We start from the raw sequence: 141,435 nt of genomic DNA on the forward strand, positions 1-141,435 counted from the left end.
TTTCTTGGCTCGGCACCACCGTCAGATGATTGCCCGAGCAGAAGATGCAGAGAAGCGCAACCGTCAACTGCATGTGGATCTCACCACAGCTCAAGCCCGTGCAACTACCTTGGAGAGTCGCGAAGTCATTGCTGTTGAAGCCCTGAAGCAAGCCAAGGATGAGCATGTCCAGAAGTTGATGGAGGCCTACTTGGTAACCCATAACCAACGTAGAGCCCTGCGGATCCAAGAGCCCGCTCCATCCAACCCTGTTCAACCCATCAGAGTTGAAGACCCCTAGATTCTTGAAGGTCACCCGGTATCTATCAGAGGAGAGAAGAAGGCTTGGGAACCCACGGAAGGAGCCATAGTCTTGGAAGGAATTCCAGTCTTCCCTCAGGCTATGGATAAGCAAGAGCACCCTGAATCCTCCCAAGATCCCCTGCCAGAGTTGTTTGAGCCCCTCACCATGAAGAAGATTCCAGCACCATCCATTGAAGTCAAGGAAGAAGCTGCAAGCACCCCGCCAGCACCGCCGCCCTCTGAGGAGCTACAAGAGCCAGTCCCGCTTGAAGAAGAGTTCGACCCCGTGTTGCCATCTCAGTCGCCGCCAGAAGAAGTCATCAACATCAGCTCTCTCTTGACCCATCCAGGAGATGTCTCAGATTGAAGTTGTGTGCAAGCCTTGCCAGAAGAGAAGCTGCCAGATCTGAGTTAGTTATGCCTAGTCCTCTGCATGCATTGGGTAGTGGAGTTTTTCTTCACTTTGGTTAGAGCCCTGCATGTATGAGAGGTAATCGTGTAGACTCGTGTTTTGCAAAACTCTAATTGTGTGGCCCCCTAGGGCATTTCAAAATGAATTTCGCTTGATGTTTTCTCCCCTTTTGAGTGCATATGTGATGCTTTAACGTTAGTGCTCATAAGTTGCATTTAGCATAGTTCTCAATTCAGGAGCTAAGCAATAGTAGTTATGCTTAGCCCCCCCCCCCCCCCGAATCTGAGTAGTCCGTGCTTTGGAAAAACTCTATTCTTCCCTTATTCAAAACATTTGATTTGTTTGTGCTTCTCATTGCTGAGCTTGTGTGTTTTCTTTCGTTTTAAGAAAGGTTTTCTCTAAAAACATAGATCACAAATTAGATCCAATCCTCACCTTATGCTTCCATTCTTATCTTAACCCATCTCAAGAGAAAAGCACCTGACCCAAGAAGATACCGAGAAGCATACCCTTGAAGCCTGGAATAAGCTACAGAAGGAACCTGTCCAGCTGCTCAGTCAAAAGGACCGACCGTGAGAATCAAAGCACTGCCCCTGAGTCAAAGTAAACAGGAAAAGAGGACACAAGGAGTTATTACCATACAAAGAGGCAAAGATTCTTGGAACTAGAGACCACAAACATCAGGGTCATTGACCCCACCACTCATCCGTGCCCCTCGCACGCGTGCCCGCCTCCATGCGCACTACCACTGCCCCACGCCCCCTTTTGCAGCACACTACCGCCACCCACGCCCCCTTTTGCAGCGCACCCACCGCCATCGTCGTCGGCAACAGGCCCCCCATCCCGTTGTCGCACCTGCTGCCTCGTGTCACCTACTCCATCACCGCCACTCCGCACCCGAGCACCCCCACTTGCCTATAAAACCCCCCACCAGCTCCCTCAACTCCCATCCCAAGCAAAGCACACACCAGATAAAATACCCTCTGCCAAATCGCAAGAAACTCCATTTTCCACTCCCTCGCCCCTAAGATCATAATGCTTGGTGATTCTTGGGTTGAAGACTGTTGCACATGGTTCATAGTCTTTGGTTTCCTCCAATGTATGATGGTAATACTCTTTGATAGAATCCTCCAGTGGGAAGAGCAAAGAGAAAGAAAGGGTCAGTGAAAAGAAGATAGTGAAGAGAAGCTAAGAAGAAGGTTCTCCCAGAATCAACCCCGTGCCAGTCATCTCTCTGCTGCCTGCTCAAGCATCAACAGTAGAAGAAGGCCCCGTAACACCCGTGTTATGAGGTACTTCAAGGAGTTCAAATCCCCAAGATTCAAGAGTTCTACCCTCATTCTTTTTAAGTTGGGTAGTGTTCCAGTAAGGTTCCTGCTATGAAGAAAAAGAAGAAGGCCTGTGAATGTAGCAAGTTTGTGGAGGACCAGATCATCAAAGCATATAAGTTTCTGGATGAGAAGTGGTCACCCAAGTTCCGTTGATGAAGCACCAGAAGACCAATCAAGGAAGGAATCCATGTGGGAGTTCGCAAGAGAAAGGTTTGCGTGTTGGCATCGATGCTTCTTCAATAAGCTAGTTGCCAAGTGAAAGCTAGAAGCCTGAAGATGACCTTGAGTAGCCAGAATCAGCGCTTGCAATCAGCAGTCGGATGCTCCGCAAGGGCCAGATTTTATTGAAGTTCCATCTCCTCGAAGAGTTGCAAAGTGAAGATATGTAGCTGAAGTAAAGCTATACTCATAACCCTTCTAAGCCAAATCTCGAGGACGAGATTTCTTTTAAGTGGGGTAGATTTGTAGCATCCCAAAAATTCAAATCTTGAAATTTTCTCAAACTTGCTCTAAATTCAAAATGAATTTCAAATTTTGTTTCAAAATGTTTGTTTGCAAGTTGATATCAGCAAATAAAGTATAGTGGTCTATATTATCTCCAAAATCCCCCTCAAAATATCCTACAAATATTTCTCGAGTGATCCCCCTCAAATTCTTTCCAGAAATACTGCCCAAATATTCCACCGATATATCTTCGGATATTTTCCTCTTGAGAAATACCTTCAGAATCATTTTTCAAGACCCTACAAATATTTTCTTCATAACTTTCATCATGCCCATACGTATACGTATGCCTCCAGTGTCATACGGTGAGCTCTACAAGCTAATCTCACTTATACAAGACAAATACATGCTAATCTCCCACTAATCCTCTCATCCTCCCACTAATCCTCTCATCCCTCCCCCTAATCCCCCCACCATGGCTATAAATAGAGGGGCAAGGGCCTCCTCTCATCCCACCCCAAGCCATTTCATGGCAACTCTCTTCCCCCCCCCCCACACACACACCCACTCCATGTTCCACACAAGCACACACTAGCACAAGGATCGTTCGATCGTTCTTCGATCGTTCGTCCCCCTGTTCTTAGTTTGTTCGTTCGTTCGTCCGATCGTTCGATCGTTCGTCCGATCATTCATGGTTCGTTCGTTCGTTCGTCCGATCGTTCGATCGTTCATCCGTTCGTTCGTCCAAATAATCATTTTCCTACCGTTATGCTGCCGAAATTCCGATCGTTCGTTTGTTCGATCATTCGATCGTTCATCGTTCGTTCATAGTCCCTATTCATCGTTCTTCCAGATAATCTTTGTCCTGCCGTTATGCTGCCGAAATTCCGATCGTTCGTTCGATCATTCGATCGTTCATCGTTCGTTCATAGTCCCTATTCATCATTCATCGTTCGTTCATAGTTCCTATTCATCGTTCATCGTTCGTTCATACGAACTATTCACTATCACTATTCACCATTACTATTCACCATTACTATTCATATACACTATTCATATACACTATTCATCATCGTTACTATTTATCATTACTATTCATCATCGTTACTATTCATCGATGATATCTATAATTACTTTTCCATTGCCACTATTCATCGTTACTAATCATCGTTACTATTCATCGGTCATCTAGTCATCCCAAATTTCAACTACTCATCCATCATGCTGTCCAGTCCACCTAAGACCAGCCAGACCCATATTCCAGTCATACGAACTCCGGTGAGTGTGATTTTCCTTCTAGTTGGAACTTCCCATCTGGTCACCCATCCCAGGTTTCTCCAAGTTGAGCACGCTTAACTTTGAGATTCCTTCGAACCAGGCTCCCAAACTCAGATTCCAATAATTCTCGTTTCTAAATTCTTATCAAACTATTCCCTATCCAACCATGTCATCCCTTAAGCATGGTCCATATTCCAGAAAACTCCCAAAATACTCTTGTCCCATATTCTGCATATAACTCTCCTGTTCATACTAAGTCAGACGATTCATTCGTCACTATTCTCACCAACAGTGAACTTCACTGTGCTACACCACATACACCCAGCTATAAATACACCCAGCTACCCTCTCCCTCTCCACACACACTCAACACCCTCAGCTAAGGCAAACACCCCACCCACTCAGTTACTCTGCTCTGCCGGCTACACGCATAGTGTCGCTTCGCCTCCAGTCCACCCTCCTGGTAAGCACCTCCGCTCCACCACTAGTAATATCACAACACCACATGACATAGATTCTACTCAAGACTCTACCCATCCATATATCGCTATTATGACCACTATACTAAATATTTGTTGGTATACTTGCTTGTTTGTATGTTTGCTTGTTCATGTTGCATAGTTATCGGAGCGTTCGTGCCGTCTCGTGGAGGCCAGATCTGCAAGTCTACGCCAGGCAGTGGAGCTAGAAGCCAGTTCCGCGAGCTCCCCTTCCCCCTTCGCCGAATAAGCACGGCAAGCTCACTGGATCCCTTTGATGCATAAATTACCTATGTTTTACAACCACAACCCTCAGCCTATTATTTTATGCATAATATGATTTTAAGACAAGTTATTATGGCCACCCAGCCGGTTGCCGCAATCAATCCCTGATATAATTGTTACAAATGATTTGAGGAAAGGTGTGAGTTTTCAAAAGAAAATGCTTTTCAAAATGTGTTTGATGAAGGGTTTTCACCCTTATCACCTTTGAGTAGGGATGATCAAGGACTCCCTGGTTTAGGGGAGGGCCTAAGGTGATGGCTCAGCTGGTTTAGGCGTGAGCAGAAGGATTGTCCCCTCATATAAGGACCGGTTTGTCATCTTCACTACCTGTACTCTTTAATAGTACAACCACTTGAGACTGTGTGGGCAGTCACTCAATCTGAACTCGTACGGTCCAACCCCAGGGTTATGAAGGCTGGGGAGCACCGGGAGGATAAGGAGGGGGAAAGTTTTGTCCGGTTTGGACATGGCGGTGGCCTGACTCCTTCCGGATAACCGTTAAGGTTAGGACGTGCGAGGAAAGAAAGAGATTCGGATTCGGATCTCATTGATCATGAGATCGCAGAGCCGGACTAGTGGGTAAAGTGTACACCTCTGCGCAGAGTTTGAAAACCTATTCGAATAGTCTGTGTCCACAGGAATGGACGAGTCTGGTGTGGTATGGCAATTAGTGTTTTGTTTCAAAAAAAGGTGCGTTTGAGAAAAGTGGTTTTTATAAGGACCGGCGGTTGAGCCGTGAGCTATGGTGGACGGGAAGTCCAATAGCTGTTTTTGAAAATGAAAACTAGTGGGAAACTGCTGAGATACCTGGATGGTTTAGTCCAGGGGATTTTGTTATAATACTGAAAAACTTCCTGCTCCTTTTGGAGAGGATGCGCTTTGCAAAAATACAAAATGTTTTTCAAAACAACTCTGCATAAAATATTGTTGTTTCTGCAAAATATCCTGAGCTCCACATATTCCATGCATTATATCTGATTTCCCCATTCCGCGGGTGAAGGTGGGCTGCTGAGTACGTTTGTACTCACCCTTGCTTATTTGTTGTTTTTCAGAAAAAGGAGATCGGGTAAGAGTTACGACTGTTCCCAATCTTGCATGTGGCTGTTGGACCGCTGATTTGCTTCACTGTGTATATCGGGCTGCTTCAGCCCCACTCTGATGATATGTCCCGAGTTGTGGACCAACTCTTAAAGTTGTTCGCCACCTTTATAGGTTGGTCTCGTTTAAGCAGATCTGGAATCATCTGATGTATAAATGTGTTTACTAGCCTCCTGGGACTAGTAATTGTATCACATTTGAGTCCCAGAGGATCGGGACGCTTCACTGAGGCCGCACATCTCCAATCGCCATGGTGCGTATCGCGGCCGTTGGAACGTCTTCTTCATCTACATCATCAAGATCAACAACTTGCTCTCTTGGAGAGCCATTAGTCTCATCAAATACAACGTCGCTAGAGACTTCAACCAAACCCGATGATTTGTTGAAGACCCTATACGCCTTTGTATTTGAGTCATAACCTAATAAAAACCCTTCTACAACTTTGGGAGCAAATTTAGAAGTTCTACCTTTCTTCACAAGAATATAACACTTGCTCCCAAATACACGAAAGTAAGACACATTGGGTTTGTTACCGGTTAGAAGCTCATACGAAGTCTTCTTGAGGAGGCGGTGAAGGTAGACCCAGTTGATGGCGTGGCAAGCCGTGTTCACGGCTTCCGACCAAAAGCGCTCGGGGGTCTTGAACTCTCCAAGCATCGTCCTCGCCATATCGATGAGCGTCCTGTTCTTCCTCTCTACCACACCATTTTGTTGTGGTGTGTAGGGAGCGGAGAACTCGTGCTTGATCCCTTCCTCCTCGAGATACTCCTCCACTTGAAGGTTCTTGAACTCGGACCCGTTGTCGCTCCTTATCTTTTTCACCTTGAGCTCAAACTCATTTTGAGCTCTCCTTAGGAAGCGCTTGAGGGTCCCTTGGGTTTCAGATTTATCCTGCAAAAAGAATACCCAAGTGAAGCGGGGAAAATCATCAACTATAACAAGACCATACTTACTTCCTCCTATACTTAGATAGGCGACGGGTCCGAAGAGGTCCATATGAAGCATCTCCAAAGGTCTTGATGTGGTCATCACATTTTTGGTGTGATGAGAGCTTCCCACCTGTTTGCCTGCTTGACAAGCTGCACAAGGTCTATCTTTTTCAAAATGCACGTTAGTTAGACCTATCACGTGTTCTCCCTTTAGAAGCTTGTGAAGGTTCTTCATCCCCACATGTGCTAAACGGCGATACCACAACCAGCCCATGCAAGTCTTAGCAATTAAGCATGCATCTAGACCGGCCTCCTCTTTTGCAAAATCAACTAAATAAAGTTTGTCGTCTAGTACACCCTTAAAAGCTAGTGAACCATCACACCTTCTAAAGACAGACACATCTACATTTGTGAATAAACAATTATATCCCATTTTACACAGTTGACTAACGGATAACAGATTATATCCAAGCGACTCAACTAAAAACACATTAGAAATAGAGTGCTAGGATGAAATAGCAATCTTCCCTAACCCTTTTACCTTGCCTTGGTTCCCATCACTGAATATGATTGAATCTTGGGAATCCTTGTTCTTTGACGTAGGAGGTGAACATCTTCTTCTCCCCCGTCATGTGGTTTGTGCATCCGTTGTCGATAATCCAGCTTGAACCCCCGGATGCATAAACCTGCAAGGCAAATTTAGGCTTGGGTTTTAGGTACCCAACTCTTGTTGGGTCCTACAAGGTTAGTCACAATGGTCTTAGGGACCCAAATGCAAGTTTTATCTCCCTTGCATCTTGCCCCTAATTTCCTAGCAATTACCTTCTTATCCTTTCTACAAATGGCAAATGAAGCATTGCAAGCATGATATATTGTTGACGGTTTATTAATTTTCCTAGGAACATTAACAACATTTCTCCTAGGCATATGATGAACAACATTTCTCCTAGACATATCTCTACCATGCATATAGGAAGAACTAGAAGCAAACATGGCATGAGAATCAAAAGCATCATAACTTCTATAGGCATTCCTAGAATGTCTCCTATCATGATACATGAAAGCATGGTTCTTTTTAGCACTACTAGCCATAGGGGCCTTCCCTTTCTTCTTGGCGGAGATGGGAGCCTTATGGCTTGTTAAGTTCTTGGCTTCCCTCTTGAAGCCAAGTCCATCCTTAATTGAGGGGTGTCTACCAATCGTGTAGGCATCCCTTGCAAATTTTAACTTATCAAATTCACTCTTGCTAGTCTTAAGTTGGCCATTAAGACTAGCTAGTTCATCATTTAACTTTGCAATAGACACTAGGTGTTCACTACAAGCATCAACATTAAAATCTTTACACCTAGTGCAAATCACAACGTGTTCTACACAAGAGTTAGATCTATTTGCTACTTCTAGTTTAGCATTTAAATCATTGTTAACATCTTTTAAACTAGAAATTGTCTCATGGCAAGTAGATAGTTCACAAGAAAGCATTTCATTCCTCTTGATTTCTAAAGCAAGGGATTTTTGAGCCTCTACAAACTTATCATGTTCTTCATATAAAAGATCATCTTGCTTCTCTAATAATCTATTCTTATCATTCAAGGCATCAATTAATTCGTTAATCTTATCAACCTTGGATCTATCTAGACCCTTGAATAAACAAGAATAATCTATTTCATCATCATCACTAGACTCATCCTCACTTGAAGAAGCATAAGTAGAATTGTCTCGAGTACATACCTTCTTCTCCTTCACCATGAGGCATGTGTGACGCTCGTTAGGGAAGAGGGATGACTTGTTGAAGGCGGTGGCGGCGAGTCCTTCATTGTCGGAGTCGGATGATGAACAATCCGAGTCCCACTCCTTGCCAAGGTGTGCCTCGCCCTTAGCCTTCTTGTATGCCTTCTTCTTCTCCCTCTTGTTCCCTTGTTCCTGGTCACTATCATTATCGGGACAGTTAGCGATAAAATGACCAATCTTACCACATTTGAAGCATGAGCGCTTCCCCTTTGTCTTGGTCTTGCTTGGCTGCCCCTTGCGACCCTTTAGCGCCGTCTTGAAGCGCTTGATGATGAGGGCCATCTCTTCATCATTGAGCCCTGCCGCCTCAACTTGTGCCACCTTGCTAGGTAGCGCCTCCTTGCTCCTCGTTGCCTTGAGAGCAACAGGTTGAGGCTCATTGATTGGACCATTCAACGCGTCGTCCACGTATCTCACCTCCTTGATCATCATTCGCCCGCTTACGAACTTTCCAAGAACTTCTTCGGGCGACATCTTGGTGTACCTAGGATTTTCACGAATGTTGTTCACCAGATGTGGATCAAGTACAGTAAAAGACCTTAGCATTAGGCGAACGACGTCGTGGTCCGTCCAACGCGTGCTTCCGTAGCTCCTTATCTTGTTGATGAGGGTCTTGAGCCGGTTGTATGTTTGGGTTGGCTCCTCTCCCCTTATCATTGCGAATCTTCCAAGCTCGCCCTCCACCAACTCCATTTTGGTGAGCATGGTGACATCGTTCCCCTCATGTGAGATCCTGAGGGTGTCCCAGATCTGCTTGGCATTGTCCAAGCCGCTCACCTTATTGTACTCTTCCCTGCACAAAGATGCTAAAAGGACAGTAGTAGCTTGTGCATTTTTATGGATTTGTTCATTTATAAACATGGGACTATCCGAGCTATCAAATTTTATTCCACTCTCTACAATCTCCCATATGCTTGGATGGAGAGAGAACAAGTGACTACACATTTTGTGACTCCAAAATTCGTAGTCCTCCCCATCAAAGTGTGGAGGTTTGCCAAGAGGAATGGAAAGCAAATGTGTATTTGAGCTATGCGGAATACGCGAATAATCGAAAGAGAAGTTTGAGTTAACCGTCTTTCTTTTGTCGTAGTCGCTGTCGTCGTAGTAGACGATCTCCTTGATGCGTCTTGTCTTCTTCTTCTTCTTCCTGTCTTTTCGTTTGTGGCCCGAGCCCGAGTCGGTAGGCTTGTCATCCTTCGGCTCGTTGATGAAGGACTCCTTCTCCTTATCATTGATCACAATCCCCTTGGGGACCTTCGGCATCCGAAGGTCCTCAAAAACAGGATTTAATAGTGTTTCTGGAGTATAATGTGTGAACAGGTATCTTCGGACTCAAGTCAGACATCACAGTAGACCAGAATAATACGAAGGTTGGTGAAGCGCCGAAGGTGTAAGCAGGAAAGCTTCGGCGAGACAGCAGCAGTTGAAACCGACTTAAAGATGAAAAGGCTATTTAGACCTCGACAGATTACTATAGGATTATTATCAAGTGTAAAGGGCATTAATGTAATCTTGTACGGGCTGCGTCCCGTGCCTATAAATAGGTGAACAGTACTCCCGTACTGTTCACGCTGACTTGGCATTCGCTTTTTGCGTCACGCTTGTACTGTCATCTCATTCCGATTGAAGGTACACTTGTAATTCAACGATATTTCTGTTTATACCTAATAATAATATAAAATTATTCATGTTGTCTTTTATATTCTCTATATTTCATCCTTCGTCATTGTTTAATGAATTTATGAAGGTACGTCCTTCATAACCTTCATCCGTAAACCATTATATCCTAAGGGAAATAATGCTTCGGAGGACGAAGGACCTTAACGATTAACATTTTCTATGTTGCCTTGTTCTTAACTCATAGCACTTGAGAACAAGTCCCCAACATTGGCGCCCACCTCCGGTGAACTCACTTCCACTCTGAGTTTTTTGAACACCTTCGGCGATCATAAACCTTCGTTATGGCGCCGAAGAAGGCTTCAGCGACTGGGGCTGCAGCTCTGCAACCACTGGACCACAATCAGGAGACAGTCTCCCTGCGGGAGGCCCGAAGCCAGAAAAGGAAGGCTGTAAGCCCGACACCACCAGAGGACGAGATAGATCAAGAAATCAGAAATATGGAGATGCTTCATCAACAAGTACAGAGGAGGAAAGAAAAGATGGCCAGGCTAGCTGAACTGCAGAGACAGATAGACGAAGCCTCTGAAGAAGTTCGTCATCTTGCCCAGGATGAGCAGCACCGAAGGCCTCAGCACCAAGACCTTCATCAGGAGGGTTTTCCCAACGAAGATGACTGGTATGACAATTTCCATCATGGGAATTTCGTTTTTGATGATGCTTCTCCTCTGTCCGCTGAGCTGCAGGCTACACCTTGGCCTCCGTCCTACAAGCCGCCCCAGCTTCCCGTATTCGATGGCCACTCAGACCCGAAGCAGTTTTTGATGAGCTACGAAGCAACAGTATCTTCGTATGGCGGCAATGCTTCAGTCATGGCCAAATCTTTCGTTATGGCTGTCAGGAGTGTTGCTCAAACCTGGTATTCCTCCCTTCGACCAGGAACGATCACTTCATGGCAGAAGCTGAAGGATTTGTTGTTAACCAGCTTTCAAGGATTTCAGACGAAGCCGGTCACTGCTCAGGCTCTGTTCCAGTGCACCCAAGATCACGAAGAATACCTTCAGGCGTATGTCCGAAGGTTCTTGCGTTTGAGGGCACAGGCACCAACGGTGCCCAATGAAATTGTCATTGAGGCCATGATCAAGGGACTTCGACCAGGACCGTCAGCTCAGTACTTCGCTCGGAAGCCTCCTCAAACTTTGGAGAAGCTGCTCCAGAAGATGGACGAGTACATTCGGGCCGATAACGATTTTCGCCAAAGAAGGGAGGAGGCTTTCAGGTTTTCTGAAATGATCAGGGGCTTCGGAGGGAGGTTTTACCCGAGGCACGTGAGATCAATTCATAACTCTACACAAAATGATGATAGAGGAAGCCAACAGCAAAGGCCACAATGTTCCTCACAGGCTTCGGGGCAACAGCAAAGCTCCTTCCGACCACCAGCTCCAAGAGGCAGAGGCGCCAGGGGCTTTGGAGGAAGATTTGGCGATCAACCAAGAAGAATCTTTTGCTTATTCTGCGGTGAGAACAAAGGCCATACTACCAGGATGTGCCATGTTACTATTCAGAAGCAAAAGGAAATAGCTGAAGCAGCAGCACAACAAGCTCAGCCGAAGCAGGTCATGCATACAGCTTCGTATCATTCGCCCTACATCCCAGAATATGTGGGCAATCATCCTGCAGTTTCTGTTGCTTCGGCAAGTCAGCCTCAAGCTTCCTGGCAACAGCCTCCGCCTCCACCTCCGTTGCAACAAGGCCAGTAGCCAGAAGGGAGCCAGTATGCTCCACACCAGAGGGACTTCAGAGAGCAGTCCGAAGCTCGTACAGTCAATAGCACTATGCCAGAGTCAAAGCACATCTATTGACAAATATCCTACCTTAATAGCAATCTTTTTCATTCAGTTTTATTTTCTGTAATAAAGGACATTGTTTAGGTTTCATGTAATTAGTTTCGTTGATTCCTACAAGGTAAATATATTTTCTTCACAGGCATATATTGATTAAAATTCAAAGACTTGTGATGACAAAGACGACCTTCGAACTATCGAAAATTCTTCGAAGCAACAAAAAGTCGTTCTAGGGAACGCAGAGTAAGTTTACCGAAGTCACAAAAAAGTCGTTCCAAAGGGAGCGTAGTGTAAGTTTTCTGCTCCAAAGTCGTTCCAAAGGGAATGCAGAGCATACAGCGAAAAGTCAACGCTGATACCGCCTAAGTAAAGGGCGAAGCGCGAAAAGTCAACGCGAATACCGCTGAAAGTAAAAGGCGAAGAAGCTCCTAAGGGAGGCTTACAGCGAAAAATAAACGCTGATTCCGCTGAAGTAAAAGGCGAAGAAGCTCCTAAGGGAGGCTTATAAAAGATTGTGTTTTATTGCAGGGATGCGTATGTATCTTCGGAGTAAACATCATCTCACATAACATAACATCATCGCATCATTTCGCATAGCATAAGCATCATACATCATTTTGCACATGGCACAAGAGGTGGACACATTATTAATCTACGGAAGAACGCTTTGAAAAAAGAGAGAAATCAGTCACAAAAAGATACATCATTGATCTTCGGAAGGGTAGCTTCGGAAAATATTTTTACGAAGCCTGGATATTATTCATCAGAACATTGGATGTTGTGACAATGAAAAATTCTTCTTCACGAAGCATGAAAAGAAGGGAAGGTGTTTTTTCGTCAAAGACTCAAAAGCGGTACGTGTAAAGTTTCATGCATCGTAAAGAATTGACTAACAAAAATAGGTATATTACATTTGCGGTTACAAAATGTTACAGTAGATTACATTTCAGAAGTTTTCACAAAAATATTTAATCTTCTCTCAAAACGACTTCTGCAGCCTCATTCAGGAGTCGATTGACGACTTCGTCCATAATATCTTCAGCCATCTTTTTAATTTCGTCGTCTCCTTTCGGCTGAGGGCCTGAAGACGTTTTAGCAGGATCTGAAGTAAGACAGGATACGGCTACATTGCTATTACAAATCACAAACAAATTTTAAAGGCTAAAGATTACAACACAATAAAAACCATTAGTTAATACCTAATTGACCTTCGGCCTCTGCGCTCTTTTCAGCAACCTCAGCTATTTCTCTAGCATCGTGAATCCCCTTTTCACTTCTTCGAATAATTTCTCCGGCCATTTCTCGGCCACCATTATCCCAGATATCGGTAAAAAAATTTCCACCAATTATACTAGCTTCGGCCGAAGGATCTCTTGCATCTTCAAAGGACAAAGCAGCCTCGGACTGTGCTAAAATTTTTACATGTTCGCAGCCTTTCTTCTCTAAGATGGTGGCAATCCCTCTGGCACCAGAGAAGGCACATATATCTCCTCGACTATTTAAAATTTCTTCGAAGGCCTCAGCTTCGTGGTCGATCCACTCGATGGGACCTTCGGGATTGCCTCTCGTAAAGTTTTCTTCGCTCGAGAAGGCGCCAACCCTGGCGAAGCTAGCTTTTAACTTCTTAACACACTCTATAGATTTGTTATAGCATCTCTTTTTTGACGAACGAAGCTCTTCAACAGTTATTTCTAGGTGATCGGCCCATTGGTCGTTGAGTTCTCGCTTTGTTTCTTCAAGTATGCGTTCTTCCTTGGCTTTGGCCAGTTGTTTCCGAAGATCTTCAATTTCCCGCTTCTGAGCTTCAGCTTGACCTTTAAAAGCAGCTTCGTCTTCCTTTATTTTATTTATCAATGAGTGTAATATTTTATCTTTTTCAAGACCTTCGTTCCTCAGTTCAATAACTTCGGAACGAAGGTTGCTCAGGGCTATAGAACACCCTTCGTCTTCAGCATCTTTCTGTGCCCTAAGGGCATTGCTAAGTATCAGGCCCTGCAAAGAGAAATATGTGTGCGTCAATAGGTTTAAACAAACGAGAAATTTTGGACTCAACAAAAAATACAAGGATTTCATTTGTCGTACCTTTAAACTATTGTAAGCTAGGCTGTCGGCCAGATCGTTCTTTGACAGCACCGAGAGCCCGTCTTCTAAAGTTGGGAATCCGAAGCTCCTGCTCATCTCCCGGCAGACATAAATTTCCTTGCTGTCGGGGAGGCAATACAAGAAGTCTTCTTCTCCACTGCCATTGAATATTAACGCCCCCTTTGGATATTTCAGTTTTTGGGCGTAGTGCTGGGCCTCTTGCTCTTCTTTTTCTGATAGTTTTTCCCCGAAGCATGACGAACAATATAATCACGAACTTTGGGGGATGCTTCGGGGGCGATGACACCGGTTTCTTCAACAAAAGTTGGCTTTGTTATTTTTTCTGCCTCGCTTTCCAAGGATTTTATCTTTGCAGGCTCTAAGGGCCCAGCTTCGGCTTCAGTCACTTGCCCGGGAGCTTTAGAACCAGAAATTTCAGTTGTTTCAGAAATGACAGAAACCCTCTTCGGAGGTGTGCTTGAAGATTTGATCGTTTCCAGTACATCTAGCACATTAGCCATTCTCTTTCTTTTTGGAGTCACTGCTGGCACTTTTTGATTTTTTACTGTCTCAATGTTTGCTGCAGGACTCAAAACTTCTGATGTTTTGGATCCTTCAGTTGCTTCTTTTACCTCTTCCATTTTTTCTGTGGACGGTGCTTCGGCCTTCTCTTTCGTTTCTGATAACAAAATCTTTAATTGTTCCAATTCCATCTTTGTTGGCACTTCGGCCGTTTCTGCGACTTCTGGCAGCATGATTGGCTCGGCTGGTTTTTCGGCTTCGGTGGCCGAAGAAGTTTCTCCGGCAAACTCGGGCACCGAAGCTGGTTCAATATAGCGCGGCCGATGTGTAAGGACCTTTAACTTCTTTCTTTTCGGTTTTGGTTCGCTAGGAACAGTTGCAGCTTCTTCTTTTGCAGAGGTTGTGTTTTTCCTCTTCTGCCTTCGAATGGGATAGCAATAGTCAGGGTAGACAAACCCGATTGCATCAAATACCCGATTTAGCCTCTTCTTTTTTCGGCCTCCGAAGGCTGCTGACATTGCAGTGTCTTCGGCCTTCGAATAAGCCCCAAGCAGTTCATCACTTAATTTTCAATACTTTTTAACCAGTCATCATCTGGCTCAACAAACTTATCTCCAAATTTAAAAGTGTACTTCAACCTGATAAGTCCACCTTCGTCGGCCTCTTTTACGGTTTCTTGTGGCATTTCCCATTTCTCCGCGAGCGGCCATACCCTGAAGGCAATATGCTCTTGTACTAAGTCTCTCGTTCCAATGAAAGAGCAGACTGCGCCGAAGGCTCTCTGGCATTCTTCGGCAGCTTCATTCATTTCAACCTTCGGCCTCCGAAGGCCGAAGCTTTGCCAGATAGGGCGCATAATTATACCTTTGATATCTTCTCGTATTGTCAGATTATTCTTCACATAAAACCATTATGTCATCCAGTCGCCGGGCCATCTCTTTCGAAAGGTTGGCACGGGGCAGCTTGACCCGGACCGAGAAACAAAACTGTAGCAACCAAAATTATTGTGATACTGTTCCTTACCCCAAGGTTTTGTCTCATATGATAATTCGTGTATATTATAGAAGCTTTTTGCATCAGGCTTCAGACCTTGGCTTCTCACGGCCCACACGAAGATATTCAGCTTTATAATCGCCTCGGGGGTAAGTTGATGGAGATAAATTTCGAATATTTTCAGCACCTCCACAACGAAGCTGCTCAAGGGAAATCGCAGTCCAGCTTTCAAAAAGCTTCGGTATACTACAACTTCATTCTCTTCGGGATGTGGGCAAGTTTTTTCCCCTTCGTCCGCCCTCACAATGGACAAATCCCGGAAATACCTTCCTCTCATATTAGCAAGATGATTTTCTTTGATAGTTGATTTACCATAAACTGAATGGCTTGGTCGCCAGGGACGATCTTCGGAGTCTTCCCCACCACTGTCCACATCATAGCTGTCACTGTCACCTGTATCCTCAGACAATCCTTCCAGAATCTCCTTGGTGATTTTTTCTGTGTTGGTCTTTGACATCGCTATAAGAAACCCCAAATTTTTCTCTTCGTCGAGACTCAGTTTCGTCTCAGCAGCAGTCTTCTTATCTTCGGACATCTTCGGAGACACTAAAAAACTATTTTCAAAGCCGAAGCTTCAAAACTAAAAGCTTAGCAAATCGTAGTGCACAAGAGCTAAAATTTTAGTGAGCGGAAGCAGTTGGCCAGAGAGCGTGTCAAATGCGCTTGCGGTATGGCCATATTTATATGCCAAGTGCGTTGAAAATTGAAAGACCCCGCTTGTCAGTGAATGTTGCTATTCTAGCAAAGGGAAGGTGTTTTTTCGGACCTTCGGCGTAAAGCCTTCGTCCAGATCGCAATCTAAATTTATTATTTTGAACAAATTAATATTGCGAGGGGCTACTGTTGGGGACCTTCGGCATCCGAAGGTCCTCAAAAACAGGATTTAATAGTGTTTCTGGAGTATAATGTGTGAACAGGTATCTTCGGACTCAAGTCAGACATCACAGTAGACCAGAATAATACGAAGGTTGGTGAAGCGCCGAAGGTGTAAGCAGGAAAGCTTCGGCGAGACAGCAGCAGTTGAAACCGACTTAAAGATGAAAAGGCTATTTAGACCTCGACAGATTACTATAGGATTATTATCAAGTGTAAAGGGCATTAATGTAATCTTGTACGGGCTGCGTCCCGTGCCTATAAATAGGTGAACAGTACTCCCGTACTGTTCACGCTGACTTGGCATTCGCTTTTTGCGTCACGCTTGTACTGTCATCTCATTCCGATTGAAGGTACACTTGTAATTCAACGATATTTCTGTTTATACCTAATAATAATATACAATTATTCATGTTGTCTTTTATATTCTCTATATTTCATCCTTCGTCATTGTTTAATGAATTTATGAAGGTACGTCCTTCATAACCTTCGTCCGTAAACCATTATATCCTAAGGGAAATAATGCTTCGGAGGACGAAGGACCTTAACGATTAACATTTTCTATGTTGCCTTGTTCTTAACTCATAGCACTTGAGAACAAGTCCCCAACACCTTGCCCTTAGGATCCATCTCTTCGGGCGATTAGTCCCTTTGTGAAGAGAACGACTCCGATACCAATTGAGAGCACCTAGAGGGGGGGTGAATAGGTGATCCTGTAAAACTTACAAACTTATAGCCACAAAAACTTGATTAGGAGTTAGCATAGTAATGCCAAGTGGCTAGAGAGGAGTCTTAGCAAAACACAATAACCATAAGAAGATCAACACAGATAGACACAGTGGTTTATCCCGTGGTTCGGCCAAGTCCAACGCTTGTCTACTCCACGTTGTGGTGTGCCAACGGACGAGGGTTGCAATCAACCCCTCTCAAGCGCTCCAAAGACCTACTTGAATACCACGGTGTTTTGCTTGCTTTACTTTATCCCGCTTGCGAGGAATCTCCACAACTTGGAGTCTCTCGCCCTTACAAAGATGTTTCACAAAGAAGCGCGGAGTAAGGGAGGGATGAGCAACTCACACAAGACACAAAGATCACAGCAAATACGCACACACAAGACCCAGACTTGAGCTCAAGAGACTATCACGAGTTTCTCACTAGAACGGAGCTCAAATCACTAAGAATGTCGAACAAGTGCGCAAGAACGAAATGTGAGTGATCAACTATGCTCAAAGAATGCTTGGATGTCTTCTCCATGCGCCAAGGGGTCCCTTTTATAGCCCCAAGGCAGCTAGGAGCCGTTGAGAGCATTGTAGGAAGGCAATTCTTGCCTTCTGTCGACTGGCACACCGGACAGTCCGGTGCACCACCGGACACTGTCCGGTGCGGATTTGTTTCCTTATTTGGCGAAGCCGATCGTTGGAGATTCAGAGCCGTTGGCGCACCGGACACTGTCCGGTGCACACCGGACAGTCCGGTGCTCGCGTCACACGCGGAATCCTCGGCCGACCATTGCCCCGGCTGACCTTTGGCTCACCGAACAGTCCGGTGCCTCACCGGACAGTCCGGTGAATTATAGTTGTACGCCGTTGATGGCTTCCCGAGACCGACGACTTCACCTGTGAACGGCTCACCGGACGGTGCACCACCGGATAGTCCGGTGATTTATACCGTACACCGCCGTCGAAGTCCCGAGAGCAGCATGTTCGCTAGAGCCAGCCTGGCGCACCGGACAGTCCGGTGCACCCAGACTGCGTAGACTTTGGCTGAACAAAGTCATCTCTTATCCAATTCGATTTCTCCTATTTCCAGCACTTAGACACAATACATTAGTCCATAAAACACTGTACTAAGTCTAGAAACATACCTTTTGACTTGATTTGCACTTTGTCCACCACTTAGCATAGATTAACACAAAAGCACTTGTGTTGGCACTCAATCACCAAAATACTTAGAAATGGCCCAAGGGCACATTTCCCTTTGACCACGCACCCGGGCTGTGGCCAGGCCGCATGAGGGAACAACAAGGCCGACCGAGGAATCACACGAAGAATTAAGACCTCAGAGGAGTCAAACCACTCCTCCGAGGCCTCAGGGGCTACACCCGACGGGTGCGCTCGCGTGCACCCATCGGAACAAAATACTGCTAAAAAAGATCAGTTGCCTTGCAAAAGTCCGGTAGAACCTCCAAGCGATTGCCTACACTCCCTTTGAGGCTCGGGGGCTACTGTCGGGTACCATAATCAGGGGTACCCCCGATAGTCCTAAAACATGGCTGGAAGAACATCTTTAAAAAGACCGATAAGCGCGAATCAGAGTTAAAAGCCTTGTCTACCAAGGGATGTGATCCCGTCTCGCTCGAGCCCAGCCTCGGGCAGCAGCAGTGGCCCCGTGCAAATTCACGGCTCGCCCGAGGGTCCCCCCAGGTGGTGGGCGCACTCCCGACTCGCCCGAGGTAAAGCTCGGGTAAACTTTGTCATATAGCGGCCTCGGCCAAACCACCTTACCGCCGACCGTATCACGTGCGCATTTAATACGAGGATCGTCTGACACCTTATCCTGACGCGCGCACCTCAGTTGGCAAGGTCGAAGTGACCGCAGTCACTTCACCCTTTTACTGATCGTTCTGACGGGATGACAACACTATTCACCCTTTTCCCACCACTGTGCCAACCACCAAGGTAAGACTAACAACAGTAAGTCACCGCCTCTCCCGAGTTTAGCCTCGGGCGCCACAGGGAGCTCCGCCTCGCCCGACCCCAGCCTCAGCCTCGGGAGGGGTCATCACCTCGCCCGACCCAGGCCTCGGCCTTAGCTCCGGCCTCGAGAGGAGGTCTCTGCCTCGCTCGACCCAGGCCTCGGCCTTAGCCACGTTCTCGGGAGGAGGTCTCCGCCTCGCCCGACCTAGGCCTCGGCCTCAGCCTCGGTCTCGGGAGGAGACACCGCCTCGCCCGAGCTCAGCCTCAGCCCTGGGAGAGGTCACCGCCTCGCTCGAGACGGCCTCGGACCGACTGCGTGAGCGGGGAAAGCGACATTATCCTACACCTAGCTAGCCACCTTAGGCTACGAAGGAACAAGACCGGTATCACATCAAATTACTTCGGTAACAGGTAATGATGATCCCCGGCATGCGCTCTTGACGTCGACTATCCTCAAGCTCTCTACGAAATCAAAGGAACGTCAGCAGGACCTAGGGCCGCACCGCCAGCCATGATTCTACAGGGCTCAAGCACTTCTCCGCCGGCCACGTTAGCACATAGCAACACCCCCATATGTACAGCTGGGTCACCTCCTTGTATCTATAAAAGGAGATGCCCAGGGCCTTCCCACGGGGACGCTTGAAAGACGGACTGAGATAGCTCGCAAAAACAACAAACTCCTCTTCACAACACTAGACCTCTCAAGGAACCAGGGACCCGTTCCCTCTCTCATGAAGCTTGTAACCCCTACTACAAGCACCCCGGTGCAAGATAATATAAGCCTCATCCTCCCTCTTGTGTTTCATCTTGCATCAACCCATCTAGGCAGGGACACGCGGCATAAAATTCACTAGTCGGTTCGGTTGAGGGTCCCCCGGGTCCGAAACACCGACAATATGTTTATCTTCTCTGGTCATCAACAATGGATCCCCCAAATAAGGAGGTTATTAAATGTGGAGTTTTGCCTTCCTTGGTACAATTGCTCTCCATGGAGGACTACCCTCAGCTCAGGTATTACAGGAAACTACTTTTGAGGCACATTCAGTCTTAAACTTTTGCATTAGCTTTATGATTATGTACGTGCATTACAGAATGCAGACATAGATATTGTTTGTAGATATATTGTAAACTCAAAATTGGTTGTAGTGTTGCTACTGCTCAAACATAACAATGCCACTTTACTTGCTTGATTGAAGATTGTATGTTGTTATAATCCCAATCTATCAATGAGTGAAGAATCGTCAACTTACCTAAAGATTGAATGGTGTTAATCCTGATCTATTTATGATGAAAACTTACCTTTTTCTTTTCTGGTTTTATTGTGGCCACAGTATGAGGTAGCATGGGCTCCCTCAAACATTATCTCTACAGAGGACACCATTGCCAGTTGTAAATATTGGTGCTTCCCATCCTGGTGAAGCTTCTCACTTCACCAAATGAAGATGTCTGTAAACAAGCATGTTAGAAAACAAATTATCATTATTTGAATTACGTACACATTTCATGTTATTAGTGTAAATTTGTGAGATATTGGGGTTGATGATTTATATGTTGTTCATTTTCATGTTATCTTTGTGCACTAACATTTATTGAATAATTTGGATGTCGTCGTAACGCATGAGCACATAACTAGAGAAGGTACCAGCCAAAAGTATGTGCATGAACAGAGATCAAACATTTCAAAGTTTCTTCATAATCTAAAAAATACATAAATGTGTGTTTGATTTACTAGAACATATAAAGTATCATATTCAACATTTTTAATCCAGGGTTAAGATATCCTGGGTTCACATATCCTACTTTCATGACATTGTGCAATTACATCTAATATATTTGCCTTCTTCTTTCGTCTAGGTACTGGTTTCATCATATGCATGATCTTTCTTAAACAAAAAGGAATAATTCTCTAACCTCACATAATGGTGTACAATGATGAAAATGGATTTGGGATAGATGCGGTCATAGGGTTAGCAACATGAGCTCCGTGAGCCCGCCCACCGTGGATGGGATCTGGCCATGCACGTCATCTGCGCCGTCGATGACGACGATGTTTACACGCTGGCCCGACGTCGTTGCACCAAAGGTGCTCCCACGCGCATTAGTTGGGGAGCGCCTGCTTCACGTTCAGCAGCGCGTGCAGGTCGCGAGGTGAGCAGGACCACGTCGCGTTGCGGACGCTGCAATGAGCATGAAGACAACGAGGAAGATGGTGGTGGTGGACGCCATTGCGCTCGTGTGCTAGGACCTAGGAAGATAACCGTGCATATCATAGTGATGTTTATCGTTAACGTTTAACTCTCATGGCAAAGCACGAGCACTTACCTAGTTGGAATAACAAGAAATAATCAAAGTCTAAAAGACTATCTAGCCCGATTCAGTGAGCAATTATAAGTATAATGAGCCCACATGGCAACGTATCATCCTCTTCATTCTTAGTCAAGATGATTTTGTTGAAATGTTGTTGATACCATGAGTTAAGGCAGTAGACTAGTAGTTAAAAATACTACAAATGTTATTTCGTACAAATACACATCTATTCTAAAGTGTCCCTTAGACTTTGACTAGTATAATGCCCATGCGTTGCAACGGTTGAAGTGGTTGCAACAACGCGTTACAAATCTTCTTCTCTAATAGCAGTCCAGACAGATTTAGAACAATTTTATCTGAGAAATAGAAATAACAAAAAAGTGTTAATCCAACAAAGGACAACATAGTGATCTTAAGCTATAGAAGTTGGTTTTGACTTTCAATAGCACAACAGTAGAACAATATAGATTCGATATTTCAAGTAAACATCGAAAAGTATGAACAAAAATTGTTGTTAAGAAATCAAAATAACTATATTGCATTAAAAATCACACGATAGATATGCCTTTGTACATAAGGGCGTTAGCAGATTATCTACACAACCACCACCTTGAGAAGACGAGCTACCGGTACCTCCAGATTGACCAGAGACCGCGTATCCAACTTTGATTCATTAACACTGCAAATTTAACAAAAAGATGCACAAGGTCATACTCATGTGGCGGAAACAAGATACATACTATAAACAAGCAAAGATGTATTGGGGAGAAGGGCAAGGTTCCCGATGGGAAAATGACGTCCTCACTATCAGGGAATTGCTAGTTTCCAAAAAATGCTTCCTCTGCAAATCCCTGGACACTAACAAGTACAAATCTATCTTCCTCGATCTTTTTCAGCACCAATAACACTCCACAAAATTATACTAAAAAGTTTATCCAATTATCCCATTTCAGAAAAAGCTACTTCTCTGTCACCCATCATATAAATTAAGACTACAATTCTACAAGGCCTAAAGGTCTTAATTAAGAGCAAGTTTCAAGAGATCACAAGGACAAACATAGAGGTACATGAGTATCTAGCTCTATCTCAGCAAAATTAATGGTTAATACATTTTCAAAAGGACAAACATAAATGGTAGTTAAAGTAATATCGAAGATACTCACTACACTTACCTTAAGCAGAGCAAAACTAAATGTTTTGGAGTAAAAAGTTGAAACAAGTCTCTTTGGTCAGCAAGGTTCTTCATATCTACACCTTTCCCCCCAACCTCAGCAGAAAGATTCAAGGCCAAACCTGATATTTTGGCTTTTAATTCTTGCATATCTAGGAAAAGCTTGTTTTTAGAACCACCATTTCCCCATGTGTTAACAATGCGACAGCTGCTAACACAGGAGGCGTAGGTTTCCAAACAGTTCCCACCTATCGAGATTCCAACCATGTTCAACCATTGTAGAAAACTGGATGCACCTCCTTCCAGCATCAGCTTGCAAAATACGGTAGTAAGTAAATGGAAAAAATACATTTGAACCAGATTTTGGATGAATCACATCCCACATGGCTTTCAAAAGACGACTCTGTTTCAGCCAGATCAGTTGCGCCAACAAATGTGATGACAGCCAAACAATCGAGTGCCTACAGAAGGTCAATTTAGATTCATTTCACTAAAAGTGCAGATAAAGATTGGAAGTCAAATGACAAAAAAAGAATACATACATGTATCACCTTTGATGCATCAGACCAAGCCTGAAGCACCCTACATGCCTACACAATTGGGGATGTGACTCCTCTATTTCTTGTGAACTGTTCTAAGCACCAAGTGTAATAGCCAGTAACCCTGATGACCCAAACAAAAACGGCCTGATACAGTGTCATAAAACAACTATATTTAATTTGAACTACTTAATGTGAACAGGGACAGTATACATACCATTATACCAATGGCATGAGATGCCCGAAAAAGCTCCTTAGTAGATCCCTTTTGACATAATTGTTGAATTTACTCAGCAAAGTGGCATACCTTCAAGAGAGTATAAACAAACTATGGTTATACATTTCACCAAGTGGATTCAGATAAAACATACCATAACTGAAAGAGAGGTAGCCTAATAGCATATAATGTAACCATGTAACACATGGGAAGTTTGTTAAGTTCATTGTAATTAAAAAATATGACTTACAAGAAAATAAGCAAAAATAAACATGCTTACACCATTTCATAATTTAAGGCTCACAGCTCATTAACAAAATACAACATACTTGTTCTCCACAAGGCCATGGAGCATAAAACTTTCTAACGCATCAACCAGTTTAATCAATGTTGCCTCTCTTGTAGATCCCCTGAAAGAAAATACATATAGTAGCATCAGTCCAATGCATAGTTGTTAGTTTACGAGAATAATGAAGATTAATGACCATGCTGACATGATAGCTTAATATTAATAGGTGTTGAACACATAAACAACATTAATAAATGATGATAAACTAATAGTAAGAAATGAAAAACCGACAACTGTCGTAACATGATTAATAATTGTTATCATCAGGTACATCCCCAGAAATGACAACATGAGGCAAATACACAAAAATACATGCCTCCTCGTCCCTGTTACTCTATCAACATTATTGTACAATAATGCATGAAGCACAAAAGGAACACATGTAAGGTAGCAAGGGTATCAGATGACCTTAGTAAGGTTCTAATGTTTCAGAATTGGAGAAGTATTCATTTTCATCATAAGGTTTCGAGCAGAAATATTGCTACATTCATAAAACACTTCGCACTCATTTATTACCTAATAAGATTTTACAAGGCCAAAATATGTTCATTTATTTCACTCTAGGTTAACAGGATATACATTTAGGAAAAAAGTACGCAAAGTTGATGTAGTCATATTATGTTTTCTTCCACAATAAGGGTTGGTAACTTCAAAAAAATCAATGAAGATGTACTAAAATGGCATCCTGCAATCAGTACATCCAAGTATTTCTGCAAAATGTGCACTTGGGAGATTTTCTAATTGGATGGAGAAGATTAGGTTTGCCCCCCAGCATAGGAAAAGAAAATTCTCTTATGAGATCCAATCCTATGCAATCAGCGAATTCTAAACTACCAAAAGTTTGGCATGTCAGTCTTGACCAAACCAGGAATAGAAAAAGTGAACCAGCATAATATTTGGATAGAATTATCTGCCTGCTGTATACTCATTGTTGATTCTTGGCGTGCACATGAACAATTTGAGATCACAAAGGAGTATAAATTTTCACCAAATATAATGGATGACAAGTAAACATATACTTTATTGTAATATCATGGAAATGATTATGTAAGAACTACCCAAAGAAGAATATTTTCTTGGACAACATAGTTAAAATCTTGCACGAGAACCTGAATGACATCAGAATTTAAGTAAAATATAAAGAACGAATTGCATTATTAGTTCTCACATACATAAATGCAAGTGTACCAACCAAACAACATTTGTGGAAATCAGTGTTTGCTTTATTCAAATGGACATGATAGTCCATAAACAAATGTTATCCAATGGCAAGTGCTCTTGAGTCAAAAGGTAAACTTGACATGTATGGTGACATGCTATGTTAAATGGAAACTTTGGATTAAAGGTTATTGCTCAAAAATCCACCTATCAGCCTACCTTTCAATCAACAATAATAATTGAATATTATCACTCAAAATCCCTCTTTTGTGCAGTGGTTCAATCAACTGTCAGCCCAAATCAAAACGCGGAAAAAAACTCATGAAACTACAAACTGCTTAGGAGTGAAGTCAAACCAAAATTTAGTCACAGTAACCAAACGAGGCCTTAATTGTGAGACCAGGTAAGACATCTCAAAAGACAAAAATCTGCACTTGACTAACTCAGAGTGGCCTAATCCTTTGCTGGATCCTAGAGATTCCTAGTTACTTGATATTTCTGTATTTTTGACACCTTGCTACTACGTTCTTGTCTTTTGCATCAACTATTGCGATATATTAGTGGACATGGAAAAGGCACACAGAATGACAAGACTGTGTAGGCTAACTATACAGGCTATACTGCTATAGGAGCATTTCGTAGAGCAGTTGGGCTGCGAGTGGCGATAGAAACATGGGCAGATGGATATCTTACTGGGGTTTCCCGGAGATGGCGGTGGAGACAGCATGGAAGTCGTCGTCGGAAAAGGGGCCCGAAGAGCAACGACTATAGTAGGGTGTGGTGCCGGCCACGTACGAGAAGCAACACTTCATCGTCACCACCATCCTGCGCCACTCCGATCTAGCATCGCTCTCCGCGGCAGGTCTCGCGGAGGTTGTGCGGTGGGACAAGCTCGCGTTCGTGGACAACGATCATTGTCGTAGCCTAGGTTTCCTCGTAGTTGGCACGCCATACGCCGTCTCGAGCATGCCATCCCCGCCGCCTAGAAAACAACAAGTTTGCGCATCGGACTTGGTGCGGTCGAGCTACGCGCAGCGGCGGCGCTGGGTGTGGGCCTCGAGGGCGGTGTCGGTGCCGAGGGTGCGGTGGGCGGTGGCTCCCCCGCCGCGAGATTGGCGCGACTCTGGGTGCACGTGAAGCCCTTGGTGAGGTCCTGCGAGAACTGCTTGATGTGGCTGGTGGTGGCCTTGAGCTCCTGCGATGTGGAGAGAGGAGGGGAGTGGCGGCGGCTGCGCGATTGATTGGGGAAGTAGAGGAGGGAGTTTATATCGATGGAGTTCGGTTAAGCGCGGAGAATCGGATCATGTGATAGACTGAACCGTCTCCTCCGGACCTGACGCTAGGAAGAGGAGGATAGAAGTGTTGGCCGATTAAAGAAAAGGTGATGGTTTTTTATAAAATTATGACGTGAGACGGCCGATGAAACTGATGCTTTAAGTATATTAGAGATTTGACTTTATATGTAGTTTTTGCTTTTATTATCACGAGCTCTCATGTTTCTTCTATGATCATTAGCTACACCATGTTCACAAAATTAAGGCCATATTTGGAAGCACACAATTTTTATGATACCGGTTTATAGAAATTGAGGTGATTACAAACGTACCACTTTATGACTCAGTTTATAGAAATTAGATTATCAGTTTCTTAAAAACCAAAAAGATGATCTCTCATAGCTAAAAGTTTTTTCATAGCTAAAAGATAAAAACTGTTTTCTTAAAAACTAAGTTGCATCTAAACAAGGCCTAAGTCGTTATAAATCAGTGGTGATTTTTTGATTTATTTAGAATGAAGACAGTAATAAAAAATAAAAAATAGCATCTGTCACTTCCTTTGCAATTTTTGTTTTGCCCTTTAGGGCTTGTTCGCTTATGTCGAATTGCACCCGGAATCGTTCCCCCTAATCAAAGTTTATATAAATTAGAGAAACAATCCGGTTAGGAATTGTTCCGACCCACCAATCTGATAGAAACGAACAAGGCCTTGGTAAACTAACACTGTCTCAGATTGAATCATGTTCACATGGTAGGGACGCCACTAAAAACTTGTCCAGTTAGAGATGCGGTGAGAGGATTGAAATTGAATAAAAAGGGATGGCAGCCAAAAGGGATTATCCTCTTCAACCTCCTGGGTAACTAAAAATTCCCCGGCATCTCGTGCTGTCTTCTCTCTCTCCTTTCCCCTTCCCCGGCTCCCCGCGGCCCGCACCGCTGTGTTGTGCTGGTTGGTTCCGTCGCGTCGCTTGCTTAGATCAGATCTCTCCTTCTCTCCCCGGATCCCGACTGCCTCCCTCCCCCTTCCACCTCAGGCTAGCCGAGAGAGATCTCGGCACCGCCGCCCGTTGCCATGGCGGCGGCCAACGCCCCCATCGCCATGCGCGAGGCGCTCACGGTAATACCTCCGCCACCTCCCTCTCCTCTATTATGCAGTACAGATCTCCATCCACTCACTCACCGATCATTCGTTGCTCGTTATCCGCAGCTCACGAGCCTGGGCATCGCGCCGCAGTTCGTCACCTTCACCCACGTCACCATGGAGTCGGAGAAGTACATCTGCGTCCGCGAGACCTCCCCGCAGAACAGCGTCGTCATCATCGACATGGCCATGCCCATGCAGCCGCTCCGACGGCCCATCACCGCCGACTCCGCCCTCATGAACCCCAACACCAGGATCCTCGCCCTCAAAGGTTCGGACTTGCTGCCTCTACCTACCGCCCGCACCTCCTATAGATCTAGCCCATTCGGTGCACTCCACTTCGTGGGATCTCATTCTCATCATGCCCATTCTAGTCAAAGTCCCTGTTGAATAGTCAGTCGCCTCTCTAGGAATTCCGCAGCGACCTAAGTTTCTGGTTTCCTACTATGGCGGCTGAATTTTGCACTAGATAGTGACATCAAGCCTTTGCTTAAGATCTGTGCAGCCTGATCCTGTGTGCAAGCCATGTAGAACGAACGAGGCTCTGGCAACATGGGGTGCTATAATTCTAGCCTGCCATACATTTGTAATTCATATAGTCATTGTCACTGCAACAAGCCAGATCCAATTTAGTTTAGCATAGCATGGAACCATTAGGATTGTAATTCTACTCTGTTTTAGTCTTCGGTGTTGCTGCTCACATTGGATCGACGGCTTCCTATTTTCTTATAATTGGGCATTGCTTGTTTAACTTATGTTCGAGCACGGAGTTCTTACTTGTCACATTGCTGTTGGCTCGGATACTCTACTACAGCATGGATATTGATGCTAGCAATTACCAAATCAAATGACTGGTTCAGACATCGAGTACCAGTAGCTATATATAGCTGCTTAACGTATAGTTTGAGAATAGTTGTAAAAATGGTAAACATCTGCTGATTTTTTGCAGCCCAAATACCTGGAACAACACAGGATCACCTCCAAATATTCAACATCGAGGCTAAGACTAAGGTCAAGTCCCACCAGATGCCGGAGCAGGTACAAAAGACTTTTCAATATGATTTTTTGCATATGACTCTTTTCCTAGCTGTCAATGAGATGTACTTGAAGTAACATGTTCGATATATTTACTTTTCAACTGCAGGTTGTATTCTGGAAATGGATCACTCCCAAATTGTTGGGTTTAGTGACACAAACATCTGTTTACCACTGGTCGATTGAAGGTGATTCTGAGCCCTTGAAGATGTTTGATAGGACAGCTAATCTGGCAAACAATCAGATCATCAACTATCGATGTGACCCAGCGGAGAAGTGGCTTGTACTTATTGGAATTGCACCTGGAGCCCCAGAGGTATTCTCTTACTGAAATTTATTTCTAGTTACATCATTACAGCAGAGCACATGTCAAATGAGTGTTGAAAGCAAATATTACTGAAATTTCAATCCTCTTATGATAAACAACAATGTCTCTGTAAAGCTCAGTCATTTTGTAGTTGAACAAACATGGCAGTTTCTGTAGGTAGTAATTAGTTTTTACGTAGTACTTGGTTGTACATTCTTCTCATATTGTCGCTCCCTCATTTTCGTGCAACCAGAGGCCACAACTGGTGAAGGGAAATATGCAACTTTTTTCTGTCGATCAACAGCGTAGCCAGGCACTTGAAGCCCACGCAGCATCTTTTGCAACATTTAAGGTACCCTTTCAGTTATTTATGATGCTTATTACCTTATATTCTTGTTTTATTTCTGGTATTTAGTTATTTAGCAACCTTTATCTTATCTGTCCAGGTTGTTGGTAATGAGAATCCATCAACTCTTATTTGTTTCGCCTCAAAGACAACTAATGCTGGACAGATCACTTCAAAGTTGCATGTTATTGAACTGGGTGCACAGCCAGGTTTGTATTTAAAAATCACCAAATTGATTGCGTTTTTTATTCTTTCTAGTGCTACATCTCAAACTTCTCGTACCACACTGGTTATTTTTTGTGCGAGATTCGTTTTTTTTAAAAACATTGCAGTATACTGATATCACCAATTCACCATTGTTCTTATTGATTGTTTGGTTGTAGGGAAACCTGGTTTTTCTAAGAAACAAGCCGACCTCTTCTTCCCCCCAGATTTCCAGGATGATTTTCCTGTAGCTATGCAGGTTAGCGTTTTATGGAAAAAATTGTACACTCATAGGGGAAAGATGTGTAATTGTTAGACCTAATATGTTTTTATTCTATCTTCGCTGCAGGTTTCACAAAAGTATGGGCTTATCTATGTAATTACTAAGCTTGGCCTTTTGTTTGTATATGACTTGGAAACTGCCGCGGCAGTTTACAGAAATAGAATCAGTCCAGACCCTATATTCTTGACGGCGGAATCTTCCTCTACTGGTGGATTTTATGCCATCAACAGAAGAGGGCAGGTTTTACATGCCACAGTTAATGATGCAACTGTTGTACCTTTTGTCAGTGGCCAAGTATGTTCTTCTACACTTTCTGGTCCTCCTTTCCTGATCTATACATTAGGTAATTCTTTTAACACAACTTGATATGCAGTTAAACAACCTTGAGCTTGCTGTGAATCTGGCCAAGAGAGCTAACCTTCCAGGCGCTGAGAACTTGGTAAGCTCTATTAACAAGATGAACATGTGGATGCTGTTACGTTGGTGGTACTTCCTTGGCTGCATTGATGCAGCTTATTTGCTTGCCTAGTTTCTCATTTCTCTGTGCCTCCTTTTTCTGTGTAGTAATATATTTTCTCTGTAAACCACAGTACCGTTCCTTGCTATACCATTGAACTATGTGACCCTAATTTTCTTGAGACCATAATTTTCAGTCCCAGATATATTTATATATTTTGAAACACCAATAATTGAACATTGGGGGTATCGAAACAGCTGTTTTTTTTCTTGATCGTTGACGTTGCTGGATGGGTGCTTGTGGCTTATGCTGCCTGGTGATTCCCAAGAGCTATATGCATGTACCAAATTCTTTTTGTTAAAGCTTCACAAAGTCTCAGGGATTTATAAATGTACAGTTGTACACACATGTTTTTTCATTTTCTCTCTCGTAAACTACCACGGTGTACCACCTCCATTTGTAGTAGGCATGTTACAGTTGTACACACAAATGTTTTTTTCATTTTCTTGATCTGGAGAAGTCTTCCGAGATATACTTGATCACCAATTTATCTTACAATGTACCATCAATTGCTACAAAATCAATATCTTAGTGACAAATATCTGAAATATGAACCTATCCATTAACTTTTAGACCTATTGTTGGCCAAATTTACGAAGTTTGACTTTTCAAAATCTAACACGTCTAGTAAAAATGAAATGAAGGAGTATCTCTGAAAAATTGGAGCTTCAAAATCATGTACTATATGTTCATGAACTTCTTATAGAAACTACTTTTCATGCATATTATACTCCCAAACTTCTTTCACCATTATCCTTGCAGCCATTCAAATGTTGATGCTCTATACTGTTTGTGGAGGTTACAAACTGATTTATCAAACTTATATGTGTCAAGTTTCTAAGGGTTTTCATGGAATTCTGAATTGTACTGCAGGTTGTGCAAAGATTCCAGGAACTGTTTGCACAGACAAAATACAAGGAAGCAGCTGAGCTTGCCGCAGAATCTCCCCAGGGTCTCCTGAGGACGCCTGAGACTGTGGCAAAATTTCAGGTGAGCTTTGTACCTCCTTTCAACAGTTGCAACCTAGGTACGTTTTTGTAAACACATTTAATTCAGTGAAATAAGTACTATAATTTTGATAAAATTTTGAGACCTTGTTGATTAAAGTGATTAGTTGTGTACTCTGGAAGAGAAACCTTCGGTGCTTACTGGTCACTTATTAGTATTGTTAGAGATAAATCTTTATAGCCACATAGGGCTTCTATATTTTTGGTATGATTCTATTTATGGTAGAGATAGAGTTTGTTGCCTATTAGGCTTAGGAAGAGATCTCCCCAACAGATTGGACTGTAATCTGTTGGGGTCCCCCACTCCCCTGGCTGCGCCCAGGGCTGTGGCTTCCCTTGCCCTATCTCTTATATAATCTCTTGTAAACTCATCTCTTGAATCAATGAATACCTTGCGGCACTCTAATAAGTATTAGTAGGTATTAGGTACAGACGAGAAGTGCAATGGTTAATTTTATCACATGCCTCTCCTATCAGGATTGATCTTTACACATACAGTTAATCAGCTTCCAGTCTAGGCTCCTTAACTTGACTGAATTGTTTTGCTTATTAAAAATTGCAGAGTGTTCCTGTGCAAGCTGGGCAAACGCCCCCACTCTTGCAGTACTTTGGCACATTGCTTACTCGAGGGAAGCTCAATGCCTTTGAGTCTCTTGAGCTATCTCGACTTGTCGTCAATCAGAACAAAAAGAATCTTCTTGAAAACTGGTTGGCAGAAGATAAGCTGGAGTGTAGCGAAGAACTAGGAGACCTTGTCAAGGTAAGACATGTCATACCGTGTTTGTTGATGCATGGATCTTACTATACTTTGCCAATTTACATTCACTTATGTATTGGTTGTTTGCTAAGTATGTGCACTTTTATGTAGACTGTGGACAATGATCTTGCACTGAAAATATACATAAAGGCTAGGGCAACCCCTAAAGTTGTTGCTGCTTTTGCTGAAAGGAGGGAGTTTGACAAGATACTGATATACTCAAAGCAGGTTCGTTATTTGGTTTTATTGATTCTGTTTTCAGTTGTTGTAACTCATTTGAGCTTCAAATTTTATTTCTACAACTTGGTTCCAGGTTGGGTACACTCCAGATTATCTCTTCCTCCTCCAGACCATCTTGCGTACAGATCCACAGGTGATTGATTGTTTAAACATAATCGGTCATTTGTAAGACACATATTCGATTGTGGCTTCATTAACCTTATGAGTCCTTTTCTCACTGTCTATAATACCAGGGAGCTGTGAACTTTGCTCTTATGATGTCACAAATGGAGGGAGGCTGCCCAGTAGATTATAATACAATAACTGATCTTTTCCTTCAGGTATGCTTATATTCATAATCATAGGTAACTGTCTTGTTGTCTATTTACATTCCTTGGTTTTATGAGTCCTTATGGATTTTTGCTTTATGCATCTGTTAACAGAGAAATATGATACGGGAGGCAACAGCTTTTCTGTTGGATGTTCTGAAACCAAACTTGCCAGAGCATGCTTTTCTTCAAACCAAGGTTTTCATCTTCACCGTTTGAACACGAATGGTTGCGCTTGGATGTGTACATTATCCTTTTCTCAGCAGTTTCTGTCTATGAATTGTAGGTTTTGGAGATAAACTTAGTGACTTACCCGAATGTTGCTGATGCCATTCTTGCTAATGGTATGTTCAGTCATTATGATCGCCCTCGTATTGCTCAGCTGTGTGAAAAGGCTGGGTTGTACTTGCGAGCCCTCCAGGTCAGTACCTTCACATTGGTGCAGCTGATATCTCTGCTTCGTATTCCTGTTTAACTAACCTTACATTTTGTAATGCAGCATTACTCAGAGTTGCCTGATATCAAGCGTGCCATTGTAAATACCCATGTCATTGAACCACAGGTTTGTCGACTTCAGTTATTTTCAGATATCTTTTTTTTTATGTTTTGCCCATTAACAACTTCCTTGGACAGGCACTTGTTGAGTTCTTTGGCACATTGTCAAGAGAGTGGGCTTTGGAATGCATGAAAGACCTTCTACTGGTTAATCTGAGGGGAAATCTTCAGATTGTTGTGCAGGTATTCCTGTTCAGTTTCTTATGCCCCCTCCCCCTCTGTACCAACCCATTGGCATTTCTTTTCTTCCTTCTTGGTTCTAATTATTGTGAAATCTTGGGGGACATCTGCAGGCCGCGAAAGAATACTCTGAGCAGCTAGGGGTTGATGCTTGCATCAAATTATTTGAGCAATTCAAATCTTATGAGGGCCTTTACTTTTTCTTGGGATCCTATCTGAGCTCCAGGTAATTTCTCTTGCTGACAGCGGAATGCCTTTCTCAAATTTTGCGTGTCTTTCTCAAAATGCAACACACCTGAGGTTTCTTTACATGCAACAGCGAGGACCCAGATATCCATTTCAAGTACATAGAAGCAGCAGCAAGGACTGGACAAATCAAAGAAGTTGAACGTGTAACCAGAGAGTCAAACTTCTATGATGCTGAGAAGACAAAGAACTTTTTGATGGAAGCAAAACTACCTGATGCCCGTCCACTGATTAATGTTTGTGATCGCTTTGGTTTTGTGCCAGATCTCACTCACTATCTGTACACAAACAACATGCTTCGATATATCGAAGGCTATGTTCAGAAGGTAGTTGTGTGTTTCGACTCTGTTAATTCGTGCGCCGTTCCTCATAACAGGTTGAGTATGAGAACGGTTAATTCTTTTTTCTTGTTTCCAGGTGAATCCCGGGAATGCTCCATTGGTAGTGGGGCAATTACTTGATGATGAATGCCCTGAAGATTTTATCAAGGGTTTGATCCTCTCTGTTCGTTCTCTCCTCCCTGTTGAGCCTTTGGTTGATGAATGTGAGAAGAGGTTTGTTTTTCATATCCCTCCAGTTTACTTATTCACATGGGTCGTTCCCCCTCCTCCCCCCTACCTTTTTCTGTTGGTCTCATATGTTTGATATGTGAATCAGGAACCGCCTACGTTTGCTCACTCAATTCTTGGAGCACTTAGTGAGTGAAGGTAGCCAAGATGTGCATGTCCATAATGCTCTTGGTAAAATCATCATTGACAGCAACAACAATCCTGAGCATTTCCTTACTACCAACCCATTTTACGACTCTCGTGTTGTGGGTAAATATTGTGAAAAGCGGGATCCTACACTTGCTGTTGTTGCTTACAGACGTGGGCAGTGTGACGATGAACTTATTAACGTCACTAACAAGAATTCGTTATTCAAGCTGCAAGCTAGGTTGTAATAATTTTTATTGTTGTGACTTGTGACACCTGTTTCAAGATGTCCACATCAATTGTCTGACGACTTACATGTTCATATTGCATTTATTTAAAATGACAGGTATGTGGTTGAGAGAATGGATGGTGATCTGTGGGATAAAGTTCTTCAGCCCGAGAATGAATATAGAAGGCAACTCATTGACCAAGTGGTTTCGACTGCATTACCTGAGAGCAAGAGCCCCGAGCAAGTGTCTGCTGCTGTTAAGGCTTTCATGACTGCTGACCTGCCACATGAACTGATTGAGCTTCTTGAAAAGATTGTTCTTCAGAATTCTGCTTTCAGTGGAAATTTCAATCTGCAGAACCTGCTCATCTTGACTGCTATCAAAGCAGATCCATCCAGAGTCATGGACTATGTCAACAGACTTGATAACTTCGATGGGCCTGCTGTTGGAGAAGTTGCTGTTGAAGCACAACTGTATGAGGAGGCTTTTGCTATATTCAAGAAGTTCAACTTAAATGTGCAGGCTGTCGATGTTCTCTTGGACAACATCCGGAGCATAGAAAGAGCTGAGGAATTTGCTTTCCGTGTTGAAGAAGATGCTGTTTGGAGCCAGGTTGCCAAAGCCCAGTTACGTGAAGGTCTGGTCAGTGAAGCAATTGAGTCCTTCATTCGTGCAGATGATGCTGCACACTTCCTTGATGTCATCCGTGCAGCCGAGGAAGCTAATGTGTACAATGATTTAGTGAAGTACCTTCTGATGGTAAGGCAAAAGGCACGGGAACCCAAAGTCGATGGAGAACTCATTTTTGCATATGCTAAGATTGACAGGCTCAGTGATATTGAGGAATTCATTCTTATGCCAAACGTTGCCAACCTTCAAAATGTTGGTGACCGTCTGTATGACGAAGAACTATATGAAGCTGCAAAAATCATCTATGCTTTCATCTCAAACTGGGCTAAGCTGGCTGTTACCCTGGTTAAGCTGAAGCAGTTTCAAGGTGCTGTGGATGCTGCTCGCAAGGCTAACAGTGCCAAAACATGGAAGGAGGTCTGCTTTGCTTGTGTTGACGCCGAGGAGTTCCGTCTTGCACAAATTTGTGGTCTCAATATTATTGTTCAGGTATACAAGTAGGAGCACATACTTGATAATTTTTTGTAGTATCTGCTTTATAGCAGAGCTTCTATCACTGTGATCTATTTTTTTTTCTCATATCTGCTTTTGTATTTTTGTTTAGGTTGATGACTTGGAAGAAGTCAGTGAGTACTACCAAAATAGAGGATGCTTCAATGAACTCATTGCTCTCATGGAGAGTGGTCTTGGACTTGAACGTGCACACATGGGCATCTTCACAGAATTGGGAGTTCTATATGCTAGATACCGCTCTGAGAAGCTTATGGAACACATCAAACTTTTCTCCACACGTCTCAATATTCCTAAGCTTATTCGAGCTTGTGATGAACAGCAGCACTGGAAAGAACTTACCTACCTGTACATACAATATGATGAATTTGACAATGCTGCCACCACTATTATGAACCACTCTCCAGATGCATGGGATCATATGCAGTTCAAGGATGTTTGTGTTAAAGTTGCAAATGTTGAGCTATACTACAAGGCAGTTCACTTCTATTTGCAGGAGCATCCTGATCTCATCAATGATATGCTGAATGTGCTTGCACTTCGTTTAGATCATACCAGAGTTGTAGACATAATGCGCAAGGTTAGCATCTGAATGAAAATTTATTTCCTTAGCGCACTTTGGATAGAAGCCCTGTTTTCAAATTCCTTCCCCCAAAATCTGACTTGTCTTGTTGCTCTTTGGACAGGCTGGTCAATTGCATCTTGTGAAACCATATATGGTTGCAGTTCAGAGTAACAATGTCTCTGCTGTGAATGAAGCCTTGAACGAACTTTATGTTGAAGAGGAAGACTACGAGAGACTCCGTGAATCAGTTGATATGCATGACAACTTTGACCAAATAGGTCTTGCCCAGAAGGTACAAAATAGCCAGATAATCTTGCAGTGCCTATTGCTGCTGCTGTTGTTGTAATCGTGCGATGCATATTGTTACTGCTTTTTAATTTAATAACCTGTGTCCATTTCTGGAGCAGCTTGAGAAGCATGAATTGCTGGAGATGAGGAGGATTGCTGCCTACATTTACAAGAAGGCTGGCAGGTGGAAGCAATCCATTGCTCTATCAAAGAAAGATAACATGTACAAGGATTGTATGGAGACATGCTCACAATCTGGTGACCGTGAACTGTCAGAGGACTTGCTTGTCTATTTCATCGAGCAGGTTTGGTTCAAACCCATTCCCTTGACTGATATTACGAGACTAGTGATAAGCTAATTCAGTATACGCCGTAAGGTCCTAGTCTGTCTACTTGGCATAGCATTCTGATTAGCAAACACATCCAATCATGTAACACAGGGTAAGAAAGAATGCTTTGCTTCCTGCCTCTTCATTTGCTACGACCTGATCCGGCCGGATGTCGCTCTTGAGCTTGCATGGATGAATAACATGGTGGACTTTGCCTTCCCGTACCTGTTGCAGGTAACTAACTTATTTCTGCCCGTACCTGTGGTGATGTTTGTTTACATATAGTTTACTATGGTAATAACATCCATCCTGCGTGTGCAGTTCATCCGTGAATACACTAGCAAGGTGGATGATTTAGTGAAGGACAAAATCGAGTCACAGAATGAAGAAAGAGCCAAAGAGAAGGAGGAGAAAGATCTTGTGGCTCAGCAGGTACATCTAAATCTTCACTCACATGTTCTGTTTGTGTAATTAACCATTTCATGCTGAGGCAGTTGGCATGACAAGCTACGTTCCGTTTTGCAGAACATGTATGCGCAACTGCTTCCTCTTGCCCTGCCTGCTCCGCCAATGCCCGGCATGGGTGGCCCTCCACCTCCGATGGGCGGAATGGGCATGCCTCCGATGGGCGGGATGGGCATGCCGCCGATGGGCCCTGGTCCGATGCCAGCATTCGGGATGCCACCAATGGGAAGCTACTGAGATGTTTTTTTTGGCAGAGAGCTTAGATGATGATTTGATATGTTCCTGTGTAAGCAGAGGCGGAAACCTCATTGGAGTTGTAGATGGTTACATTTTGGAATTAATATTCTTTATGGTACCAGGAAATTTTTGGCGAGTGAAATCTTGGCCAGAGTCATCGGATAGGACGGGGATGATTAGGTTGGTTGAGCATGAGCTGGTGAAAGCTGGTACCATTTGTATAGTGTGATGAAATCTTTGTAGACATTTTGCTTGTGTAATAATAATACTTGTTCGCACAGCGAAGGACAAACAAATGTATGCTGACTTGTGACGTCCTGTTCATTGCAATTTGTTAGTATGTGTTTTCTTGGAAGAAGACAATAACATTCGATAGATACATGTGTCTGTCCATTTATGATGTTGGTTACTAATAATTGCATCGCAATACGTGATACCAAAGGAGGCTAAAAACGGAAAGGTATATTGGCAGGTAGAGGTAGTACTACTAGTAAGATGCGTCGAAGAATAATATGTTAAACTTTTACACTTTCAGCATCTGGTATGTTTTTTTTTTCTCACGAGCAAGGACATGCGTTTTCGTTCGCTTCAACTTTTAATATTATATATTGTTCATTGTATTTCTATTTAAATTTCATAGTAGGTATAGAAGGGATGAATATGTTTATTTAAAATCAAACTCAAATGCAGCGGAAGAGTGCGAATTCTCACGGAAGTTTCGGAGTTCGGACGAACGATAACTAGAGCGTAAAAATTGAAATATGAAAAGTAATATTCCATAACGGATTTCTCTAAATTTCTCTCAATATATCCTATTTTTATACCACATCGTCAAGATTCTATTTCCTAATTTTTTTATCTCCCACATGGGTTCCCTCTATACGCCACTACAGCTATAAAAATACCATTTTATATATTTGCTTATCGTTAATATCAATTTTTTCTCTACTAACAATTACTCGCGGGCACAAAACATAAGAACGTAACATTGTTAGAGTGCACGACGAGAACAATAGGAGAGAGAAGGCTTCTGTCGTGTAGTGGGCAGCAGTGTGGCTTCTAGCGGGTAGACCGTAGCCTCTATGCTAGCGAGGGGGAGGGCGAAGCGGCGAGCGCGCTAGATTGGGGGCAAAAGTATAACTCTTGCAATCCAAACACAATGAGTTTAAACAAACAAAAGATATAAGATACGAGATTTTTCTTGAGGTTCAGTGGGGCCCTTACATTCTTAACTTATTATTATCGAGGGAGCCCTAAAGGTTTGGAGACTTTATAACTCTTACATTTTCTAGGCAAACCATTAAGTTTAAGATTGAGCAATTTCACTAGCGATAAGGGCAATAAAAAAATTGTGTTCAACCACAACCGATTGAAAGTTCCTTGCCAACCTCTAGCCATCTAGAAGCCCAAGATCTATGAGTAACAAACTCAAAACACTAAGGCGACGTTTGGTTCCTAGCAGATTTCAAGTATTTGGATACTACACAAAATCCAATGCAAAATCCATTATCAGGTTATAGATAGATTCTGAGATTATGGCACACAATCCAATACAGAATTTTGAAGGTGTTTGGTTCATAATGGGACCACAGGGGTTTTGGCCCTCCTGGTCGCGGCGACGGTCCCGTGTGACCGTCCTTCTACAACCCCTGGATCAGAACCATCTCCATATGGCCTGGCCCGACCATGGGTGCTTTCACATTGCGTCCACCCAAATCGACTCTCCTCACCACGCCCTACCACAGTGCTCCTACACCCTCGGTGCTTCCTCTTCCACCCTCACCTCCGCCTCTTCTCTCGCTCCCAGGGACTATAACCCCACCCACTCAGTTCCTGTGGGGCAGTGGATGGGACCAGCAGTCCCTCGCCGGCTCGTTCACCACCATGGCGATGACGCCACCTCCCACCTCGTCAGATTGGGCGGTGGACTCCGGAGCCTCCTACCACACCACCCGTGATGACGACATGTTATCTCGATCCCAACCTTTTTCACCCTCCCTCTATTATTGTGGGGAATGGTTCCACCCTCCCAATTACCTCAGTAGGTGACTTGGTTCTCCTGGGATCGTTCCACCTACGAAATGTTCTTGTTGCTCCCCACATCATTAAGAATCTTCTTTTTGTTCGTTGGTTCACCACCTATTGAGTTTGACCCTTTTGGTTTGTTTGTGAAGGATCATCTAGCTACTAGGACCCTTCTCACTCGTTGTGATAGCTCGCGTCCGTTTTACACTATATGTATCTTTACTTCCTCCAGCGCCATGTCCTCTTCGCATGCCTTGGCCTCCTCCACTTCATCCAACACTTGTCATCTGTCATGTCCAAGTTGTCTAGCAGCTCTGTCATATCTTGTATTAGGAATCATTTTGATCATTTGTGTCATGTCTGTTAGTTAGGCCACTATGCTCGTCTTCCTTTATCTAGATCTACCTCCCAAACCACTTAGGCTTTTGATCTTGTACACTGTAATTTGTGGACATCACCTATTTTTAGCATCTCGGGATATAAATATTCCTTGGTGATTCTAGATGATTTTTTCACACTTTCTTTGGACTTTTCCTTTATGCTTGAAGTTCGATACTTTCATGGCTCTTTTCGCACTTCTTTGCTTGGGTCTTCACCTAGTTCGACCGACCTATTCGTGCTCTCCAGTGCGATAATGGTCTTGAGTTCGACCACTCCTCTTCTCGCTCTTTCTTCCCATATTCGGTTGTGGCTCTCGTGCACTTTCACCTCCCATCAGAACGATCGAACTGAACGCATGATTGGCACCACCACCAACATGATTTGTTGCCTTCTCTTCCCTCCCAATACTAGATGGAGGCTCTCAACACTGCCACCCATCTACTCAACTTCTTCCCCTCCAAGGCGGTCACTCAGCACACTCCCTTCTTCACCCTCTTTGGCACCATACTGTCCCATGTGCACCTTCAAGTCTTTGGTTACCCATGGTATCCCAACACCTCCACAACTGCTTCCCACAAACTTGCGCCTCGCTCCACTCGCTCCCTCTTCCTCAGTTACTCCTCCGATCACAAGGGGTATTGGTGTCTCGATCTTCTCACCCATCACATCATCATATCTCGTCAAATTGTTTTCGATGAGGATGTTTTCCCCCTTGTTGGCCCCTCCCCACCTCCTGACCTTGATTCCCTTCTTGATACTAATTCCATCGATGTCCCTCCTCTTCCCCTACCACCGATCCTGACGACCTCTTCCACACCACGCACAACCTCGTCGCCTTCACCAGTGCCACACACGGTCTTGTCGCCTTCGCCCACGCCACGCACGATATCGTCGCCTTCGCCCGAGTCATGCATGGCCTTGTCTCCTTCACTTGCACCACACATGGTCCCATCGTCTCCGCCTATGCCACGTGCGGCACCACCTCTTTGACCATCTTCGGCTTGCTTCATCGACCCTGCCTGCGTCTATTAGCGATGTGCGTGACCTGGTCCACTGGTCCCCCCCTCTACCAGGCAGCTCAGTGCCCCGCTCCAATTTTGAGCCGTCGATGCACCATCCGGTCGTCGTCCACTGTGATCCCCGCCATGCCCACCCGATGGTCACACGTCGATCAGCCGGTGTTCTATGACCCGTTGATCAATTGATGTTCACGATCGCCACTACTCCGACACTCTCGCATGTACCCTCCATTTGTATCGCACTGGCCGATCCACACTAGCGCCATGCTATGGAAGAGTATGAGGCCTTGTTGCCTGCTGGCAAACCATACCTGGGACTTAATTTCATGTTCCCCTGCCACTAATGTGGTCGACGACAAGTGGATTTTTGTCACAAACTCTTGGCTGATGGTACTTTGGGTCAGGTTAAAGCCTACTGGGTCCTTCGAAACTTTACTCAGCGTCTCGGAGATCGTCATCATGCCCACCACCGTTCGGACCATCCTCTATCTCGCCCCCTTTCGAGACTAGACGGTCCACCATCTGGATGTCAAGAATGTCTTCCTTCACGATACTCTCATTGAGATGATGTACTGCATCCAGCCTACCAACTTTGTCGACTCCACTTGTCTAGGTATGGTGTGTAAGCTTAATCGCTCTTTGTATGGTCTTAAGCAAGCGTCACAAGCCTGGTACAGTCGCTTCGCCTCCTACTTTTCTCCCTGGTTTCGTCAAGGCCAAGTCGAACACCCGTGTTCATCCATGGCACAACGACAAAACCGTCTACCTCCTCCTCTATGTCTACGACATCGTGCTACTGCATCCAGTGCCGCTCTCCTCCCGCGCACGGTCGCCATCCTACAATGCGAGCTCACGATGAAGGACTTGAGCCTTCGCCACTACTTCCTTAGGACAACCGTGGAACGCCATCCCTATGACCTCTTTCTTCACCAGCGCCAGTATGCTATCGACATATTGGAGCGGACTGGCATGTGCAACTGCAAGTCTTGCTCCATGCCTATTGACACTCAGGTCATGGTCTCCGACGACGATGACGATGCCCCTGTCGATGACGTGGCGACCTACCGAAGCCTTGTCGTGGCCCTACAATACCTCACCTTTACGTAGCCTGACATCGCCTACGTGGTCCAGTAGGTGTGTCTTCATATGAACACACCGTGGGAGACCCACCTTACCGCTGTCAAGTGGATTCTTCGCTACTCCATGAAACCCTCGACTATAGCCTTTTTCATCACTCCAACTTCTGAGCTGGTGGTCTACACCGACACTGATTAGGCTGGCTGTCCCAACATGCAACGGTCCATCTCTAGCTACGCCGTGTTTCTGGGTGCCAACCTCGTCTTCTAGTCCTCAAAGCGGCAGCCAATCATCTCCCGCTCCAGCGTTGAGTCCGAGGATGACACTATGGGCAACAACATGGTTGAGGAGTCGTGGCTCCGTTAACTACTCCAGGAGCCCTCTCGTGCGCACCACACTCGTCTACTATGGCAACGTTAGCACAGTCCACCTCTCCACCAATCTCATATAATACTAGCACATGGAGATCAACCTCCACTTCATCTGTGAGCGTTCACTATCAACGATGTTCATGGAGATCAACCTCCACTTCATCTGTGAGCGTTCACTATCAACGATGTTCATGTCCTCTACGTACCGACCACTTCACAGTTTACCAACACCTTCACCAAAGGACTCCCATCCCATTCCATCCACTATGTTCTCGATGTTTCGATCTAGACTCAACATATGTAATCCTTGGAGTTGCGGCTAAGGGGTGTTAGATGTGTGTGCTACACCTATAATGGGCTTGGCCCAACCTATATTTGTTTTCTCCCTATTAATAGGGAACCCCAAAACTCTAGTTAGGGTTATGGTTTCCAATAGAATATTCTATCATTACAAGAATATGATATCAATCAACCTCTTAACTAATGCTGATACGATATTCAAATCAGCTTACACCTTTCAACAGTTGAGTAAATATGGGGCAGAATGAAGAAATACACTAGCATTTTTTTCCTGCAGATTGTATCTTTCTAACTTCCAATACTCCCTGGTACATGGCCACACGCACAGTTACCAAAAGCTGTCCCAGCAAAGACAGCAAGTGAGCCCTTTGTGTATACAGGAAACAAAAGCTTAAGAGGATTCATCAGCTCCTAGGTGCATCAAGCCTTCTTTGTAAACTTCAAAGTCATCGCCCGACCAGCGACACACAAGGTATAGACGGAATGTCGCCATTTGTATCCCAAGCAGCCGCTGCAAGAGAGAGATCGAAGGATACTCAATACAATGGAATAGAAAAGGATAAAATGAGTAGGTGTCGATTTTCACGTAAACTGAGCACAATAGAGCCTAACTTTAGATTAATCATAAGTTACATAATGAATTATGGCATATCTTCAAAATCAAACATATAACAGCCATCACACAGTAATACTGTACCAGAGTCTGCGCTGCTTCTGGCGAAAGGGGCTTTCCTTCCTCACAAACTACATGGTCTGCAACCAACTCTACAACACCTGCAACAACAATGGTAGACTTTTTAACGACAACTTGGCAGATTCTAAGCACATATGTAATGCAGACGAGACTGCAAACCTTTGTTCAAGCGAACTGGAAGTCCTTGCTTGCGTAGAAATGGCTCCATCTCATGTGTGAACTGTTCCAGAGGGCCTTCCTTAAGCTCAACCTGAGGAATTGTAGATGTTGTTTGTAAAATGTTGTAAATTTGGTGAAACTCATTATACAAGAAACCGAAAATGGCACTACAGAGCTACTACAAATAAGTGCCATTGTCAAAGTACTGTTACCACTGTGTGCGTGATAGTATCAGTATATACTGGTAATACATTAACACCAAGAGCCTAAACTTGACATTGGTCAGCAGAACATGGTTTTCCTAGCCAGTCTATTTGAAGAAACCAGACCAGGGATATACATGAAAAGCAAAACTAGAATACCGTATCGATAGCAGTACTTCCTGTCCTTGCAAAATCATGCTCCTCGAATTCTCGAAACATCCTGCCAGTATGATATATACGAGCATATCAAAATCTTCATATAAAGCTACAACAAGAAATGTAAGTAATGGTGATGACATCCGGATACTACCTCTCAACATCATCCCTTGGAAGATTGGTGAATAACAGACCAGAGTTGCCTTGAAGGAACTAAACACGGCGAAGTTACTTTCATCAAAACGTCATATTAATGGGGAATGCAGTGCCTACTAAATTCTGAAAAGGAACAGGTCTCACCTTGGAAAGTTTGTGGAGGCCTGTTTTAGCTTCATCAGCAGGCGAACGCCCCAGCGCTATCTGCATAACCTTCTTTCCAGCGAGAAAAATCCTGGAACAGAACATATTGCATGGAAGGGTAAGATGGATGACCAAAGCAGAAGCGGAATTAGATCCGGTCCACTCCACTGCAGCGTTCGGAGACAGAATCAACAGCATGCAATGTGGGCGCCGTACCTGCTCGAAGACTTGAGCTGCTCCCTGAGGTCCTTGAGCTTCTGATTCCTCATGTTATCGTAGGTAAAAACATAGGCGCTGCTGTATTTGTCGACAGCATCTTTTATCTCGGCGACTACTTTGCCCTTGCGCTCTAAACCTGGCTTCTTCTTGGTCTTCGATAAGGTCACTGCGTTCGGCGCGCATTAGCATAATTTACAGCAGCGAGGCCACTGTGCAAGCTAAGAAGTGTTGTTGCTTGAGAGAGATTTGTTTTTTACTTCCAGACTAGCAAACAAATTTTAGAAGGCACAAATTTGTACAGGAAAACGCTTCGATACTACAAACAGGAAATAAGCGAGAGAGCTCTACGAAGGTGCAGAAGGGAGAGGAGGAGCTTGAAACGATTGATGATCACCTGGGCGGTTGCGCTTCGACTTCGGCATCGCGTTCCTGCTTCCTTCCTCGTCGCGGTTGGCGGCGGCGGCGCGGGCCTCTGCTAGGTTTTAGAGGTCTGTTCGTCTCGTGCTCGGTGCCACTGCCGGCGCTATGTTTAGGTGTATAGTTTTTATCGCGGAAGGATACGATGGAGAGGCTAATGTCTGTTGGACTAGCAGGCCCATTAACTTGCAGAGCCCACTTGTTCATCCAGGATATAATAAATGAACTAATACTATCTAAAGTCATGTTAGGAAGAAACCTAGTTTTTTTTAAAAAAAAAACTGTTTCTATCTCAAATTTTCTATAAACCGGTTTATTAAAAAACTGTATAAGGGTGTTTGGAACCTGGTTTTTAAGAAATTAGTTTTTAGTTATTTGATACACGATGGCTAGTCTATATTTACTCTATTTTAAAAGTGGTGATAATAGATGTAAATTTTGTGAAATCAATAATGATAAGAATGGGAAAACTGTTTTTAGATAGGACAAGATAGCTTCTTGGTTTTTTAGAAAACAGGAATCCCAGTTTTTATAGATTAATGTATAAATTGGTATGTTAAGAACCACTTAGTTTTTATAATGTGGTTTCATAGAATCTATATGATTCTAAACATACCTTAAGTATAAGTTAACATATATGGCCTATTAGCTCAGTTGGTTAGAGCATCGTGCTAATAACGCGAAGGTCGCAGGTTCGAGACCTGCATGGGCCAAATTTTAGAATGTTTTTTGTTTTTTTTTTTTGTTTTTTTTTCTTTGGTTCTCCACAACGATCCTCATGGGCACCACAGCTGCAAGCGCAGCCCAAGCATATGCATAAAGATAGCAAAACCACAGCCTACTCTGCAATGTGTTCAGAAGAAGCATACCAGCGACAGCGACAAACAAATATTTGATCACTAAAAAATATACCTGCGGTCTCCATGCGCCTGGTGATCATCGAGTTCAGCACGCCTCTTTCACCATGCCTGGCGATGATGATAAGCGCAGCAAGGAATGGAGCAAATACATCATCTGATTCTGAAAACGAAGCGACCAAGGAAAGGAACTATTTGCAGCAAGGTAGATGGACTAGGGGCATAAGACGAAGAACTTTGTCTTTGTTGGTGGCCTAATTTTTACTTTACCTGAAGAAAGAGGAAATGCACTAATTCCTAGAGTTATGTTTATGTGCACCAGTTTCCTGCAGAGGTTGTAGAATGCAAAGATAAAGACATACGGAGACCAATCAATAAGTTCATGTCCTTAATTAGAGTTCCTAGAAAAATACAGTACCATTCTATTGGGAAAATATTAAAACTCTTCTCTTTGCATGCACACATAGAGTCGCTTGACAAAGGTTAATGTGTCAATTAACAAAAAGATCAAAATTGGACATAAAACTGTTAATTGTGTTTTTATTAATTATGTTTTCAACAATATTGGATATATATTTTAAGGCTATCTCCAGCAGCTTACATATCATCATCCCTATATTCAAACTATAATCGACGAACAGTGCAGCCTACAATGCAAAACAACATATGAGTGAACTGTTGTGGACAGTCTAATAATAAACTCTAGAGTACCAAATACTCATGCTAGTACTATTACAGATCTGGTTGGGCCATTGGGAGGTCGTTATTCGTCTCGATCGCGAGACACTTAGGCCACGCCGATTGACCGAACACGGACCCTGCTGCCGCAACCCCCTCTGTGGTGGGACTTCGGACGGCGGCGCAAGTCCCATGCCTCCTCAGATGGTTGAGTTGTTGTCGAACTACTGATGCCTGGGCTAGAGGAAAATTGAGGCGGTTCCAAATATATCAGTTAATGACTCAGTTTATAGAAATTAGATTATTAGTTTCTTAAAACCTAAAACCAAGAAGTTGACCTCTTAGCTAAAAGATAAAAAATGGTTTCTTAAAAAGTGAGTTGCTTGCAAACTGGGCATTTCTCCGTTCTGGATTATAAGTTATTTTGTCTTCTTGTACTTATATATACTCTCGTTTTGTTGATGCTAATCTATAAATAAATGGACTAATTGGCTTAGTGAAAGATCATATAACCTAAACTAACAGAGTGATTGTTTTCTTATATGCTAATATGCCGTTTAGGCATTATTCAGCCTAGCTAATACCTATCTAAAAGCGACAAATCAGTGTTTAGGCAAACAGTTGATATTACTCTCTCAAGAAAACATGGATTGAGTTTTGAGGAAGGGTTGCGTTGCATATTTGATGCCATATGCCATCATGAATGAATGGCAGGATGTTTATCTCATATTATGTTTAGACAGCGTACTGAAGAAGTGCTGGTGGGTTGTCATTCAATGGGAATGGTCTGGATGTTGGTTATCTAAGTAAGCCATTTTTTCATTGAAAGTAATTATAATATTATATCAACACTAACACCCAAAAAGGGTGTTTGGTCTAGTGGTATGATTCTCGCTTCGGGTGCGAGAGGTCGCGAGTTCGATTCTCGCAACACCCCTTTTTTATATACATTTTTTAATATGTAATGGTCCCACTTGGCAGTGTCTTGTCTTGTGTTTGCGCCTGAGATCATTGGCCGTTTCCTGCTAATGTTTTTTTTAGGCATTTTCTGCTAATGGGTTGAAACCTAGCCAAATCCATTGCAAATGAGTTATCTTCTTTAACCCAATCCAATAATTCAACTAAATAATTTACTCTAACCCGCCTATAGATAATGGGTTAAACTCATTACATACACCCATGTAATACATATGGAAGAATCGTGTTCACTGAGTGAATTCGCTACCATGTTTTGACTTTAAAATTTTTACAAAATTAATTATCTTTTAGAAATGAGTAAGAATGATTATCTGCTAATTTGTGTGTAACAGTATAGCTATATCCATGTGTGGGTCCCACTTTAAAAGCCATATCTTAAAATTAAAATGTCATGCTTATACCTTAAACTTTTCACAAAAATGATTGCCTTTTTTAGAAATGAGTAATGTCGGCGTTTCGGACCCGGGGGTCCCTGGACTGACGAGTAAAATTGTTGTTGTGTGCCCCTGCCTAGATGGGTTGGCGCGGGATGGAACACAAGTGGAGGAATGAGCCTTGTATTATCCTGCACCGGGGTGCTCGTAGTAGGGGTTACAAGCCTTGCGAGAGAGCGAGGGCGAGAGGGAGCGAGTAGCGGAGAGCGAGAGAGAGAGAGGGTCTGGCCCCTACTCGTCTTCTCCCGTCCCTTTGCCGTGCGTACGTATGCTCGTATGTTCGTATGTCCGTCCCACTGTCCTCTCTTTCGTCCCTTTCGTCCCCCCTCTCCCGTAGGGCCCTGGACACCCCCTTTTATAGACGTAAGGAGATGCCCAGCTGTACAATGGGGTGTAGCTGGGAGCTTAACGTGGCTGACAGAGGAGTGCTCTGAGCCCTGTATAGATAACAACGTGGCCGCCGGGGTGATGTCTCAAGTCCTGTAGAGGTAGTATCGTGGTCGTCAGAGAAGTGCCTTGAGCCCTGTAGCAGTACAGCTGTCGGTGCTGTATGGATCCTGCTGACGTCTCCTTGCTTCCGTAGGGGGCTTGAGAACCACCAACGTCATGGCTGCATGCGGGAAACCACCATCGCCTCTTACCGGGGTAAGCTGGATGAGACGCCGGTCTTATTCCTTCGTAGCCTGAGCTAGCTAGGAGTAGGGTAATGATGCATCCCTTGTGGCGCGGTTGATCCGAGCCTGAGGTCGGGCGAGACGGCGACTCCTCCGAGGCCGAGGCTAGGGCCGAGACCCAGGGTCGGGCGAGGACGCGACTCTTCCCGAGGCCGAGGCCGAGCCCTGGGGTCGGGCGAGGCGGAGCTTCCTATTGCGTCCGAGGCTGAACTCGACCATTGTCGATTTTCGCCTGGGTGGTTGGCACAGCAGCCGGAGCGGGGTGGGCGGCGCTGTTTTCCTGTCAGATTGGTCAGTGAAAGGGCGAAGTGATTGCGGTCACTTTGACCTTGCCGACTGAGGCGCGCGTGTCAAGATAAGGTGTCAGGCGACCCCAGCATTAAATGCGCATGCAACACGGTCGGCTGGTAAGGCGATTTGGCCAAAGTCGCTTGCACGGCAAGGCTTGCCTTTGGCTGAGCCGAGGGTGCGCTCACTGCCTGAGGAGACCCTCGGGCGAGGCGCGAACTCGTCCGGGACCACTGTTCCGTCCGAGGCCAGGCTCAGACGAGGCGAGGCCGAGTCCCTTGGTAGATGAAGCCTTGACTTTGACTCGAATTATGAGCCTTCATGGTTTGCTCTGAAGGTGCTTTTCAGCCATGATTAGGAGTGTTGGGGGTACCCCTAATTTCGGTACCCGACAAGTAAGAATAATATCTACTAATTCGTGTCTAATGATGTAGCTAAATTCATGTCTCGGTCTCACCTTATAAATCGGGTCTTACCTTAAAATTTTCATAAAATTATTTGATTTTTTAGAAATAAGTAAGAACGATAATATAATAATTTATGTGTAACAATATAGTTAGATCCATGTGCGGGTCCCACCTTATAAGTCGGACTTTAAAATTAAAACGCTGTGTTTGCACCTTAAATTTTTCACAAAATTAATTTTTTTTGTAAATGAGTAAAAATGATAATATGCTAATTATTGTGTAACGGCGCAGCTATATCCATGTGTGGGTCTCACCTTATAAGCTAGATCTTAAACTTAAAATATCATGTTCACACCTTAAAATTGTCACAAAATTATTTGTTTTATTTTAAATGAGTGAGAATCATAATCTTTTAATTTTTATGTAACGGTGTAGCTAGATCCATGTGCGGATCCTACTTCAGAAGTCAGACCTTAAAATTAAAACAGCGCATCCACACTTTTAAATTTTTCACGAAATTAACCAGGATTTGCTGGAATTTAGAAATGAGAGTAATTTGATAATTGGTTAAACCGTATGGAATATTTTAAAAAGATTCATACATGGATCATAGTTTAAAAGTTAGGCTCACTTACATATCTAAGTGTGAAGTGAGGGGTATTCCTAAGAATCTATTTGAACTCGCTTCTGAGAAAACCCACACGAACCCACCAATATAGCTCTAAAATCCATTCTCACTCGTCCAAACAACACTTGTATTAATACACACCCATAAAAACTATTACAACCCAATCTATTAGCAGACCTAGCCGTATTGGTCTTCCATGGACGAGGTGTCTTGTTAGACTCAACTCGAGAAGAGTAGGCGACACGGTGTTTGATTTTGATATAACCAGATGGAGAACCATCAAGAGCTGAAGCATCCACCGATATAGTGTCTATCGCATCGATTTTAAGATATGAGGTATTCTATAGGCTTAGGAATCGATCCTAGACAGCGTAGAATGCAACAGTACTAGCATATCCCGACGCATCTATGAATCGAAACAATACATAAATACGACAAGGCCACCGATGATGATAATACACGCAGGAGTTGCAGAGACCATTTAAACCAGCGATTTGGCAGATGCCACACTGAGGTTTACTGAGGAAAGAGGGGCGGTAAAAGGTTTGGTCTCTGATACAGCAACCACATGGAGGTTCCAACTGCAAGGCCAAAGATGACATGCTGATACTTAAGGTCCTGTACCTGGGCTAGGTGGGGTGCAAGTTAGTATTATTAATTGATTAACAGACTTCTCTAGTTACTTTTAATGAAGAATCCAGACAGAATTCAGCTTTTTGAGAGCCACGGTCTATATAGAAAATCCCCTCAAGTATGTGGTTAGGTAACTACTAAATCCTGCGTCTTGCCGCTGTTTATTTCCTTTTTCTTTTCCTGTTTTTGGTTGCTGATGAGTTCGAACACATCACCGTACCCTAATGATATGACCTTGATTATGATTTTGTCAGGGAGAGAGTAGCGCATCAAAACTCTCTACGCTTCGACCGATCGATGTTGTTTAAATTAAAGATCGCCTATGGCTTTACAAAACCTCTATCGACAGATTTTTTTTAATACGTATAATCTTGACTTTGTTGGGTCATGCATGATTGAGACATATACCGATTCCTTTACAGATAGAAAATTCGAAGACGGATTTACCATAGTCATTATATTGTAAGCGACATATATAGACGATCTCCTAATAAAAAAATGAGTCATAATCTCCTCGCGCAAATAAGCTGACTGACCATGATGCATGGTCAGGAGGCTGCCAACTCTCGTCTTAAAACTATGCATCGGTACGTGCTGTAAATTATGTAGTAGTAAGTAGTTAGGGTCAACTAACAACTACACGTAGCAATAGGACAGGCAGTCAGGTCAGGACTTGTGTTTGTCGGCCGCCGGCTGCTTGAAAACATGCAGCAGCGCCGCAGCTGTTTGCACTCCCAACTACCAAAACAAATGTAATTAGGGTTTTTTTTTAATGTGTCTGCACTGATCTGCTGATTTCCTAGTTATTTTACAAATAATATACATCGCTGACGATGCCTGCTGATTCACAAATTTCAGTGGCCTCGGAGACTCGGTTTGCATGTATTAGATGCCGATTTTGATTCGACGCAAGTATAGATGGCTAATAAGCACGAGACTCGCGAGCCCGGTATGAAACCCGCTATTTGGGCTCGGTCCAAGCCCGACACGGCTCGGTTCTATGCGGGTCCGGGTCGATCCGGCACAAATAAGCGGGCCGGACTCGGACATGAAATTAGGCACGGTGGGCTAGCCCGGCACGACCCGTTTACCTCTAATCTCGTTAAGACTGTTTTTACACTAAAACGTGCTTACCGGCCCGTATAACCCGCTTTTCGGCCCGTTTTTTCGTGCTAAACGGGCCGGCCGCTGCGGGTCGGGCTCGGACAGGAAATTAAGCCCATATGTTTAGATAGTCCGGTCCGGTTTTCTAACCTGGCGGGCCGGGCGGCCCATTTGGCCATCTCTAGACGCAAGTGGGCCGAGCCGCGGATGGCACATGCCCCCAAAATTTTGGGGCCTTTTTTTTGAGTTTTCTGGTAAATTACCAGAGCAAAAAAACTTGATGTTTTTTTTGCAAAATAAACTGAAAAATCTTAGCTTTAGAATAGATAAAATAAGAAGATAAGGATATAAAATATGAAAGAGCATAATTTAGGTTAATTTTTATCACCTCCTAGTTAACAAATAAAATCTGGCTGCTGCCTGTGGCTGTACTAGCACTGAACAAAACAACCCTGGCCATGTGTTCTGTGTGCCATCGTCCATGGATCGATCAATGCATGCATGCAGCCATCTGCTTCCATGATGCTTCCATGCGTACAATCCAGATTATTGCCCGATTAGTAGCGTCTAATTAAATAATGATCACATGCACGCAATGCAATGCAAGCACAGCACAGCGTAGCGTGCATAGCCTGGATTAGATTCCTATATGCATGTTCGGTTGTTCCATTCATCAGCCAGTCGACTCTCTACAGGCTGATCAACAAGCTAAGTGAATACAGAGTGCTTGGATGCCCTGATTTTGAAGCCAAGATATGCGAGTTTTAAAAAAGCAACGATGCCAAGCCATGGGCTATTTATTTTCTTCACCCTTTTGGAAGCACATAAATCTATACTATACTTAAAACATCAGTTTCAACGGTCGTCTCGCATCATTTTTTTACAAATAACCTCTCACAGCTATTTTAAATTAACCTGATGTATGCCTATAGATAGCCAAACGGTGGGCCGACACGGGCTAGACGTCCACGGGCCATAACTCTGGCCCAAGCACGTCATAACGACCTGCTAATTGTGTCGGGCCAACCCGTTAGCTCGTCGGCCCATTTAATTAAATCAGCGTAAAATGTTAAAAAACGGTGTAGAAGGTGGGGTTCGAAACCCATGCCATGATGGAAGAAGGACGAGAGACACTAGGTGAAGCTATCTAACCAGTAAAACATCATGCTCAGATGTTTTAATATTGAATATAAATTGTATATATGTATATACGTTTTTTTAAAATAAAAAATATAATCGTGTCGGGCCGGGCCACCACCACGGGCCGAGGCTACAGCCCAAGCACAGCACGACGTTATTGTCTTTTGCAAGCATTAGGTCATTTCTGAGACCACATTGGCGCAATCGACTCAATGGTGTTTGAGGTTGCTGAATTGGATAGAGCAACAATGATTTGTCACACTAACAGTAAAATGAAAAGATATTTGTTGGTTTTAAATGTTAGTAATTGCTACGAAGTAGCATAATTTATATGGAGCGCATCCAGTTTTTATTAATGTCTGACTTTAGCAATCACTCCATATTTTGATCTATCTTTTTTTATAAGTTTGAGTTCATGTGACTTATTTTAGAAACTTGAGGTCACAAACTTTCTCTTATTTGGTCTCTGTATAGTGGAATTATGTCATTTTATAATCTATGCTCGTTCAGTCAGTCGCTGTGAACTCTCTTCTAATCGCTCACTGTCGGGGACCATAATTAGCTAGGGGGTACCCTCAAGGCTCCTAATTCTCAGCTGGTAACCCCCATCAGCATAAAGCTGCAAAGGCCTGATGGGTGCGATTAAGTCAGGGATCGGTCCATTCGAGGGACTCGATCACGCCTCGCCCGAGCCTAGCCTCGGACAAGGGCAGCCGACCCCGGAGGATCTCCGCCTCGCCCGAGGTCCCCCTCCAGCGGCTAACGTATTTCCGGCTCGCCCGAGGCACTGTCTTCGCCAAGAAGCAACCCTGACCAAATCGCCGCGCCGACCGACCAAATCGCAAGAGCATTTAATGCAAAAGTGGCCTGACGCCTTTATCCTGACGCGCGCCCTTCAGCCGACAGAGCCGAAGTGACCGCCGTCACTTCGCCGCTCCACTGACCGGCCTGACAGAAAGACAGTGCCGCCTGCGCCGCTCCGACTGCGGTGCCACTTGACAGAGTGAGGCTGACAGGCAGTTAGGCCCGGCCGCAGGCACCATAGGAAGCTCCGCTTCGCCCGACCCAGGGCTCGGACTCGGGCTAAGTCCCGGAAGACGGCGAACTCCGCTCCGCCCGACCCAGGGCTCGGACTCGGGCTAAGTCCCGGAAGACGGCGAACTCCGCTCCGCCCGACCCAGGGCTCGGACTCGGGCTAAGCCCCGGAAGACGGCGAACTCCGCTTCGCCCGACCAGGGGCTGGGACTCGGGCTAAGTCCTGGAAGACGGCGAACTCCGCTCCGCCCGACCCAGGGCTCGGACTTGGGCTCAGCTCCAGAAGACGACGAACTCCGCTTCGCCCGACCCCAGGGCTCGGACTCCGCCCTGGCCTCAGCCGACGGTCTCCGCCTCGCCCGACCCAGGGGCTCGGACTCGACCTCGGCCACGGAAGACAGGCTCGACCTCGGCTTCGGAGGAGCTTCCACATCGCCCAACCTAGGGCGCAGACCAGCCACGTCAACAGGAGGCGCCATCATCACCCTACCCCAAGCTGACTCGGGCCACGGGGAACAAGACCGGCGTCCCATCTGGCTCGCTCCGCCAGATAGGCAATGATGGCGCCCCGCATACTCTGTGACGACGGCGGCTCTCAGCCCCCTTACGGAAGCAAGAGGACGTCAACAAGGACTCAACAGCTCCGACAGCTGTCCCTCCGCCAGGCTCCAGCGCTCCTCCGACGGCCACGACATCACACCAGCTGGGTGTCAAAATCTCTCTGACTGCCACAACGGCATGTACTTAGGGCGCTAGCTCTCCTCCGCTAGACACGTAGCATTCTACTACACCCCCATTGTACACCTGGATCCTCTCCTTACGCCTATAAAAGGAAGGACCAGGGCCCTCTTAGAGAGGGTTGGCCGCGCAGGGACGAGGACGAGACAGACGCTCGCTGAGGCCGCTCGCTCCCTCTCCCGTGTGGACGCTTGTAACCCTCTACTGCAAGCGCACCCGACCTGGGCGCGAGACGAACACGAAGGCCGCGAGATTTCCACCTCTCTCACGCCCATCTCCGGCCACCTCACTTCCCCCTTCGCGCTCGGCCTCGCGCCGACCCATCTGGGCTGGAGCACGCGGCGACATTTCACTCGTCGGTTTAGGGACCCCCGGTCTCGAAACGCCGACACTCACTTTATTAGTTGTGTTATACCAAGACATTGGATGGAGTAAACAATAACATCAGTTAACCAAATCAAAAAATATTATACGGAGAGTGGAGACAATTAATAAAAAAAATTGAATTTTTTTATAGTTTACATGAATATATTGTAAACCATCGGAACGCACGAGCAACGACTAGTTTTGCTTAGAGGGTGACCGAACTTCTACTTTTACGACACGGTTCATCGAAATGGCCCTTTGCTTGGCATGATTCTTTAAAGTCGATCAAAAGTTAATTGTAATCTTACTTCCTTTCTGGAGATATGTCATATATCTCTATATCTAGCGTTAATAATATATTTGTTTACAATTTTGGTCACTTTTTTCTTTTAAAAATAAGAGTTATATAATAAAGCTGAAACCGCATAGGAGTACTATGCAACGAATGAGATAGAAAGAAATGGACTTTTACTATTATTATAAGTGTATATAAATAGATACCGGCAGCGGGATCCAACGAGCAGAGGAGCGACTGGTGCGGACGGACGGACAGACAGACAGGCAGGCACCGCGCGCGCTTGTCCGCGCGGCGGGACCGAGCGCGAGCGCGCCGGCCTTGCAATTCATTCCAGAATCAACCACGATGGGCGGCCGAGGTGGCGGGGAGGAGGAGGAGGGGGTGGTGGACGGCGGCCGGCATCATCTGCGGCATGAGCAAAGGCTGAACGTCTTCGGCGGGGAGGAGGACGACAGGGACGAGGGGTGGCGGCGGTGGTCGGTGCTGGTGGCGACGGTGTGGATCCAGGCGCTGACGGGGACCAACTTCGACTTCTCGGCCTACTCGTCGGCGCTCAAGTCGTCGCTGGGCGTCTCGCAGGAGGCGCTCAACTGCCTGGCCACGGCGTCGGACCTGGGCAAGGCGCTGGGGTGGTCGTCGGGCCTGGCGCTGCTCCACATGCCGCTCCACGCCGTGCTCATGCTGTCCGCCGCGATGGGGCTCGCCGCCTACGCCGCGCAGTACTACTGCCTCGTGTTCGCCGGCGGCGCTGATGCGGGAGCGTCGTCGTCCGTGGCCGTCCCCTACCCTCTGGTACGTACGTGCGCGTCGTCGTCGCTTTGCGTTGCTTCTTGCTTGACGGCGTTAATTTGTTTGTATTATGTAATGGTATTCTCGTTTGCTACGCTACCCCTGCGCTAGGTGCCGCGACGGCGTGTCTAGCTCTAGCTCATGTTAAATTCGATCGTTGTTGAGCCGAACAAATAAGTAAATAAAAGATTTGCTAAAATTCATTTGTCTGAATTTTAGTTTCGGTTCAGACGATGCTCGGTTGGTTATTGCGCATATTTCATATTAGAATTGTAGTTTTATAGCTTTAGCTCGTTGCAATTTCGATAAGCATAAATAATGCATAATAATTTATTTTAAATTTCCAAAACAAAAAACCGTTAGACAAAAGGGTAATTCCGCTAAAATCTGATTAAAGTTGGCACAAAGACAATTATAGTTTACAATGGTTTCTGCATTCAGGAACAAAATGATATACCATGGTACAAAGACAAACCAAAAGAACAATTGATTTGTTTTAGTTGACGTTGATAGTATAATAATATTGTTTCAAATCATCTTTTTTTAAAAAAATCAGACACCAAACAATTTCTTTAAAAAAATCCAAACAAAGGACCGAGCTTAAATGACGTGACATGAGATGGGGACACTATAATAAATCAGCGGAGTATCCAGCAAAAAGTTAAGAACATTCATCATCAACAAACCAACCAACAGAAACTCTGAATTGGATGTCATCTGCAACCGGCTGAACTCTGCTTTCCTCCTACCAGTCTGCCCCTTCTCTGCTTTTGACTGCTAGATGAGTGACCCACCTGCACACCAAATATCTTGTTCGTTGATAGGTGTGCCCAATTAATCCTAAAAAACAGCGACCACATATTATTCCAACGCAGCAAAAGATACCAGTCTGCCATCACAACGACAAACACACATCGCAATCACAATCAGCTAGATACCACAACATCGGCATCCTCACCGGCCTACGGCATGCCGTTCCAGTCTCACAAGTCACAGCTGCATCATCCAGCCACTACAAAACTAGCCTTCTTTTGACACCTTCCTTCAAGAAGCAGCACGGAGGAATATATGACATTACAGCACACAAATTAGAATCACGCTGCCGTTACGTATCCCCAGATGCATGATTATGTACAATGCATTCCATATTAGACAACCTCTAGCAGCAAGCAAGCAACCTGTCTTTATTCTTTTGACAAACTGATTGCAAGCACTATCCTCAAACAGATTTAAGTCAAGATAAAAAAAAAAGACAACAGAGGTTCAACTGTCAAGACAACAACATGCAACTTACTTATATCGAACTTAATTGTCTGACCAAACTCCTCTGATTCACATGTTGCCCCCCCTGCAGGTGTTCTTGTTCTGCTTGATAGCAGGGTGCAGCATCTGCTGGTTCAACACAGTCTGCTTTGTTCTCTGCATCCGCAGCTTCTCTGCGAGCAGCCGCTCCCTAGCCCTCTCCCTCTCCATAAGCTTCAACGGGCTCAGCGCTGCCTTCTACACTCTCTTTGCCAACGCGCTCTCCCCTTTCTCCCCAGCTGTCTACCTCCTCCTCAATGCAATCCTCCCTCTCGCCGTCTCTGTCCTTGCACTCCCAGCGATCCTCCTCTGCCACAAAAATGAGGGCCACATCCAAAGTGCGCCCGGGCATGACGGCCGCGTCTTCCTCGGCCTCTACATCCTCGCATTCATCACCGGCATATATCTGGTGGTCTTTGGATCTTTCACCGCAACCAGCTCTACTGCGTGGGTCATCCTCACAGGTGCCATGGTCCTCCTCGCCCTTCCTCTCATCATCCCTGCCTGCTCCAGTTGCTCAGATGGCCCTGACCCTGCATATGATGACCCACATAAGCCACTCCTCATCAGTCAGATGGAGTCCAATGCCATGATGCAAAAGCCAAAGGAGAACCAGGTGCAGGTCAAGGGCCGCCTGGCGACGCTCGGTGAAGAACACAGTGCAAAGAAGCTCATTCGGTGTGTGGACTTCTGGCTCTACTACACAGCCTACTTCTGTGGAGCCACTGTTGGCCTGGTATACAGCAACAACTTGGGTCAGATTGCTCAGTCATTGCACCAGCAGTCACAGCTCACCATGCTCCTTGCCGTCTACTCATCCTGCTCCTTCTTCGGCCGTCTTCTCTCTGCACTACCTGACCTCCTTCACAGGTATCTGTTTTGCTTTATATGCATACATATATATCATCATATCTCATGCTTCCTAACTAAAATTTGTCCACAGGAAGGTGTCACTTGCTCGCACAGGGTGGCTTGCTGCTGCATTGGTCCCCATGCCAATGGCCTTTTTCCTTATGTGGAACAAACAAGATGGAAGCACCCTGGTAGCAGGAACAGCGCTAATTGGCCTAAGCTCAGGGTTCATCTTTGCTGCAGCAGTGTCAGTGACCTCGGAGCTCTTTGGACCAAATAGCGTTGGGGTGAATCACAACATCCTTATCACCAATATCCCGCTTGGCTCACTCCTCTATGGGCAGATTGCTGCCATGGTATACGATGCAAATGGCCAAAAGATGACAGTAGTGGATAACCGCACTGGCATTGTTGACACCATGACTGTGTGCATAGGGGTGAAGTGCTACTCAACCACCTTCGTCGTGTGGGCTTGCATCACATTTCTGGGGTTAGCATCAAGCATAGTTCTATTCATAAGAACAAAGCCAGCTTATGCCACTGCTGCTAGTCGGTCAAGTTGTAAGCACCTTCACCAAGTTTCCAGTTAAAGTAGTTGACAGAGAAACTTACTGTTGTAATCACCGCTAGCTTGTATAAAATTTTGGTTAGTTGATAGTTCTAGCTGAAACGGGTTACAAAAAATATGTGAAAATGAGTAGCTTGTACAAAAAGGATCCCATTCATATTACTTCATCTGAGGGTTACAGCTGGAGGATGTGAATGCAAATACTTGACAGGACGAGACCAAGATGGAACAGTAATTAACAGCTTTATAGCTGAAATGTTAAAGTACAGAACGAACACTCCGTTTACCCAGGATAGCATGAAATCAGTTTAGAGTTAGACTGTTGTTGCCAGTGGAATGGAGTTGTGTGCCAAATGCTCCATAATTACTGTTTTTTATGTAACACTTATAATGATTACAGCATGCAGGACTTCAGGATTGAATCTGACTAGCATTTCAGCTTTCTGCCTAAAATTAAATGTGAAAACTTCTCCTTCAGTCTGTGCCAAGGAGGCACTAATGCTTCAAATAGGGGTGTCATAAGTTGTTCAAGCACCACAAAATCACACAGCCAGTTTCTAAATTTTACAAGAACGCCTGGGGCGTACTACTCAGGTGAGCCATAGCTGAAAAAGCTTTAAGTGAGCAATCCACAGAGCATTCAATTATTGTAGAGAAAAGAATACAACTTCCACCCATTCCTATACCCATAATTTGCTGTTTTAATGTTAATATATCATACAAGAAATCAGTCTTATTTTACAAATTTTCCCCTTAGATTATTATTTTTGCTCCAGCGGAAAAAAACACACAACCTGTAACCGTTTCACATAGCCCTTCAGCGCCTTCTGGAGGGTACCGTCTAGGCATCCAGCACTTTTAGGGAAGTACATAAAAAAATGTAGATTGTTCACCAAATGCAGAAGATTGACACTAATAGTACCTCATTCATGGGTCTACGGATGGGGGGGCACAGACACTCGACAAGACACATAAATCTTGACTACTTCTGTTGTTCTTGTTCATCATGCTTGCGCCATGGATTGAGAGCTTCTCTCATTGCTTGGGCCTCTGGACTGCTTTCCCAAGCTCGTTTTTCTGACTCCAAGACAGTTACCTTCTCGTCTGTAGCATAGAACCATAGAGAAAAATATGTTAAAAGAGAGGCATTCTGATGCGACGGTGAAAATGGAGAAAACTAAATGAACTCGACACGATGAATGGTACTAGGTAGCTTGTCTTGAACTATTTATGTGGCCACCAAAGTATCAAATGTTTGGATTGTTATTGACGAGAAGATGCACTGATCAGCCCGGTTTTTATAGTTATTTGAGGTAATTTAGTAGCACTTATAACTTCCCTATGATTTAGTCATTCAAGATATGATGTTTAATGCTAGATTTAGGTACTGAGTTTGGATGACAGAAAAAGTGCAAATGCCAATTGGAACCAGGAGAATACAGAATTGCAATGGCGCAGCTGAACATTTCCCAATCTGACTAAAGGTGCCTACAGACCCCAAAAAAATGGAGACTAAGGCCTTGTTTGTTTCCCCATTAGATTATATAAGTTGGATTGTGGTAGAAAGATAGAAGGGTAAAATATCACTTTGAGATTACAAATAAGCTAAAATAAGCTATTTAATACTAGCTTATTTGTGGTCACAATGTGATATTTTACTCTTCTACCTTCCACCATAATCCAACTTATATAATCTAGGAGTAAAACAAACCCACCCTAAATATATGGGAAATTTGGATCCATACCATTAAAAGATCACCACTTTGGATCCATACCATTACTATCTCACTTACATGTGGGTCCACATCAGTCAATGACATGTGGGGTCCATGGTATATATCTAAAGTTTGGATCTTTTAATGGTATAGATCCAATTGTTCCTAAATATATTGCTCTCACATGAACCGCACATAATTCGTCCAAGTGTAATCATTATTAGAAATCTCAAAGAAACAACAAGGGGTAGGATTGGATGCTGAGCAGGTAGGGGGTGAGCGGAGAAAGAAGCGTACAGAAGCCCGTGTGGATCATGAAGAGCTCCATGGCGGCGCCAATGGAGGCCCCTACCGCCGCGATCTTCAGGTACCAACCCGCGAATCTCATAATAAGTCTCTCCCCAAGCAAATCCTCAGAGGCAGGGGAGGCAGAGGCAGCCGGAGCGAGCTGAGGCGACGGCGGCGGCGGCGGCGGCTTTGATGAGCTTGTCGAGCGAAAGGCCCATGGAGTGGAAGCCAAATCCTGACCGTTGAAGCCAAACGAATATGATCAGTAGGATCAATTCGTTTCCTTTGCCGCCCAAACAAAATGGGACTCACGGCCCACCGAGCCCAAAAGGCAGGCCCGCATCGCGTTCGATTTCCAACCAATCACACTCCGACCACTGTGACTGTGACCACACGGCCGCGCGCCCATGGCGGCGACCTCGCCGACGCCGACGCTGGCGAGACCTGCAGCCGCTGCGCACGCCCGAGCCCCGTCCGCGGTTTACAGACGTATATCCTTGACCTCCTGCCGCTGCCACCGCCGTCGCTCTACTCCGTCTCGGTGGAGGAGTCTCCCACGATGCGGTCGCCGTGGTGGGAAGTCGGTCGTCACAGAGGTCACAGACGTCTACCGCGACGGTGTCCAGCACCATCGAGTTGAAGGACCCACAGCCGCAGGTGGAGGTGGTGGAGTCCACGCATCCTCCTCTCGTCGTCTACGACAGCTATGTCGAGCACGACCTCTACGCCTCGATGAAGCCGCCCGTTGATGACCCAGAGAGTGTATGTGCACAATGAATCTAACATCCGAGCCCTCGGTTGATTAGGAGAATCGGTCAGGGATGTTAGCTAGACCGTGATGTCCTTAATCTGAGGGTTTAACATACCCCTATGTTAGACTCTCGTCATGTATTATAAAAAACTAAAAATATTTAAACAATACAATCTACACAAAGAGGTAAAGCGTTAGTGTTAGAAGGTTGAGAGGTTTGATGGCTGTCGAAGCTGAGTAAGTTGATGAAGTTCGTTGGCTGGTGAAGATCACCAGTGACCACTATACTGAAGAACGGTGATTGATATGTCCTGATGATTTCCAATAATCTAGCATTTAATGAAACCCTATGCTAAGATTAATATCTACGGAAATCTGAGTGCCATTACATCAATATTTGTGAAGACCAACAATCCATTGGAGACCATTAATTAATGAAATCTTAAGAGCAAATAGAAAGACGTATGGCGAAGACTAAATGTTTCAAGAGAACCACTAACCGTGTGTTTGGTTGCGCGTAGCTAGGTAGCCTAGCCGCCACCATGCGTTGACCAGGCTCCCATGTGTGTTTGTTTGCCCATATGTAGGTGGCCAGACATGCATGTACAGCTCACATCTTCTCGGGAGCATTTAATGAAACCCTATGCTAAGATTAATATCTATAGAAATCTTAGTGCCATTAGATCAATATTTGTGAAGACCAACAATCCATTGGAGACCATTAACTAATGAAATCTTAAGAGCTGATAGAAAGATAGATATATGGCGAAGACTAACTGTGTGTTTGGTTGCGCGTAGCTGGGTAGCCTGGGCGCTGGCATGTGCCGCGCGTGTTTGTTTGCCCGTGTGCAGGTGACCAGACATGCATGAACCGCGGGAGGCCTTTGCCCTGCATCCGCCGATACGCATGAAACCTCCGTATCTGCGGGAGCAGGCTCGCGTGAGACTGGTTGCACACACGCAGGTATCCAATCAGGTAGTAATTGGTGAAGACCAATATCTGATAGAAGCTCAAGAGGTGTTAGAAAAATATGTGGCGAAGATTGAATGTTTCAAGAGAACCAAGGACTAAATTTTGCAAAATTTAAAGAGGCAAGCTTGTGACAAACGTTGGAAGCTCCGTGGCGCAGCCCATTTCAACTATGGAATCACGGCTCGTCAAATAAAAGCCTCAGATGAAAGGATAATAAAAACTGGATATTTCAGATAGTTGGTTTTACTAAGAGAATTCCAGCTTCGTGAGACATTCAGCTTTTAGGTTCCGGCTTGTCTAGGTGTTTTGCTAGAGAGAAATGTAGCTTCCAGGCTGTGGTGTGCGCCCATCATGTTACCAATCCCATCCCACGACCAAATAGGGAAATAGCCGAGCCGCGCCCACATGTGAGGCCTGTTGGCCTAGCTTCTCCGCACACTCCACGACCGACCTAAAAGGGGCCATTACGCGCATCGGAGCGGTCGGTAGCAAGAGAACGTCGAGATGGGATGGGAGGTGGACGAGGCAAGCAGCATACGAGATGGAAGGTGCGGGCGATGGAGTCACCAAACTAGGAGACCATATCACTACTGAAGAAATTTGGTCCCAGTACCTCTGTGGTCGGACGGACCTGTGTGGTCCGTCTCTTTGGCCATCTCCACAGGACCACGAGTCCATGTGCATGTCTCACACTCCTCGTTCTTCAATCACCAATTCATCATTTGATTTATTTTATTAATTATTCTCGTTCTTCATCTTCATTTTATCATTGAAACACATCGAGGAGCTTTAGACTGCAGACGTGATACATCGTCCGCCTGCGGCCTGCCCCTGTCGGCTGCTGCCTGCTCTCTGACTCCACTAGATCTGCAGTTCTGCACATATTCAGTTGTTCTACATGTTCAGGTAATCAGGTTTGTATATTAAATATTCTAGTTAAGTATTTTTTTACTCCTTAGTAATATAGTAATTATCTGTTATATGTACTATTGTTTTAATTTACAATTGTTTATTATATTATGTCATCAAGATCGAGAAAGTATCCATCAGGTAGTGAGAAGAGAAAAAAAAGGAAAAAAAACAGTTTGATAAATTCATTGGAACATAGCGAGGAGCTTTGGATAAATTTTTGAAGACTAATAATTCTACTGCTTTGAGTAATGGATTGGCAATTGTTGATGTGGAGGAAGAGAGGCTGCCATTGGGAATTCTGAAGAAGAACAAGGAGGAAATGTTGATCCTAATGTTGATGATAACGGTGTAAGTGGCCTTGAGAATTCAACTAATTTATTGGGTGCAACAGAGTCTGCTAATGCTGATGAGCTACCATTTTTTACTTACGATATTTATGATCTAAAAAGTTGAGATAGACTTGATAGTAATGCAAGAGATATGTTAGCTGTGAAAGGGCCCATAAGAGAGGAAGGTCTAGAATTCCCTCCAGATGATGCATCAATGCTTTTTTTTTCTTATGCCCGTTATCATAGAAAATTATGCAATGGGGAGATACATGATAGAAAATGGCCATTTTATTCAAAGAATGATGACAAAGTATTTTGACTCTGTTTTGGATCTTATTAAAGGTATGATATAATACTTTGAGACATACAGAATTGAGGGGTTTTCTAATTCTCTCAATATTGCCAAAGCTATTGCAAAAGATTTGACTGTAGATGCATCATTTTCAGTAAAGCGTCATCCAATGAGGAAGAAACAATTTGACAGTGAATTTAAAGGTGTATTCGGATTTCTATTGAGTTCAAGCACCATGTAGTCATTAAATGACAGTGAATTTGAAGAGTGTTGCACTAAATTTGCAGACACTTTCTTTCACGATGGTTCATCTGATGTTGAGGTACTTGATCTGACTTTTAAATTAAAGATTTTGAAATTCACTTTGCAAGATCACTCATTATGTACTACGAAGATTTTTTAGCATATCAGAAATGTGGGTTGTTATCCTAATGCATGTATTGCTTATCAAATCTTATTCACTGTGCCTGTTATTGTTGCATCCGCTAAAAGATGTTTTTCTAAATAGAACTATTTGAGATCAACACTGAGTCAAAGAGAGGCTGAATGGTCTAGCGATATTATGCATTGAGAAGAAGTTATTGGACGATATCGATAGCATACCGATGTCTCTGTATCAAGGAATATTCGAAGAAACTTTATAAGATGATCCAATATGCCAAGTAAGTTTTTATCATTCTAGTTAATAGTATTTTCAACCCTTTCAACATTTGTTTGTTATTATTGTTATATATGCAAATAAAGATAATATATATATATATATATATATATATATATATATATATATATATATTAGTTAAAAGGGTCTCTATGTAAGTTTTTGCCCAGGCCCTTGAAATCTCAGGAACGGTTCTAACGGTCAGACAGTCCGACCCTGAGTTCGTGGTCTCCTCGCGTGTTTAGGCCCCTAATCTCGCGGAAGTTGTTGGAGAACGTCTAGAAACGGATCTAAATCTCCCTCTATATATTTGATATATTTGAAGAGGTACAATTAATTAAACAACCAACAACCGATCAGACAATAAATATACATTTTAGTAAATATATGTAACTGTGTACATATATGTAAAGATACGCACATACTCCACGGTGACGCACACGCATAACGCCGTAAGGGTGGGACTGTGGGATGCTGGGAGCAGTAAAAACAGCATTTGTTTTTTCTACCCACCACAACCACCTATGCGTATCAGAATCAGTTTCACGATCCCTCCTCATCAACCACACTTCCATTCTCTTCTCAGTTCTCACCGTGCAGGCGTAGTGCGTAGTGTGCAGAGGCCAGGACAGAAAAGAGAGGCAGCGCAGTATCCATCCAACCACGCCGTCTTCCTTCCGCCGCGAGGGCTTCCGCTGCAGCGCGATCGCCGCATTCCACCCTCTTCCTTCCTGGGACAGCAGGGCTTTGGCACTCGACTCCTCCGCCACAGCTCCAACCAAAGCAAAGCGGTTTTCAAGGTACGGACCGTACCACGCAAAAACCCCAACCGCATTTCCCTTCCCCTATGCTTGCTACTACCCCCGCTTTCTTCCTCGCTGGATCCGCGGACCAGCGCAACCCCGTAAAGCTAGTAGTGCCTTCCGTCGAGTCTGACAGGCATGGTCTCGGATCCTTTTTCTGTTCTGTTTTTTTATTCACTCTGCGTCTTCGACGGACGGATAATCGATCATGCTCCAGCGCTTGTTACTGATGATCAGATTGGTTCGTGTGCTGATGATGCGAGGGCATGATTTTCCCTCATACTCCTACCCGATAACGCGATGTAGCCTTCAGCCATCTATGCACTTATGCAGGGCATTGATTCTGAAAGAAAAAAGATCGTCAACAGAACGGGCTCCCTTTTGAACGGAGGGGGAGGGGGGTTTCGTTTCGTTTCGTTTCCCTTCCCCGAGTAAAACATCGAGTCGGTTCCTCCCGCGCGTCACCCGCTTCATTGATTTCGCATGTGTCGTCTTTGCCCAATCACTATTGCCTTCATGTACATCTGGCTTGCTCAGTGCCTTCATTAATTTCGCGCTGTGGTCCCACTATCCAAATTCGTTTTTGCATTATTATTATCATCACTAACTTGTGCACAATGGTCAATGGATCACTCCCAAAACATTTTGCACCGCCATTTAAAAAATAAATAAAGCCTCGGACTCTCGGTAAGGGTCATCTGTTCACTTTGATATCTGGATATACGTACCTCATTATGTGGCTATGTTTTCTGTTGTGATTTACTTACGATGGATCAGAGGAAACAAGTCTGAAACACATACTACTACGCAGCAAGTGAGAGTAGCTGACTCAAATGATATGAAAGTACCAAATTGTAATATGTTATTTCAGTATTTGCGTTACTGTCATTTGATATTTGCTTTCGTGTTTAGAAAACATAAACAGTTCTGGTTCCTGAAGAACGTTACGTTTTCTTGACTCATGCATCAACATGCAACTGGACAGTGCAGTACATTTATTCCTTTCCTTTTGTTTCTCAGCTTGCCAGTGTCAGTGCAATGGTGACTAGCAAATCCTCGTGGAGCCAGGTTGTAAAAAATACCAGGCCGACAAACCTGTCCGTTGCTGCAAGAAACCTCCAACCACAGGACCTTGGAGCCGTGATATTTGGTTGCACAAACAGTACCATTCAAGAGTGTCACTCACGGCAACTTTTTGGTATGCTCTTGATTTCTCTTGATCACGACCTTTGTTTTAACAAAACTAGGCTACCCCTTAAATGCATTTGTTTATTTATCCTGTGATGGGGTATATCATTCCATGCCTCCCGAAGCATATCTATTAGATAAAAACACAATTTGTTGCAACTATTTCTAGATTAGAGAGAGTTGCGTCTCTCTACCGTGATTCGCGGTGGGTTAGTTGTAGATTACGATCCTATCTATGTATATCCCTATCTTCTCTCTTCTCTGTAACCGCATATATCAGCAATATATAAACATCGGCCGTGACCCCTAAAGGGCATCGAGCCAAGTCAATTAACATGGTATCAGAGTCAAGGGCTTAATCACTCGATCCATGTCCATTGTTAATTTGTTATATCCTCCTCCCCTATTGTCGTCTCAACTGTCGCGCCGTCCATCATGTCCACCACCACTGTTCCCCTCCACCACGTTGTCACCATCAAGCTCAACAAAAACAACTTCTTGCTATGGCTATGGCGTGCGCAGCTGCTTCCATACCTACGGAGCTCCAAGCTTATCGGATACCTTGATGGTGCCCTCGTCGCACCGGCGACACAAATCGCGGCGGCCACACAGACTGGCGCTGAGCTGGTTCCCAATCCTGCCTATGAGCAATGGTACAATACCGATCAGCATCTCCTGAGCGGACTCCTCTCGTCGATGACTGAAGAGATGCTTCACGACGTCCTGGATGCCAAGACGTCAAATGTATTCAAGAGCGTCTCCTTGATAGAAAGATAAATGTATTCAATCTGATTGGGGTGGAGAATATAAAAAAATACACAACACTTTCTTCTGCTCCATGGGTATTGCCCATCGCGTCTCATGTCCTCACACACACCAGCAAAACGGCTTGGCCGAACGGAAACATCGACATATTGTAGAGACCGAGCTTGCTCTTTTAGCTCATGCACATGTTCCCATTAAATTTTGGGATGCCGCTTTTCGCACCGCCACCTATATAATAAATCGCATGCCTACTCATGTCATCGATAATACTAGCCCTTTAGAGCGTCTTTTCACACTTCTCCAAATTATTCTATGTTGTGTGTCTTTGGATGTGCTTGTTGGCCTCATCTTCGGCCCTGCAACAAGCATAAGCTATCCTTCTGATCTAAGGAGTGTGTGTTCTTGGGCTATAGCTCACTCCATAAGGGGTACAAATGTCTTGATCCCAATTCTGGCCGCATCTATATTTCAAGAGACGTTGTTTTTGATGAGAATGTTTTTCCCTTCCAGCGTTTGTCCTATGATCCTAACACTCCATTACGTAATCAATATTTTGTTGAGCTATGATCCTATGCGTGTTCGTTTGCCTATTGTTTCTTTGGATGCAACAGATCCGACGCAATCCTTGGTGCCAGTACCATCTCCCACTCAAACGGAAGAGCCTCAGGATTCAGCGGACAATCATCCTGCGCCTTGTCCGTCATTAGTGGACGCCAATCCATCTACCTACACTCCGACTGGGACGGCACCACCTGGTGTCCCAGCAGATTTGGTCCCTGCTTCTAGTTCGGAGGAGCATGCAATACTGGCACCTGTGTCTCACCCTGCTGAACACCCGTACAACACCAAACTTCGGCACAATATTCGCAAGCCCAAGCAACGCACAGATGGCACTGTTACATACTCTGTGGTACGGTCCTCTGATTTAGCTCCTACTCACATTGTTGCTCTTAATGATCCTCTTTGGAGACGGACTATGGATGATGAGTATTGTGCTCTCATTAAAAATGCTACTTGGCACCTTGTTCCTCCTCGACCTAGCTTGAATGTGGTCGATTGCAAATGGGTCTTCAAAATAAAGCCTAAAACTGATGGCTCGGTTGATCGCTATAAGGTTCGACTGGTTGCTAGAGGATTCAAGCAGCAATATGGTGTGGATTATGATGACACCTTCAGTCCAGTTGTAAAGCTCACTACAATTCGACTTCTTCTATCATTGTCTATCTCTTGTGGTTGGGTTATTTGGCAAATCGATATTCAAATGCCTTCCTTCACGGTTTTCTTGATGAAGACGTCTATATGAAGCAACCATCTGATTTTGAGGATTCCGCTCATCCAGAGTATATTTGCAAGCTTGATAAGTCACTGTATGGCCTCAAACAAGCTCCTCGTGCATGGTTCTCTCGCCTAAGCACTACATTACTTGCCCTGGGTTTTTCGACCTCAAAAGCAGATATATCTCTGTTTCTTTTTAACAAATGTGGCATCAAGTTCTATTTTCTTATATATGTTGGCGATATAATCATCATTAGTTCCTCTTCAGTGGCCATTGATCGCTTGCTTGGGCAACTCAGAGATAATTTCGCGGTACAAGATCTTGGACCCCTGAGCTATTTTTTGGGTGTTGAAGTACATCATCATATCGACGGTCTCACCTTAACACAACACAAGTACATTCATGATCTTCTTTCCCGGACTAATATGCTTGTTGCTAGTGTTGTTGTTACACCGATGGTGCCCGCTGAAAAGATTACTCTAACAGATGGAGAACCTTTATCACCAGATAACTCCATTCGGTATAGGAGTGTTGTGGGGGCACTTCAATATCTATCGCTGACTCAACCAGATAATTCGTTCTCGGTAAATTGTGTTTGTCAATATATGGCCGCCCCTACTTCAGTGAATTGGATTGCAGTTAAACACATTCTTCGTTATCTCCAGGACACAATTGATTATGGCTTGCGTTTTATCAAGACTGAATCATTGTTACTTAGCGCCTTTTCAGATGCAGATTGGGCTGGTAATTTGGATGATCGACGTAATTTGGGCTGGTAGGTACACTGTCTTTCTTGGGGGCAACCTTATTTTCTGGAGTCCTCGCAAGCAAGCTACAGTGTCCCGGTCAAGTACCGAAGCTAAATATAAATTCGTCGCTGATGCCACGACAAAGATCATCTGGCTTTAGGTTCTTCTTCGCGAAATTGGCATTTCTCTTCCATGACCATCGAGCCTATGGTGTGATAACATAGGCGCTACATATCTCACGGCAAAACCAGTTTTTAGCATGTGGAGATTGATTATCGTTTTATCCGAGAGCGTCTTGCCATGAAACAGCTTGAGGTACGTACCATATCGTCGAAGGATCAAGTGGCCGACATCATGACAAAGACGCTTCCTACTCCGGCATTCAAGCATTTCAGAAACAATCTGAACTTATTTCCACGACGTCCAGATTGAGGGGGTATTAGATGAAAACGCAATTTGTTACGTCTATTCCTAGATTAGAGAGAGAGTTGTGTCTCTCTACCGTGATTCACGGTGGGTTAGTTGTGGATTACGATCTCATCCATGTATATCCCTATCTTCCCTCTTCTCTGTAACCGCATATATTAGCAATATATAAACACCGTCCGTGACCCCTAGAGGGCATCGAGCCAAGCCAATTAACAATATCAACTTGTTGAGCGATCCACTGACTTAGTTAACATTCGTGACATGTTTCAGGCTTGCCAAAAACACATATTTCATATGTACGAAACATTAAGGAAGGACTACCTCTCTTCCTCTTCAATTATGATGATCGAAGATTGTATGGTATTTACGAAGCTTCAGGGAATGGAAAATTCTGTCCTGAATCAAATGCATGGTCACAAGATAGCAAGGGCAAAACAAGCTATCCTGCCCAGGTACAATCCCTTGTGTCTGTACTTTGAATGCCATCTTATTTTTCAGTCTCAGTAAAATGGCTTCTATATTCACGCCCTTTTATTTGTTTAGGTTGCAATGCGGGTAAAGGTGTGGTGTTTTCCGCTAGCAGAGAATCAGTTCAGAAATGCAATTATAGCCAATTACTACCAGAAAATTCCCGGTGTCCCTGGCCAGAAGCTTCATTTTTTCAAGTTTGAATTGGATCATGCTCAAACACGTGTTTTGATGGATATGTTTACTCCTTCTCCTTCTCCCAACAGTTTCTGGACGCCCCCTGCTGCAGCACCAGCTGACGAGCATGCGAAAGAATTAGTGTTGTCACCTGGATGGGCACCAGAGTGTGAAGGGAACAATAACCTCAAATCAGAAAAGGTTGTCAAGTCATATGCAGACATAGTGAAGAAGAACACATTTGTGGAAGTTGGGACAAGAGATGTGGATGTGGAACATGCAGGCTCAGGTGATGAATCTTCTGGTGGTTTCGATGAACTGGATTGTCAGTACACACCAACAGAGAGGGAGGACTACGCTCTATCAGATAGGGTGGTTCAAGTGCAACAACAGTACCCTGATAAGCAGGCAGAAGTGCTTAGCTTTGATCGGGTTTTACAAGGGCGCATCACTTTTCCTGGTCAGCAGTGGCATTCTGATTTTTATGCCAATACTACCCAAACTGAGGATAACGATGCATATAGCTGCGAGTATGCCCAAGAGGTCAAATATGCAATTCTGGATGGCAGCTCTAATTTGCCAGAAACCTTAGATTCTGAAGTTGATAAACTGTCCCTGGGGCATTCTGATTTGCTGGTGCAGTTGTTGGACTCTGAATCATGCACAGAAGCTAAGGTTATAACTTTGAACTCAGCTGATATCTGCACCCCAACTTACCATCCTTATTTTGTACTTCAGTTCATCTGTCTATTGCAAAATTTCTCACACTGATTTTGTTTGTGCAGCTGATTGATGCAGTGAAACAGTTATCTGGACGAATAGAGGTGATGGAGAAGAAGCAGGTCTCCTTTTTACGATATAAGCTCATGAAAACATTTGCATCTATTATACTGAACCATGCAATCTTAAGTTTTGGAAATGTTATATGCAAAAAATAAACCAGAAATTGCACTTGGAATAGGTGTTCTGATAGCTTAGCATGAAAATGTAGGAACCAAGAGAATAAGTAAGAAACATTATGTTGAGTAAATCTTTGCACATTATTATATGCTGATACTAGACTGCAGCTGCATGTGTGTAGGATTGGAATAGCTAAATTTTGCATTATAGAATGGCTAATATGTTATGTGGCACTAACAGGGAGAATCCATAAGATGCTTGTAGTGTTTTGGGGGTTCACGGCTACCTAAAGATATGGAAGTAGGGCAGGATGAAATGAAAAATAATTTTCCATTATGCTTCTAAATCAGCCTCACATCTGCTTAGTTTCTAATCAATCTTTCAGCTAGGATACTCTATGATCGATTGTTCGACCTATGTAGTCCACTCTTTCAATATATGGGAAGTAGAGAAAAATGATGCAAACCCAAAGTCTAGGAAAAATCTGATTTCCTGGCAAAAAAGTTTTGGTGGTTAAATCTAATTTATGTTCAATATGCAGGCTTGGTCCAACAAAGAAGTCAAACATCTACAAGGGATGAATGAGAGGTTACTGAAAAGAATTGTTGAACTAAAGGGAACCGTTATGACATTGAATTCTAAAATAGATCCTTTAACCCTAGATGATTCACTTAACCAGTTTGTAGAACAATGTTTGGGTTCAGAAGATGTCATTTATTTAGTTGGTGGTTTTGATGGCTTCTCATCTTTGCCATCACTAGACTCTTTTTCCCCTTCATTGGACATACTAACACCCCTTAAACCAATGGCTGTTGGCAAGTCATATTCCTCAACTGTTGCACTAGAGGGCAAGATATTTGTTCTTGGTGGTGGTGATGGTGCTTGCTGGTTTGATACAGGTTACTACTTGGCTTCTAAGTTTATTTTCCTCTTGAACTATTGTATTGCAATCACTGCCCTGATTCTGCATTTATCTTTTGGATGAAGTTGACTGTTATGACCGAAGCCGTGATGATTGGTCCACATGCCCATCGTTGACTTGTGACAAGGGGAGCCTTGCTGGGGTTAGTGTCAACGGGAGAATCTATGCATTTGGTGGTGGAGATGGAACCAAGTGTTTCTCTGATGTTGAAATGTTTGATCCTGTGCATGGAAAGTGGATAAAGAATCAACCTATGCTGGAAAAGGTATCAGTTTCTACCATTCTTTGTTCTAGAATCTGGAAGCTTTTCTTCTCATAGATTACTGAAGCACATAGTAGTATGTGCGTAGATTTGCCTGACACAAACAACTTGGGGAAATAATAACCATTTACTCATGGAAAACTGTAATTCTGCACTGAAGCTGTGAAGCAAACCAGTTCCTGGTTCCATTTCAATTTCATGTACCCTTTTCGTGAAAATACTTGCTTCAGACACAAATCTCCACATAATATGATTAACTCCTTAGCTTGGCTGACTTTGCACACTATTTTTCAGCGCTTTGCTCTAGCTGGTGTAGCACTAAATGGTGCGATTTATGCTGTTGGTGGCTTCAATGGTGTTCAATATTTGAGGTGCTGTTTTTTTTTCCTGCCTGTACTTAGTACTTTGATTGGTTTAGTTCTGATCTGGTGGAAATACAACAGCTCATAAAACCTCCAAACATGTGGTGGCCTATGGTTTAGTGCAAATCTGAATAAATTGTATTATTTCGTAATTTTTCATTACCCTATTGTCTATTGCTAATGGCAGTGATATTTGAAGTGAGAGGAGGACAAGAAAACTCTTCTGCTAACTGTGTGATGTGTATTGGCAGCTGTGCTGAAAGACTTGATCCTCGGGAGCCTAACTGGAAAATGCTACCAAAGATGAGTGCAGGAAGGGGCTGTCATACACTTACAGTTCTTAATGAGAAGATGTAAGTCACATAACTCTTCACTTTTTATCTTGAAACAATGAACTGAAGATATGTAGGATGCTCCTTTTGAAAAATATATATGCTATATAACATGCCCAGAAAATTAAAGGAGAGGTGTGCATCAGGGTGTATACTATCCTTTGATGACGTATTTATTTTCTTCCAGATTCTCGATTGGTGGATATGACACTAGGGCTAAAGCAATGGTGTCTACTGTTGAGGTGTATGAGCCAAGGATGCCATCGTGGGTGATGGTTGAACCCATGAACTACACCAGAGGATATCATTCTTCAGCTGTGCTCGGTGGCTCAATATTCACCTTTGGTGGGGTGAAAGGTGAAGCAGACACAATCTTGGATGTGGTAAGTAGCAACGCCGATTGTCAAATTTCTAAGCATGTCCATTTGGCTGTCAGTAACTCAAATAAGCTGGAAGCAAGAATCATACATCCAAAGTCTTGCATTTAGCTGCCAGGGCATGGTAGCGAGGCAGTCACTGAACTGTTTTTTTTTGTCAAGGGTCCACCTACATCAACTGCATATGTTGTTTGTTACCATGCCAGTGTCTAGTGCATTTTGTCTGAACAAGTGAACATGATTTTTTTTGGGTTACTTAAGTACCCTGTTTTGGTCCTTGTCTTTTTTTCCTCTATAAAATCGTCAGTACAGCATGTGGTGGCTAACAGTTAAGCATCTGTGTTGTGGCGATTTGTCAGGTGGAACACTACAAGGAAGGGTGTGGCTGGATGACAACGGGATTGAAGTCGATTGGCAGAAGATGCTACTGCTCAGCGATTGTTCTCTGACTGTAACTGCCTTAAAACCAAGTGAGAATGAGGAGACTGATAATAGGTAAAACTAATATATTAATATTAGGTAAAAACTAAGAAGGCTCTTGCTTAGCCTGAACTGACAACACTAGACACGATGGACCTCGTAGTTTCTGAATCGGCGAACTGTAAAACAAACATTGAGCTGTTTGTGTTGTCCGACACTGGATGGTGGGTGGATGCATGCATGAGTGAATCGGTACTGAACTGATGTAGAGATGACACTTCCATGGATGAATATCCAAGTATTTGACTCTGTATGTTGAGCTTTTTCTCTTTCCGGTTCCAGCTTTTTACTAAAGCAGCTTGCCTAAACAAAAAAAGGCACTGTAAATGGACCTGTGACATTTACCTGAATTTGTTTGTCAGGGCGCTTAAGCATGCTTTGCACTTTCTTATTATCTATCAGGGATCTGTAAATGGCTTCTACAATGCAGTCTATGGTAGTTCCTTTTTTTTGTCACCGCATAACATAGAAACAGAGCTTGTCGCTGCTAGATGGGGTCTTGAATTTGTTTAGTGTACGATAGGTGACTTGTCAGTTCAATTCCACAAAAATATATGTTGGTCTGTCTGAGTGATCAACAGAGAAGTTATTCCATATCGGTGGGACCATGTCGTATTAGTATGCCCAGGGAACTGGTAATCCGATGCTTTTCGAAAATACTCCCTCTGTCCACATGAGCATCTTCATCATTAACAATCACAGTTAAAGCACCCGCTTCCCGGTTTCATTTACCACACGCACAGAACATAGTATGGATCTCTAGTAAAGAACAACGCTCTAGAGAATCCCAAGCCCAAGAGAAATCGTGCCCAATCAAATGGGCCAGATTGGAGGTCAGGCGATCCAGCTAATGTTCGGCCCGGCCGACCCACACTCACGAGTCATCCCCAAACCATGGAAATGAGCAGGAGGGCTTGGCTGCCGGCAACCGCGGCCCTGCTCTGCGCTGACTTCTCTCCCGTATCTGTCGTAACTCGTAACAGATCGTCGGCGCAGTAACCATCTCGTCGAATCCGATGGCCCTCGGCGACAGCGCCACCACGCCGCCGGTGGCCAAGCTCTCCATCTCCGGCGCGGCCCTCGCGGCGCTCCTGCACCGCTGCGCGGCCGCAGCCGGCGACTGCGACGGCCTCCTCTTCGGCCGCGCCTCGCACCTGCCCGCGCCGCCGGCCGCTCTCTCCGACTACGACGACGCCGCCGCGGCGGCGGCCCCTCCCGCCCCCGCGCTCTCCATCTCCGTCTCCGGCCACTGCTCCCTCTCCCACCCCTCATCCCTCTCCGACTCCCTCGGCCGCTTCCAACCCCACTCCTCCCCCGCCCCCGCCTCCGCCCCCGCCCCCATCGGCTTCTTCTCCTCCCGCCGCCGCACCGCGCTCCGCCCCTCCATGCGCGAGGCCGTCCTCGCTCACTCCCTCTCCGCAACCCTAGCCTCCGCCCACCCGCTCCTCCTCATCCTCGTCTCCCCCTCCGCCTCCCCCAACCACTCCACCCACTCCTACGACTACCGCGCCTTCCTCCTCCACGGCGGCCGCCTCGTCCCGGCCTCGCTCGCCATCGTCAACGTCGGGCCCGGATTCCGGGACCAGTACCACGCCTTCACCGCCGAGTCGCCCATGCCCTGGCTGCCGTCGGCTCCGGCGCCTGGGCACGCTCACACCCTCGTGGAGCAGAAGGCGGTGGATGAAATGGTGGACGGGTTTGGGATCGGAAGGCTGCAGGAGCTCCTCGGCGCTGCTGCGGGGCAGGCGGCCGAGATTGATGACATGTACGCAGGGATGCTCAGCAAGCTGGAGAAGCTCGCCAGGGAGGTGGAAAAGAGCAATCTCCGTGTGCTCGAGCAGGTCTGCTTTTAAAAAATCCTGTGATTCCTGTCTGCACTGTTGATGTTCATCGCACTGCTGTGCTTCTGTGTGATTGATTGGCTTACTAATCACTTATACCACCTTGTGATAGAATTGTGCATTGTTGGATATGGACACCAGGAAATTGTAGTTGTACATTGTGGACTATTTTTTTTGGGGGGGGGGGGGGGGGGGCTAGCTGGGTTTGATTGTAACTATAATCCAGGTTTTCGGTTGCCTAAAGTGTCTTGTAAGTCGTAACGTTAGATTCAGCCATTTAACACAAGGCAGTTTAGGTTCCACTCAGCATTCACCATAAATGGATGGCACAAAATGTTGTTTCAAATCCCTCAGTTGCTTTGGTCTGTTTGAAAATTATTGTAACAGTTGGATTGTCACTACAAATCCATATTTGCACTTGACTAAAGCCTTAAACTAGCATGTCATACCAATTGTTTCCATTTAACAGCTGCCTGAATATTCAAGGCAGATTGACTGAACCCTCCCGTGCATTCCTTGTTTCAAACCATCCACGTGCATTGGTATGAAAGTTTCTGGTAACAAGCTAATGAGCACTACCATTACACAACTCTTGTATTTTCTTTTCCTTTGGCGGGGAATAACTCTTGCAATCTTGTTAGTTTACCCAAAATGCAGCAACAAAGCCAGTCCACCTGTGGACTGTGTTCTAGAGATCATCAGATAGGGCTGTGTACGGTATGCCGTCCTAGGGGGGCTTCGAATGTTGGAAAATGGGATGATGTCCTATGCTGGGCGGCACCATAAAAATGATTGGTGAGGTTGTGGCGATTGGGGTTTTGCTAAAGTAACTCCTGTGAAGTTTTAGGCTTGCTGCTTTTCTTCGCGACAAGCAAATGCAGTAGATAGTGAGTTGAGGAGCAAAGATCGACAAAATGGTAAAGGCCTATTTATGTGGTTTCAGACTCCGTACTTGTTTCTATATGGTTTGTTCGTTACATATTGGCAGCACTGTTTACAGTAGGGACCCTGTGAAAATTACCTCATAAGCTGGGGCTTCTTAGGGCTTTATCTGTCTGGTGCCAAATTCTTAAACTACCATAAGTGCTTGCTCCCTGCTATACGTTGTTATTAGAGCATCTCCAACAACAAACCCTAAAATAGAGTCCTAAAATTTGAAATAGGACCATATTTAGAATATTTAGGGTCTCAAAAGAAATGTTTACTCCAATAGTCAGGCCTTAAATAATGCTATGTAGGAAATAAATCATGATATTAGGAAATAAATGGTTGGAGATTAAGTGGAAATGATGATAGGGCTCCAGTATATGTGTACTATATTTAGGACCCGAGAGACCGAGCCCTATAATCATTTGATGAAATTTTATAAAATAGGGCCGTTGTTGGAAGGATGTTTTATGGTTTTGAGCCCTATATTTAAAATAGGACCATGTTTAGAGCCTTTCTTGGAGATGCTCTTAATGGTTTGGTCTGAAAACTGAAAGTATTGATCCTCTGTTGCATAAAAAAATTGGGAGCCCTTATCCTTTGGTCACTTTTTTTTATCTATGCCCCCTTCCCCAGCCATTACAGAGTGAATCATGGACATCTGCTCGTCGGTTATTCATACCTGTCCTTTCACTCCATTTCAGTGTTTTCAAGTCGTCCAACTAATCGCGATTAGTCAGCCTAGTCGGTTTCTGTAGCCCGATTAGGTATAGCGACGCGATTAGGTATCCTGGTCGTTCAATCGTCCGACTAGTCGTCGCCTAATCGCGACTAGTCGGCCGACCAGGGCCTGTGGGCGACCTGCAGGAGGGGAATTTGCTGAGCTGCTAATGGGCTGCGGCCACTGGCCCATTAGGGCTTCTACTGCAACTTCCAGCAGTCATCCTCTCCTATTTTCTGACCGCCCACGTGCCGCCTCCCTGTTTGGCGTTGCCTCCTGCTGCCTCCTGGTTCCTCGCGCCGCCGCCCCCTTCTCATTGCCTCATTGGCCGGCTGCCGGACAGACCTCGACGCCGGCTACCCCTCCTCCTCTGCCCCAAGCTGCCCCTCTGCTCCTTTTCCTCTACCACCGGTTGCCCCTCCTCTGCCTGCTCCAGTTCCACAGCTCCAGTACATAACTCTAGATCACCGGCGGGCGGCGGCTGCTCCAGATCATCGGCGTCTCCAACACCAGTGACGAGATGAGCTCATCATCTCAAGATCCCCCCTGCTCCCCCTTCTATGTAGTTCTGTTCCGTGACTCTGTCTGTCTCCAACACCAGTGACGAGATGAGCTCATCATCTCAAGATCCCCCCTGCTCCCCCTTCTATGTAGTTCTGTTCCGTGACTCTGTCTGTGTCTTTGTGACTTACCTCTGTCGGTGCCAGTGCCAAACTAATGGCTGCTGCTGCTCTGATCCTAAGGTAGTCTGGTCGTCGCCTAATCGCGACTAGTCGGCTGGTCTGTCCCAGGGTTTGACCAGGCGACCTAGCGACTTGAAATCATTGCTCCATTCTTCGATTGCTTTCTCAAGTCAATTCACGTAACTTTTGTTCTTATTATTTTGTATAGGAAAAGAGGAACCTGCTGCTGAGGTATAAATATGCTGGAATGGAGTAGGACCGAAGTGCTTTTGGTCTTAGCGATGTGTGTATCATGACTGAGTTTTATCGGTGTGTCATGCAGATTTCGTGATGATCTGAATGTTCATCAGTAGTTCCAAGTCGCACTCATGTTTTTGATAATATTATTTTGTCATGTGCCGTGTATTTGTGTTGTGTGCTTTTGTCGGGGGTGTTTGAATTCACTAGAGATGATAGTTAGTTGGCTAAAAATTGATAGTGGGATTAGCTAGCTAACTATTACCTAATTTGTTAAAAGTAGCTAATAGCTAAATTATTAGTTAGACTGTTTGGATGTCTCGGCTAATTTTAGCAGCTAACTAATGCATTCAAACACCCTAAGATGTCTGTACATGAGGATGAAATGCGCGGGGTAAATCCTGGCGTCCCTTACTGTTTACCGCTTGTATTCGGACTGCTTTCGTATTTGCAGGTAAATAGTTAAACAATAGATGATTAATTTGCTTAAACATTTAGGTTGACACCGGGTAAAGATGGGACATGAAGATATCAGGTTGGTTAAATTGCATATATATGCATTGCATCGTCACTTGCAGTAGATATTGGACCTCCGGAAAGCTAGCTACCCACCAAATAGGCAAATAGTGCAGTGCAGGCTTTGTATTGAGAAACAGTACGTATTGAGTTATTGACATGTGAAAGGACAAACTATCTCATAATCTGAGTAAATGTGAAGCAAAGTTGGCACTAGTTCAAACTACACCATGGATGGTAAGATTCGAAGCAATGAGAAATTCATGTGACTTTGGCTGCATTGCTCCTTCACTCCTTGCATGGACGCAAACTAAAGTGCTTCTCAGAAGTAGTTGTAATCATGGCTGAGAGAATCATATATATACCAGAACATAATATTCAGCACTTGAAAGAATCATTTGATAAACCATCATATTTTAGACGAACCAAATTACCGGTGCAAATACAAGCGTGGAGCTATATCCTGGTACAAGGAACGTAACCAACCAGAGATGCGACGAGTTTTACATACACAGACAGACTGTTGGAGATGGGAAAATAAAAGAGAGAGAGAGAGAGAGAGAGAGAGAGATGAGAGAGACATCACCGGGAAACACGGACTTTTGGGTTGAAAAAGCTGCGACTGCGAGCGATGGTGATGGGCACACGGACTGTGAGTTGCTGTGGGCAGGGCAGGCAGATAAAACCTTCCCAGGAAGATACGCACCCACCAAGGCTCAAGGCGAGTGCTTATCAGGGTAGGTCAGTACTGGGACTGGACTGGCCAAGTACATGCTAGCTATTGTGATGAGCGAGAAAGAGAGAGAGAGAGAGCGGAGAGAGGACAATACGTACTTGCGTACTATATGCCAATGCGCCAAAAGGACAAGTGGTGCGGCGCCGGACGGATAGTACACCAGAATGGTGCCGGTGCGGTGAACCTCCCCCGGAGGACGCCACGCCCACACCCACGCCTCTATGTAGCTGTATAGATGTACTCGTCGGTTACACAACGGTTCACAACAATATTTACGTAAATTATCCATTAAAAAGATCTCAATATTTTCTATTGATTGTCTTTGCTATCTGCATAATCTTTTTTTATTTAACTAATTGATGTTATTATTTACTCCATCCAATATGTGTTTGGTACAGCATGGTCAATGAAGGTAGCGATTAGAAGAGAGTTCACAACGACTGACCGAAAGAAAAGATATTATGGAATGACATAATTCCACCATATAGAGACCGACCTATTTAATAGTGTCTGGGCTAGCCCGGCACCAACGTCGTGTTGTGCTTAGACTGTAGCCTCAGTCCGTAGGGTTAGCCCGGCCCGGCACGATTATATATATATATATATATATATATATATATATATATATATATATATATATATATATATATATATATATATATATATATATATATATATATTCAATATTAAAAACACTTGAGCATGATGTTCTACTAGTTAGACGGCTTCGCCTAGTGCCTTCTACACTTTTTCCATCAGGGCATGGGTTCAAACCTCACCTCCTGCACCACTTTTTTAACATTTTACGCTGATTTAACCAAATGAACCGACGGCCTAATGGGTCGGTTCGGCACGGTCATCAGGCTGGCGTCCCGTGCCTGCGGCGGAGCTGCGGTCCGCGGGCGTCGGGCCACCGTTTGGTCATCTATATTGCAGAGGTGTGGTTTGAGACGTGGAGGTTGGGATCGGACGACAGGGACGAGACGAGAAGACGCCACCCCTCCCCTCTCCCCTTATCTGATTGAGATCGATGGATTCAGTTCCACTGATTGGTTGGGATGACTGTCCATCTTCTCTCCATCGACTCGTAGCAGTTAGCAGCTGCTGTCGATCGGTAAGGGAGAAGAGGCTTCCTTCCTTGTCATCGGCTTAGCTATTTAGATGGCCTTCCGTAGAATGTTCGTATGGCATGATGATGTTTCATCAGAAAATCCAAGTCAACCAAGGCCATCGTCGTCTATCCTCCCCCAAATAAACCACGTTGTTGTTCTTGTATGCCAACTTGCCTTCTATCTCTCTCTTTTTTTTTCCTTTTATTATTACCGTGACTGGGAAGCAAACTCCAAAATAAAGACGTACAGATATCTGTACCTTCGGAAAAATGTCGAATCCCAAGCTCAAGGAGCTGCTAAACACTAGTGCTACAATATATAAAAAAAAAATCCATGTGAGCGAATCGAAAGAAACAATTTTGGTTTATTAGACCATCAGGGGCGGCATAGTGCTGGCCGGGTGCTTATCAGGGTGAGGTGAGTACTGGACAGGACAGCTACTTGTCGTGGGTGGAGTGGACACACCACCAAGCCCAGGTCCACCCCGTCCGTCCCTTCGTCCTTTTTAGGTACGGCACATGCACCGCACCATCCTCCTCAGATACATTTCTTCTTCCTCTTTTTAAAATAAAAGCCTAAGTTTCTATCTATATGGAAATAAGACATAGGTGTTTGTTTAGAATTATAATTTATTTAGATTATGTAAACCAATAAATTTTAAACTAGCATTAGTTCGAAATTTATTGGTTTATATAATCTAGACATATTATTATCTCAAACAAACACCTCCATAAGTAGAAAGAATGATAAACCTACACGGTTTAGGTAATTATTAGGTATGTGCATGATACAACATTTTTTTGGTAGATGCTCAGCCCCCAATATAATGACCCAGTGGAATCATCTCTAGTTAGGTCTCCAATTGACAAATACCTAACATTCTCTTTCCCTGTCCACATCTTCGGCAATCAATTGTCCCAGCTATGGGTATATTGGTATATGGCCTTTTTACACGTTGATATGATGATTTTTTTGTTCCTCATAGTAGACTATATAAACAACTTTTATTTTTCAAGATCAAGCGCAACATTTCACCGCTGAGACTTACTTTTGCAGTGTACAACAAAACAGTCATCGAAAATATGGATGTATGTTGTTCACTTTAGATTAAAGTCAGCTATTTAAACGGATGCAACTATAATCTATAAAGATAAAACACGTAAAAGTCATTTTGGATTAAAACTAAGCAAAACCTAATGGCTATTCCAAACGGTTAAGCAACCGTGGGCCTAATGGTATCCGTACATTGCATAAAAATACTGCGTGCACGGCGGGGCCCACACAAAACGACGGAAGACACTGACACGCACCACGGAACGGAACGGAACGGAACGGGAAATGGAAAGCAAAAGCCGTCCCCAGGGAGCACGGGACCAGTCAGCGACTATCTCGAGATGCCAAAGTCGGGGAACGGGGCCACATGTCTGCGTCAGTAGGAAGGCGAGACCTAGTCGCTTATACGTACACGTCCGCACCACCAGGCTGTACGATCTGCAGTCCTTGGCGTCCTCCCCACCCCCGCATCGCCTCACGCCTCTTTCTTTCCGATTCTAACCCCGCCGAGGACACCCGCCGTACCGTACCTTCTGTCCAATCGGATTCCATACGGACGCCGAGTTTACCGTCCTACCCCTGACGGCGACTTTCCCCCACCAGTGTCGTAGGGGCAAATACGGAAAACACAGGCACAGCCCGCGTTTTCCCCAGTACGACACGCTGCAGGGGCTGCATCGTCATCTCCCCTCCCCGCCTCACCACATCCCACCGCGTCTCCTCCTTGTCCCGCACCTTCTCCATCTCCATCGCCGGCCTCCATTTCTTGCCTCCCGTGCCAGCCAGTCACTCTCGTCCGCCGCAGATCGAGAAGCCACCACCACCACCACCACCACCGCATGGCCATGGCAGCCCAGCAGCACCGGCACCACAAGCGCCGCCGCATCGCCCTCTCCCCCTCCCCGTCCCCGTCCCTCGCGCCCATCCCCGGCGCCCCCACGCCGCCGCTCGACTCGCTGGCCGACGAGCTCCTCTTCCTGGTCCTGGACCGCGTGGCCCAGGCCGACCCGCGGGCGCTCAAGTCCTTCGCGCTGGCCTCCCGCGCCTGCCACGCCGCGGAGTCACGGCACCGCCGGACGCTCCGCCCGCTCCGCGCGGACCTCCTGCCCGCCGCGCTGGCGCGGTACCCGTCCGCGACCCGCCTCGACCTCACCCTCTGCGCGCGCGTCCCCGACGCCGCCCTCGCCTCCGCCGCCGTCTCCGGCTCCTCCGCCCTCCGCGCCGTCGACCTCTCCCGCTCCCGCGGGTTCGGCGCCGCGGGCGTCGCCGCGCTCGCCGCCGCGTGCCCGGACCTCGCCGACCTCGACCTCTCCAATGGGGTCCACCTCGGGGACGCCGCGGCGGCCGAGGTAGCGCGGGCCAGGGCGCTGCGGAGGCTCTCGCTGGTCCGCTGGAAGCCGCTCACCGACATGGGCCTCGGATGCGTCGCCGTCGGGTGCACGGAGCTGAAGGACCTCTCGCTCAAGTGGTGCCTTGGACTCACGGATCTGGGGATCCAGCTCCTCGCCCTCAAGTGCAGGAAGCTCACCAGCCTGGATCTCTCCTACACCATGGTGAGCGCTTTCCGGGTTTCTTGATTTCTCTGTTCGTTTCTTGGGAAAAAAGGGAAAAAAAAGGCGACGGAAGGTTCTGTTTTTATTTCCTTCTAGTATGTTTATTTTTTTATTTAAAACATCAGCCTCCCTCTTTAATCCACCGGAGCAAAACGGCCTTCAGTTATGGGTTCCTTTGCTAAATCTGCTATCTTCATCAGTTACTAGACCATCATTCTGCTCAATCTAATTTATTCAGCTAGTGCTTAGGGCATTGGGCCACTCCAGTGTATAGGTATTAGGTAGTATAGTATTCTTGATCTGCGGACGTTCTTATATCTGTAAGCAAGACAAGTCATCGTTGCAACAATGGATCAGCAGAACCGTACTAGTAGCCAACTCTAGTTTCTCTTGCAGCTTTGTGCCTAGTGCCTAGCGACCCACTTATCTTATCGTGCTGGAGTAATAATAAAATCGAGATGTGTCTTCTGTTTCAGATCACAAAGGATAGCTTGCCTTCTATCATGAAGCTACCCAATCTTCAAGAGCTGACACTGGTGGGGTGTATTGGAATCGATGATGGTGCTCTTGTTAGTCTTGAGAGAGAATGCAGTAAATCACTACAGGTGAGGCGCTCATGGTAATTTGGTGTTTTTATGGATTCGCTTGTTATGAGCAAAATCAAACATTACATTCATTCGAAACGCCACTATATTATTTTCTATTTGATCTTACACTGTTAGGTTCTGAACTATGAAGATGCCTTGTCTGAACTGGTCACCTGTACTAAAATATGTATTTTTGATAGATCACACAAAAGAAGTGTTTGATAGTAGCACAAAGCTCCGTTTATTACTTAACTGAACTTGCATGCTTGCACGGTTGCAGGTGCTTGATATGTCTCAGTGTCAGAATATCACCGATGTAGGAGTTTCATCCATCCTGAAGTCGGTACCCAATCTATTGGAACTGGATCTTTCATACTGCTGTCCTGTAAGTAGCTAACCATCTGGTCATATTATTGTATCACCTTGGCATGACCTGAGCCCTCACAGCTTAATCTACACCCTTCATGTATCAGGTTACTCCTTCTATGGTGAGAAACTTCCAGAAGCTTCCTAAACTGCAGGCCCTGAAGCTGGAAGGCTGCAAATTCATGGCCAATGGACTAAAAGCCATTGGGACCTCTTGTGTTTCTTTAAGGGAGCTAAGTCTTAGCAAGTCATCTGGAGTGACAGATACAGAACTCTCTTTTGTTGTGTCAAGGCTAAAGAACCTGCTGAAGCTGGACATTACCTGTTGTCGCAGTATTACTGATGTTTCACTAGCGGCCATAACTAGTTCGTGCACTTCCCTCATCTCTCTGAGGATGGAGTCTTGTAGCCATGTTTCCAGTGGAGCACTCCAACTGATTGGGAAGCACTGTTCTCACTTGGAAGAGTTGGACCTTACTGACAGTGATTTGGATGATGAAGGTACATATTGAACTGGCTACTATATTATTCTTCGCCAGATGGACATAAAGCTGACTCTGAATATTTTCTGTACAGGATTGAAAGCTCTTGCCAGATGTAGCGAACTTTCGAGCCTAAAAATTGGCATTTGCTTGAAGATAAGTGATGAAGGTCTTAGCCACATTGGAAGGTCTTGCCCAAAACTCCGCGAGATTGATTTGTACAGGTCATTATTAGACATGCCTTGCGGTTCTCTTTGTTTAGTTGACTTTTGTCAGCAAACTAACTTATGTTCTCTGTTTCAGGTGTGGAGTTATTAGCGATGATGGAATTATTCAAATTGCGCAGGGTTGTCCGATGCTAGAGTCTATCAACCTATCATACTGCACAGAAATAACAGACCGTTCACTGATTTCACTCTCAAAATGCGCAAAGCTGAATACTTTGGAGATCCGTGGCTGCCCCAGTGTTTCATCGATTGGGCTCTCAGAAATAGCGATGGGGTGCAGGCTGCTTTCCAAGCTTGATATTAAGAAATGCTTCGGGATTAATGATGTTGGAATGCTTTACCTTTCCCAGTTCGCTCATAGCCTCCGTCAGGTATTATCCTTCTCTCCTGTAACTGTAACAGGAATCTCGTGATACCTTGTGTGTTCTGCAATTGTGCTAATACCATGTATGTCTCGTTACAGATAAACTTGTCATACTGTTCAGTCACCGATGTTGGGCTCCTTTCCCTTTCTAGCATATCCGGCCTGCAGAACATGACCATCGTCCATTTGGCGGGTATAACACCCAATGGCTTGACAGCAACTCTTATGGTTTGCGGTGGGTTGACGAAAGTGAAGCTTCATGAAGCATTCAGATCCATGATGCCTCCTCATACGATAAAAAATGTTGAGGCACGTGGCTGTGTTTTCCAGTGGATCGATAAACCGTTCAAGGTATTCTACTGCTCCCCTGGTTGCTTTACACACAGCGTTAGACCCTTGTGCTCGTCAACTAGTTCTTGCCCGATTTGCTGCTTGAAAACGATACACACTATTTGTTTCAGAAAAGATGTGGTTCTATTCGTCTATGTTTTGTGCTGCCAGATCTAAATGCAGTGCTGTTTCTTCTCTGTATCTGTGATATCTTGTCTATGCTTAAAAACACGCGACTCATGATTTGCTTATGGATGATGTGTGTGTGTGTTTAAAAAATGCCTAAATAAAGAGTATAGCACAGTTGTCTTGAATCTGTTGAGTCGATTTGTTCTTACTACAATCACAAGTCTGCAAAAGCAAAACAGTGTGACAGTGTCTAATAATTGGTGTGGCATTGTTCAGGTTGAGGTGGAGCCTTGTGATGTATGGAAGCAACAGTCACAAGATGTGCTTGTGCGATGAGAATACAGGAGACCTCGAGCGTAGCCGCTATCGTGGAAATCGTGGCATGCATCGTATGGATGGATGAGTTGTTGTTGGCTGGCAATGGCATCCAGAAGTGAAGTCTGATGGGGGGAGCTCCAAACTCAGCGTTGTAATCAGTGCGATTCGGCACAAAGATACCAGCATTTGAGCAGAGGTGTATGTATGTCTTGATGTTGTTTTATACTGCTATAGATGTGTAGATCCCATTGTTTGGTGAGGTGATCATTTGCGAGGAAGTTGACTATTAGCATGTATTAAGATAAAAAGGAAAGAGATGAGAAAATGTTTTTGAAATTTAGTACGATATGCCTTGCAGTGCCTGTATCTGTTGCATTCATATTTGTGATCAGCTGGAATGAAGTGGCTTGCATTCATGTTTTATACTGCCGTGTTTGGGATGCAAGAAGAGAATGAAGGGGCACTGGTGATCTCTGCCTGCTTGGAATGAAGTGGATTTGCCGGTTGCATACGACACAGGAGGATGTAGTTCCTGGAGTTTGTTGAGTCCGATTTGGATCAGGGTTGGACAGGCACATGAAACTCGATCGAAGCATACAGCTGAAGGGTAAGGGGAAGAGAGCGAGGTCAGGCGCCTTGGGGCTGGTAGTATCGAAGGAACGAGACATTCGATGATTGTAAGACAGGATTACAGGAGATGCACAGCCTCCCTTGCCTCTGGATCTGTTACTAAGACTTTCAACTTCTGCTTATATGTCGTAAAAAATATTAATAAAAAATCTCGAATTGGATTGGTTGGGGTGCGCCAGGCTCAGCCAGTAGTGCAACGGCCGAGCGACGCTCGAGGGGCCCAGTGGCAAGCCACTGTAGTGGACCCTCCCCCACAAAAAATAAATTTAATATCGAAGTGAACACATGGTCCACATATCAGATATTAAACTGATAAGAACAGATACTACACTTGATCTTAGCCAAAAGGCCGAGAAAGGTATGCTCTAAACAGCCAACCTCCGTCTCCTTTTGTAGCGAGTCCGGGCCTCCCCGCTGCTTTGGCTGGGCGAGGTGGGACTAAACGGATGAAGCCGATCGCACTGCATCCGGCTGAACGCTGACTGCGGCGGTGTCCGTCTAGTGCTATGTTAATGGGCCGCAGCCCAGCGGGCGTTGTTGCCTCCGATACTTATTAGTTAGGCCCAACTGTTAAAATCCGGACAAAACGGGGGATGCTGCATCTCTAATTTTGCTCGAATTTATGTACGTTGGATGCATGTTCCCGTCTATTATCCCTCTCATCCACACAACTAAGAATAGCCGAATGAAAACAAGCCTCTTCTTCACCTCTCCCATGCAAGACCTCCAGTGTCTCTCCTCCCATTTTCCAGAAGCAAAGCGACGTCAAGAAACAAGAAGAGAGGGAGGTTGATCCGTCCAAATAATAGATGGGATTCCAATCAAATGGCAGCAATGGCACAGCCTAGTTAGCCGACAGATCATCACTTGATTTGTCAGCAACAGCATCCGATTCTAACAGACAGCGAGCCCGAAGACATGACGGCGGTGGCGAACCTGTCGTCGGGGGCGCTGGAGGCGACGGCGAAGCCGCTGGCGGCGGCGTGCTACGACAACAACCTGGTGAACTCGCAGGGCATGTTCCTGGGCGACCAGCCGCTGCGCTTCTCGCTGCCGCTGCTCCTCGTGCAGGTGTCCGTCATCCTAGTCCTCTCCGCGGCCGCCCACGTCGTGCTCCGCCGCCTCGGCCAGTCCCGCTTCGTCACCCACATGCTGGTCGGCATCTTCCTGGGGCCCTCCGTGCTGGGCCGGAACGCCTCCTTCCGCGACCTCCTCTTCTCCGAGCGGGGCACCTACATCCTCGAGAGCGTCTCCCTGGTGGCGCTCATCCTCTTCCTCTTCTCCATGGGCGTCAAGACCGACCTCAGCCTGCTCCGCCGCCCCAGCGGCCGCGCCGTTGCCGTCGGCATCACGGGAGCCGTCGTCCCGCTCGCCATCACCCTGCCCGTCTTCCACGCGCTCCAGCCCTCGCTGCCCGAAGACCTGCGGGGCTCCTCGCTCGTCACCGAGCTCGCCGTCCGCCTCTCCCTCTCCTCCTTCCCCGTCGTCGCCGACGCGCTCTCCGACCTGGACCTCCTCAACACCGACCTCGGCCGCATCGCGCTCACGGCGTCCCTCATCACGGACGTCACCTCCTGGTTCCTCCGCGCCTGCTCCGCCGCGGTGTTCCTCGTCTCCGAGGCCATGTCGCCGGCCTTCACGGCCAGGATCCTCGCCTCATTCGTCGCCTTCGTGCTCTTCGTCGGCTTCGTCGCGCGCCCCGCCGGCCGCTACATCGCGTACAAGCGCACCCCGACGGGGGCGCTCCTGTCCGAGGGCTCTTTCGTCGTGGTGGTCATCGCCGCGCTGCTGTCGGCGCTGGTCACGGACGCCATCGGCTTCAAGTACATGATCGGGCCCATGATGCTGGGGCTGGCGCTCCCCGGCGGCATGCCCATTGGCGCCACGATGACGGAGCGCCTCGACTCCTTCTTCATCGCGCTCTTCCTGCCCGTCTACATGGCGCTCTCCGGCTACCGCACCGACTTCAGCAAGGCGGAGGAGGCCTCAGAGAGGTGGTGCGCGCTGGAGCTGTTCGTGGTGCTCTGCGTCTCCGGGAAGCTCGTCGGCTGCGTCGCCGCGGGGCTCTTCTTCGCCATGCCGTTCCGTGACGCCGCCGTGCTGGCGCTCATGCTCAACATCCGGGGCATCGTGGAGGTGGCGGCCATCAACAGCTGGGGCGACAGCATGAAGGCCACCGCGGAGCACTACTCCACGCTGACCCTGGCCATGGTGCTCATCACCGCCGTGTCCACGCCGCTGATCAAGCTCCTGTACGACCCGTCGGGGCAGTTCGCGCGGGCGAAGCGGCGGTCGCTGGAGCACGCGCGCATGAGCGCCGACCTCCGCGTGCTCACCTGCCTCTACAGCGAGGACCACGCGGCGCCGCTGATCGACCTGCTGGAGGCGTCGGGGTCGTCCCGCGACTCGCCCGTGTCGCTCATCGTGCTCCACCTCACGGAGCTCGTGGGCCGCGCCGCCTCCGTGCTCAAGCCCCACCGGAAGAGCACGAGCAGCGGCGGGAACCCGACGTCGTCGGACCGCATCGTGAACGCGTTCCGGTACCTGGAGCAGCAGGCGGCGCCAGGGGCGGTGACGGTGAGCCCGTACGTGGCGCAGGCGCCCTTCAGCTCGATGCACCACGACGTGTGCTCGCTGGCGCACAGCCGGAAGGCCAACCTCATCCTGCTCCCCTTCCACAAGTCCTCGGACGGCGCGCGGAGCACGGCCAACAACGCCATCCGCTCCATCAACCGGAGCGTGCTGCAGTACGCGCCCTGCTCTGTCGCCATCCTCGTGGACCACGGCCTCGCGTCCGGGTCGGCGTGCGCCACCGCCGCCAACAGCCTGCTCCAGCGGGCAGCGCTCTACTTTCTGGGAGGCGCCGACGACCGCGAGGCGCTGGCGTACGCGGCGCGGATGCCGGAGACCGGGACCATGTCGCTGACGGTGGTGCGGTTCAAGCTCCGGAACTGGGTCGGGATGGGCGGGCGCGACGAGGCGAGGGACGAGGAGCTGCTGCAGGAGTTCTGGAGCAGGCACAGGGACAACGAGCGGGTGGTGTACGTGGAGAAGACGGTGGAGGACGCGGAGGGCACGGCGTCCGTGGTGCGCGCCATGAGCGAGAAGTTCGACCTGCTCATCGTGGGTCGGCGCGGCGGGGAAGGCGAAGGTGACCCGGAGGGGTCCACGGCGCTCACCAGCGGGCTGTCGGAGTGGAGCGAGTTCCCGGAGCTGGGCGTGCTGGGGGACATGCTCGCCTCCGCGGAGTTCGCGTCCAAGGTCTCCATCCTCGTCATCCAGCAGCAGCCGCCCAAGAAAACCATCGCCACTGGAAGCTCCGTCAATGATTAATCATCGTTCCGCCTTGCCGGCCGGTGTCAAGTTAATTTAATTTTTGTAATCAATCAGTTGAGATCAGGTAGGTGAGATCCAAGCTATTGTGATGTGAACAGCCCTGGAATCTCCCGTTTATGTCACTGACTCGTCAGCTGTGAGGAGGACACGTAATTCAGAATTTCCACTTTTTTTTACAGAGATATCATTGGGTTCGATTTGTAACCTTAGTCCTGGTTTGAATACTCTTCTCAATCATCTCAATCCACATGTATTAATATTGATTATGATATAAATTACACTCCAAACCACCTCAATACACGTGGATTGAGTTGAATACGAGAGTTTCCAAACAAACATTCTGTTCGTTTGACTTTAATCTGTATCAGTTTCTACTGCTTTTACAATGTTTTATTTCTATAAGTTGCAGCTGCAACAGTCCGAACAACTGGCTTTAATTCGAATCAATCAGCCTGAAAACATTATTCTTCTAAGCATGTTTTTATCTATTTATTTATTAGTTTTCAGTTATTTATGGGTGAGATGTATATAAATAGATGGCTAACATCGAGTATTAAACCCATATGAGACAAGGATGAGTCGCCACCTTGCTCTGCCAAGATGGTAATGGAGGCGATGAGGACGCCATGTCTCGTCTTCGCACCGCCACACATAGGACACTTGAGGTCATGATCCACTAGTGTAGACATCCGTCATCGGGACTTAGTTCTTTATGCTCACATGCACCAATCACCACGAGTGTGCAATGTTGACATAGGTGAACTTGGAGGCGGTAAGAGCCAATGTCTTCCATAATGTGCCACTGCCACCACAAGCCACTATGACCCTATCTTCGTCTGAGCGTTGGCCCCTACACGTCGTTGAGGGGAAGATCTTTGTGCAGCTCGATGGCGAGATAGAGCGCGACCCCATAGCCTCTAGTACCTTGATAACTAGGCAAAGAACCACATGTCAGACGATCAAGACACCTTCATCGACACCGATACGATGATCCATGACACCATCAAATTTAGTGATGGCTCAAAGGTCGCACTCGAAGGATCCAGGACTGGTGAGCACCGCCCACTCGCGAGGGTGTACTTCGTCCCGAGGCTAATCACCAACATCATCAGCCTCAGCTATCTCGACGAGGGTAATTGCGACATCCACACCAATCACAACTACCTTTGGATTTGTGATGACAAGAGGCACCTATTCGCCTGAGTCCAGCTTAGCGAACCGTCCGTACCGGCTACATATGAAGATTGGGTGACCGTTGCGCTTGATTGCACACACCAACAATAGTGTGTGGTTGTGGCATGAACGTTATATCTCCTTCTCTTTGACATTGTGTGCAAGATCGAGCAACGGGCCATGGTGCACGGGTTGCCTCACGTCGAGTATGTCCACTAGCTATGTGACGATTGTATCACCATTTGCATCATAGGAGAAACGAAAAAACAAACGGGCTACTAGACCTAGTCCATGGTGACCTTTGCAATCTCATCATATAAGCATTAATTCCTTATGTTGGTTGATGATCGAGACATGTATGTGCGGGTGGCGTTACTCGCTGCCAAGAGCGACACCCACTGTTATCAAAAAGTTTGAGCAAAGGTGGAGGAGAAAGGCCACAACTTACGTGTGTCGTACCGTACCCGTACACTAACAAAACGGTGAGCATACCACTAAGTTTGATGAGTATTGTGCCGAACACGACGTTGAGCAACAACACACGATATTGCACATGCCACAACAGAACAATATCGTTGACCGGTGGAACTAGACTGTCATCTCCATGGCATGTAGTCTGCTGGAGAGCCAGAACATGCCAACGATATTCTAGGGCGAGGCGGTTGTCGCAGTCATCTTCTTGTTGAACCAGTCACCCATTAAACACCATTGACAATATGGCACCTCATGAGGCATGGCATAGTCGTAGGCCGGATGTCCAGTTCCTTTGCACTTTTAGGTACGTGATGAGCGTCAAGATGACAAAGCTGCACATAAAGAAAGCTCGATGACTGCTGCACTTGGGTTGTCTTTCTCGGCTATGAGCTAAACACCAAGACGTGGAACTTCTATGATCGAGTGACAAGTCACACCATCATGTCTAAAGATGTCGTATTCGATGAACCGATGTCCTAGATTTAGAAGGACGGGGACGTTGACCTAAAGGCCAATGCATACCTTGTCGTGGAATACCGCTTGATGAATCTTAACAACGGACGCAACCACACCGACACCACTACGAGCTCATTAGATATTGTGATGACGCTAGCCTCTACAACAACCTTAGTGCTTTCAAAGGATGACACAACTAGTGTCACTCATGGCACCGAACCACCGACCCCGCCTCCCATGGCTCCTCATGTGTGCCAGTCATTGAATTACTTACAGTTACACTAATTGAAGTGCATATTTTTCACGAATAAGCATATATTTTTATCAATGTATTATTTATTTCATAAATGATCATGCCTTCATATTTTGTAATTTCTAATATATTTTCTAGTACAAACTTTAGTGTGTTAATCAGAAAAAGATAAATTACAATCTATCTAACCCCAATTACGAAGAACATGGATGTAGTATACAGCGGGCACATAATTATACACATATATTTATATAAATATCATATATATATATATACACATATAAATATACATACACAAATATGTATATATAATACACACATACACATACAGGCTGATTGGTTACCGTGCCCCACGCGCGCGGGCTCGCACGGTGCATTGACCATGCGCAAGCGCGTGTTCAGTTGCCTGCGTCTTCGTCCATAGCTCTGCATGCGCGCGCATGCAGTTTAGCCACTTTTTCACTGTCTGGCATGCACGTCTGGAGATGTGGAGAGTGGACTTCCCTAGAGGTCTAGGCCCGCTCGAGCCATGCGCGCGCCAGCCGGGGAACCAATCGGCAATCAGCCACATATATATCCGGGGTAAGCAGGTTTGCGGACACGGGTATAACATTTTCATACACGTGAGAAAAAACCTATCGGGTTGAGAATCAAACCCACATTCGTATCTCGGGTACAAACTCACACCAAATCCGCACCTATAGAGTTTTTACCCGCAACACATGGGTAAAATATGCTCGTTGGCATCTTTAATTCACACCTAGCTAATCAATAAAACACATATTTTTGTGTTTTATATTCTATGCCCAAACATAATATAAAGTGTATGTTATATAAAAATTGAAAACAATGCACGCCGCTGTATATCGCTCATAATGTGTTGTGGAAAAGCCTGTGGGCCTTCTTGCCTTCTATGAAGAAGGGTTTACTGGCCCGGGTGCAGCAAGCAGAATTTAGTTATGGCCCATGGCTCATTAACCACTGGGCCACCGGCCAACCGCCCACCAGCATACCGGCTCCAGTGATCGACGCCGGGTCGCCGGCGAAGGAAGAACAGTCAGGACGAGGAAAGAAAAAACAACAGAAACGAGGAAGAAAAACGGAAAAAATAGAGCGGCGGGGCGAGATCTACGACGCGGCCGCGGGAAGGAGAGGACTGCCTCTACGCAATCCCGCTATCCTGGCGACATCCACGACTCCGATATCCGGTAAACTGGTATCATTTTTTGTTTTTCTCGCTCCCCCCTCGTGTTGTAGTCGAGATTATTCCGTTCGGTCCTATCTCCTGATGTGATTCGGTTCCACGATTACCATGTCTCATCGGTACGCCGACTGCTTCTGTTCAGTCGAGAATTCGCAGCTTCCTTTATCCTGAGAAACCTAGCTCTTAATTTTAGCAGTGCGGGCATGGCTCTAGCGTTCTATTTTTTCTTGTATATATCTTGTAGCAAGAAATAGATAAAAAAACAGAGTAATTAGCTTCTGACGTCATGTTAAGACACATGCTGGAAGTGTCTATCCCTTTGCGGATTGGAGTCCGGAGATGCTTTCATACCTTTCTTTCTTGATGATAAGAGTACCCCACTTTTTTGTTACTTGTGCAGTTGTGCTTCCTTAGCTCTAAAAGGACCTCGTGACTTGCTCTTCAGTTGTCTCTCTTTCTCAGTTCTATATGTCATAGCCAGATAGCCTTCTAAGTTCTAAACTTATTTTCCTGTTACTTTATCTATGGAGTTTCATTCCTAGTTCATTGCACATTGGTTATCGTGACAAATGGGGGTGTCGCTAGCAGGTCTCTCTTCTCTGGATAACCACACCACCAATCATGAGGGAATCACCTTCAACACAGGGGGGGCCATCTACATCTTCTGCGGTGTGTGCACTTTCCAAATTTTCCATTTTGTTATCTAATGCACTGAATTTCCATAACCTTGTTCGACTTGCATGGATTTGTATTTAGTAAAGTATATATAATAGTCTTTTTTTCTATTACCGAGTGATGAACCATTCAGCCATGACCCTCTTTGTCAAGCATGCTCTGTCATGGAGAGTAGACTATGTCTACTAGTTGCCCTTGGCACCACTGCCCTTCGAATACCAAATTTTGGAAGCTGAGTTTCAAAGGCGTTGTTGCTATGATTCTTATAATACTACACACAACTTAATTTAGTTATTTCTTTGATTCTTGAAACATATGCATAATTAGGTAACAAGAGCAGCATAACTAAATCGATTGATTCTGTATGTAAACGTACAATATAGGCAAACTTTTGTAACTCTACTTTAGTCTCTTTGGTTAATTATTTATTTTTTGACTGCTGTTTGATTAATACAGGTTGATGATAGTTACTCAGCTGACGGTGTTGAAGATTCACAACTATTCCTCTCCGTGCCAGCTTTAAACCAAGCTGCATCTTATCTTGCCCAGACAGCTTCATTCCTCACTCAATGCCTCCCTGTACCTGGTTTTGTGGGTTAGTTCTTTTAATTGTTTTGAGAAAATAATTCCCTCATGTCAATTGTGTAAGAGATGTCAGCCCTTATGATAATTCCATTTTAACTGCCAGGTCATGTTTGCCATCTTAATGCAGGTCTATCTGAGGAGGGCCAAGAGTTATTAACACTGCCACCTGCATCGGCTTCAGGCAGACTTTCTGTTCAGACTTCTTCAGTAGAGCCTTCCGGTACCAATTCATCCCTTGGTCAGTCAGATTGTGGTGGAAACCCCTCTCAAGAAAACGCTGGACAGATGGTGCCTTCGCATGTTTTTCAGAATGGAGCTTCACTGTTCCAAGGGTACAAGATTGCTCTGCATCTTTATGTTTTTCTCCTCTTATTCAAATCCTGCTAGAATTTGATGCACAGTGTCTATCAGTGCAGCACCTGCCTTAGAATTTGATAAACGGTGGGTCTATCTTTCCCATACTAAATAGGAACTGAGTTAAAACTGGATGCTATTTTTTAATCAAATTTGGATGGTGGATGGATGTAATCGCGTTCCATAAGATGTCCCTGATATGTTGTGCAGCCTTGTTGAACGTGCTCGGAAAACGGTCCGTGGTTCAGCAGATGATATTGGCTGGCTCCAGCGAGATCAAAGCTTACCTACAACTGAGGATGGGACAGCCAGATTCTTAGAGATTTTGGATTCTGTGAGGTCAGCAGATGTACCAAACTCGAACTTGATTCTGATGATATCCAAACATGCTTTTAACGATAGCTTTGATATGAGCTTTATCTCATATGGACCATTTCATCCCTCTTCAGAAAAAATGAACACAAGCTATCTGATTCATTGGTTTACTTGTTGGTTCCAGGTTAGTCAGCTGGTTCTCCTATTATGAGCTGTCAGTTTCCAACCTTTTATGATAACATTATATTTCTGGTTGTTTATAGGTCTGTTTAGTAACCACGGACCTCTTTACTTTGTCAAAACAAAGGCATATTTCTCCAAGATGGGTCTGGCTTGCCATATTGCCAAAATTCATAGTGAGGTACTACCATACACTAACCTGAACTTTTGCTTCTTGACACTTAGTTGACAAAGCAGTGCATTAAAAAAAAACCACATTGCAGTCTTCAGTGAGTAAAAATGCACGAGAGATAAAGGAATACATAGAAGAAATATACTGGGGATCAAGGAAACGTGTGCTCCTCCTTGGTCACAGCAAGGGTGGTGTTGATGCGGCTGCAGCCCTCTCCCTCTACTGGCCACAACTCAAAGACAAAGTCGCAGGTTTAGCATTAGCCCAAAGTCCATATGGAGGAAGCCCCGTTGCTTCAGATATCCTGCGAGAGGGGCAGCTTGGTGACTATGTCAGGCTGCGTAAGATCATGGAGATCTTGGTATCCAAGGTCCTTAAGGTATTTTCCTTGATCATTCCAGCAATCCAGTCACTAACCAGCCTGCCTATTGAATGACAGTGTTGCTGACTCTATTAATTGCCTTGTGTTCAGGGTGATCTGCAGGCTCTAGAAGATCTGACTTATGAAAGGCGGAAAGAATTCCTGCGACGGCACCCGCTACCTCAGGATGTTCCTATCGTTTCGTTCCACACGGAGGCAAGCATCACTCCCAGCGTGCTCACAGCGCTCTCTCACGTTGCACACCTGGAGCTCCCGATTGCTGGCGATGGCAATTCCACTAGGATCCCAGTTGTGATGCCACTTTCAGCCGCGATGGCAGCATGCTCGCAGTTGCTGGTGGCGAGGTATGGCGAGAAGAGTGACGGTCTCGTGACGAGGAAAGATGCTGAGGTTCCTGGTTCAGTGGCGGTCCGGCCGGAGCGGAAGCTAGACCACGCGTGGATGGTGTATTCGTCGCTGAAAGAAGAGTCTGGGGATCAGGCGGACACGTCGCAGGTATGCGAAGCCCTGCTGACTCTACTTGTCGAGGTTGCACAGAAGAGGAGGCATGAGATGGCAATGAAAGACGAGTGAAAGTAGCTTTTGGTGTTGGCTGGCGATAGTGGGATGTATCCTCCTGTAATCGTAGACTGGCCTGTTGCTGGCTGTACAGAGTTGTGCTGCTCAAAGTGCTTTGGGACCTGTTTTTGTTTGGTTGACAGAAACTTGTGTTGTATAGCATGTGAAGTTCAGAGGTGGATGGAGAAGGTTCTACTGTGTTGTGTTTGGTTGGATGTACAAAAATTGATATAAAGGGGTGGCCACATTTTCTATAATGTTTGGATGAGGGTCACACGGGATGAGGTGAACACTGGAGCAATTTTTTATGGCGGTGTGGTCTAAAAAAACCGAGTGGATGGTGCCGGCCTCGCCTCTCTCGTGCTCTCGAAAACTGGGATGGCCGCCCCCGCCTCTCTCGAGTAGTGACAGCTAACCATCATACAAACAAAAACTAGAATGGTTTCATCCAAGTTTATCCCTTCTACTAAATAAAAAAAACTGGTGACTGTTAGGGATGACCTTGCCATCAAATCAGGATGACATTGTCTCATACTATTTTGACCTCAAACCAAACACATCATAAATTGCTCATGATCATCAACAAGGTATGTACCTTGATAGCTCATGATCATTCAATTGCAAGCTTCAATTCAACTCATTTGCAAGCCATCAAATATATCATGAATTTTAATCAACCACCACTAGACTATAGCAATAGCACTTTGGACTCCACTGATTTTTTGACTTGCCATCGAGATAGAATTATACTAGGATTCAATACTTGACTTTACATTTGATTGATAATACGAACACCACATGAATCAAGCCTCCAATGTTGATGGTACCTACAATCAATTATGGGATCCCATCAATTATCCACTTTTGATGGTACCCAAACCAAGTTGGGCTTTCAAGTTTAGAGCAACAAACTTACACATTGTCTTAGTATGGATGGCTGAATGGTTTGCAATTTCAACCAATAATGCATCGTTGCCATCTTTCTAAGCACAATATTAGTATCATATAGAATAGGCTTATAATTGTTACCTAGGGAACATGAATTTACCATGTGTCCTCTTTTTTGACATATATAGTAATACCTCTTTGATTGAGTTTTTCTTTCTTTCTCAAATTTTGCTTCATATTGTCTTCTCTCTTCTCAATTGTTTGATCCTTCTTAAGCTTGTTGGTACACTTCGAGACAAAAGTGATCCATATCTTCGCATTTGTACTTGATGTGAGCTAAATCTTATTTTGATTCTTGCTTATCATCTCAGAATCTTAATTATGCATTTGATGCATTTTTCTTCCTCTTCTTGTTTTCTTTTTCGTCTCCATACCAACACTATTTTATGGTGGATCTTGATTTGCTCTTGGGGCTTCTTCTCTTGCTCGTCTTGAGGCTTCACTTGATACTTCACCAATTTCTTGGTTGGACACTTTGAGTTGAGGTGACTCCCAAGTTTGACATTTGAAGCACTTAACATTCTTGATCCTCTCTTCTTCCTTCAACTTAAGAATATCTTCATTGGGGCATGCATTTGCAAGATGATCCATCTCATGGTATCTTCTCTCTTCTCAATTGTTTGATCCTTCTTAATCTTGTTGGTACACTTTGAAAAAAGTGATCCATATCTTCACATTTGTACTTGATGTGAGGCAAATCTTACTTATTTCAATTTTCGCTCATCATCTTGGTATCTTGATTATGCATTTGATGCATTTTCTTCCTCTTCTTGTTTTCTTTTTCGTCTCCATATCAACACTATTTTATGATTGACATTGATTTGCTCTTGGGGCTTCTCTTACTCATCCTGTGACTTTGGTTGAGGCTTCACATGATATTTTACCAATTTTTTGGTTGGACACTTTGAGTTGAGGTGACCCCAAGTGCGACATTTGAAGCACTTAACATTCTTGATCCTCTCTTCTTCCTTCTTCAACTTAAGAGTATCTTCATTGGGGCATATGTATTTGCAAGATAATTGATCTCATGATATTGAAAGCACATGAAATGAGATAGCTTATGTTGTTCTTGCATCTTCTTTAGGTGTTGATAGAAGACAATGTAAGTATTTGCCCTTGACATATGCAGGTCATTTTTAAGACTATTGAGCACCTAAAGCTAGAACCACCATGCTCTCAGTTGAGAAGCTTAAACTTATCATTTGAGGTCTAAATTTCTATTTGCAAAGTTAGAAGCTACCTATCTCAAGAAGCTAGAATACCTTAGTGATTTTTACATTAATTTGGTTCGATGGAACCTTCATGATTTTTGGTTCTCTAGTAAGCTTATTTACTTGCCTGGATGATTTTTTTTCTTTTCACGTGTGAAGCTAGAACAACTTCATTAAAGGAGACATAGTCCATTCATTAAAGGCTATCATGGAGGTTCTCACTCCACCAAAGGTTCACTCTCTTAGAATACAAGTGAATTATTCATCTCTCCACCAGTTTAAACTTTTGGGTTGAACTAGTTGGTGCATGCAACTTAATATGCTCGACCCTTCAATAGATAATGGGTATAACCGTACAAGTATGTAATCCAATCGTACCTTTTAAACTTGGACTTCGACTAAGGACCTTGTATTCGTTTATACTGCACTAACCAGTCATACCAAACTATGCTTGGCTAACCTCTGTAATATATCATTTGATGATATACTATTTTATTTCAATTTCTCACCATGTGTGCATGTCTTGAGAGTATCCTTCGTAGGAACATGACTCAATTAAGGTAACAATGACACCTTAACCAACTTATATTGCTGAGTGTTTTTTGCTCTTGTGATTTACCTTTTCACAAACTTGACCAAACATTCACCTTTCAAGTTATTTTTTTTAAATTAACATTCGCGTACAACTTGCCACCAATTTGAGTAAGAAAGTTATCACAACCTTCACCACAACAAAAGCATGACCCAAAGGCTATACATGCTTGGCCCTGACCAGGTAACTTAATTTTTATTTTATTTTATTAAATCCCTTTTTCTTACTAACATGCATGTCACCACACCACGAGTATCTCTTAACTCCTCGAGCTAACCCTCCCATATAATATATTTTCCTTATTATATGCATGTTGTCACCTTATCAACTCAAATAAGTTAGCACTCCATCAAATAGTGGTTTCCATTAAGTGTCAACCCTCATCACATATCTGTCCAATGGCTCTAGAGTTCGCATCAGTTAGTACTCTCCATCAATCAGTGGTTCTCATGAAGTATTCAACCTTCGTTAGAAATTTCAACGATCCTCTACTAGTAAATGCTTTCACCAGTCAATGGCCTTTGTTAATCAATGGCCTTCATCAGTTAATGATCTACACTAGTCAATAGATCTCATCACTTAGTGGTCATCATCTATAATTGTTTATCTTCAGTCAGTAGCCTTTGTTAGTCAGTGGCCTTCATCAATCAATGGATTTCACCATTCATTAGTTTTCATTTATCAACAACCTTTGTTAGTCACTGGTCTTCACCGATGAGTTGACTTCATTAGTTAGTGGTGTTCGTCAATCACTAATTTTCATTAGTTAGTGCCCTTTGTTAGTTAGTGGATCTCACTCGCTAGTAGGTCTCATTAGCTAATGTTTTTTAATCACTCTATGGTTTTTTTCATTAGTCAGTGGTCTTCATGGAACATCTATGAACCCTATAGCACTAACATTATTCCTTTTTATAGGTTGTATTGTTAAATTTCCCTTTTTAGGTTTTATAATATGTATCAATCCAATGTTATTTGAGCTAATCTTTGCATGAAACTAATCGTACAAGCTCCTAAATGGCAGACTTTTGTAGCTATTCAAAAATATAACCCTCTCATTCGAGGGCATTATTCCATATGAGCAATCATGCAGAGCTTATCTTTTGTTAAAGCATAACTATCATTTTTGCAGGGTGCATGATAAGTTTAGCCTATTTAATATTTTCATGCAAATGCACTCATTAGCATAACCACACACCACGGTAACCCGACAAAGAACTACATGCATTAATGCATCAGGACCATCAATCTCAAAAAAAGTTTCAAAAATCTTGAGAGGCTCGCTAAAAGCTTCAAAAATCTTTACCTAATAAAGACCTATCCATAATTAGGTATCGATGCCTTCATTCTAAAAAGCTTAAAAACTTCACCTGACAAAGACCTACCCACAATAGGCATCAAGACTCATGAAATGACTAACCATCCTTTGCAACAAGTAGAAAGCTAAGGTTTTTCTAAGTGCCCACATCACTTCACTCCTTTATCCTTCTTAGTCTCCATCAGGGATGTCAATGGGTATATACCCGTCGAGTAGTATCATTCCATACTCATATCCATCAAAACATTTTTATTCGTTAGGTTACCCATATTCGCTCATGAGCATATAATCTTACTCATACACATACTCATGCGTGTAATTTTACTCATCGGATAACCCGTACCCGCTAGGAAAGTCACAAATTCTAATATGTCAATCACTCAAAATGTCAAACAAACACACAAAAATAAGTTGAAATTCAAATATAACAAACCATTGATTACATAAATTGATAGTTAAGCAAATGATAGCTATAGAATAATTTTATTTTAGGTAAAATGGGATTTATTAGATGGTAATAGAAGTATAATGCAAGTATATTTATCCATGAGTATACGAGTATGGGTAGTACCCACTTGTATCCGTACCTGTCTACCCGATAAATAGAGGTTCTTACCCATTAACATACACGCGGGTAAAGAGATCATCACATACATGTCTTTATATAAGGTAAAACTCACTTGATATTCATGTTTCGGGTACCCATTTCCATCTCTAGTCTCTGTACATCATTTGCCTCCTTTTTGGCTCCCGTGCTCATCCAAGCTAAGTCGAGTCTCTCTTGTTGCCAGTCACTATGTTCTTCCCTACCATGTGATGCATGTGCCTCTGTGCTTGCGCTCTACTATGTTGCTCACTCACCTCCACCGCACAACATGCACTCTGTTGGACCCTTGTCGTACTACATGTTTGCACATGTCATGTCGCCTGCCACTTTCCTCTATGTGTGCTAGCCTACGCTTGTACGTGCTCATCGTTGCACCTGTGAGCTCACCGTGCTCCTATGCATCTCCCCTACACAACCCTTTACATAGTTCTTTCCTGTTTGTACAATCTATTGTGTAAGCCTTCCACTAAGCAAACCCAATTCCAACTTCCACAACTCTCTAGGGTTTCACCTTTCAAGCTCTGAAGATCATCATTTGTACCAAATCCAAACCCTAAATCCCATTACTTTCAATAAGGAAAATGGATCTTGACCCATTTGATTAATGGATTTTTGTGTTTGATGGTCAAACTAACCATTTGGACTAATGTATTTGCTACTATTTATGTTTATAGCTCAAAGGGTGTAGCACGGAATTGGAAGAATGAAACAAATTGATTAAGGAGATTATATTGTAGGAAATGATGACTCCTAAGAGTGGGGGGGGGGGGGTGAATTAGGAAAACTTCTTTCTAAACTAGGCCACAATTAAATCTCTAGAACAAAACTTATGCAAATAAATAGTCTAGAATGTGCAAACTAGGTTTTGTCTAAGTGTTGCTATCTCTACCGCAAAGACTAAGTTTCAATCCTAAAAATTCTAACTAGAAAGGAGAGATTGAAACTTAAGAACTTAATGTAAATGCGGAAGGTAAAGAGCTAATAGAGAAAGCAAACTCTCGTGGATGAACACTGGTATTTTTATCGATGTATCCGGAACCACGTAAGGTTCCGACTAATCCTCGTTGGTGTCCCTACGCAAAGGGTAGCCCACGCGAGAGCTGAGAGCACCTAGAGGGGGGCTGAATAGGTGATCCTGTAAAATTCAACACTAATTGCCACAAAACTTAGTTATGAAAGTTAGAACGACTAAGTAGTTTGAAACGAGCTCTTGTGAACACAGACAATCAAAGAGAAAGAATAAGAGACACATGATTTTATACCATGGTTCGGCCAAGTAACACTTGCCTACTTCCACGTTGTGGTGTCCTAATGGACGAGGGTTGCACTCAACCCCTTTCAAGTGATCCGATGATCAACTTGAATACCACGATTTTTCCTTTCTTAGTCTTTCTCTCGTTTGCGAGGAATCTCCACAACTTGGAGCCTCTCGCCCTTACAATGATGATCACACAAGAAGCACAGAAGTAAGGGAGGGGAGAGCAACACACACAAGACTCAAATCCATAGCACAATCACGCACACAAGTCACAACTCGAGCTCAAAACACAACGCACGGAGTTCACAACTTAAATGGAGCTCAAATCACTATCTCAAAGAATCGAATGCATGAAGTTGGAGTCTTGGAGTCTTAGAATGTTTCTTGTAAGCTTGGGTTACTCCTCCATGCGCCTAGGGGTCCCTTTTCTAGCCCCAAGGCAGCTAGGAGCCGTTGGAGGTCAACAAGGAAGACCATCCTTGCCTTCTGTCGGGTGGCGCACCGGACAGTCCGGTGCGCCACCAGACAGTCACTGTAGACGGTCCGGTGCCGATCTCCTTCCTATTCTGGCGCAAATGACTGTTGCATCTCCGAGCGAGTTGGCGCACCGGACACAGTTCGGTGCCCCCTGCCGACCGTTGGCGTGGGCCATGCGTCGCCCGCAGATTGCGCGGTCGACCATTACGCTGGCGACCGTTGGCTCACCGGACAGTCCGGTGCACCACCGGACAGTCCAGTGAATTTTAGCCGTACGCCGCTGAACTTTTCTCGAGAGCGGCCTTTTCACCGAAGTCCAGCCTGGCGCACCGGACACTGTCCGGTGCACCACCGGACAGTCCGGTGTGCCAGGCCGAGCTGGTCTTTGGCTGCCCACTGCCAAGTTTTTTGCAATTCTTTCTTTTCCTGTTTCTAGCACTTAGGCAACATATGTTAGTACTCAAAACAATGTACTAAGTCTAGAAACACACCTCATGTCTTGATTTGCACTTTTCTCTTTATTTAGCACATAAGAACTTAATTAAATGTGTTGGGCACTTAATCACCAAAACATAATAGAAATTGCCCAAGGGCACATTTCCCTTTCAATCTCCCCCTTTTTTGGTGATTTATGCCAACACATCCAAAATCAACCAAGAGAAGTGCAACATCAATGCAATTGAGAACAAAATTGTCTTGGACAAGATTTGACATATTTGAATCGTTCTTTTGCCACCACTTGGTTTGTTTTTGCAAATCAAATTCATTTTCCTATCTCTAAGTCAAACTCACTTGTTTAGGCATAAAAAGAGATATTCCAAGAGTGAAATTGATCAAGATCCAAAAACTCCCCCTTTTTCCATAGTCATAAATTCTCCCCACAAGAGACCAAATTTTGCAATAAGAGTATTTTGGACAAATCAAAAGTTCTAACTCTATTGTTTTCAAAATTCACAAGTGGTAGCTAATCTGAAAGGGAATTAGGCTTACACCTATTTCCTAATTGATTTTGGTGGTTGAATTGTCCAACACAAATAATTGGACTAACTAGTTTGCTCTAGTCTATAAGTTTTACAGGTGCCAAAGGTTCACAATAAGCCAATAAAAAGACCAAGAAAAAAGGGTTCAACAAAGAAAGCAAGGGACAACCTAAGTGTGCCCTGGTCTGGCGCACCGGACTGTCCGGTGCACCAGGGGACTTCAAGCTGAACTCAACACCTTCGGGAATTTTTAGAGGCGCTTCACTATAATTCACTGGACTGTTCGGTGTACCACCAGACAGTGTCCGGTGCCTTAAGGGAGAGCGACTCTGAACTCGCTAGCTTCGGATTTCCGCTTCGCTAAAATTCACCGGACTGTCCGGTGAGCCAGCGGAGCAACGACTACTTCGCGCGCAACGATCGACTGCAACGCATTAAATGCGCGCCTGCGCGCAGAGGAGCAGAGCACGCGCGGGTGGCACACCGGACAGTCTACAGGACTTGTCAGGTGCACCACCGGATAGCCAGGCGGGCCCACAAGACAGAGCTCCAACGGTCGGAACCCAACGGCCAGGTGACGTGGCTGGCGCACCGGACAGTGTCCGGTGGCGCACCGGACTGTCCGGTGCGCCATGCGACATCAGCCTCCACCAAACGGCTAGTTTGGTGGTTGGGGTTATAAATACCCCCAACCACCCCACATTCAAGTCATACAAGTTTTCCACCTTCCAACTACTTACAAGAGCTAAGCATTCAATACAAGACACACCAAAGTGATCAAATCCTCTCCTAATTCCACACAAGGCTTTAGTGATTAGTGAGAGAGATTTGTTGTGTTCTTTTCAGCTCTTGCGCTTGGATTGCTTCCTTCTTTCATTCTTTCTTGCGAACAACTCATTTGTAACCAAGGCAAGAGACACCAATTGTGTGGTGGTCCTTGCGGGGAAGTTTGTTCCCATTTGATTGAGAAGAGAAGCTCACTCGGTCCGAGGGACCGTTTGAGAGAGGGAAAGGGTTGAAAGAGACCCGGTCTTTGTGACCACCTCAACGGGGAGTAGGTTTGCAAGAACCGAACCTCGGTAAAACAAATCATCGTGTCCTACTCTTTATTCGCTCACGATTTGTTTTGCGCCCTCTCTCTCGGACTCGTTTCTATTTCTAACGCTAACCCGGCTTGTAGTTGTGATTAAGGTTGTAAATTTCAGATTCGCCCTATTCACCCCCCTCTAGGCGACTTTCAATTGGTATCAGAGCCCGGTACTTCATTAGAGCTTAACCGCTTTAAGTGATGTCGGGAGATCACGCCAAGAAGGAGATGATGACCGGCGAGAAGCCCGCTACAAGCCACGGGAAGAGGCTCCATCGGGAGAGTCCCACAACAAAGGGAAGGGAAGGAAAAGGAATCCCCTTCACACAAGTCGCGTCGGAGCGGTGACAAGAAGAAGAAGATGAGGAAGGTAGTCTACTACGAGACCGACACCTCATCGCCATCTACCTCCGGCTCCGACACGCCATCCGTAACTTCTAAGCGCCATGAGCGCAAGAAGTTTAGTAAGATCCCCTACGCTACCCTCGCATTTCTAAACATACACCTTTACTTTCCGTCCCATTAGGCAAACCACCAACATTTGATGGTGAAGATTATGCTAGGTGGAGTGATTTGATGCGATTTCACCTAACCTCACTCCACAAAAGTATATAGGATGTTGTTGAGTTTGGTGTACAGGTACCATCCGTAGGGGATGAAGATTATGATGAGGACGAAGTGGCCCAAATCCAACACTTCAACTCCCAAGCCTCAACTATACTTCTCGCCTCTCTAAGTCGAGAGGAGTACAATAAGGTGCAAGGGTTGAAAGGTGCTAAGGAGATTTGGGACACGCTAAAGACCGCGCACGAAGGAGACGAGGTGACCAAAATCACCAAACGGGAAACGATCGAGGGGGAGCTCGGTCGCTTCCGACTTTGTCAAGGGGAGGAGCCACAAGACATGTACAACCGGCTCAAAACCTTGGTGAACCAAGTGCGCAACCTCGGGAGCAAGAAATGGGATGACCATGAAATGGTCAAGGTTATTCTAAGACCCCTCATTTTTCTTAACCCTATGCAAGTTCAATTAATTCGAGGGAATCCTAGATATACACTAATGTCTCCCGAGGAAGTAATCGGGAATTTTGTGAGCTTTGAATTGATGATCAAAGGCTCAAAGAAGATCAACGAGCTTGATGGCCCCTCCACGTCCGAAGCACAACCGGTCACATTTAAGGCAACGAAGGAGAAGAAGGAGGAGTCTACATCGAGTAGAACACCCATCGACGCCTCCAAGCTCGACAACGAGGAAATGGCGCTCATCATCAAGAGCTTCCGCCAAATCCTCAAGCAAAGGAGGGGGAAAGATTACAAGCCTCGCTCCAAGAAAGTTTGCTACAAATGTGGTAAGCCCGGTCATTTTATTGTAAAATGTCCTTTATCTAGTGATAGTGACAGGGGCGACAACAAGAAGGGGAGAAGAAAGGAGAAGAAGAGGTACTACAAAAAGAAGGGTGGCGATGCCCATGTTTGCCGGGAATGGGACTCCGACGAGAGCTCCACCGACTCCTCCTCCGATGAGGACGCCGCAAACATCGCCGTCACCAAGGGTCTTCTCTTCCCCAACGTCGGCCACAAGTGCCTCATGGCAAAGGACGGCAAAAGGAAGAAGGTAAAAATCAAGATCCTCCACCAAATATGAAACCTCTAGTGATGAGGATAATGCTAGCAATGAGGAGGATAACCTACACATTCTTTTTGCCAACCTAAACATGCAACAAAAAGAAAAATTAAATGAATTGATTAGTGCTATTCATGAGAAGGATGATCTCTTGGACACCCAAGAGGACTTCCTAATCAAGGAAAACAAAAAGCATGTTAAGGTTAAAAATGCTTATGCTCTAGAAGTTGAGAAAAGTGAGAAATTAACTAGTGAGCTAAGCACATGTCATGAGACTATTGACAACCTTAGAAATGAGAATGCAAAGTTAATTGCTGAGGTTGATTTAAATGCTTGTGATGTTTCAATTCCCAATCTTAGAAATGATAACGATGATTTGCTTGCTAAGATTGAAGAATTAAACATTTCTCTTGCTAGCCTTAGGATTGAGAATGAAAAATTGCTTGCTAAGGCTAAAGAACTAGATGTTTGCAATGTTACAATTTCTGATCTTAGAGATAAAAACGATATATTGCGTGCTAAGATTGTTGAACTTAATTCTTGCAAACCCTCTACATCTACCACTGAGCATGTCACTATTTGCACTAGATGTAGAGATGTTGATATTAATGCTATACATGATCACCTTTCCATGATTAAACAACAAAATGATCATATAGCTAAATTAGATGCTAAAATTGCCGAGCATGAACTAGAAAATGAAAAATTTAAGTTTGCTCGTAGTATGCTTTATAATGGGAGACGCCCTGGCATTAAGGATGACATTGGCTTCCAACAGGGAGGCAATGTCAAACTTAATGCCCCTCCTAAGAAATTGTCCAACTTTGTTAAAGGCAAGGCTCCCATGCCTCAGGATAACGAGGGTTACATTTTGTACCCTGCTGGTTATCCCGAGAGCAAAATTAGGAAAATTCATTCTAGGAAGTCTCACTCTGGCCCTAACCATGCTTTTATGTATAAGGGTGAGACATCTAGTTCTAGGCAACCAACCCGTGCTAAGTTGCCTAAGAAGAAAACTACTAGTGCATCAAATGATCATGGCATTTCTTTTAAAACTCTTGATGCATCCTATGTCTTAACTAACAAATCAGGCAATGTGGTTGCCAAGTTTGTTGGGGGCAAACACAAGGGATCAAAAACTTGCGTTTGGGTACCCAAAGTTCTTGTATCTAATGCCAAAGGACCCAAAACAGTTTGGGTACCTAAAGTCAAGAACTAAACTTGTTTTGTAGGTTTATGCATCCAGGGGCTCAAGTTGGATCATCGACAGCGGGTGCACAAACCACATGACAGTAGAGAAGAAGATGTTCTCCTCCTACGAGAAAAACCAAGATCCTCAACGAGCTATCACATTCGGGGATGGAAACCAAGGTTTGGTCAAAGGACTGAGTAAAATTGCTATATCACCTGACCATTCAATTTCCAATGTTTTTCTTGTAGATCCTTTAGATTACAATTTGCTTTCCGTTTCACAATTATGTCAAATGGGCTACAATTGTCTTTTTACTGATGTAGGTGTCACTGTCTTTAGAAGAAGTGATGATTCAATAGCATTTAAGGGAGTGTTAGAGGGTCAGCTATACTTAGTAGATTTTGATAGAGCTAAACTCAGCACTTGCTTAATTGCTAAGACTAACATGGGCTGGCTCTGGCACCGCCGACTAGCACATGTTGGAATGAAGAATCTTCATAAGCTTCTAAAGGGAGAGCACATTTTAGGATTAACAAATGTTCATTTTGAGAAAGACAGGATTTGTAGCGCATGCCAAGCAGGGAAGCAAGTTGGTGTTCATTATCCGCATAAGAACATCATGACGACTGACAGGCCACTGGAGCTCCTACACATGGACCTATTCGGCCCGATAGCTTACATAAGCATCGGCAGGAGTAAGTACTGTCTAGTTATTGTGGATGATTATTCTCGCTTCACTTGGGTATTCTTTTTGCAGGAAAAATCTCATACCCAAGAGACCTTAAAGGGATTCTTGAGACGGGCTCAAAACGAGTTCGGCTTAAGGATCAAGAAAATTCGAAGCGACAACGGGACGAAGTTCAAGAACTCTCAAATTGAAGGCTTCCTTGAGGAGCAGGGCATCAAGCATGAGTTCTCTTCTCCCTACACGCCACAACAAAATGGTGTAGTGGAGAGGAAGAATAGAACTCTATTGGACATGGCAAGAACCATGCTTGATGAGTACAAGACTTCGGATCGGTTTTGGGCCGAGGCGGTCAACACCGCCTGCTACGCCATCAACCGTTTGTATCTACACCGAATCCTCAAGAAGACATCATATGAGCTCCTAACCGGTAAAAAGCCCAATATTTCATATTTTAGAGTCTTTGGTAGCAAATGCTTTATACTTGTTAAAAAAGGTAGAAAATCTAAATTTGCTCCTAAGACTGTAGAAGGCTTTTTACTAGGATATGATTCAAACACAAGGGCATATAGAGTCTTTAACAAGTCCTCTGGACAAGTTGAAGTTTCTTGTGACGTTGTGTTTGATGAGACTAACGGCTCTCAAGTAGAGCAAGTTGATCTTGATGAGATAGGTGATGAAGAGGCTCCGCGCATCGCGCTAAGGAACATGTCCATTGGGGATGTGTGCCCTAAGGAATCCGAAGAGCCTCCAAATGCACAAGATCAACCATCCTCCTCCACACAAGCATCTCCACCAACTCAAAATGAGGATGAGGCTCAAGTTGATAAAGTAGAAGATCAAAGAGATGAGCCACCTCAAGATGACGGCAATGATCAAGGGGGAGATGCAAATGATCAAGACAAGGAGGATGAAGAACCAAGGCCGCCACACCCAAGAGTCCACCAAGCAATCCAACGAGATCACCCCGTCGACACCATCCTCGGCGACATTCATAAGGGGGTAACCACTAGATCTCGTGTTGCACATTTTTGTGAGCATTACTCTTTTGTTTCCTCTATTGAGCCACACGGGGTAGAGGAAGCACTACAAGATTCGGATTGGGTGGTGGCGATGCAAGATGAGCTCAACAACTTCACTAGGAACGAGGTATGGCATTTGGTTCCACGTCCTAATCAAAATGTTGTAGGAACCAAGTGGGTTTTCCGCAACAAGCAAGATGAGCATGGTGTGGTGACAAGGAACAAAGCCCGACTTATGGCCAAAGGATACTCCCAAGTCGAAGGTTTGGATTTCGGTGAAACCTATGCACCCGTAGCTAGGCTTGAGTCAATTCATATATTATTAGCTTATGCTACTTACCATGGCTTCAAGCTTTATCAAATGGACGTGAAGAGTGCCTTCCTCAATGGACCAATCAAGGAAGAGGTCTATGTTGAGCAACCTCCCGACTTTGAAGATAGTGAGTACCCTAACCATGTTTATAAACTCTCTAAGGCGCTTTATGGGCTCAAGCAAGCCCCAAGAGCATGGTATGAATGCCTTAGAGATTTCCTTATCACTAATGGATTCAAAGTCGGAAAGGCCGATCCTACACTCTTTACCAAAACACTTGAAAATGATTTGTTTGTATGCCAAATTTATGTTGATGATATTATATTTGGGTCTACTAACGAATCTACATGTGAAGAGTTTAGTAGGATCATGACACAAAAATTCGAGATGTCAATGATGGGGGAGTTGAAGTACTTCTTGGGATTTCAAGTGAAGCAACTCCAAGAGGGCACCTTCCTAAGCCAAACAAAGTATACTCAAGATATTCTAAGCAAGTTTGGGATGAAGGATACCAAACCCATCAAGACACCCATGGGAACCAATGGGCATCTCGACCTCGACACGGAAGGTAAATTCGTAGATCAAAAGGTATATCAGTCGATGATAGGCTCTTTACTCTATTTATGTGCATCTCGACCGGATATTATGCTTTCCGTATGCATGTGTGCAAGATTCCAAGCTGACCCTAAGGAAGCTCACCTTACGACCGTAAAACAAATCTTGAGATATTTAGTTTATACTCTTAAGTTTGGGCTTTGGTATCCTAGGGGATCCACATTTGATTTGATTGGTTATTCGGATGCCGATTGGGTGGGGTGTAAGATTAATAGAAAGAGCACATCGGGGACTTGCCAGTTCTTGGGAAGATCCTTGATGTCTTGGGCTTCAAAGAAGCAAAACTCCGTAGCTCTTTCTACCGCCAAAGCCGAGTATATTGCCACAGGACATTGTTGCGCGCAATTACTTTGGATGAGGCAAACCCTTAGGGACTACGGTTACAAATTAACCAAAGTTCCTCTTCTATGTGATAATGAGAGTGCAATCCGCATGGCGGATAATCCCGTTGAGCATAGCCGTACTAAACACATAGCCATTCGGTATCATTTCTTAAGGGATCACCAACAAAAGGGAGATATCGAGATTGCATACATTAATACTAAAGATCAATTAGCCGATATCTTTACCAAGCCACTTGATGAACAAACTTTTAACAAACTTAGGCATGAGCTAAATATTCTTGATTCTAGGAATTTCTTTTGATGTTTTGCACACATAGCTCACTCATATACCTTTGATCATGTCTCTTTTATATATGCCATGACTAATATGTTTTCAAGTAAATTTCAAACCAAGTCATAGGTGTATTGAAAGGGAATTGGAGTCTTCGACGAAGACAAAGGCTTCCACTCCGTAACTCATCCTTCACCGTCGCTCCGAGCATCTCTCCGGCTTTGGTATAATCTTCACTCATATGTTTTATTTGCCAAAGGGGAGAAAGTAGTTATGAAAGGGCTTATATTTCACTCAAAGTATCCGTTTTTGGCGATTCATGCCAAAGGGGGAGAAAGTATTAGCCCAAAGCAAAAGGACTGCACCACAACCTAATTTTAAAACTAATGATTTTCAAATTGGTATCTTATTGTGTTCAAAAGGGGGAGAAAGTAGTATTTTCAAAATTGATATCTTAAAACCCTCTTGAACACTAAGAGGAGGATTTCATTGAGGGGGATTTTTGTTTAGTCAAAGGAAAAAACATTTAAAACAAGGGGAGAGAATTTCAAACCTTATTCATTTACCTTTGACTATTTGCAAAAAGTCTTTGAAAAGGATTTACAAAAGAATTTGCAAAAACAAAACATGTGGTGCAAGCGTGGTCCAAAATGTTAAAAATAAAGAAACAATCCATGCATATCTTATAAGTATTCATATTGGCTCAATTCTAAGTAACCTTTGCACTTACAGTATGGAAACTAGTTCAATTATGCACTTCTATATTTGCTTTGGTTTGTGTTGGCATCAATCACCAAAAAGGGGGAGATTGAAAGGGAATTAGGCTTACACCTATTTCCTAATTGATTTTGGTGGTTGAATTGCCCAACACAAATAATTGGACTAACTAGTTTGCTCTAGTCTATAAGTTCTACAGGTGCCAAAGGTTCACAATAAGCCAATAAAAAGACCAAGAAAAAGGGTTCAACAAAGAAAGCAAGGGACAACCGAAGTGTGCCCTGGTCTGGCGCACCGGACTATCCGGTGCACCACCGGACAGTGTCCGGTGCACCAGGGGACTTCAAGCTGAACTCAACACCTTCGGGAATTTTCAGAGGCGCTTCGCTATAATTCACCGGACTGTCCGGTGCCTCAAGGGAGAGCGACTCTGAACTCACCAGCTTCGGATTTCCGCTTCGCTAAAATTCACCGGACTGTCCGGTGAGCCAGCGGAGCAACGACTACTTCGCGCGCAACAGTCGACTGCAACGCATTAAATGCGCGCCTGCGCGCGCAGAGGAGCAGAGCACGCGTGGGTGGCACACCAGACAGTCTACAGGACTTGTCCGGTGCACCACCGGACAGCCAGGCGGGCCCACAAGACAGAGCTCCAACGGTCGGAACCCAACGGCCAGGTGACGTGGCTGGCGCACCGGACAGTGTCCGGTGGCGCACCGGACTGTCCGGTGCGCCATGCGACAGCAGCCTCCACCAAACGGCTAGTTTGGTGGTTGGGGTTATAAATACCCCAACCACCCCACATTCAAGTCATCCAAGTTTTCCACCTTCCAACTACTTACAAGAGCTAAGCATTCAATACAAGACACAACAAAGTGATCAAATCCTCTCCCAATTCCACACAAGGCTTTAGTGATTAGTGAGAGAGATTTGTTGTGTTCTTTTGAGCTCTTGCGCTTGGATTGCTTCCTTCTTTCATTCTTTCTTGCGAACAACTCATTTGTAACCAAGGCAAGAGACACCAATTGTGTGGTGGTCCTTGCGGGGAAGTTTGTTCCCGTTTGATTGAGAAGAGAAGCTCACTCGGTCCGAGGGACCGTTTGAGAGAGGAAAAGGGTTGAAAGAGACCCGGTCTTTGTGACCACCTCAACGGGGAGTAGGTTTGCAAGAACCGAACCTCGGTAAAACAAATCATCGTGTCTTACTCTTCATTCGCTCACGATTTGTTTTGCGCCCTCTCTCTCGGACTCGTTTCTATTTCTAACGCTAACCCGGCTTGTAGTTGTGATTAAGGTTGTAAATTTCAGATTCGCCCTATTCACCCCCCTCTAGGCGACTTTCATAATCCATTTGCTTTGGCCCCTTAATTTCTCCTCCTTTGGTATTAAGCACCAAAACGGGATCGTTTTTGGCCCTTTAACCCCATTGCCTCACCAAAATTGTCAATTAAGAGCAAAAAGGCAATAAGAGCATAAGAATGAACTTGGAATTAAGTACACTAATACCGGAGTGCAGTGGAAGTCTTTGCATGGTCCAAGTTCACCTTTCCATTTCAGTTCACCTTTGAGACTACAACAAGTATACTCAAACACAAAGGTTAGTCTCAAAGGGTCAAGTTGTAGCACTTCTCCCCCTAAATATGTGCATCATTCACACATGGACTTGTGAGGTCCGGGGATCCCGTGCACAACTTGAGCACCATAAATAAACAACAAATCACATAAATACATGAAGTAACATGATCAAAGGCATAAAACACATGTATGCTATAGATCAATCCAAGTTACGTGAATCTAAGACATTTAGCTCACTACGTAGCCTGCAAAAGGTTTTCTCATCTAATGGCTTGGTAAAGATATCGGCTAGCTGGTTCTCGGTGCTAATATAGAAAACCTCGATATCTCCTTTTTGTTGGTGGTCTCTCAGAAAGTGATGCCGGATGTCTATGTGCTTAGTGCGGCTGTGTTCAATAGGATTATCCGTCATGCGGATTGCACTCTCATTGTCACATAGGAGCAGTGGCGAAGCCAACAGGGGGGCCGGAGTGGGCCTGGCACCCCCTAATGGTCCAACCAAGTCAGATTAATAATGTATCCTATAGCCCATATCTTGCTGCCAGTTTATTATTTAGTAGTCTGAAACCCTTAATTTTTATCCCAAACCAAGTGGATTAGTTAATCTGGGTAAAGATTCTTCTTATCACTCTCCCTGTGTCAACTGCGACCACAGAGAGAGCTTTTTCAGCTATGAAATTTGTAAAGACACGTCTTCGAAGAAAAATGGGAGATGCCTATTTACGGGATTATCTGGTCGTTTATATTGAAAGAGAATTAGCGACAATGATTTGTTCTGATGATATTATCAAGGCCTATGATCTAGCTAATACACGTAGAGCTAAATTCAAAATAACTGAGATGTAATTTTATTTTGTTTGACAAAATAGATGTTGTTTCATTATACTGTTTTTTAATGAAGATTATATATCAATATATACATTATGGTTGGTTCCCTTGCCATTTTTATATTGTGTCCTTGCTGGTTTGGTCACTTGGAGGCTAAGCCTGCCCCCTCTGTTTTCGGATCCTGGCTTCGCCCCTGCATAGGAGTGGGACTTTGCTCAGATTGTAGCCAAAGTCCCGGAGGGTTTGCCTCATCTAAAGTAGTTGCGCGCAACACTGTCCTGTGGCAACATACTTGGCCTCAGCGGTGGATAGGGCAACAGAGGTTTGTTTCTTTGAGCTCCAAGACACCAGGGACCTTCCTAGGAATTGGCACGTCCCTGATGTACTCTTCCTATCAACCTTGCATCCAACATAATCGTAATCTGAATATCCAATCAAGTCAAAGGTAGACCCCTTTGGATACCAGATCCCGAAGCAAGGCGTAGAAACTAAATATCTAAGAATCCGCTTAACGGCCACAAGGTGACATTCCCTTGGGTCGGATTGATATCTAGCACACATGCATACGCTAAGCATAATATCCGGTCTACTAGCACATAAATAAAGTAATGAACCTTGAAAGTCGCCTAGAGGGGGGGTGAATAGGGTGAATCTGAAATTTATAAACTTAAGCACAACTACAAGCCGGGTTAGCGTTAGAAATAGAAACGAGTCCGAGAGAGAGGGCGCAAAACAAATCGTGAGCAAATAAAGAGCGAGACACGATGATTTGTTTTACCGAGGTTCGGTTCTTGCAAACCTACTCCCCGTTGAGGTGGTCACGAAGACCGGGTCTCTTTCAACCCTTTCCCTCTCTCAAACGGTCACCTAGACCGAGTGAGCTTCTCTTCTCAATCAAACGGAACATGAAGTTCCCGCAAGGACCACCACACAATTGGTGTCTCTTGCCCCGGTTATAATTGTGTATGATCACAAGAAGAATGAGAAAGAAAAGAAGCAATCCAAGTGCAAGAGCTCAAATAAACACAACAAATCTCTCTCTCTAATCGCTAAAGCTTTGTGTGGAGTTGGGAGAGGATTTGATCTCTTTGGTGTGTCTTCTATTGAATGTTATAGCTCTTGTAAGGTGTAGAAGTGTAGAAACTTGGATGCCATTGAATGTGGGGTGGTTGGGGTATTTATAGCCCCAACCACCAAAATATGACCGTTGGAAGGCTGCTGTCGCATGGCGCACCGGACACAGTCCGGTGCGCCAGCCACGTCAGTCAGCCGTTGGGGTTCGACCGTTGGAGCTCTGACTTGTGGGGCCTCTGGGCTATCTGGTGGTGCACTGGGCATGTCCTGTAGATTGTCCGGTGTGCCACCCGCGCGTGCTCTGACCTCTGCGCGCACTGTAGCGCATTGAATGCGGTTGCAGTCGATCGTTGCGCGCGAAGTAGCCGTTGCTCCGCTGGCACACCGGACAGTACGGTGTGCACCGGACACTGTCCGGTGACTCACCGGACAGTCCGGTGAATTACAGCGGAGCGCCCTCTGATTTTCCCGAAGGTAGCGAGTTCAGCGTCGAGTGCCCTGGTGCACCGGACACTGTCCGGTGGTGCACCGGACAGTCCGGTGCGCCAGACCAGGGTGCCTTTGGGTTGTCTTTTGCTCTCTTTGTTTGAACCCTTGTTTGGTCTTTTTATTGGCTTATTGTGAACCTTTGGCACCTGTAGAACTTATAGACTAGAGCAAACTAGTTAGTCCAATTATTTGTGTTGGGCAATTCAACCACCAAAATCAATTAGAAAAAGGTGTAAGCCTAATTCCCTTTCAATCTCCCCCTTTTTGGTGATTGATGCCAACACAATCCAAAGCAAATATAGAAGTGCATAATTGAACTAGTTTGCAGAATGTAAGTACAAAGGTTACCTAAAATTGAGCCAATATAAATTCTTATAAGATATGCATGGATTGTTTCTTTATATTTTTATCATTTTGGACCACGCTTGCACCACATGTTTTGTTTTTGCAAATCCTTTTGTAAATTCTTTTCAAAGTCCTTTTGCAAATAGTCAAAGGTAAATGAGTAAGGTTTTGAGAAGCATTTTGAAGATTTGAAATTTTCTCCCCCTGTTTCAAATGCTTTTTCCTTTGACTAAAACAAAACTCCCCCTTAATAAAATCCTCCTCTTAGTGTTCAAGAGGGTTTTAAGATACCAATTTTGAAAATACTAGTTTCTCCCCCTTTTGAATACAATAAGATATTAATTGAAAAAATTCATTATTTTAAAACCTTTCAAATTTCAAAAATTGGTGGTGCGGTGCAGTCCTTTTGCTTTGGGCTAATACTTTCTCCCCCTTTGGCATGAATCACCAAAAACAGATACTTGAGTGAAATATAAGCCCTTTTTAACTACTTTCTCCCCTTTGGCAAATAAAATATGAGTGAAGATTATACCAAAGACGGAGAGATGCTCGGAGTGACGGCGAAGGATGAGTAATCTCGATGGAGCGGAGTGGAAGCCTCCAATTACTTAGTTTGAAATACACTTGAAAACACATTAGTCATAGCATATAAAAGAGACATCATCAAAGGTATATTTATGAGTTATGTATGCAAGACATCAAAAGAAATTCCTAGAATCAAGAATATTTAGCTCATGCCTAAGTTTGTTAAAAGATTGTTCATCTAGTGGCTTGGTAAAGATATCGGCTAATTGTTCCTTAGTGTTAATATATGCAATCTCGATATCTCCCTTTTGTTGGTGATCCCTTAAGAAATGATACCGAATGGCTATGTGTTTAGTGCGGCTATGCTCAACGGGATTATCCGCCATGCAGATTGCACTCTCATTATCACATAGAAGACGAACTTTGGTTAATTTGTAACCATAGTCCCTAAGGGTTTGCCTCATCCAAAGCAATTGCGAGCAACAATGTCCTGCAGCAATATACTCGGCTTCGGCGGTAGAAAGAGCTACAGAATTTTGCTTCTTTGAAGCCCAAGACACCAGAGACCTTCCCAAGAACTGGCAAGTCCCCGATGTGCTCTTTCTATTAATTTTACACCCTGCCCAATCGGCATCCGAATAACCAATTAAATCAAATGTGGATCCCCGAGGGTACTAAAGCCCAAACTTAGGAGTATAAACTAAATATCTCAAGATTCGTTTTACGGCCGTAAGGTGAGCTTCCTTAGGGTTGGCTTGGAATCTTGCACACATGCATACGGAAAGCATAATGTCCGGTCGAGATGCACATAAACAGAGTAAAGAGCCTATCATCGACCGGTATACCTTTTGATCGACGGATTTACCTCCCGTGTCGAGGTCGAGATGCCCATTGGTTCCCATGTGTGTCTTGATGGGCTTGGCATCCTTCATCCCAAACTTGTTTAGAATGTCTTGCGTATACTTTGTTTGGCTAATGAAGGTGCCCTCTTGGATTTGCTTCACTTGAAATCCCAAGAAGTACTTCAACTCCACCATCATCGACATCTCGAATTTCTGTGTCATGATCCTACTAAATTCCTCACATGTAGATTCGTTAGTAGACCCAAATATAATATCATCAACATAAATTTGGCATACGAACAAATCATTGTCAAGGGTTTTAGTAAATAAAGTAGGATCGACCTTTCCGACTCTGAAGCCATTAGTGATAAGAAAGTCTCTTAGGCATTCATACCATGCTCTTGGGGCTTGCTTGAGCCCATAAAGCGCCTTAGAGAGTTTATATACATAGTTAGGGTACTCACTATCTTCAAAGCCGGGAGGTTGCTCAACATAGACCTCTTCCTTGATTGGTCCATTGAGGAAGGCACTTTTCACGTCCATTTGATAAAGCTTAAAGCCATGGTAAGTAGCATAGGCAAGTAAAATGCGAATTGACTCAAGCCTAGCTACGGGTGCATAGGTTTCACCGAAATCCAAACCTTCGACTTGTGAATATCCCTTGGCCACAAGTTGGGCTTTGTTCCTTGTCACCACACCATGCTCATCTTGCTTGTTGCGGAAGACCCACTTGGTTCCTACAACATTTTGATTAGGCCGTGGAACTAAATGCCATACCTCGTTTCTAGTGAAATTGTTGAGCTCCTCTTGCATTGTCACCACCCAATCCAAATCTTGAAGTGCTTCCTCTACCCTGTGTGGCTCAATAGAGGAAACAAAAGAGTAATGCTCGCAAAAATGTGCAACACGAGATCTAGTGGTTACCCCCTTATGAATGTCGCCGAGGATGGTGTCGACGGGGTGATCTCGTTGGATTGCTTGGTGGACTCTTGGGTGTGGCGGTCTTGGAACTTGTTCATCTTCCTCATCTTGATTATGGGCATCTCCCCCTTGATTATTTCTCTCCTCTTGAGGTGGCTCAACTTCTTGATCTTCTCCTTCATCATTTTGAGCCTTATCCTCATCTTGAGTTGGTGGAGATGCTTGTGTGGAGGAAGATGGTTGATTTTGTGCATGTGGTGGCTCTTCAGATTCCTTAGGACACACATCCCCAATGGACATGTTCCTTAGTGCGATGCATGGAGCCTCTTATCACCTATCTCATCAAGATCAACTTGCTCTACTTGAGAGCCGTTAGTCTCATCAAACACAATGTCACAAGAAACTTCAACTAGTCCGAAGGACTTGTTAAAGACTCTATATGCCCTTGTGTTTGAATCATATCCTAGTAAAAAGCCTTCTACAACCTTAGGAGCAAATTTGGATTTTCTACCTCTTTTAACAAGAATAAAGCATTTGCTACCAAAGACTCTAAAATATGAAACATTTGGCTTTTTACTGGTTAGGAGTTCATATGATGTCTTCTTGAGGATTTGGTGTAGATACAAACGGTTGATGGCGTAGCAAGCGGTGTTAACCGCCTCGGTCCAAAACCGATCCGAAGTCTTGTACTCATCAAGCATGGTTCTTGCCATGTCCAATAGAGTTCGATTCTTCCTCTCCACTACACCATTTTGTTGTGGAGTGTAGGGAGAAGAGAACTCATGCTTGATGCCCTCCTCCTCAAGGAAGCCTTCAATTTGAGAGTTCTTGAACTCCGTCCCGTTGTCGCTTCTAATCTTCTTGATCCTTAAGCCGAACTCGTTTTGAGCCCGTCTCAAGAATCCCTTTAAGGTCTCTTGGGTATGAGTTTTTTCCTGCAAAAAGAACACCCAAGTGAAGCGAGAATAGTCATCCACAATAACTAGACAGTACTTACTCCCGCCGATGCTTATGTAAGCAATCGGGCCGAATAGGTCCATGTGGAGGAGCTCTAGTGGCCTGTCAGTTGTCATGATGTTCTTATGTGGATGATGAATACCAACTTGCTTCCCTGCCTGACATGCGCTACAAATCATGTCTTTCTCAAAATGAACATCTGTTAGTCCCAAAATGTGTTCTCCCTTTAGAAGCTTGTGAAGATTCTTCATTCTAACATGTGCTAGTCGGCGATGCCAGAGCCAGCCCATGTTAGTCTTAGCAATTAAGCAAGTGTCGAGTTCAGCTCTATCAAAATCTACTAAGTATAGCTGACCCTCTAACACTCCCTTAAATGCTATTGAATCATCACTTCTTCTAAAGACAATGACACCTGTATCCGTAAAAAGACAGTTGTAGCCCATTTTACATAATTGTGAAACTAAAAGCAAGTTATAATCTAAAGAATCTACAAGAAAAACATTGGAAATGGAATGGTCAGGTGATATAGCAATTTTACCCAAACCTTTGACCAAACCTTGATTTCCATCCCCGAATGTGATAGTTCGTTGGGGATCTTCGTTTTTCTCGTAGGAGGAGAACATCTTCTTCTCCCCTGTCATATGGTTTGTGCACCCGCTATCGATGATCCAACTTGAGCCCCGGATGCATAAACCTACAAAACAAGTTTAGTTCTTGACTTTAGGTACCCAAATGGTTTTGGGTCCTTTGACACTAGATACAAGAACTTTGGGTACACAAACACAAGTCTTTGATCCCTTGTGTTTGCCCCCAACATATTTGGCAACTATCTTGCCGGATTTGTTAGTTAAAACATAGGATGCATCAAAAGTTTTAAATGAAATGTTATGATCATTTGATGCAGTAGGAGTTTTCTTCTTAGGTACTTTTGCATGGGTTGATTGCCTAGAGCTAGACGTCTCACCCTTATATATAAAAGCATGATTAGAGCCAGAGTGAGACTTCCTAGAATGAATTCTCCTAATTTTGTGCTCGGGATAACCGGCAGGGTACAAAATGTAACCCTCGTTATCCTGAGGCATGGGAGCCTTGCCCTTAACAAAGTTAGACAATCTTTTAGGCGGGGCATTAAGTTTGACATTGTCTCCCTTTTGGAAGCCAATGCCATCCTTGATGCCAGGGCGTCTCCCACTATAGAGCATGCTTCTAGCAAATTTAAATTTTTCATTTTCTAAATCATGCTCGGCAATTTTAGCATCTTATTTTGCTATATGATTATTTTGTTGTTTAATTAAAGCCATATGATCATGAATAGCATCAATGTTAATATCTCTACATCTAGTACAAATAGTGACATGCTCAATGGTAGATGTAGAGGGTTTGCAAGAATTAAGTTCAACAATCTTAGCACGCAAAATATCATTGTTATCTCTAAGATCGGAAATGGAAGCATTGCAAACATCTAATTCTTTAGCCTTGGCAATTAATTCTTCATTTTCAATCTTAAGGCTAGCAAGAGAGACATTCAATTCTTCAATCTTAGCAAGCAAGTTATCTTTATCATTTCTAAGATTGGGAATTGAAACATCACAAATATTAGAATCAACCTTAGCAATTAATTTAGCATTTTTATTTCTAAGGTTGGCAATAGTGTCATGACAAGTGCTTAGCTCACTAGATAGTTTTACATATTTTTCTACTTCTAGAGCGTAAGCATTTTTAACCTTAACATGCTTCTTATTTTCCTTAATTAGGAAGTCCTCTTGAGTGTCCAAGAGTTCATCCTTCTCATGAATAGCACCAATTAATTCATTTAATTTTTCTTTTTGTTGCATGTTTAGGTTGGCAAAAAGGATCCGCAAGTCATCCTCCTCATTTTCACTAGAATTATCTTCATCACTAGAGTAAGCATATTTAGTGGAGGATCTTGATTTTACCTTCTTCCTTTTTCCGTCCTTTGCCATAAGGCACTTGTGGCCGACGTTGGGGAAGAGGAGTCCCTTGGTGACGGCGATGTTGGCGGCGTCCTCGTCGGAGGATGAGTCGGAGGAGCTCTCGTCGGAGTCCCACTCGCGACACACATGGGCATCGCCACCCTTCTTCTTGTAGTATCTCTTCTTTTCTTTCCTCTTTCCCTTCTTGTCGTCGCCCCTGTCACTATCACTAGATAATAGACATTTAGCAATGAAATGACCGGGCTTACCACACTTGTAGCAAACTTTCTTAGAGCAGGGCTTGTAATCCTTCTCCCTCCTTTGCTTGAGGATTTGGCGGAAGCTCTTGATGATGAGTGTCATTTTCTCATTGTAGAGTTTAGAGGCATCGATGGGTTGTCTACTTGATGTAGACTCCTCCTTTTCCTCCGTCGCCTTGAATGCGGCCGGTTGTGCTTCGGACGTGGAGGGGCCATCTAGCTCGATAATTTTCTTTGAGCCTTTGATCATCAACTCAAAGCTTACAAAATTACCTATTACTTCCTTGGGAGACATTAGTGTATATCTAGGATTACCTCGAATTAATTGAACTTGCGTAGGATTAAGAAAAATGAGGGATCTTAGAATAACCTTGACCATCTCATGGTCATCCCATTTTGTGCTCCCGAGGTTGCGCACTTGGTTCACCAAGGTCTTCAAGCGGTTGTACATATCTTGTGGCTCCTCCCCTTGGCGAAGCCAGAAGCGACCAAGCTCCCCCTCGATCGTCTCCCGCTTGGTGATTTTGGTCACCTCATCTCCTTCGTGCGCGGTCTTGAGTACGTCCCAAATCTCTTTGGCACTTTTCAATCCTTGCACCTTGTTATACTCCTCTCGACTTAGAGACGCGAGGAGTATAGTGGTGGCTTGAGAGTTGAAGTGCCGGATTTGGGCGACCTCGTCCGAATCATAGTCTTCATCCCCCGGTGATGGTACCTGTACTCCTATCTCAACAACATACCAAATGCTAGTGTGGAGTGAGGTAAGATGATGCCTCATTTTATCACTCCACATATTATAATCTTCACCATCAAACATAGGTGGTATGCCTAATGGGACGGAAAGTAGTGGAATACGCTTAGAAATGCGAGGGTAGCGTAGGGGAATCTTACTAAACTTCTTGCGCTCATGGCGCTTAGAAGTTACGAACGACGTGTCGGAGCCGGAGGTGGATGGCGATGAGGAGTCGGTCTCATAGTAGACCACCTTCCTCATCTTCTTCTTCTTGTCACCGCTCCGACGCGACTTGTTGTGTGAAGGGGATCCCTTCACCTTGTCGGCGGACTCCCCGGATGGAGCTTTCCCATGGCTTGTGGCGGGCTTCTCACCGGTCACCATCTTCTTCTTGGCGTGATCTCCCGACATCACTTCGAGCGGTTAGGCTCTAATGAAGCACCGGGCTCTGACACCAATTGAAAGTCGCCTAGAGGGGGGGTGAATAGGGCGAATATGAAATTTATAAACTTAAGCACAACTACAAGCCGGGTTAGCGTTAGAAATAGAAATGAGTCCGAGAGAGAGCGCAAAACAAATCGTGAGCAAATAAAGAGTGAGACACGATGATTTGTTTTACCGAGGTTCGGTGTTTGCAAACCTACTCCCCGTTGAGGTGGTCACGAAGACCGGGTCTCTTTCAACCCTTTCCCTCTCTCAAACGGTCACCTAGACCGAGTGAGCTTCTCTTCTTAATCAAACAAAACACGAAGTTCCCGCAAGGACCACCACACAATTGGTGTCTATTGCCTCGGTTACAATTGTGTATGATCACAAGAAGAATGATAAAGAAAAGAAGCAATCCAAGTGCAAGAGCTCAAATGAACACAACAAATCTCTCTCTCTAATCACTAAAGCTTTGTGTGGAGTTGAGAGAGGATTTGATCTCTTTGGTGTGTCTTCTATTGAATGTTATAGCTCTTGTAAGGTGTAGAAGTGTAGAAACTTGGATGCCATTGAATATGGGGTGGTTGGGGTATTTATAGCCCCAACCACCAAAATATGGCCGTTGGAAGGCTGCTGTCGCATGGCGCACCGGACAGTCCGGTGCGCCAGCCACGTCAGCCAGCAGTTGGGGTTCGACCGTTGGAGCTCTGACTTGTGGGGCCTCTGGGCTGTCCGGTGGTGCACCGGACAGGTCCTGTAGATTGTCTGGTGCGCCACCGACGCGTGCTCTGACCTCTGTGCGCACTGTAGCGCATTGAATGCGGTTGCAGTCGACCATTGTGCGTGAAGTAGCCGTTGCTCCGCTGGCACACCGGACAGTCTAGTGTGCACCGGACACTGTCCGGTGAATTATAGCGGAGCGTCCTCTGATTTTCCCGAAGGTAGCGAGTTCAGCGTCGAGTGCCCTGGTGCACCGGACACTGTCCGGTGCGCCAGACCAGGGTGCCTTTGGGTTGTCTTTTGCTCTCTTTGTTTGAACCCTTTCTTGGTCTTTTTATTGGCTTGTTGTGAACCTTTGGCACCTGTAGAACTTATAGACTAGAGCAAACTAGTTAGTCCAATTATTTGTGTTGGGCAATTCAACCACCAAAATCAATTAGAAAAAGGTGTAAGCCTATTTCCCTTTCAACCCTATCATAGACCGGTATGCCTTTTGATCAATGGACTTACCTCCTTTGTTGAGGTCGACATGTCTGTCGGTTCCCATTGGTGTCTTCGCGGGCTTGGCGTCCTTCATCCCAAATCTCTTGAGAAGGTCTTGCGTGTACTTTGTTTGGGAGATGAAGGTGCCGTCCTTGAGTTGCTTCACTTGGAACCCAAGGAAGTAGTTCAACTCGCCCATCATCGACATCTCGAACTTTTGTGTCATCACCCTGCTAAACTCCTCACAAGACTTTTGATTAGTAGAACCAAATATTATGTCATCGACATAAATTTGGCACACAAAAAGATCACCGTCATAAGTCTTAGTGAAAAGAGTGGGATCGGCTTTCCTAACCTTGAAAGCATTAGCAATTAAGAAATCTTTAAGGCATTCATACCATGCTCTTGGGGCTTGCTTAAGTCCATAGAGCGCCTTAGAGAGCTTGAACACATGGTCGGGGTACCTGTCATCCTCAAAGCCAGGGGGTTGTTCCACGTACACCTCCTCCTTTATTGGCCCATTGAGGAAAGCGCTCTTCACATCCATTTGAAACAACCTGAAAGAGTGGTGAACGACATAGGCTAATAATATTCTAATAGATTCTAGCCTAGCCACAGGAGCAAAAGTTTCCTCGAAATCCAAACCTGCGACTTGGGCATAACCTTTTGCCACAAGTCGAGCCTTGTTTCTTGTCACTACCCCGTGCTCGTCTTGCTTGTTGCGGAACACCCACTTGGTTCCAACAACATTTTGCTTGGGACGTGGCACCAGGCTCCAAACTTCGTTCCTCTTGAAGTTGTTGAGCTCTTCCTGCATGGCCAACACCTAGTCCGGATCTTGCAAGGCCTCTTCTACCCTGAAAGGCTCAATAGAAGAGACAAACGAGTAATGCTCACAAAAATTGGCTAAACGTGAGCGAGTTGTTACTGCCTTGCTTATGTCACCCAGAATCTGATCGACGGGGTGATTTATTTGAATCGTCGCTCGAACTTGAGTTGGAGGGGCCAGTGGTGCTTCTTCCTCCATAACTTGTTCTTCTCGTGCTCCCCCTTGATCACGCGCCTCTTCTTGAGGAACCTATCCATCATCTTGAGTTGGGGGATGCACCATCGTTGAGGAGGAAGGTTGATCTTGCTCTTGTTGTTCCCGTGGTTGCACATCACCAATCGCCATCTTGCGCATTGCGGCCGTCGGAACATCATCTTCATCTATGTCATCAAGATCAACTTGCTCTCTTGGAGAGCCATTAGTCTCATCAAATACAACGTCGCTAGAGACTTCAACCAAACCCGATGATTTATTGAAGACTCTATACGCCTTTGTATTTGAGTTATATGGTAAAAACCCTTCTACAGCTTTGGGAGCAAATTTGGAATGTCTACCTTTCTTCACCAAAATGTAGCATTTGCTCCCAAATACACGAAAGTAAGAGACATTGGGTTTGTTACCGGTAAGGAGTTTATAGGAGGTCTTCTTGAGGAGACGATGCAGATATAGCCGGTTGATGGTGTGGCAGGCTGTGTTCACAACTTCCAACCAAAACCGCTTGGGTGTCTTGAACTCTCCAAGCATCATCCTCGCCATGTCGATAAGCGTCCTGTTCTTCCTCTCTACCACACCATTTTGCTGTGGTGTGTAGGGAGCGGAGAACTCGTGCTTGATGCCTTCTTCCTCAAGATACTCCTCTACTTGAAGATTTTTGAACTCGGACCCGTTGTCGCTTCTTATCTTTTTCACCTTGAGCTCAAATTCGTTTTGAGCCCTCCTTAGAAAGCGCTTTAGGGTCCCTTGGGTTTCTGATTTATCCTGCAAAAAGAACACCCAAGTGAAGCGGGAAAAATCATCAACAATTACTAGACCATACTTACTCCCCCCAATGCTAAGGTAGGCGACGAGTCCGAAGAGGTCCATGTGAAGAAGCTCCAGTGGTCTTGATGTTGTCATCACATTCTTGCTGTGATGAGTGCTTCCCACCTGTTTCCCTGCCTGACAAGCTGCACAAGGTCTATTGATAGTCGCCTAGAGGGGGGGTGAATAGGGCGAAACTGAAATTTATAAATATAAACACAACTACAAGCCGGGTTAGCGTTAGAAATATAAACGAGTCCGCGAGAGAGGGCGCAAAACAAATCCCAAGCGAATAAGCAAGTGAGACACGGAGATTTGTTTTACCGAGGTTCGGTTCTTGCAAACCTACTCCCCGTTGAGGAGGCCACAAAGGCCGGGTCTCTTTCAACCCTTCCCTCTCTCAAACGGTCCCACGGACCGAGTGAGCTTCTCTTCTCTAATCAAAGCCGGGAACAAAACTTCCCCGCAAGGGCCACCACACAATTGGTGCCTCTTGCCTTGATTACAATGGAGTTGTGATCTCAAGAACAAGTGAGAAAGAAAAGAAGCAATCCAAGCGCAAGAGCTCAAATGAACACGGCAAATCACTCTCTCTAGTCACTAGGGTTTTGTGTGGAATTGGAGAGGATTTGATCTCTTTGAATGTGTCTAGAATTGAATGCCTAGAGCTCTTGTAGTAGTTGAGAAGTGGAAAACTTGGATGCAATGAATGGTGGGGTGGTTGGGGTATTTATAGCCCCAACCACCAAAAGTGACCGTTGGCTGGAGGCGTCTGCTCGATGGCGCACCGGACAGTCCGGTGCACACCGGACAGTCCGGTGCCCCTGCCACGTCATCACTGCCGTTGGATTCTAGCCGTTGGAGCTTCTGACTTGTGGGCCCGCCTGGGTGTCCGGTGCACACCGGACATGTACTGTTTGATGTCCGGTGCACTGGTATGGGCGATTCTGACTTCTGCGCGCGCTGCGCGCGCATTTAATGCACCGCAGGGAGCCGTTGGCGCCGCAGGGAGCCGTTGCTCCGCTGGTACACCGGACAGTCCGGTGCACACCGGACAGTCCGGTGAATTATAGCGGAGCGGCTGCCGCGCGAACCCGAGGCTGGCGAGTTCAGGAGGCCGAGCTTCCTTGGATCACCGGACATGTCCGGTGCACACCGGACAGTCCGGTGAATTATAGCGCGCCGGCTTCCGAGAATTCCCGAGGGCGAAGAGTTTGAGTCTGAGTCCCCTGGTGCACCGGACAGGTACTGTGCACTGTCCGGTGGCACACCGGACAGTCCGGTGCGCCAGACCAGGGGTGCCCTCGGTTGCCCCTTTGCTCCTTTATTGAATCCAAAACTTGGTCTTTTTATTGGCTGAGTGTGAACCTTTTACACCTGTATAACTTATACACTAGAGCAAACTAGTCAGTCCAATATTTGTGTTGGGCAATTCAACCACCAAAATTATTTAGGAACTAGGTGTAAGCCTAATTCCCTTTCAATCTCCCCCTTTTTGGTGATTGATGCCAACACAAACCAAAGCAAATATAGAAGTGCATAATTGAACTAGTTTACATGATGTAAGTGCAAAGGTTACTTGGAATTGAGCCAATATAACTACTTACAAGATATGCAAGGAATGTTTCTTTCTTATATAACATTTTGGACCACGTTTGCACCACATGTTTTGTTTTTGCAAATTCTTTTTGTAAATCCATTTCAAAGATCTTTTGCAAATAGTCAAAGGTACATGAATAAGAGTTTGCAAAGCATTTTCAAGATTTGAAATTGTCTCCCCCTATTTCAAATGCTTTTCCTTTGACTAAACAAAACTCCCCCTAAAAGAGATCCACCTCTTAGTGTTCAAGAGGGTTTTGATATACCATTTTTGAAATACTACTTTCTCCCCCTTTTGAACACAATAGGATACCAAATGATAAAGGCTTTTGGAAAGCACTAAGTTTTTGAATTTGGTGGTGGTGGTGCGGTCCTTTTGCTTTGGGCTCATTTCTCCCCCTTTTTGGCATGAATCGCCAAAAACGGAATCATTAGAGCCCTCGAAGTAAGTTCCTCCCCTTTGGTCATAAGTAAATGAGTTAAGATTATACCAAAGACGAGGTCCGGTCCTTTTGCTTTTGAGCTTTTACTCTCTCCCCCAAGGATAAAGTCCTTTTCCTTGATGCTCATTTCTCCCCCAAAGAAGAGAGAGTTGCTCGGAGTGTTGGCGAAGCATAAGTTACGGAGTGGAAGCCTTTGTCTTCGCCGAAGACTCCAATTCCCTTTCAATATACCTATGACTTGGTTTGAAATAGACTTGAAAACACATTAGTCATAGCATATAAAGGATCAAAGGTATTCAAATGAGCTATGTGTGCAAGCTTAGCAAAAGAAATTTCTAGAATCAAGAATATTGAGCTCATGCCTAAGTCTGGTAAAAGATTGTTCATCAAGTGGCTTGGTAAAGATATCGGCTAATTGATCTTTAGTATTAATGTAAGAAATCTCGATATCCCCCTTTTGTTGGTGATCCCTAAGAAAATGATACCGAATGGCTATGTGCTTAGTGCGGCTATGCTCGACGGGATTGTCGGCCATCTTAATTGCACTCTCATTATCACATAGCAAAGGGACTTTGGTTAGTTTGTAACCGTAGTCCCGCAGGGTTTGCCTCATCCAAAGCAATTGCGCGCAACAATGTCCTGCGGCAATGTACTCGGCTTCGGCGGTGGAAAGAGCGACCGAATTTTGCTTCTTTGAAGCCCAAGACACCAAGGATCTTCCCAAGAACTGGCAAGTCCCCAATGTGCTCTTCCTATTGATTTTGCACCCCGCCCAATCGGCATCCGAATAACCAGTCAAATCAAATGTGGATCCCCGAGGGTACCAAAGCCCAAACTTAGGGGTATAAGCCAAATATCTCAAGATTCGTTTTACGGCCGTAAGGTGGGATTCCTTAGGGTCGGATTGGAATCTTGCACACATGCAAACGGAAAGCATAATGTCCGGTCGAGATGCACACAAATAAAGCAATGAACCAATCATCGACCGGTATACCTTTTGATCTACGGACTTACCTCCCGTGTCGAGGTCGAGATGCCCATTAGTTCCCATGGGTGTCTTGATGGGTTTGGCATCCTTCATCCCAAACTTGGTTAGAATGTCTTGAGTGTACTTCGTTTGGCAAATGAAGGTGCCCTCTTGGAGTTGCTTGACTTGGAATCCTAGAAAATACTTCAACTCCCCCATCATCGACATCTCGAATTTCTGTGTCATGATCCTACTAAACTCTTCACATGTAGACTCGTTAGTAGACCCAAATATAATATCATCAACATAAATTTGGCATACAAACAAGTCATTCTTAAGAGTTTTAGTAAAGAGTGTAGGATCGGCCTTGCCGACTTTGAAGCCATTTGCAATAAGGAAATCTCTAAGGCATTCATACCATGCTCTTGGGGCTTGCTTGAGCCCATAAAGCGCCTTAGAGAGCCTATAAACATGGTTAGGATACTCACTGTCTTCAAAGCCGGGAGGTTGCTCAACATAGACCTCTTCCTTGATTGGTCCATTGAGGAAGGCACTCTTCACGTCCATTTGATAAAGCTTGAAGCCATGGTAAGTAGCATAGGCTAATAATATGCGAATTGACTCAAGCCTAGCTACGGGTGCATAGGTTTCACCGAAATCCAAACCTTCGACTTGTGAATACCCTTTGGCTACGAGTCGAGCTTTGTTCCTTGTCACCACACCATGCTCATCTTGCTTGTTGCGGAAGACCCATTTGGTTCCTACAACATTTTGGTTAGGACGTGGAACTAAATGCCAGACCTCATTCCTCGTGAAATTGTTGAGCTCCTCTTGCATCGCCACCACCCAATCCGAATCTTGGAGAGCTTCCTCTACCCTGTGTGGCTCAATAGAGGAAACAAACGAGTAATGTTCACAAAAATGTGCAACCCGAGATCGAGTAGTTACCCCCTTATGAATGTCGCCGAGGATGGTGTCGACGGGGTGATCTCGTTGGATTGCTTGGTGGACTCTTGGGTGTGGCGGTCTTGGTTCTTCCTCATCCTCCTTTTCTTGATCATTTGCATCTCCCCCTTGATCATTGCCGTCATCTTGAGGTGGCTCATCTTCTTGATTTTGCCCTTCATCAACTTGAGCCTCATCCTCATTTTGAGTTGGTGGAGATGCTTGCGTGGAGGAGGATGGTTGATCTTGTGTACTTGGAGGCTCTTCGGATTCCTTAGGACACACATCCCCGATGGACATGTTCCTTAGCGCGATGCATGGAGCCTGTTCTTCACCTATCTCATCAAGATCAACTTGCTCTACTTGAGAGCCGTTAGTTTCATCAAACACAACGTCACATGAGACTTTAACTAGTCCAGTGGACTTGTTAAAGACCCTATATGCCCTTGTGTTTGAGTCATAACCAAGTAAAAAGCCTTCTACAGTTTTAGGAGCAAATTTAGATTTTCTACCTCTTTTAATAAGAATGAAGCATTTGCTACCAAAAACTCTAAAATATGAAATGTTGGGCTTTTTACCGGTTAGGAGTTCATATGATGTCTTCTTGAGGATTCGGTGAAGATATAACCGGTTGATGGCGTAGCAGGCGGTGTTGACCGCTTCGGCCCAAAACCGGTCCGGTGTCTTGTACTCATCAAGCATGGTTCTTGCCATGTCCAATAGAGTTCGATTCTTCCTCTCCACTACACCATTTTGTTGTGGCGTGTAGGGGGAGGAGAACTCATGCTTGATGCCCTCCTCCTCAAGGAAGCCTTCAATTTGAGAGTTCTTGAACTCCGTCCCGTTGTCGCTTCTTATTTTCTTGATCCTTAAGCCGAACTCATTTTGAGCTCGTCTCAAGAATCCCTTTAAGGTCTCTTGGGTTTGAGATTTTTCCTGTAAAAAGAATACCCAAGTGAAGCGAGAATAATCATCCACAATAACAAGACAATACTTACTCCCGCCGATGCTTATGTAAGCAATCGGGCCGAATAGATCCATGTGGAGTAGCTCAAGCGGCCTGTCGGTCGTCATGATGTTCTTGTGTGGATGATGGGCTCCAACTTGCTTCCCGGCCTGACATGCACTACAAATCCTGTCTTTCTCAAAATGAACATTTGTTAATCCTAAAATGTGTTCACCCTTTAGAAGCTTATGAAGATTCTTCATCCCAACATGAGCTAGTCGGCGATGCCAGAGCCAACCCATGTTAGTCTTAGCAATTAAGCAAGTGTCGAGTTCAGCTCTATCAAAATCTACCAAGTATAGCTGACCCTCTAACACTCCCTTAAATGCTATTGAATCATCACTTCTTCTAAAGACAGTGACATTTACATCAGTGAATAGACAGTTGTAGCCCATTTGACATAATTGAGAAACAGAAAGCAAGTTGTAATCTAAAGAATCTACAAGAAAAACATTGGAAATAGAATGGTCAGGAGATATAGCTATTTTACCAAGACCTTTGACCAAACCTTGATTTCCATCCCCGAAGGTGATAGCTCGTTGGGGATCTAGGTTTTTCTCATATGAGGAGAACATCTTCTTCTCCCCTGTCATGTGGTTTGTGCACCCGCTGTCGAGTATCCAACTTGAGCCCCCGGATGCATAAACCTACAAAACAATTTTAGTTCTTGACTTTAGGTACCCAAACGGTTTTGGGTCCTTTGGCATTAGAAACAAGAACTTTGGGTACCCAAACACAAGTCTTGGAATCCTTGTGTTTGCCCCCAACAAATTTGGCAACTACTTTGCCGGATTTGCTAGTAAGCACATAAGATGCATCAAAAGTTTTAAATGAGATGGCATGATCATTTGATGCATTAGGAATTTTCTTCTTAGGCAACTTAGCATGGGTTGGTTGCCTAGAGCTAGATGTCTCACCCTTATACATATAAGCATGATTAGGGCCAGAGTGAGACTTCCTAGAATGAATCTTCCTAATTTTGCTCTCAGGATAGCCGGCAGGGTATAAAATGTAACCCTCGTTATCCTGAGGCATGGGAGCTTTGCCCTTAACAAAGTTAGACAAGTTCTTAGGAGGGGCATTAAGTTTGACATTGTCTCCCCTTTGGAAGCCAATGCCATCCTTGATGCCAGGGCGTCTCCCATTATAAAGCATGCTACGAGCAAATTTAAATTTTTCATTTTCTAAGTTATGCTCGGCAATTTTAGCATCTAGTTTTGCTATATGATCATTTTGTTGTTTAATTAAAGCCATATGATCAAGGATAGCATTAACATCAATATCACTACATCTAGTGCAAATTGAAACATGCTCAACATTAGATGTAGAGGGTTTGCAAGATTTAAGTTCTACAACCTTAGCATGCAACATTTCATTCTTAGTTCTAAGGTCGGAAATAGTAGCATTGCAAACATCAAAATTTTTAGCCTTAGCAATTAAATTTTCATTTTCTAATCTAAGGCTAGCAAGAGATGCATTCAATTCATCAATCTTAGCAAGCAAGTCAACGTTATCATCTCTAAGATTGGGAATTGAAACATTACAAACATGTGAATCAACCTTAGCATTTAAGATAGCATTTTCATTTCTAAGGTTGTCAATCGTCTCACGGCAAGTGCTTAGCTCACTAGACAATTTTTCACATTTTTCTACTTCTAGAGCATAAGCCTTTTTAACCTTAACATGTTTCTTGTTTTCTTTAATTAGACAATCCTCTTGGGAGTCCAAAAGGTCATCCTTTTCATGAATAGCACTAATCAATTCATTTAGTTTTTCTTTTTGCTCCATGTTAAGATTGGCAAAGAGAATACGCAAATTATCCTCCTCATCACTAGCATTTTCATCACTAGAAGATTCATATTTAGTGGAGGAGTTGGATTTAACCTTTTTCCGTTTGCCGTCCTTTGCCATGAGGCACTTGTGGCCGACGTTGGGGAAGAGGAGTCCCTTGGTGACGGCGATGTTGGCGGCGTCCTCATCGTCGGAGGAGTCGCTTGAGCTTTCGTCGGAATCCCATTCCCGACAAACATGGGCATCGCCGCCCTTCCTCTTGTAGTACCTTTTCTTCTCCTTTCTTCTCCCCTTCTTGTCGTCGCCTCGGTCACTGTCACTAGACATAGGACATTTAGCAATAAAATGACCGGGCTTACCACATTTGTAGCAAACCTTCTTGGAGCGGGACTTGTAGTCTTTCCCCCTCCTTTGTTTGAGGATTTGGCGGAAGCTCTTGATGACGAGCGCCATCTCCTCATTGTCAAGCTTGGAGGCGTCTATTGGTTGTCGGCTTGGTGTAGACTCCTCCTTCTTTTCTTCCGTCGCCTTGAATGCAACGGGTTGAGCTTCGGATGGCTCGCCAAGCTCGTTGATTTTCCTCGAGCCTTCTATCATGCACTCAAAACTTACAAAATGCCCGATAACTTCCTCGGGGGTCATTTTAGTATATCTAGGATTACCACGAATCAATTGAACTTGAGTGGGATTAAGAAAAATGAGAGATCTTAAAATAACGTTTACCACTTCGTGGTCATCCCATTTCTTGCTCCCGAGGTTGCGCACTTGGTTCACCAAAGTCTTGAGCCGGTTGTACATGTGTTGTGGCTCCTCTCCTTTTTGAAGCCGGAACCGACCGAGCTCCCCCTCGATCGTTTCCCGCTTGGTGATCTTGGTGAGCTCATCTCCCTCGTGCGCAGTTTTGAGCACATCCCAAATCTCCTTTGCATTTTTCAACCCTTGCACTTTGTTGTATTCTTCCTTGCTTAGAGAGGCAAGGAGTATGGTTGTGGCTTGAGAGTTGAAGTGCTCGATTTGGGCCACCTCATCCTCATCATAGTTTTCATCCCCTACGGATGGTACCTGCGCACCAAACTCAACAACATCCCATATGCTTTTGTGGAGCGAGATTAGATGAAATCGCATTAAATCGCTCCACCTAGCGTAATCTTCACCATCAAAAGTTGGTGGTTTGCCTAGTGGGACGGAAAGTAAAGGTGTATGTTTGGAAATGCGAGGGTAGCGTAGAGGGATCTTACTATACTTCTTGCGCTCTTGGCGCTTAGAAGTGACGGAGGGCGCATCGGAGTCGGAGGTCGATGTTGATGAAGTGTCGGTCTCGTAGTAGACCACCTTCCTCATCCTCTTGTGCTTGTCGCCTTTCCGATGCGGCTTGTGGGAAGAAGATTTTTCCTTCTTCTCTTTGTGGTGAGAAGAAGATTTCTTCTCCTTCCCTTTGTTGGAGGAGCTCTTCTTCTTCTCCCTCCTTTTGGTGCGGGACTCTTCCGATGAAGTGCTCCCGTAGCTTGTAGTGGGCTTTTCGCCGGTCTCCATCTCCTTCTTGGCGTGATCTCCCGACATCACTTCGAGCGGTTAGGCTATAATGAAGCACCGGGCTCTGATACCAATTGATAGTCGCCTAGAGGGGGGGTGAATAGGGCGAAACTGAAATTTATAAATATAAACACAACTACAAGCCGGGTTAGCGTTAGAAATATAAACGAGTCCGCGAGAGAGGGCGCAAAACAAATCCCAAGCGAATAAGCAAGTGAGACACGGAGATTTGTTTTACCGAGGTTCGGTTCTTGCAAACCTACTCCCCGTTGAGGAGGCCACAAAGGCCGGGTCTCTTTCAACCCTTCCCTCTCTCAAACGGTCCCACGGACCGAGTGAGCTTCTCTTCTCTAATCAAAGCCGGGAACAAAACTTCCCCGCAAGGGCCACCACACAATTGGTGCCTCTTGCCTTGATTACAATGGAGTTGTGATCTCAAGAACAAGTGAGAAAGAAAAGAAGCAATCCAAGCGCAAGAGCTCAAATGAACACGGCAAATCACTCTCTCTAGTCACTAGGGTTTTGTGTGGAATTGGAGAGGATTTGATCTCTTTGAATGTGTCTAGAATTGAATGCCTAGAGCTCTTGTAGTAGTTGAGAAGTGGAAAACTTGGATGCAATGAATGGTGGGGTGGTTGGGGTATTTATAGCCCCAACCACCAAAAGTGACCGTTGGCTGGAGGCGTCTGCTCGATGGCGCACCGGACAGTCCGGTGCACACCGGACAGTCCGGTGCCCCTGCCACGTCATCACTGCCGTTGGATTCTAGCCGTTGGAGCTTCTGACTTGTGGGCCCGCCTGGGTGTCCGGTGCACACCGGACATGTACTGTTTGATGTCCGGTGCACTGGTATGGGCGATTCTGACTTCTGCGCGCGCTGCGCGCGCATTTAATGCACCGCAGGGAGCCGTTGGCGCCGCAGGGAGCCGTTGCTCCGCTGGTACACCGGACAGTCCGGTGCACACCGGACAGTCCGGTGAATTATAGCGGAGCGGCTGCCGCACGAACCCGAGGCTGGCGAGTTCAGGAGGCCGAGCTTCCTTGGATCACCGGACATGTCCGGTGCACACCGGACAGTCCGGTGAATTATAGCGCGCCGGCTTCCGAGAATTCCCGAGGGCGAAGAGTTTGAGTCTGAGTCCCCTGGTGCACCGGACAGGTACTGTGCACTGTCCGGTGGCACACCGGACAGTCCGGTGCGCCAGACCAGGGGTGCCCTCGGTTGCCCCTTTGCTCCTTTATTGAATCCAAAACTTGGTCTTTTTATTGGCTGAGTGTGAACCTTTTACACCTGTATAACTTATACACTAGAGCAAACTAGTCAGTCCAATATTTGTGTTGGGCAATTCAACCACCAAAATTATTTAGGAACTAGGTGTAAGCCTAATTCCCTTTCATCTATCTTTTTCGAAACATACATTGGTTAGTCCTAACACATGTTCTCCCTTTAGAAGTTTATGAAGGTTCTTCATCCCAACATGTGCTACATTGGTTAGTCCTAACACATGTTCTCCCTTTAGAAGTTTATGAAGGTTTTTCATCCCAACATGTGCTAGACGGCGATGCCACAACCAGCCCATACTAGTCTTAGCTATTAAGCATGCATATAGATCGGCCTCCTCTTTCGAAAAATCAACTAAGTAGAGTTTGTCGTCTAATACACTATTAAACGCTAATGAACCATCACTCCTTCTAAAGACAGAAACATCAACATTTGTAAACAAACAATTGTAGCCCATGTGGCACAATTGACTTACAGACAGGAGGTTGTATCCTAATGACTCTACTAAAAATACATTTGAAATAGAGTGCTCGCTTGTGATGGCTATCTTTCCCAAACCTTTGACCTTGGTTCCCATCTCCAAAAATAATCGTATCCTGGGAATCCTTATTCTTGACGTAGAAGGTGAACATCTTCTTCTCCCCCGTCATGTGGTTTGTGCATCCGCTGTCGATAATCCAGCTTGAGCCCTCGGATGCATAAACCTGCAAGACAATTTACGCTTGGGTTTTAGGTACCCAACTCTTGTTGGGTCCTACAAGGTTAGTTACAATAGCCTTTGGAACTAGGGATGAAAATGGTACGGAAAAATCCCATACCGTCCTGTTCCGACTACTGATTTTTTCGGATCGTTTTCGTATACTTCGGTTATTTTTCGGTTTCGGGACGAAAACGGGTAGATTGTCTTCGGTAACGGTATCGAAAACGAGCAAACTGTTTTTTCGTTCGTTTTTGCGGTTACCGTTTTGATTCGGGAAAATCCCGTTTTTTCATACCATTTAGGCAATTCGGTTCTGGGCCTTTTAGTTCTTGTCTTCCACTCTTCCAGGCTTCCAACGATCCAGATTCCGGCCCAAGGCCCAAGTTGAACGCACAAAACCAGCGTGCTGCCTGCTAAGTCGCAAGGCCCAAGTTGCCCCTGCCCAGCTGCTGCGTGCTGCCTGCTAAGTCGTAGCCGCCTCGCCCTCTCGGACCTCGGTCGACGACGAGACGACGGCCCCTCTCGCGGTTGTCTCCTAGCTCTAGCTGGCTGGCTTGCAATTGTCTCCAGTTCCACTTCCACCACACGGCTAGCTCCTCTGCTCCTGCGTTCTGGCTTGCAAGCACTAGCAGACTAGCTAGCAGACTAGCTGTGTAGATATAATTTCTCACTCAAATAATGTCACTATGTGTTTATGTTGATGCTATGAACTTAATATATATTAATGTTTGAATTAAGTCATTCAGTTTATTGTTTGTTTTTGTTAATTACCGACTCAAGTTTCATATGTCGATCGTTTTCGACGTATCTTCGTTTCGAATTTTTCGTTTTCGAATGACCGGTAATTTCGATACCGTATACCGACCCTAAACTTTTCGTTTTCGTTTTCGTACTATTGTTATAAAACAAAACCAAAACCAATATCAGTGTTTTTTCGATCGTTTTCGACCGTTTTCATCCCTATTTGGAACCCAAATACAAGTCTTGTCTCCCTTGCATTTGGATCCCAATTTTCTAGCAACTACTTTTTCATTCTTACATAAAAGCGCAAAAGAAGTATTGCAAGCATGGTAAATAGTAGAAGATTCATTACACATTCTTCTAGCCACATGAGGCATAACATTACTTCTCCTAGGCCTACTTCTACCATGCACAAAAGTAGAGCTAGAGACAAACATAGCATGTGAATCAAAAGCATCATGATTATAACTCCTATTATAATTGGAATGATTAGCAACTTTCCTATTATAAATGAAAGCATGATTCTTTTGATTACTACTAGCCATAGGAGCCTTCCCTTTGTCCTTGTTGGGAATGGGAGCCCTTTGGCTTGTTAAGTTATTGGCTTCCTTTCGAAAGCCAAGTCCATCCTTAATTGAGGGGTGTCTACCAACGGTGTAGGCATCCCTAGCAAATTTTAACTTATTAAAATTAACCTTGCAAGTCTTAAGTTGAGCATTAAGACTTGACACCTCATTTTTTGTACTGGTCCTCTTGGACCTTAATTTCCCCTTCTTAATATAAAGATGTGCAGCTCTTCTGCGTTTTTCGAAAAAAAAGACTTGCCACCTCATCATTTAATTTAGTAATGGACACAAGATGTTCATCACAAGCATCAATATCAAAATCCTTGCATCTATTGCAAATTACAACATGTTCTACACATGAACTAGATTTATTAGCTACCTCTAGCTTAGCATTTAAATCATCATTCAATATCTTTAAACTAGAGATGGATTCATGGCAAGCAGATAGCTCAGAAGATAGCATTTCATTTCTGTTAGTTTCTAAAACAAGAGATTTTTGTACACTAACAAATTTATCATGCTCCTCATATAAAATATCATCTTGTTTGTCTAACAATCTATCCTTTTCATTTAGAGCATCAATTAATTCATTGATCTTTTCTACCTTAGCTCTATCTAAACCTTTGAATAAGCTAGAGTAATCTACTTCATCATCACTAGAATCATCATCGCTAGAAGTAGTATACTTAGAGGTATCTCGAACCTTCTTCTCCTTGGCCATGAGGCAAGTGTGGCGTTCGTTGGGGAAGAGCGAAGACTTGTTGAAGGCTGAGGCTGCCAATCCTTCATCGTCGGAGTCGGATGAAGAGCAGTCTGAATCCCATTCTTTGCCAAGGTGCGCCTCGCCCTTCGCCTTCTTGTAAACCTTCTTTTTCTCCCTCTTCCCATGCTTTTCTTGTTCCTGGTCATCATCATTATCAGAGCATTGGGCTATGAAATGACCAGTCTTACCGCATTTGAAACAGGAGCACTTTCCCCTTGCTTTGTTCTTGTTGGGGTACTCCTTGCGTCCTTTCAATGCGGTCTTGAAACACTTGATGATAAGCGCCATCTCATCTTTGTTGAGGCCCACGACCTCCACTTGTGCCACCTTGCTTGGTAGCGTCTCTCTGTTGCTGGTTGCTTTGAGGGCAATATTTTGAGGCTCGTGGACGGGTAGTGGACCGTTTAGAGCATCGTCCACATATCGAGCCTCCTTCACCATCATGCGTCTGCTCACAAATTTCCCAAGAATCTCCTCGGGCGTCATCTTGGTGTACGTAGGATTCTCACGAATAAGGTTGATAAGATGGGGGTCAATTATCGTAAATGACCTTAGCATTAGTCGGACGACGTCGTGGTCCGTTCATCTTGTGCCTCCATAGCTTCTAATTTTATTGACCAGGGTCTTGAGCCTGTTGTATGTTTGTGTTGGCTCCTCTCCCCTGATCATCGCGAACCTTCCCAGCTCGCCTTCCACCAACTCCATTTTGGTGATCATGGTGGCGTCGTTTCCCTCATGTGATATCTTGACGGTATCCCAAATTTGCTTGGCGTTGTCCAAGCCACTCACCTTGTTGTATTCATCCCTGCACAAAGATGCTAGCAAAACAGTGGTAGCTTGTGCATTCTTATGAATTTGTTCATTTATGAAAATAGGATTGTCAGTATTATCAAAATGCATTCCGTTTTCAACACTCTCCCAAATACTAGGATGGAGAGAAAATAGGTGACTACACATTTTGTGACTCCAAAATGAGTAGTCTTCTCCATCAAAGTGTGGAGGTTTCCCAAGTGAAATTGATAGTAAATGAGCATTAGAATTGAATGGAATACGAGAATAATCAAATGAATAATTTTGATTAACCGTTTTCTTTTTCGATGAAGAGTCATCGTCATCGTCGTCTCTTGGTGAAGATGAAGAGGCATCGCTGTCGTAGTAGACGATTTTCTTGATGCGCCTCTTCTTCTTCCCATCCCTCTTCTTGTGACTTGAGCCTAAGTCGGTAGGCTTGTCGTCTCTAGGCTCATTGAGAAAGGACTCCTTCTCCTTGTCGTTGACCACCATCCCCTTTCCTTTAGGATCCATCTCTTCGGGCGGTTAGTCCCTTCAGTGAAGAGAACGGCTCTGATACCAATTGAGAGCACCTAGAGGGGGGGTGAATAGGTGATCCTGTAAAATTCAACACTAATTGCCACAAAACTTAGTTATGAAAGTTAGAACGGCTAAGTAGTTTGAAACGAGCTCTTGTGAACACAGACAATCAAAGAGAAAGCACACAAGAGACACGCGATTTTATCACGTGGTTCGACCAAGCAACACTTGCCTACTTCCACGTTGTGGCGTTCTAATGGACGAGGGTTGCACTCAACCCCTTTCAAGTGATCCGATGATCAACTTGAATACCACGGTTTTTCCTTTCTTAGTCTTTCTCCCGTTTGCGAGGAATCTCCACAACTTGGAGCCTCTCGCCCTTACAATGATGATCACACAAGAAGCACAGAAGTAAGGGAGGGGAGAGCAACACACACAAGACTCAAATCCACAGCACAATCACGCACACAAGTCACAACTCGAGCTCAAAACACAACGCACGGAGCCACTGAGTTCACAACTCAAATGGAGCTCAAATCACTATCTCAAAGAATCGAATGCGTGAAGTTGGAGTTTTGGAGTCTTAGAATGTTTCTTGTAAGCTTGGGTTACTCCTCCATGCACCTAGGGGTCCCTTTTATAGCCCCAAGGCAGCTAGGAGCCGTTGAAGGTCAAAAAGGAAGGCCATCCTTGCCTTCTGTCGGGTGGCGCACCGGACAGTCCGGTGCGCCACCGGACAGTCACTGTAGACGGTCCGGTGCCGATCTCCTTCCTATTCTGGTGCAGATGACCGTTGCATCTCCGGGCCAGTTGGCGCATCGGACACTGTCCTGTGCACACCGGACAGTTCGGTGCCCCCTGCCGACCGTTGGCGCGGGCCACGCGTTGCCCGCGGATTGCGCGGCCGACCATTGCGCTGGCGACCGTTGGCTCACCGGACAGTTCGGTGCACCACCGGACAGTCCGGTGAATTTTAGCCGTACGCCGCTAAACTTTTCTCGAGAGCGGCCTTTTCACCGGAGTCCAGCCTGGCGCACCGGACACTGTCCGGTGCACCACCGGACAGTCCAGTGTGCCAGGCCGAGCTGGTCTTTGGCTGCCCACTGCCAAGTCTTTTGCAATTCTTTCTTTTCCTGTTTCTAGCACTTAGACAACATATGTTAGTACTCAAAACAATGTACTAAGTCTAGAAACATACCTCATGTCTTAATTTGCACTTTTCTCTTCATTTAGCACATAAAAACTTAATTAAATGTGTTGGGCACTTAATCACCAAAACATAATAGAAATTGCCCAAGGGCACATTTCCCTTTCAAGAGCCAAGCACCACAGTCGAGTAACTCCGTAGAGAGCCGCGAGGCTTCTCCGCGCGCAAATGGTGCTTCGCTTCCGGCTCCTCTTAGACACTCCCCACCGTCTCCACTATCGAGCTTCCGACCGAAAACGTCGCGGGCCTCGTTCCCTCTGGTACACAGTGGCAGCCATGACATAAACTCGGTTGTCACGGTCTCGCACGACTCTCGCCCCACTCGATACAATTACAACGACTCACGCAAGAGCCGATGGGTTATGTGGGTTTTTTTCTAAACTCATTCAACTAACTAGGATACACCTAGAGCAAGCGCGTAAGCGATCTTACTAACCTAGGCACTTCGCAAAGCACCTACTCTAATCTCCAAGTGGTTCTATTAAGCACTTGGGTGTATGAAGCACTTGAAAATGTCTACAGCATGTGTTGATATGTTGTTTGGGCTCCCACACCTTCAAATGGCCGGTTGGAGGGGTATAAATAACCTCCCCCTCAATTATAACCATTGGATAGAAAATCTGTTGCTTCTGTCTTCGGACTTCTCACTTCCCTCTTGCTTTTGCTTACCCCCGGTCTTCGGCTTGCATTGGTAAGACTTGTGGCCTTCCTTGTGGCATAGCCTACAAATCACATTTTCTCCCTCCACAGGCTTCTTCACTCCCGCAGTGGTATTATCCTGAGGAGGTTCGATTTGTTTGGCTTTACCTTTCTTGTCATATAGAGACTTGCCTA

General features: G+C 44.8%; 9 protein-coding genes and 3 non-coding genes across 17 annotated transcripts; 9 read left to right on the plus strand and 3 right to left on the minus strand.

Moving 5' to 3' along the window:
* The first annotated feature begins 26,809 nt into the window (after positions 1-26,809).
* Positions 26,810-37,478, plus strand: LOC103652644 (clathrin heavy chain 1). Its single transcript, XM_020550623.1, has 29 exons — positions 26,810-27,145; positions 27,236-27,440; positions 28,119-28,207; positions 28,314-28,520; positions 28,765-28,863; positions 28,958-29,066; positions 29,241-29,320; positions 29,411-29,638; positions 29,718-29,783; positions 30,735-30,851; positions 31,431-31,628; positions 31,737-31,853; positions 31,939-31,998; positions 32,099-32,185; positions 32,288-32,371; positions 32,460-32,594; positions 32,673-32,735; positions 32,807-32,911; positions 33,022-33,134; positions 33,228-33,480; positions 33,572-33,708; positions 33,812-34,090; positions 34,196-35,198; positions 35,314-35,799; positions 35,906-36,076; positions 36,192-36,377; positions 36,513-36,635; positions 36,723-36,833; positions 36,927-37,478. The coding sequence occupies exons 1-29, from the start codon at positions 27,101-27,103 to the stop codon at positions 37,101-37,103; spliced, it is 5,133 nt and encodes a 1,710-aa protein (XP_020406212.1). The 5' UTR covers positions 26,810-27,100; the 3' UTR covers positions 37,104-37,478.
* Positions 37,479-42,367: 4,889 nt separating this feature from the next.
* LOC100194040 (ribosomal protein L10 homolog) lies at positions 42,368-44,493 on the minus strand. Its single transcript, NM_001359379.1, has 8 exons — positions 44,402-44,493; positions 44,005-44,173; positions 43,789-43,879; positions 43,643-43,701; positions 43,492-43,552; positions 43,130-43,220; positions 42,974-43,050; positions 42,368-42,787 (listed from the first exon to the last, which is right to left on the minus strand). The coding sequence occupies exons 1-8, from the start codon at positions 44,427-44,429 to the stop codon at positions 42,668-42,670; spliced, it is 696 nt and encodes a 231-aa protein (NP_001346308.1). The 5' UTR covers positions 44,430-44,493; the 3' UTR covers positions 42,368-42,667.
* A 570-nt stretch (positions 44,494-45,063) lies between these two features.
* Positions 45,064-45,137, plus strand: TRNAI-AAU (transfer RNA isoleucine (anticodon AAU)). The gene has a single exon. It is a non-coding gene; the product is annotated as a tRNA-Ile (tRNA).
* Positions 45,138-46,824: 1,687 nt separating this feature from the next.
* On the plus strand, positions 46,825-46,896 carry TRNAP-CGG (transfer RNA proline (anticodon CGG)). The gene has a single exon. It is a non-coding gene; the product is annotated as a tRNA-Pro (tRNA).
* Positions 46,897-54,818: 7,922 nt separating this feature from the next.
* Positions 54,819-58,631, plus strand: LOC103651653 (Protein NUCLEAR FUSION DEFECTIVE 4). The gene is made up of 3 exons (XM_008677337.4): positions 54,819-55,474; positions 56,826-57,643; positions 57,717-58,631. The coding sequence occupies exons 1-3, from the start codon at positions 55,028-55,030 to the stop codon at positions 58,213-58,215; spliced, it is 1,764 nt and encodes a 587-aa protein (XP_008675559.1). The 5' UTR covers positions 54,819-55,027; the 3' UTR covers positions 58,216-58,631.
* On the minus strand, positions 56,092-61,152 carry LOC100276710 (uncharacterized). Of its 3 annotated transcripts, none has more exons than XR_004856910.1 (3): positions 60,206-61,152; positions 59,116-59,297; positions 56,092-56,265 (listed from the first exon to the last, which is right to left on the minus strand). XR_004856910.1 is itself a non-coding variant. In NM_001363986.1 (2 exons), exons 1-2 carry the CDS (start codon positions 60,294-60,296, stop codon positions 59,176-59,178), a joined length of 213 nt encoding a protein of 70 aa, NP_001350915.1. In that variant the 5' UTR covers positions 60,297-60,419; the 3' UTR covers positions 58,844-59,175. The 3 variants fall into 3 exon arrangements, 1 of the variants encoding a protein (NP_001350915.1); XR_004856911.1 differs by having other exon boundaries at positions 56,092-56,311; NM_001363986.1 differs by lacking the exon at positions 56,092-56,265 and having other exon boundaries at positions 58,844-59,297; positions 60,206-60,419.
* Positions 61,153-63,656: 2,504 nt separating this feature from the next.
* On the plus strand, positions 63,657-73,975 carry LOC103651655 (uncharacterized). 2 transcript variants are annotated; one of them, XM_020550624.3, is made up of 12 exons: positions 63,657-63,775; positions 63,962-64,115; positions 65,935-66,112; positions 69,592-69,773; positions 69,865-70,641; positions 70,752-70,808; positions 71,408-71,765; positions 71,854-72,053; positions 72,345-72,421; positions 72,664-72,765; positions 72,932-73,127; positions 73,481-73,975. In XM_020550624.3, exons 3-12 carry the CDS (start codon positions 65,953-65,955, stop codon positions 73,568-73,570), a joined length of 2,199 nt encoding a protein of 732 aa, XP_020406213.1. In that variant the 5' UTR covers positions 63,657-63,775; positions 63,962-64,115; positions 65,935-65,952; the 3' UTR covers positions 73,571-73,975. The 2 variants fall into 2 exon arrangements, with proteins under 2 accessions (XP_020406213.1, XP_008675560.1); XM_008677338.3 differs by lacking the exons at positions 63,657-63,775; positions 63,962-64,115 and adding an exon at positions 64,621-64,911.
* A 597-nt stretch (positions 73,976-74,572) lies between these two features.
* LOC100277203 (uncharacterized) lies at positions 74,573-78,164 on the plus strand. The gene is made up of 2 exons (NM_001150839.2): positions 74,573-75,442; positions 77,982-78,164. Exons 1-2 carry the CDS (start codon positions 74,618-74,620, stop codon positions 78,027-78,029), a joined length of 873 nt encoding a protein of 290 aa, NP_001144311.2. The 5' UTR covers positions 74,573-74,617; the 3' UTR covers positions 78,030-78,164.
* A 4,022-nt stretch (positions 78,165-82,186) lies between these two features.
* On the plus strand, positions 82,187-86,206 carry LOC109945355 (F-box/LRR-repeat protein). The gene is made up of 8 exons (NM_001407178.1): positions 82,187-82,980; positions 83,457-83,585; positions 83,848-83,952; positions 84,041-84,434; positions 84,510-84,639; positions 84,719-85,013; positions 85,106-85,357; positions 85,742-86,206. The coding sequence occupies exons 1-8, from the start codon at positions 82,267-82,269 to the stop codon at positions 85,799-85,801; spliced, it is 2,079 nt and encodes a 692-aa protein (NP_001394107.1). The 5' UTR covers positions 82,187-82,266; the 3' UTR covers positions 85,802-86,206.
* A 372-nt stretch (positions 86,207-86,578) lies between these two features.
* On the minus strand, positions 86,579-86,775 carry LOC111591251 (U2 spliceosomal RNA). Its single transcript, XR_004857480.1, has one exon. It is a non-coding gene; the product is annotated as a U2 spliceosomal RNA (small nuclear RNA).
* On the plus strand, positions 86,611-90,085 carry LOC103651657 (cation/H(+) antiporter 15). The gene has a single exon (XM_008677341.4). The coding sequence runs from the start codon at positions 87,332-87,334 to the stop codon at positions 89,744-89,746; it is 2,415 nt and encodes an 804-aa protein (XP_008675563.3). The 5' UTR covers positions 86,611-87,331; the 3' UTR covers positions 89,747-90,085.
* Positions 90,086-93,050: 2,965 nt separating this feature from the next.
* Positions 93,051-96,820, plus strand: LOC103651658 (alpha/beta-Hydrolases superfamily protein). Of its 3 annotated transcripts, none has more exons than NM_001320490.1 (9): positions 93,051-93,313; positions 93,898-93,978; positions 94,441-94,579; positions 94,697-94,901; positions 95,134-95,262; positions 95,373-95,422; positions 95,502-95,599; positions 95,682-95,969; positions 96,063-96,687. In NM_001320490.1, the coding sequence occupies exons 2-9, from the start codon at positions 93,931-93,933 to the stop codon at positions 96,543-96,545; spliced, it is 1,440 nt and encodes a 479-aa protein (NP_001307419.1). In that variant the 5' UTR covers positions 93,051-93,313; positions 93,898-93,930; the 3' UTR covers positions 96,546-96,687. The 3 variants fall into 3 exon arrangements, with proteins under 3 accessions (NP_001307419.1, XP_008659573.2, XP_035821972.1); XM_008661351.4 differs by having other exon boundaries at positions 93,055-93,321; positions 96,063-96,820; XM_035966079.1 differs by having other exon boundaries at positions 93,070-93,321; positions 93,895-93,978; positions 96,063-96,820.
* The last annotated feature ends 44,615 nt before the right edge of the window (positions 96,821-141,435 follow it).

This window comes from Zea mays, chromosome 3 (genome assembly GCF_902167145.1).
Source record: "Zea mays cultivar B73 chromosome 3, Zm-B73-REFERENCE-NAM-5.0, whole genome shotgun sequence".
In the NCBI taxonomy this organism is placed as follows: Eukaryota; Viridiplantae; Streptophyta; class Magnoliopsida; order Poales; family Poaceae; genus Zea; species Zea mays.

What these genes read in the sequence shown, in the direction of transcription:
- LOC103652644 (XM_020550623.1), top strand. Translation starts at nt 27,101, where the DNA reads ATGGCGGCGGCCAACGCCCCCATCGCCATGCGCGAGGCGCTCACG. An exon ending in TAACTGATCTTTTCCTTCAG is followed by an intron (nt 32,186 to 32,287) that starts GTATGCTTATAT and finishes ATCTGTTAACAG; the next exon opens with AGAAATATGATACGGGAGGC. An exon ending in AAGATCTTGTGGCTCAGCAG is followed by an intron (nt 36,834 to 36,926) that starts GTACATCTAAAT and finishes TCCGTTTTGCAG; the next exon opens with AACATGTATGCGCAACTGCT.
- LOC100194040 (NM_001359379.1), bottom strand. Translation starts at nt 44,429, where the DNA reads ATGCCGAAGTCGAAGCGCAACCGCCCAG. An exon ending in GCCTCCACAAACTTTCCAAG is followed by an intron (nt 43,702 to 43,788) that starts GTGAGACCTGTT and finishes CGCCGTGTTTAG; the next exon opens with TTCCTTCAAGGCAACTCTGG. An exon ending in TCCAGTTCGCTTGAACAAAG is followed by an intron (nt 43,051 to 43,129) that starts GTTTGCAGTCTC and finishes TTGTTGTTGCAG; the next exon opens with GTGTTGTAGAGTTGGTTGCA.
- LOC103651653 (XM_008677337.4), top strand. Translation starts at nt 55,028, where the DNA reads ATGGGCGGCCGAGGTGGCGGGGAGGAGGAGGAGGGGGTGGTGGACGGC. An exon ending in TGGCCGTCCCCTACCCTCTG is followed by an intron (nt 55,475 to 56,825) that starts GTACGTACGTGC and finishes CCCCCCCTGCAG; the next exon opens with GTGTTCTTGTTCTGCTTGAT. An exon ending in CTACCTGACCTCCTTCACAG is followed by an intron (nt 57,644 to 57,716) that starts GTATCTGTTTTG and finishes ATTTGTCCACAG; the next exon opens with GAAGGTGTCACTTGCTCGCA.
- LOC100276710 (NM_001363986.1), bottom strand. Translation starts at nt 60,296, where the DNA reads ATGAGATTCGCGGGTTGGTACCTGAAGATCGCGGCGGTAGGGGCCTCC. An exon ending in CATGATCCACACGGGCTTCT is followed by an intron (nt 59,298 to 60,205) that starts GTACGCTTCTTT and finishes TCTATGCTACAG; the next exon opens with ACGAGAAGGTAACTGTCTTG.
- LOC103651655 (XM_008677338.3), top strand. Translation starts at nt 64,636, where the DNA reads ATGCGTATCAGAATCAGTTTCACGATCCCTCCTCATCAACCACACTTC. An exon ending in AATCATGCACAGAAGCTAAG is followed by an intron (nt 70,642 to 70,751) that starts GTTATAACTTTG and finishes TTGTTTGTGCAG; the next exon opens with CTGATTGATGCAGTGAAACA. An exon ending in AGGTGATGGAGAAGAAGCAG is followed by an intron (nt 70,809 to 71,407) that starts GTCTCCTTTTTA and finishes TTCAATATGCAG; the next exon opens with GCTTGGTCCAACAAAGAAGT.
- LOC100277203 (NM_001150839.2), top strand. Translation starts at nt 74,618, where the DNA reads ATGGCCCTCGGCGACAGCGCCACCACGCCGCCGGTGGCCAAGCTCTCC. An exon ending in ATCTCCGTGTGCTCGAGCAG is followed by an intron (nt 75,443 to 77,981) that starts GTCTGCTTTTAA and finishes TATTTTGTATAG; the next exon opens with GAAAAGAGGAACCTGCTGCT.
- LOC109945355 (NM_001407178.1), top strand. Translation starts at nt 82,267, where the DNA reads ATGGCCATGGCAGCCCAGCAGCACCGGCACCACAAGCGCCGCCGCATC. An exon ending in ATCTTTCATACTGCTGTCCT is followed by an intron (nt 83,953 to 84,040) that starts GTAAGTAGCTAA and finishes TTCATGTATCAG; the next exon opens with GTTACTCCTTCTATGGTGAG. An exon ending in CGCGAGATTGATTTGTACAG is followed by an intron (nt 84,640 to 84,718) that starts GTCATTATTAGA and finishes TCTCTGTTTCAG; the next exon opens with GTGTGGAGTTATTAGCGATG.
- LOC103651657 (XM_008677341.4), top strand. Translation starts at nt 87,332, where the DNA reads ATGACGGCGGTGGCGAACCTGTCGTCGGGGGCGCTGGAGGCGACGGCG.
- LOC103651658 (NM_001320490.1), top strand. Translation starts at nt 93,931, where the DNA reads ATGAGGGAATCACCTTCAACACAGGGGGGGCCATCTACATCTTCTGCG. An exon ending in CCCTGTACCTGGTTTTGTGG is followed by an intron (nt 94,580 to 94,696) that starts GTTAGTTCTTTT and finishes ATCTTAATGCAG; the next exon opens with GTCTATCTGAGGAGGGCCAA. An exon ending in TTGCCAAAATTCATAGTGAG is followed by an intron (nt 95,600 to 95,681) that starts GTACTACCATAC and finishes ACCACATTGCAG; the next exon opens with TCTTCAGTGAGTAAAAATGC.